Source organism: Micrasema longulum, unplaced genomic scaffold (assembly GCF_059751315.1).
Source record: "Micrasema longulum isolate JH-2025_06_02 unplaced genomic scaffold, ASM5975131v1 h1tg000250l, whole genome shotgun sequence".
NCBI classification, from domain to species: domain Eukaryota; kingdom Metazoa; phylum Arthropoda; class Insecta; order Trichoptera; family Brachycentridae; genus Micrasema; species Micrasema longulum.
In genome coordinates, this window is record NW_028277455.1 from 1,299,660 (window position 1) to 1,415,635 (window position 115,976).

The 115,976-nt window shown below is 32.2% G+C and overlaps 2 protein-coding genes across 3 annotated transcripts; both read left to right on the forward strand.

Annotated features, from left to right (window-relative positions):
* Nucleotides 1-18,673: 18,673 nt before the first annotated feature.
* LOC148283294 (junctophilin-3-like) lies at nucleotides 18,674-51,373 on the forward strand. Its single transcript, XM_088223744.1, has 7 exons — nucleotides 18,674-18,764; nucleotides 32,614-32,921; nucleotides 34,886-35,056; nucleotides 46,723-47,057; nucleotides 48,724-48,964; nucleotides 49,574-50,227; nucleotides 51,332-51,373. The coding sequence occupies exons 1-7, from the start codon at nucleotides 18,674-18,676 to the stop codon at nucleotides 51,371-51,373; spliced, it is 1,842 nt and encodes a 613-aa protein (XP_088079870.1).
* A 12,106-nt stretch (nucleotides 51,374-63,479) lies between these two features.
* On the forward strand, nucleotides 63,480-102,667 carry LOC148283295 (uncharacterized). Of its 2 annotated transcripts, XM_088223739.1 has the most exons (4): nucleotides 63,684-63,794; nucleotides 63,981-64,145; nucleotides 96,480-96,680; nucleotides 99,286-102,667. In XM_088223739.1, the coding sequence occupies exons 2-4, from the start codon at nucleotides 64,041-64,043 to the stop codon at nucleotides 99,370-99,372; spliced, it is 393 nt and encodes a 130-aa protein (XP_088079865.1). In that variant the 5' UTR covers nucleotides 63,684-63,794; nucleotides 63,981-64,040; the 3' UTR covers nucleotides 99,373-102,667. The 2 variants fall into 2 exon arrangements, with proteins under 2 accessions (XP_088079864.1, XP_088079865.1); XM_088223738.1 differs by having other exon boundaries at nucleotides 63,480-64,145.
* The last annotated feature ends 13,309 nt before the right edge of the window (nucleotides 102,668-115,976 follow it).

Genomic DNA, 115,976 nt, shown 5'->3' on the forward strand with positions numbered 1-115,976 from the left:
GCCTGTCTCAGTAGAAATAACCTGTTTTGGTGGATATTTTTAAGTGACTATTTTTTATGTAATATATTCTACAAAACGTACGCTTTATAAAAATCATCATCATTTCCTTTCCGCTCCTAATAGTGCATAGGGCACTGCATTGGTACACCAATCGAAGCATATCTTGATTTTTTTTTTAAGGTAAGATAATCAGTCTTACGCTTCACGTACCAGTCCAAGGACTATAAAATATTCTAGTGTAAAAACACCCTTTTAAATACATATTTCATATCAATCACGTCGGGAATCGAACCCGAGAACTCTTGCGTGGTAGGTAAACGCGAGGCCGATTTAAAAAAAAGCGGAGTATTTTACTGGATCGAACATGAAGACAAAATTCACAAAAAGCACCTTAATCAGAAAAGTCAACTGTTTAAAATGGTTTGATCGTGAAATTCGTGCTTCAAAACTATTATTTGTGCATTTAATTTCGAAACTATAATTAAATTATTGCTGAAACTTATATATATTTTTAATCGTTTCTCATTTGTGTTCGCCATTTTAGCTTCTTTGTTTCTAAAGGTACACTGGCTGCTGTGTTGTACACAGCGGTTGCATGGTTGCATGGTTGCTGAAAACTAATTTAAACTTAAGCTCGGCTTAACGTTCCCGCTGTGTCCCGTATTACGCTGAAATTTTATAACATTCTTCACAATATTTATATCCAAGCCTTTATGGTCTAACCACATTTTGCGGTAACTATCAATACTTAACATTCTTACATTGAGATGCCGACATGAATTCTACTTTTATTCTTGAATATTTTCCACGTCATTATTTTTTTGATTATTTCTCTCAGTGTACGATATTTTTAACATATTAGTAAATTTACGCCGAATTAATCAACACGGGCGCTAATACTTTTTTGTTTGTTTATTTTTTCATACACATATTATTTGCAAAGAGATATGACAAAAATACACTTTAGAAAAATACATCTTAAAATTAAACTATTTATTTAAACGCATTTGCAAAAAATAAAAATAAAATACATGCTAACATACTAAATAATAAATACAGAATATACAGAAAAAAATGAAAGTTAAAGTAATAAACAAGCAAGCATATATTATCGTAAAAAATAAAAAACAATTATAAGGTAATAAAAATAAACAAGTAAGTATTTTTTTAATTTATGGGAATTGAATTGTCAATAATAGTTTGACGAGCAGCTACAAATAAACTTGATATTATGGACTTATAAGATAGTAAAGAATTGGACAGAATTGCTATAACATGAATTGGAAACAAATATTGCTTGGGACCCACCCAGAAACCAATGTTTAGTGCGCTTGACTCACTGTCGTCTAAGGAAGGTGCTGAAGGTTAATCGTCCATTTTTCTGTACGTAAACAACAAATTATAAAAACATTACAAATATTGATTCAAATTGCTGACAGTAAAGGAAATAGAAGGTGATCTCAATTCTTTACTCGGAAGTAAAGAAAACACCATGGACAGCTACTATATAAGCAGTAGCATCCTTAGTTGCCATGAGTAGGTCCGTAGTCAGTAGAGTTTAGTTCAGTTCATCAGTCCTGACAACTCCATTACCGATTCTGTATTATATTATTAAACATACACATCGAAGCATCAACGTTGTTTTTCTTCTGTCATCTTTAACTGATGTAATAGCTCTCTTCATCAACAAACAAAAAACCTACACCTGCAAATAAGCGCGTATCCCACAAATGAATAGCGTGTTCATTACTGAAATAGGTCTCACGAATTAACGCGTCCTGTGAAGAATTTAATCCAATCTGCCTAGTGTAGAAATGTAATTATTAGAACGATTTGATGCTCATAATTAAAAGCTTAACTAAATTACATTATCTCTTTAACTTAGTTCACAAATTTCAAAGTGCTTTAGCTTATTTTTCAATTATTGATATATGCCATAAAAGATAACCCCAAAGATTATAAATCCCAAATAGAAAAAAAATCAGTAAGATATTATATTATCATTGTTCCCATTCTGCACCTAATGGTGAATAAGGCACTGCGTTGGTACACCATGAAGGTAAGATGATCTTCTTTTGATGATGATATTTTAGTGTAAGAAAAGCTTTTTAAACAAATATTTCAAATCAACAAAATCAAACCCAAGATCTCTTACACGGTAGGCTAACGCGCTGACCACTACACCAGAAAAAAAGAAAGAACATTCGTTTCATGCGTTAAAGTCAGTAATAATGATTTTCGTCATAAGTATTACACATACAAGTTTTTAATAAGGATTTAAGCCGATCTGCGTCTTTTGTTGCCATGTTCCTTATATTTTCAAAAACGTTTTTAAAAAAATATGTTTTTACTAAACCAATAAATAAATTGAATTGGCAATTGAAGCGATAGTAAAAAATAGTTCAGAAAATATCTGCCTTCATTATTTAATTTTATTAAAATAATTAAAAAATGAAAAATGCAGTATCCGCAGTCTGATGAGAAACTTCAGCCCTACGGGAAATTGGATACAAAAAATGTTTTCTTGCTCGCGGTAAAAGTTAGAGCATTAAATTGTACGGCAAAATTTCTTAAAAATGTACGACAAAAATAATAATAAATATTTTAATAAAAACGCTCTACTTTAAATGACGTCACTGGTTCATTAGAACCATCCAATGATATGAGAGCTTTAAAGGATATCCGGTTTGGTCACCGTAAACGAACCAATCGGAAGAACTGTTAAAGAATAACCTCTGACGTAACACGCCGAGTTATTTCAGAAATACAAAACTCTAAAAAATCAAATCGCTGATAATACGATGTATAAAAAAAAATTGGCTTAGTTAATTATTCTATTAACAAATAAAAAAGGAAGAAAAAAAAACACTTCCTCATTATCGAAATTAATGCAGATCCTGTTGTACACAATAAATGGTGACACGTATTCAAAGGGTTTAATTCTTTTATAATTTCTTAATGTGTTTGCTTTTATTTGTTTTTAAAAAGAGACGGCGATTGAGCAGATTTTCGACAATCGACGACTTCGATAAAAATGCAATTAAATCGAAGGTTTACGCTTTTTATTTTTTCCTTCATTAAAAAAAGTTTTACAGGCTGTCAATAGCGATGATCCCTTACCAAATTTCAAACGTAGCACTTTCCGTAAGGTAATCAAAGAATTGGGTTTCCAATATTGTAATTGAAAACTTGACAGTTCAAAACCTTCGCACCTATTTGTTCCGAATGGTTTGTTAATTTTCGAATAAAAAAAAACTTATCTGTGTTGTATTTCTTGACACGTGCAGTTTTATTTTTCGTATATTGATGTGTCACTTAAATGCGTGTTTTTTTATTTCTTTATTTTAACGTGTTGTACATTACATAAATTGTATATTGGTGGATTCATTGCCAAATGGCAACTCCTTCCAACTAACTGATAAAATAAAAGTGTTTTTGTAGATAATTTTCATTTCTTAATGCTCCAAAAATCTTACTATTTTTCTTGTACTAATTTTGCATTAATTTTCTCTTTTATTATTACCAAGTTGAATGCTAACCACTTTATTTTTATCTTAAATTATTCTAACTTGACTTTGTTATATTATAAGAACATAAGATTTTTTCATGTTGATTGTTATCTTTTATTTAGAGATGTTAAAAATAATAAGGTTTGTTTAAAAAAAACAACTATTTATCTACAGCATACACACTTAGGTAATAGATTTCTCTGGATCATTTTTAGTCTGCCTAACTAAGAACAACCTGTTTTAAAGCAGACATTTTTATGCAAAATAAACAACAACATGACTACCTAATACTTAATTTATTGTACAGTTTTACGATATTAATTTAGAACATAGTTTTATAACAAGTTTTTTTTTTGTAAATTATGTTTTTTTTTTTTTCATTTTATGTTCATCAAATTGTTTAGTTTTAATTATTCTATTATATGTATTATGTAATACATAATTATTGTTCTCTGCTGTGATTATTTCTGTAAAAAAAAATTGTCAAAGGTTATTTGAACCGTTGGTGTATAAATAATAAAATATTTATAGAGGTACTGATTTTAGTATAGAAGAGTCCCGACTACGCACGGAATTTTCTAGCAAGTCAAGAAATCTTTTTTAAAAGTAATTTTGCTTTAGTAAAATTGTGTCTTAAAAAATAAATAGGATTAATGACCCGCCGTTGGCTGGATTAAGTGGCCACTTTGCAACACTGTGCAACATTCACATTTTTGCTTATGTTTAAACACTCGCATTTTTTCAAGTCTTCCGTTTCTTGACTTTTTTTTAGAAAAAAAAACAGCTGAAACCATTATTGACGTGTATAAGGTCTGCTAGAAATATTTTTCATATTGTTTTTGCATATGTTTTCAAAAAACTTTCAATTCGACGCTATTACAGAGAAATAGCCAATGCAAATTTATACTAAAAAAACACGCATGTTTCTTTTATAGCGTCTTTCCATAATTGCATTTCTATATCATTTAAATTAAATTGAATGGTGAGATATTCAAATATTTGTCGATTCACACGATAATGTAGAGATCACTCTTATCTGTGACACTAGGAGTTGTGGCTGGCAGTCGCAATTTGTGACTAGCGATTTGTGAGCACATCTATCACTCTGGACCGTCACGTAGCAGAGACAGATCAATATTGAGTGTCACTGAACTGTGACTAATCAGATTTTAATCATACTTGTAGAAAATAAAGTTTTTTAATACATTAGGATGATGCGAGAAATCAAATAGAAGCAATTAATTTGATAAACGCTTCAGTTAGCTTCTGCCTGTTTTTTTTGTTTCGGAGAAAATATAATATATGTCGTCCTTCTAATCACATAGAAGGTCGTATTTGATTGAATAAACATAATAACATGTATTATGTTTTATGATTTTTGTCGATTGATTACGAGTGTTGACTGAAAACTAAGAAATTACAACAGAGATGGAGAACATATATTTATTAACTTATTTACATATATGTAGTTTATTATACATTATTTGAGACATGAGTCCCAACTCCATGGGACTAAAAGTCTTGTGTTGAGATGGAACGAACAATTAGTTGACACAGAAACATGAGTATATAAGCCACAAATATTAGATCAGATACACAAAAAATACTTTTAAAAATATAAACATTTTTGGCACATCATTTTAAAAAAGGTTATATGGAAGTCTAGGCATTAACAAGGCTTATGACCAGTCAATGGCTAGTTTATGTGGCCATTTTATACTGTGTAATATTCAGCATTTTACCTATGTCTAATCATCCATATTTCTTAAATTCTTCCATCTGAGGGGATATTTTTAAACCCACTATCCACCCGCAGCTTATATAGTCCTCGGGGACTCTCTGTCAGCTGCGCGTAGAGGAAAGATACTATAAATATTTCTAAGGAATACAAACTCTATGCAGATTAAGGAGGGGGGGAGGAGGTTGTATGGACAGAGGCCAACACGTCGTCCCCACCCCTCGGGATCCCCTCAATGCTGTTTTTTTTATTAAAAAATATGTATTTAGGTATTTACACAAACAATTAACATAAATAAACGTATACAAATATACAATAACAATTCATTATAACTATAGTATCAGAACAAACTTGACTTACACAACAAACATAAGTAAAAACACGTATATTTACAATGAGAGAACAGTCTTCGGAGAATCCTTCTATCTGTTGGTTTTAGTGAAGTTAAATGGCTGAAACCTTTATTGTTGTGAAGAGATTAATTTGATTAAATTATTTGACATATTAGGCAATGCCTGAAAACCATTTTCATTTTTTTAAACTTCTTCTAGGGCCAGTTGGTTTTATTACAATGTTTCGAATTTGTCCAAATATTTGTAGATATACTCAAAATATTAACTAAAAATAACAATTTTAGGGACATAACCTTGACTTGACCCTGGCAGGGTATTTGAAGTGAAACTTCGGTTTGAAATATGGTTCTATCCTTAAATATTAAATTATTCTTGAACTGGCATCTTAAGCATAAGACCGATCACCTTGCCTTTCATGCAACAAAAATAATCCAGATACAGTGCAATTTAAGTATCGATGCAGCGCTTTGTAGTAGCCGACCGAAACTAGATTGTCAGCCGAAACAGAAACCGAATTTCGGCTTCTGTTCTAGTTTCGGCCAAAACAGAAACATTATAAATAAGTTAAATCATCATCATCATCATTCCCTTTCCGCACCTAATTATGCATACGGCATTGCATTGGTACACCAACCGCAGCCCACCTTGATCATTTTTTGTTACGTGAAAACCATCAGTCTTACGCTTCAGGTACCAGTGCAGGGACAGTGAAATATTCTAGTGTAAGACCCCCGTATTAAATAAATATTTCATGTCAACCATGTCGGCAATCGAATCCGTGACCTCTTGCATGGTAGGCTAACGCGCTGACTATTACACCACGAGGCAGATAATAAGTTGACATCAAAACCTCCAAAATTATGCGTTTTAATTGTTAAATTTTACGAGTTCGTTTACACAGGAATATTTTTCAAATAAAAAGAACAAAGAAAATCAAAAGTGCCGTTAGGAATACAACATATTTAAGAAAGAAGTGAAAAGTGATCCTTATATTTTTTTTGTGTAGCACTGATTAAAAACACTGTTTATTATTTTTTTGTTATTCAAATTTTATCCTAAAACTATTAATAATTAAAAATTTAATAAACAAACTATTAAAGACGTGACTCCCCATCATGCACACAAGATTTTTTTTTCTTTTACCTAATGGGAAATGTTAATGCACTCGTAAATATACAGGTGTTCTTTAAACCTTGTCATATCCGAAACCACGATGATCAGTATGGGAAGAAAACATTAGCATATTAAAAAAAGTATTTAGAACAAAAAAATGTAAAAAATTTAATATTATATAAAACAAATGGTTGCTTACTTCTGCGGGGTAGAAGTGAGGGGAGCGTGGCACAGTATCAGATTCCCCTCTCCCCCTCCTCGTTTATCTTCTCTAGAAGTAAGCAACCATTTGCTTTTTTGATATTTTATTTTTTAAATTTTATTCGTTATAAAAAAATACTTGAATGTGCCAATATGTCTTCTTGCTCATACTGATCATCGTGGTTTCGGATGTGACAGGGTTTAATGAACACCCTCTATGTATTCAATTAACATAAAAAATATATTTAGTTGTGATATTGTATAGGTACTTATGTTTGTTACCTGAATAAAAAAATATAAAAAAACCGTTAAATAAAATACACAATGAAATAAAAGGCAAATGAGTAATTTTTTTTTTTTGAGCGCGTTTCGTTTCGTTATTATTTTAAAGGTACTCACATGTAACAGTTCTTCAATATACGCTATGGGAACATTGACTTATTCAGTGTGAAGGAATTACAAAAATATAAACGTAAAAATCTTAGAACTAATAACTATAGTCAACAAACAATAAAATTAGGTTATATTTAATGGCAGTACAATAGCTATTACTTGTAATACTTAAATGGACAAGAATCCAATATTTCTTATTGAAGGGGTCAAATGCAAAACCGCCACTCTCAATGATCACTGTTTTTAGGAAGACCAACAAAACTAGAAGCAAAAATACTATTTCTATTAATTTCAATGTGTAGCTTATGCGTGATATATCAGGTAACGAAAAGACTATTCATTTTACGTTGAATAATATTACGACAACGCATTGTTAAATTATTGTTCGATTAAAAAAAAAAAATTTGGACCGTGTTATTTCTTAACCGCGTAAAACGAGGTTCTGGTGTTCTCTTCTTCAATTAGGAATGCCGGGTTTCCTCCTACTTAAGTCGGAATTCGAGGCCAGTGCTAAGCTAAGATAAGAAAATTATTCACTTAAGCTTTACTTAAGTGATTTTCTATATTATCAGGTTGGGAATCCAACGACTTGAGTTGTGAAGATCGAACCTCTGGAATATTCCATTTTCCTTTGCGCTGTGCAGATCTCCCACTAACTCCGCGGTGGACCGTTCCGTTACACGTGAAGCTGGAACAGGGTTGCCAGCAAAGATAATGAATACGTAATTCGTAAAACGAATTAATTATTCATCAAAATATCATCAATAACAATTACTACAATGTAACATTCCAAATTGTTAAACATTTCAGAAATTATGCGCCATCTTAATTTGAAAAGTCTTTTGTATACACTTAATATTTATCTTTTACGTCAAAATTAATAAGTGTTGAAGTCAATTTCAAAAATGATTTTTCTTATCACTTTAAAAAAAAATAATAAAATAACTATAATTAATTTGGAAAGTACTCATATGTATAAAACAAATAATACACCGACACTCCAGAACGTGCCTATGGCTCAGTGGATTAGCTACATCTAAAAATAAAATAATAAATATACATGTATTTTCTGTTTTTATTTAATATTTTTTAGTATATTATTTTCTCGATTTCTAAAATTGTTTATTTTTTTATTTATTTTATTATTTTGTTTTGCATTTTTTTGTTTCTTTTTTATGTTATTTTGTAAACTTGCCAAACACAAGAGCCAGACTCTTTTTTGGCAAGTTCAACCTTAAGTGTTCCATTATTTTACTGAATGTATTGTTTATTTATGCTAATAAAGGTTTTTATTTAAAAAAAATACATATATATATATTTATATATAAAAAAAATAAAATAAAAAGACTCGGACAACCTTTACAAAAGATGTTTAAAATATTATCAGTAACGATAGAATATGAATTTAAAAAAGAAAAATTATTTTGTTAAATGAATGTAATCCGTAAGGCTAAGTTTCCACTACACCAGACCGGCAGATTTGCCGGAAACCAGCTCCCGGATAATAGTGTTCACATTAACACCGGATCCCACAAGAAAACCGGACAGTCGAGTACTTATCTCAGTTGAATTTGGACCTTTCTTTTTCTTACAGTTCATCGAAGTTTGGTTTCAGTATTAAATATACTTCACGCCATGCTGCTAGCTTCAAAATTTTGTCCTCATAATCGTCTTCGGTCTTATTCCACAGAACAGGTCTCTCTCGGACAAGCTTAGTTAAAGTGTCCGCGTTTATATCTATGCTACACGTCTACCTTTATCAGAATTTGAAGCCAAAATCACGCCGAAATCACGCCGAAATGACGCGAGGGGAACCCGGGCGGGGCGAGCGGGGGACATAGATACCGGAGCAAACTTGTTCACACTACTCCGGTCGGGGTGTCCTGCCGGCGCTTCGCAAAACGCTCGGTAAAAATGCCGAGCTCGGTGTTTTTGCCGGTTCCGGCATAATGTGAATAGCTTCATATAAGTGTTATGCCCACAATACATAACAAACATAGAAACTATTGAAAATGTTCAACGAAAATTTTTTAAATACCTAGATTACAAAAACAATAAAACCCTTTGTACTAACAGCCAATCTGCCAAACAAAATGGATTTTTTATCCTTGAAAATAGACGCACTGTATCTGAATTATGCTATTTACATAAATTATTAAATAATAAAGTAGACTCTTTTAACCTACTCTCCAAAATTAATCTTAATGTCCCCTTTCGCGTGACAAGAAATAAGTATTAATTCCATCTGCCAGTCTGTAGCACTAACTATGCACAAAAATCTTTCCTTTATCGTTCTTGCTCTAAGTATAATGTTTATTTTTCATCTATTGATATATTTTACATACGCCTTAATATATTTTTAAAATAAATTTAATTAATTTCTGGCTGCGATAGGGTTCCACTTACTATTTAATGAGGCACACTCCTGAACACTTACTCTCACACTAATACACATAAACACACACTTACACTTACTCTCATACAAATACACATAAACACATCCTTTTGTTGTAACACAATTTAATAATATGTATGATTTTTATTTAAAAACTTTGCTGGTCTGTCTTTAAACAGTATTTAAAAAAAAAGATATTTTATCATTGTCGACTGTTTGTTTCTTTGAAATAAATAAATTGTACAGCCACTAGCTCTTCCGGAATTTTTACCGGTCCGGCAAATACGCTGGTCCGGCATAATGCGAACCTGGCCTAAGGGTTTATCAATAAATAAATTTCAAATAATATGTATAAATAAATATTTGTAAACACTGTAAATATTCATATTTATTTTGTTTTACATAAAATATAAAAAAAGGTAAGCTTATATTATCAACAGTGAAAATCTTTCCAAGAAATTTTTAATAGATGAAATAATTCTGAGCAGTACAGTTTTAAGCTCTCTAATTTCATAATAAAACAACATACCGAAATTTTAATACTCAAAATTAAAATAAAGTAAATAAAATCACCTTTCTTTAAATTTTGATAATGAACAGTAAAAGTTTTTAATGTAGCTAAATTTATTGGGAAGTTTATGCAATATCTGAATAAGCGAGTAAATATAACGATCAGTAATAGATAACTTAAAAAAAAATCATTAACTTGTTTTTTTAATTCACAAACGAGTAAATTATTGTTGTTTTTTATAACGGTTAGGATTTTTTTTTAGATATGTGTAATTAATCTGTATTTTATAAATATTATTGTATGTAACTCCAGGCGTGAATAAACCAAATGCCTAAAAAATATAATAACACTTCTAAGCTTTCTCGAAATGATAGGATAGGATCGGTAGAATATTTATATTTTTTAAATGTTATTTAAGGACCTAATGATAAAGGCAAATTCTAAAATACTTCAAAAAGATTTATATTAAGTTTTAGATTTAAGGATTTTACTAGCATTTAGTTTTTCTTCAAATTAAACATTGTATTTTGATAACCGTAGAAGTATTTTAAATATAATCTTTCATTTAATCGAGGAATCCACTATAATTCTAAATATCTATTTATGTGAACGATTTTTTAAATAACCCACGTAATAATACTTAACGTGTAACTAATATTAAAAAATGGATCGATTCCGCAGCCCTGGGATATTATGACTCCGGACACATTACCATCGCACGACTCGTGGTAAAATAAATAAATAATTTTCCGAGTAAACTTCTGATTTTTATAAATATTTTAATTCTCAATGCAGATTGTAATAGCTTTGTAAAAGAAATACTGCTAGTTTTTTTTTCTATTTTTTATATAAACTGGCAATCGAGACATTATCAGACGAGAGGGAGGCAAAATCTCGTATTCGTTACTAAATAAACTTTTTTAATTAACCGATTTGTAAACACGCTTGATTTGATTGAACGTAGTACTTAATTTTTTTTGATATAATTATGACTTAGTAAAATTCATTGTTACGATTTGTTCGCGAAGGAGGGATTAATAAAAGGTAAATTGAAATTTGTATGAGTTTATGCGAAATCGTCGTCCCAAATCCGAGATCCTCTATTCACAAAACCAATCGCCACCGGCTAGGCTGCAAAACTAAAACATGACACGGCCAAATAGGTTCGAAGAATGTTAAATTAATCACATAAATAAAGTTAAGAAACAATATTTGAAAATAAAACACAAGTCCTTACAGCATATGAATTTAATTACAGTAACATTAATACATTTATTTTTTCAAGTTAAATTTTCTACCTCATTCCAGAATCCATTTAAAATACTACTTAAGATACTTTTGGTTGAATATGTTTAAAATTACTGATGTGGCCGAAATCTTGCTTAAATAAAAAAAATTGCGACGCGTTGAAATCGGAGTCTTGGAAAATGTCATCTTGGCCGGTTGCTGCAATGATCTGGAGTGTTCCATCTAAAGTCACGGGTCATCTGGTTCAGTTGATGCTCCCATTAAAAGCCGCAAACTCATCGCTCGGAAGGATTCTCAAAACAAACCAGCAATTTGATGAACATGACAGTTTCTTGATGCGTTTTACTCTCAGTTAGACAAAATCCATGTATGTTTCTTTTGAAGTATGGTGCAATAGTTAATTTATGGATTTCATTACAATCTTTACCCCGAATCCGTTAATATTGAATTAATAAGAATGAATAACGTGGTACTGGTGCTGGGAGACAGTATTGTCACCCCATCAAGATATATTTAAAAAACAATAGTAGATAAGATACTAGGTAAAAAAAAGGGACTCGGTGGATTTCAATCAAAGTTTGATGGAATGTCTAGAGACATTGGATCGGCATGAAGAAAAGTAATTTAAAATACTTACACACTCTGAAGTCTCTTTGGGTGGAGAGCGTTATCCGTGAGCGTCCATTCTGTTCGTGTTTTGTCACGGAAGAAAGCTACAAAAAAACGACATTGATAGTTGCGTTCGCCATAGACAAAATCAAAAAGATGGGTAGCAATTATTTTCTGTGACGCTTAGCAAATGTTACCTGTTACATAATTATACAGTTTTTTCTCAAATCAAACACTTATTTGAGTCTTATAAATTATAATTTTCTTAACTTTATTTTTTAAATAAACAAAATAAGTAGTCAGTTCAGTGTTTAACTTAAATGTATGAACTTTTATTATTTTATTTTTTTAATTATAATTCTATTATTGGTGGACTGGTAATCTATACATTCTAAAGAGGTAAAAAAATCAGGCTTACGCCTGAGATCTGCGGGCAATTGCCTTGTACCCCTGAGGTCAATTCAACCTACCCACTCAGATATGGGTCACCTTAAGATTTCCTTTTATCTGATTTGTCAACATCAACCTGTCAGGTGTGGGGGCCCTTTTGGTTGTTACTATCGCCAGCATAGCTTGATAAATCATTGAAATATCTAACTTGGTGAATGATAAAAATTCTCTCGATGACCTAGACGTTCACTGTTGCCCATTCGTCAGCAGTATTTGTTAAAACTGCTGGACGCGAACATGACTTGGAAGGACGTGCAGGAGCTGGCAGCTGACAGAGATGCCTGAAAGCTCTTTATAGACTCTATATGACTCTAATGAAAGACATAACCCCTACAATACAAATAATATAATCACAAGATCCTCAACACAAATACAAACTAATACCACTTTCGGACAAAGGGATTTTGAGTATTATTCAATTAAAATCTAAAACCTACTTCCACTATCTATTAAAACAATTAGTAACAAAAAAATGTTCAAAAAGGCTATAAAAATAGATAGTGGAGCTAGGTAGAATTAAAATGAATTGTCTCATTCGCCCAAACCAATATTGAATCAACTGCTCTACAAGTGTATAGCTTATGTTAGGTTTTTGTTGTTTCATTGTGCGTTTTGTAATGTAAATAATGTAGATGTACATAAATCAATTATAAATATAAATATGTACTGTTTAAAACTGTATGAACATTTTATTAATTATTTCTGTTTATTAAGTTAGTCTTCTTTGTTTATTCACAAATGTAAAAATATTTAAAAAAAAAGCATATTGTTAAGTGTCCTCGGTACGGGTAACCCCAGTGAGGTCACATTATTTTCATTATTAATTATAGTTTGTAAGACAGAAAATATGAATAAATAAATAAATATTTATGCTTTAACTAGGGAGCGGACATGAAAATGATATGAATGAATTTTTTCTTTAAAAATATATAACCACCATCCGCCACTGAATTACGTTAGCCAAATAATGATTACGCTAGCTTTTTCGTAATATAAATTAATTAAAGGTTTTTTAGAATTCCTTTCATTATTATTTTGCTTACGGTAAGTCACTTTACTTGGGAGTACTTTTTCGTCATTTTTTATTTCACTAATTTGATAGAGTCAATTTACTTTTGAATAACAAAGGTTATTTAAATATTTTTGCGTCTGTTTGTTGTTTATAGCAAAAGATTTTTGCCTTTCTTTGATAAATCTCCCTCTAATCTGGAATCCGATATTGATTGATAAATATACCATCTACATAAATAATATACGAATGAGCTTGTGGAAATTCAAAAATTGATTTTGACTTTGTATTGGCTAAAATCAAATTTTGAACACTATTCACAGAATCATAGTAAATTTAAGCCTCAATTCATTGCCAACCAAAATTGAGATTTGACGTTTTAATTAGTTGCTCTGTTTTAAACCCTGGTAATATGAGTGGCGATATTATTCATAAGTATCAATGCAATTAAGAACTTCAGCCCTACAGGAAATCGGATAAAAAATTTTTTTTTTAAGCGCGGTAAAAATTAGAGCATTCAATTATATGGCAAAGTTTCTTGAAAATGTATAAAAAATATCAAAAAATATTTCAATAAAAAGGAACTACCTTGAACGACGTCACTTATACACGGACCAACCAATGAAAAGAGAGTTGTGGAAGATTTCAGGTTTACTGACCGTCAACGGGCCAATCTGTAGAACTGACCGAGAAGAAGCAGAAGAGAACTTGAGACGTCACGCATGGGGTGATTTCAGAAATACAAAACTTTAAAAATCATAGCGCTGATAATACGATACATTTTTTTTTGTTTTAAATTGGCTTAGTTTAATAGTCTATTAAAAAAAAAACATTTATTTTATAAATGACAACTTAGTAATTACGCTCATAACCACAATAATTACTACTCAATCGTTGCCTAGCTTTTGAGACAGGTGTTGGATTGTAATAAAAATAATTATTATATTTTTGGTATTTTTATGATTTTTTCATTCTACAATTTGTACAATTTTATTTTTAAATCTGAATAACATTACAAGATAAAAATAAAATAAAATGAAATACTAAATAATAATATGACAACAATTTTGGTATTTCAAAAAATAATAATAAATTATTTGACGGTCAACTATCGCTGATTGCAACATGGCAGAAAATTCGGCCTTTAGAGCCTCAGTTAATCATCATTTTGGGTTTCAACTAATCGGCCCTCAAGGCCTCGTTTACTTAGCCCTTCGTGCCTCAATCACAATGCCTTCCGGCTTTATACGATGGAAAACTGTTTTTTTTTTACCTAGTTGACATTTTTCTTTTTACACGTAAATATATTTTGCGCTTATTCTATTTCTTAGAAGTGGGGTCAATGCTATACAACCTCCTGACGTCACTGCGACCGTGCGATATATTGTGATGGATCCCGGTGAATAGTTATCGCCATGTGAGCCCGGGACTTTAAAGAGTCTGGCCACTGGTTCCACATATTAACAAACATCATTAATACACTAAATTTATTTGTTAATTTTTAAAATGTGTAAATGGGGGCTAAATTTCTAACAGTCTATGCGCTCTGTAGCTGCAAGACGTCCTGTAATCTAGCTCCTATCTGTTATAATTTTTTATTGATCTTAATTGAAAACGAGGAACTAGAATCCCAACCGTCCATGCGCTCTGTAGCTGCAAGACGTACTGAGATATTTATTGATTGTACAGCGCCCTTGAGGTGATTTTCACAAAAATGGCGCTATATTAATTATCCAACTATATATATATATATATATATATATATATATAAACAAACATGGAAACATAGAATTATTTAATATAAATTAAAATCATGACTTTTTAATCACTTCTTTTCTAAATTATAATAATGCACGAAGTGTTATATTTGTTTAACTGTTTATGCTAAGATACATCGCCTCTGTTATTTCAATATTTTTTTATTTAAACCCTTTATTTATTGTTAATTTGCTGCATTCCTATGTTATAATTTCTTATTTAATTTTTCTTTATTATTTCCTTATTTTCTGATGTTTTTATTTCATGTATCTATATTTTTAATGCAATGTTCTGGTGTTTTGTTTTATTATAATTGTTTTTTTAAATTATTTTAAACTTTGTCAAAGGCGTAAGCCGTCGAAATAAATAAAAGCGAGAGTTCTCACTTTCTGAAATCTCCCCCTCAAAACCCAAATTCGTCAAGTATCGGGCTATTGGGTAGGGAACAAGATCTTTAACATCATCAGGTTTAACCAATGGTTCTTTGGGCATGAGGTTTCTTTTGTAATTGAAAGCATCACATTCGCATAGAATGTTTATAGGTGTTTGCTCATTTGCACTGCAAAACCTTCATCTAAAATTTTTGGAAAGATTCATTCTACCAAGGTGTTTGTTTAATCTGCAGTACCCTGTAAAGACTCGAGTGATAATTCTCACTTGATTTCGGTAAATTTTGCTTAAAAATTTTGCACTTACTACTTGCGGTTAGCTGGTTAATTGTTTTCCAGATTTAATGTTACTTGTGACATAATTCATCACGTTACTTGTTAAATAAAAACTCCTTTTTAAAAAGCCTTTGTTATGATTTTCACAAAAATATTGCTAAATTAATTGTTAAATCATAACGCTGCGTCAAAACGATCGATGACTACAATTTAAAAAATAATTAAATCTTTTTTTTCAGAAAATAATCACTTTCTAACTTCTAACACGTCTGTTAGGCATTCAAACTAGCATCGAAATAACATGCATATTTTTTTTTTATCTACAATTAAATAAAATAAATTGCAAAAGGCGATTTTAACAACGATTTGGACGAAAATACACTAAATGCAGTGCCTATTGATAATTGTTATGTATAGGTAATGTGATCAGTCTTACGATTCAGGTGCCAGTCTACGAACCATTCGACAAAACATTTCTGTTGACCTTCACAAGAATCGAACTCAGGGTCAACAACTACACTATAAGGCGGACTACTCGTCTCCCACCGAGTCAAAAACCCTCGCCCAGAGTTCTACTTATATCTCACATACAGAACTGTATTCTTCATTCACCTGGACTCGGAGATAATTTTGGTTCATTAAATTTGATTCAACATAAGGGTTTTTATGGATTGCGCCAAAAGATTAGCGATGCATTGAACGATTTGATTTTAAGATACATCTTTCCGTGAATTGTAAACATTTTCCAAACAAAATTTTCTAGAACGCAATAAGCTTAGAATTCGGTGACATGCGTTATTTACCACTCCATTTTATCATCGAAAGACGACCCTATCATATTTTACATCACTGAACTCTCGACGTTATAAATCAGAAAAACATCCCTTCACCCTAAATATTGGCCGGGATAATAAATGTAAGGGAAAATCTATGGAAGCCATTGATTAAAAAACAAAAAAATAGGTATATTGACATGAAAAGTCTCATTTCTACCATAATTAATTTTAAGCACCTAATAGTGCATAGAGCACCGCATTGGTAAACCAACCGCAGTGTATCTTGATCATCTATGTAAAGCGGCCACTTAAACCAGCCAACGACAGGTCATAAGCCCTGTAAATGCCTTAACTTCCATATTCCCTTCTCAAAAATGTTTTCGCTGTTTGTTGCAATAAGTTTCATTATAAACTTCAATAAATCACAATTCAACAAAAAAAGCTCGATATGATTTTTATATGACGTTTAACCACTGTCGAAACGATATGCTTAACATTTATTTACTGAGATGGTACTGAGCGATTACGAGGCCGACTTTCGATACTTTCTTTCAGAAAGATAGTAAAACAGATGGAAAAAACATAATAACTAAATTTATTTTTAACAGTGGTAACTTTGTAACGCCTAGACACTCTTATATATTAATATAACAGAACCTAGCGACATTATTTTCGCATCTAGGCGTTTGTTTTATTAAACTGACAGTTATGTCGGAATTTAATTCGACTTCAAAATTAACTTATTACTCTCTCATATTTTAAATAGGCTTTCAAGAAAAAAAGCCAACCTCAAAACGATTAAAATTTTTAATAAATCATGATTAAAGGAAAAATTTCTCGGTTTATCAAAATTTTTTATACTTTAAATGCGTAGATAAACGTATCGAGGGGTTCTAGACCCGTCGGTATAAACCGTTGTACTTACATCAAAACTTGATGGTGGGGGTATCGGTAATATATATTTGTAGTCGGTCGGCACACTTTCATCTTCAACTATGATGTCATACTGAAGCTATGTCATTTTAGAGCGTAGATATGTGTACCGTGACGTACTCTTCCCCTTGTTTCATATCGATGTACCTACCCAAAACTTGTAGGTGGGGGTCGGTAGTATATCTTTGTAATCGCTAGAAGGAATTTATCTTCAACTATACTGAAGGTGAAGGTGTGACATCTTTATCTTCCAAAATGAATATCTCAACTTGGTAGAGAGTTTGTATTACGTCGACAGTTCTCTCTCGGGCTAAGTGAATTACGCACAAGCATGCGGAACTTTCAACTTCCCGCGTTTTGTGACATGTAACCGGGATAGTTAAATTTAGAATTCTTTTGACAACAAAAACGATCAGAAAATAAGCTTCTTTGTTACGTTGTGTCACTTTTTTTATACTTGAAACGTACAACAAGCCCCGTTTTACAAATTAATTGGTATGTTCCCGCTAATCTTGGCTGGCTGGTTGCCAAATGATTCGTTCTGATAGGCAGACGTTCCGGGCCTTGAAAATTTGAGACGACTCGAGCCCGATTTATATGGAACGGAAAATTGGTCGGATATTAATTTAAAAAAATGTTTTTATATTTTTTAAATCATATAATAAAAAGTATACTAAAGTACATGAAACAAATACATTAGATTCCTCTGAAACATATTAATGAGGTTCCAGCAATATCAGGGCGCTTCAGAAATACCACGTGGAAGAATAAACACATGAGACTAGACAGTAAAAAAAGAATATACAAATCATGTGTTAGACCGATAGCCACCCACGGAATAGAGGGAAGGGCAGATACTTCTAATACAAAATTTCGGCTGAGATATGAACTCTCCGATCCATAACCGGAAACACGCTGCGAGACCGCACGAGAAACATTGATATTCGGAGCACGTGCGGTACGGAAGATTTTGTAAGATGGGAAAGACAAGAAAGGCGGTATTAGAAAGAAGATGTCAACCGGATTGCAGAAGACAAACTTCCGCGTATCGCACTCCAAGGGAGCTTTAAAGGAAGAAGACTTCAAGGCAGACCCCCGAAAAGGTGGCGCAATTGCTGGCACTCAGCATTTCAGAAACAGCGGCACAAACAGATTCACAAAATCTATAGAAAGAATGAAGGAGAAAAAGAAAAAGAAAAAGAAAAAAAAGAATTGCATTCTGAAGAGTTACTACAACTAATAAGAAAAAACGAAAAAACTAATCACGTTTAATATCTATACCTATAACTAAATATATCACAAAATATAAACAGTTTCTTTCACAAACAAAATAAATTAATAAAAACGCTTTCAAGAATAGAGGAAGGGGCGAATCTAGGACTAAAGGAGAAATGGTTGTTAATATTATTGTTTTTTTTTTTTATGTTTGAAGCATTAAGATAATATGCAGTTCCACCAGATTTTGATGAATATATATTTAAACATGGTTTTTCTGTCACTCTCTAACAAATGCGTCCATGATACTGTGCGGAAAAGACAACTGCACCTCGGACTGTTTATACACAACTGCAATCGACATTTTCTATCCTTGTGATCTCAAAATTGAACCAATTTTGTTGTTTTGTTAAAAAAAATATAATATCATTATTACATTTTCTGTGTCGGTACCTTTTGCGTTTTTCGAAAGAAGTTTTCATATTTGCAGTCCGTTTTGTATGATTCTAGTTATAATTTTTTTATTTATTCTTAAAACAGTTCAAACATAATCCATTTATACGAGTATCTTAATTAACAATTCGAGTTTAAACCCCTCTCCACCCTAACCTGATTCTCATTTTCTAATAGTAAGTTATTTACAACTCGTTAAAAATGGACCCAAAAATAGAAATATTAGACTAAATCCTAGCAAGAACGCAAATATTTTTTTTTCCAGGGCCAGTTCAAAAACTTTGTATGTACCTTGACTTGAAAGTTCGTTCTCAAAGACGTTCTCCGTTTTCCAAAATTTGTTCAGAATTCTAACTGTTCAGTTTTCTGATCCATACAAAACGGGCTTAACACGAAAATATTTCCCCGGTTTAAAACGATAAAGTTTTTTTTGTCTCAGAGATAAGATTGGCAATTTATTGTGTTTTCTCATTGCAAACAATTTAGTGGCATTCACAGACCGTTAGTTTAACTCCTGTCCTTGGTTTAGGGTGGCTCGTAAACATTTTGACCTATATCTGAAATGTTTCCTTATAATTTAAGAGTTAAAATAAAATAATTCATTATCAATATCATCACCCCCCTTTTCCCACTAAACCAAATACATCGTAGATTGATCATCTGTTACATCAAGATAAAATAATTAGTCTTATACTGAAGGTGCCAGTCAAGAAAAAATCGATGTTTTAAGTCCACTTTTCCAGGAATCGAAACCAGGACCTCAATGATTGTTGACGAACGTAACAACCACTACACAGCGAGGCGGACATATCTCCACTGGATTTTCTTATTCAGAATTTTTACATGTAGCCTTCAGCGTTGCCAACCTCCATCAATCTCAAGCGCACTTAACAAAAGTTATTCTACGCAATATTTTATTTTATTTTTTTAATTTTTTTAAAATTGTTTTTAAAAAAATTTTTGTTTTCTTATAATAAACATAATAATAAAACAGGGTATTAAAAAAATAAAGCATAATTACATAACAACGAAATACATATTAATAGAAAAATAGTAAACAGAAAAATCCCACAAAGGCACAGCCTGTTCGTGGGTATACAAGAAAATCTAAGTGAATTTTTGCTCCTATAATAAAAATTAGACAGTTATAATAGTTTTGTATGACATAAGAAAGAAAAAATAAAATATTCTGTAAAATACAATATGGTATTTTTTGATAGTAATTAAAAAAGAAATAAAAAATTTAAAAAAAAAAACCCAAAAATATTCCTTAAAAGGCAACCAAATAAATCAAAGAAAAAAAGAGTTCATATCTTTAGTTTGAATCCAGGATAGTGCCTGTTTTTTAAAAGAAGGAAAATTTTTAAAGTTTGGAATCAATGAAATATTATCAGTAAAAAAAGAATTAAAAAATTTTGGGCCTATAAAATATGCATGTCTCTGTGCGAGCCTCGTTTTACTTAGATACTACCTACTTTTATTTACCTTTTAATTAGATATCTACCTAATGTACTATCACACCCACTAAATGTAAAAACATGGTTATTTTTTGTCAGCACCCCTTCTGATAATATTCACCGCACGCGCCTGATAAGTATGTATATAATATGCATATATACAGTCGAACTCGGTTATAACGATCACGGAAATAGCGAGATCTCGAATGTAACGAGGAAACATTAGTTGATATTTTAGTTCATGTTTTTTTTCATACAATTATTCGCTGTTATAACAAGCTAAAGAACAAAAATATTGTCAAAAAATCCTCAATTTTTTGACCGGCAGATTACGCCATTTCAAATTTACCCTAAACTTTGGTATCTCGATTCTACTATAAAGACTAAGTTTCGAATTAATTTTCTTTCGAATGATTTAAAGATAATAAATTGAACATTAAAATAATGAAAGCGAAATCTTACCGGTACCGGAAAGAGCCGGTATGAAGGTAATAAAATCCTGAATAATTGTTAGAAATTGAATATTACAACCAGAATTACCTTTTTTTAAAACAAATGAGAGTACAGTTCTATAGAAAAAGGTTTCAACTAAAATATTTCAATAACCATATTATCGAAGCCACAATTTTACGTAGAAATAAAGGAAAATATCACAAAAAAATATGTGATTTAAAATGCTTGTATTTCTTCATAAAAACAAAAATTAAGACATTGCGTTTTCAAAATTTTTAATTAAGTATATTTTTTTATAGAAATACCATTAAAAACTATTGTTTTTATTTAATTTAAGTTTTTTTATTTTTTAGAACTGCGTGATTTTAAAAAAAACTTTCGTTTTAAAATGGCAAAATCGTATGATTTCCTCAATTTTCATGCGTTTTACCCGACTACAGCCAACCCGTAACTTTTTAGTACCTACATATTTATATATATAATCATTACAATGGCGATCTTACTGCTTTTTAAAGGTATTTCTGAAATCAACAAACAAGTTTTAGCTGATGTAGACGATAGAAGATAATCTTAAACAAAGCGATGTAATACGATAGGAAACTAACCCGGCGTTTCTTAAAAGTTACGGTTTTGACCTACTTTCGCCTAACTACATCCTTTCTTACCTTTTTAGAGCTTTCTTTTTGTTAAACTTTTATCGCGTAAAATTGTAGGAGATACGAACATGAATTAATTAAATGTGTACATTCTTATTTCCACATTTTATTTTTAAATATATTTTTACTATTAGTATGATAACTTACGGTGTCTAGAGGTTACCACGTCTACTGCCGTGCAAGAGATCTCGGTTTTGTTTTCCGACATGGTTCACATAAAAAAATAAATTTTAAAGTTGATTTTACATGTTTGGCACCTAAAGCTTACGAGCGATTAGTTATCTTGCCTATACACTGTCATTAAAGTAGCTACCAATGCTGTACCCTATGTACTACTAGGTGCGAATATAACTGTTTATTAATTTTCACATATTTAAATGGTAATTTAACAAATAATATTTTGAGACCATAAAGATTAAACCTCAGAGTAATCATGCGTAACCAATAGAAAGAACCCCTATCACTATGTTTCATAGAATGCAAGCGATGATGGTTTTTTGGTTAGCAACCAATTGGTGGCCATTTTGTTTTATTTGACAACATAAACATAACGGTTTGACGGAATACTTTTGTAGCTGTGCTTGGCTTTGTTTGTAAATAACTTGGATATTTACGTAATAATAAATAAAAATCGACTAGGTGAACTGCAGTATGTTTGGTTGCAGCAGTAGGAGCGTCAAAGGTGTTAAAGGAGTCAGTTTTCACAGGTAATTGATTCCGAATATTTTCCCATGATGAACATTGACTTTTGGCATTTCTTGTCCCGACACATGTATTATGCTGCTTAAAAACTTTGATTATATCAACGTATTTACTTCAAATACTACTTTTTCTCAATTAAGGAGATAAATTTGTGAATTAAAGTATGTTTTATGTTTACTGTTAATAATGATTTTTTAGCGAGTAGAAGTAGATTCAAATTTTACTAAAAAATAGCAATGTTAACCTTGAAATCACATCTTAAATGGCGTGTCCAAATTTCAGGCTGCTACGACTCGCCGTTTCGGAGATGTGACGGACAAACAAACAAACTCAACTCAGGACTTTGGTTCCATGGAGTTGGGATTTATGTCTCAATAAATGTAACATACGTATATTGTGAACAAAATGAATAAAAAAATAAATACACACGTGTATTTTCAATTTTACAAAATAAATATAGGCGAATTATAGAAAAATAAATTGAAATAACCCTGCAATAATAAATACACAGGAACATATTATATAATTACATAATACTTAAATTTGAATATATAAATAGAATTAAATCTATTTGGTTCTACATGTGTGTATGTAACTATTTATATTTTACTAGCGGACCCTACAGACGTTGTCCTGCACGAACGTTGGCTTGCCTGCTATTAGCTGGCTCAGCAAATGTTTTTTCGATATTCAAATTTTCGATAAACTGTAAACTAATTTAGTTATTCTTTAACCGCCAGCCGGGGTTTGACGAAAGATTGACATTTAATTAGGAACCAAAAGAAATGAAAAAAAATCTTATTATGTCGTGAAACCGTTCAAAAACGGTTCGAATAAAGGAAAAAGACTTTTCATTGATTAGAAGGTACGTTGGTACTTGTTTATGATTGAGTTCCAAAACTAAGAATTATTTAAATTCCAATATTAAATTTAAGTACGTGCCAAGGTACTTTTTTAATGGTTGAATTAGAAAGCATAGAATAATTAATTTTCAAATGTGTAATTATTTTTTTTGCAACCTTCAAACTTTGCTCTTCTACGAACTGGAGTAATGCACATTATGTAGAAATGCGGTTTTCAAACATGTACTAAATGTCAGTTAGTTTTATTTTATTATTACTGAAAATCCATTAAAAAGAAATAAATGGGTGGAAAATATAAGGAATTTAAGGAAAGACTCCAATTGGGATCCACAAAAAGCGAATGTTGTTTGTAAAGATGAAAAAAAAACTTTTTTATACACATAAAAACAACGACCTTCTATTTTTTTGTCGAATGCAACCCTGGTAGGACGATAAATAAAACATCGATGCTCGTAACTTTTTTTACATTGATTAGATTGAAGATTTTAAGTTATGTACAGACATCTGCAGCGCAAAGCTCATTACTATGCAAAAAAGCGCACGTAAATCGGTTAAGCCGTTTAGGAGGAGTTTAGTGGTATCACACTTACAGAAGAAATCTATATATATATATATATATATATATATATAGATGTTTATTTTGGTTGTCGTGGCCTTTTTTATATATGATAAACATATAAAAATAAGTAATAATTTCTGATGCGCTAATCGCTTAAATAATACGACGAAAAACTTCGGATATATTAATTTTGCGAAAGACGATTCGAATTTTTTTTATTGACAAACATAAAAATAACATGGAAAATATCTGTTTTGCCTAAATCTGCCTCTTTAATCGATCATTGTAACTCCTTATTCACAAAATAAAACTCGCCATATTTTAGGGATGCTTTAATTAATATTTCAGTAGGTACAATAATAAGAATTCATTATTTCAAACCGAGTTGTAGGTGAGTGAAAGTCTCTGAGGGTCATAATATAAAATAAAACCATATAAAATAATTATGTAAAACAAAAAAAAATCGTAATACATTTATTAAATGACTGAATTAGTGTTATATATTTTTGTTCTGAATTCTTTTACAAATTGTCTATTTAAGTGACAGATACTAAAAACACGAAATGAAACTATTTAAAATGTTCTTCTATCTTTCATGTTTCCCATTCCACGTACAACTGGAACTTAACAACGGCTGAGTTGTTTTTCCGTAAGAAAAACCTTAAAGCTTTAGTAACAGAAAGTTCTACCCTGGTCAGGTAATAAATCGCTTATAAAAGCTTAGCTGCAATACAACTAACTAAAACCAAAATAAGCACCGTTCTTTCTAGATGGAAAAATTAATTCTTCCATGGAAGAAAAAGTTTCGTCTCAAACGACCTACATACTCGTACAAACACACATAAAAGAAATTGTATTTTTTACTTTGAACATCAGAATACTTTGTAGATATGCTTCTAACGACATCTCTTCCTTTTCTGAATCCATAATCGTAGTCATTTATAGTCCCTTATTTTCATTTCAAGCATTTATGATCAAATTTTCACAACTTATTTTAAAATTAACTATGTTTATACCTTGATTTAAAACATAACCAGAAAATAATAAACAGTAGTTCATTATTAAGATATTTCCAACATTTTCAACAAACAGTAATTGATCACATTAAGATAAAAACGTGAAGAATATGAATTTCGTTCTTTAAGAAAATTAATGACATAAGAAAATTTTTAATTAATAAATGCCACTGGATATTTTTTTATTAATATCTCACACTATTTAATTTCATTCTTGAATTTCTTTTTTGAAAGCGTAAATTTTTAAAAGCTTATTATTTTAAGTTATGAAGATTTTAACAAACACTAGAAAACTAACACATCGCAACAGAGAAGGAACCTTTAAGAAAGAAAATATACAACTCTATGCTTTTACATCGCTTTTGACCTAGTTGGTTGGTTTGAGTTACCTTTTTACACGTTGCGCTATGTAATATCATTTATTTATTAGTGTATACATGGCACAAATGCCTTTTATAAATATAAACATAAATACAATTAACATACAGTGTTCTATTAAAAAAAAATGAAATAATATAATAACAATATATCTATATATATTACACCTATAAATGTTTTATATAATAACTTTGGGATTTTAATACTAAACATACAAATAATCTTGAAATCTATGAAATCCAGTGTACAAAAATTTGGAAAAACACAAAATATTTTTCACTTAACTAGTTGAAGTAGAAGTGAACATAACCAGCATTATTCAACAGAGAAAACTTTTAGAAGCACAAGTAGAAATTTAACTGTTTATTGGGATTAAGATATGTCATCGAATCGTTTAATAATCACTTTACGCACTGTGTCATTCACCAATTAGCCTAATCCAATAATGATTAAATCCCTATGAATTAAATATAAACATGTATCTACAAAAAAATGTTTTTTGTGTGTGTTCGTTTTATCTCTTCTTACTATTCTGATGGTTTAGCTTTTTTAAAACAACACTTTTTTTTCTTACCCAGTACTTTGGTTCGAATTTCAACAAATTCAGAGCATTATTCAGTATTTGGCCAATGGAAAGCCCTAGGGTATAAATGTTTTAACAGTTAATTTTATCTCCATTTCTTATTTAATTAATCAACATTCGAATTATCAAAAATATTTACTCGACAGATAATTTGAGCTGCGAATTCATTCCCAGGAGAGGAATAACTAATAGCGTTTGATAAAATGGCGGACTCGCGGGAACCTCGTACAACATTTTCCACTCAGAAATGTGTTTCGTTGTTAAAACCGTTTTGACAAGTTCGTCGAGTTGAATATTTAAAACATCTCCAAGGGACGGAAGTTATATTAATTTACTTTCGCTATAAAATACCCGTCGGCAAGCTGTTTTAAAACTTTTTTATGTGTTCAGTTTTATGCTAACATTCTTCTATGTATAATCAATAAAAAATAGTAATATGGCTATAATTTATTAGATTAAAGTTATCAATGTCAAATTCCATTTTTTACTTGCCAACATTCCTTCAGTAGAGGACCGATGTCAATTTAAATAATATATTTATATTTCTCATTTATATGTGTTAATGTTTTTATTATTCATACTAGTTTTAAACACGTCAAAAAGTTTATTATAACGCCACAAAAAGGCTTTACTTTACTTTCCTGGCAGACACAGTCAAGACTTAACGACCGATATGACCTTCCCTATCTAACTGCAACCAGAGAACTTTTTAAACAAACTAAGCTATGAAATATAACTAAACTCTTTCAACAAGAATCATTCAAATTTATCCATAAATTAGCCACTAATGTAATTGTAGACGAAGAACCAAAACTTGTAAAAAAATGTAGTCAACATGGACATAATACGAGAATATCAGACAAATACCATATACAACTTTCTAAAACAAGACAAAGACAATCAAGACTAATTAACCAGGCACTGAAATTATACAATAAACTACCAGATAAAACTAAACAAAAGACTCAGACAAACTTTTCAAAAGATGTAAAAAACAATATTTTGAACAACAGAGTATGAATGAAAAATGTTTATATTATTTTTTGTAAAATAAATGTAATAATCCGTAAGGGTTTAAATTTTCAAATTAAAAAAAAAAAAAAAAAAAAACAAGCATTGAGGACATGTAAACTCTGAGATCGCGCGAGGACCACCAGAATAAGTGAAATATTTTATAAGGCTTAGGACATTTCTAGATAGAGTAGACAGCGAAGAAGGGACTGGTACGATCATGTCCAAAGAATAGACATTACCAGACTCCCTTATGTTGCACTGCGTAATCAGCCTTACGGAACTCGTCCTCGGAACCGCAATAAATTTTGATAAATAAGTCAAATAAAATAAATTGTCATCATTTGTGATTACGCCACATTTACTCTATGAGTACACAAACATATACATAGCACATGTACTAGGATAAGGCGTTCAAATTTATTTGATACTTACGGGGCCTTGGTTAAAATGTTGCATTGCTTACTATGGGTACCGATATTGTCCCGGCCCCAGATTAACAACTGAGCTGATCGTGAGTGCATGTGCTTTTTATATTCTCTCCGCGATCGCAAATAAGATATTTGTGATCAATAACTATTTAATCTACTATGTCGTGTAATCGTCAAGTGCCCATCCTTCCTGACCACAAGAAGTTCAAACAATAAAGGTGCCAGAACCCAGAATAAGGTAGGTAATTGCATTAATTGTATTTAGGGTTTCATGGCAAAGCAAATAAAGGATAACGCATTCCGCGAACCAGCATTTTGAGCGTTTATCTGCTAACAAGCAAGAGGCGCGATCAATAATTGGTCTAAGGAATGCTTTCAAGATCTAGTATTAAATAATACAATATTTTAATTTGGAACAAAAATTTGTATGGTGTTTTTATTATTATAAATAATGATAATAACAATCATATTCAACAGAGATGAAGAACATTTTAAAGAGGGGATTTTTTCAATTTTAATTTTCAACATTAATTTTTTCAAATCGGGTTTGATTCTTGGTGAGAACAGAAAAGTCTGGGTGTTCTGTGATGTAATTTAAAAAGTGCCTAGACTTTTTTATTCCCTTCTTTGAAATGTTCTTCATTTCTGTTGCAATAAACCAATATGAATAATTCCCAAGGGGGTAAATTCAATGATTGTCGACGAAAATTTGTACAAATTCAGAATGTTAATGGTGATAATGATTGAATATGTTGTTTTGGATTTAAAGGAAAAAGTTTTTTGGGTTTTCCAACCCATCAGGAATCGTTTTAGGTTATCGTAATCGTTAACGGGGTTTTTATTGCTGGATTTGCGGTACGCTGCGAGTAAATGGATGGTTGGAAATTTAACAGCCACAGCCGGTCGCCTCTTGAAGCAGAAATACTAAATCAAGTATTCAATTCGATTAAATTTATTTATTAAAAATAACATATACATAACAAACTAATATTGAAGATCTAGTACTTCTTTATATTTTCCTTGCATACAAAATAAACTTGTTTTGGCATAATAAAAATTTACGATACACAAATTATAAAAATAAAAAATACGTAAGTAGGAGAATCTTGCTCCGGAAAACCCTTTCGGATACATGGAACAGATCAACATTCGGACCGATGTTGTTCAGCATAGCGGTGGTCCTTCCAGCAGGCATAACCATAAGGAGGTTGATCCTGTTTATCGAAATATGAAACAATCTATGCTGACGCTGTCTTAGGTAGTTATCAGGAACATACAAAGCAATGCTCATCATTATCTCAGGACTATCGACCATACCGCGCAACAATCGAAAAGAGTGTGTAGTTGAATACGCATTCCTTCGAGTCTCTAAACCGTTGTAGACAAGCATAACCTGGAGAAACTCGGTCGGGTAGAGCCAAGAATAATACCCGCATTCTCTCATGTAGAGATATATCCTTTTGGATTTTCTCTATTATAAGAGAGTACTTCAGTTCATATGGCCCCCAAATCATCGAGCCACTCTCGAGTCTACTTAAATCTCCATAAAACAAGGTCGTCATTCTCTCGCGGTTGGTATGCGCATAAAGATGGAACAATTAATTCAACATTTTTTAATTTGTTGCAACAGAAAGGGAAGGCTTATGACCTGTCATCGGCTGGTTTAAGTGGCCACTTTACACCCTGTGTAGCATTTATTATTCTGCCTATGTTTTAACATTCACATTTCCCTAACTCTTCCATCAGTTGACTCCTGTGAAGTAAAAGAGCTGAAACCTTTATAATGTGGGTGAGATTCATCCGGCTGATCCATTTAAAATTCAACAAATTAAATCTAAATAAATTCCAGCCGTCTACAAACATTTGGACGTACTCAAAACATTGTTAATTATAATTTATTGGCATTTTTTTTGTCTGTGTCCGGGCAGATAAGGAATACAGTTCTGTGTGTGAAATAGAACAGGAATCCTGAGCCCCGATTACAATAGTAAATTAACTGTTAAATTATAATGAAAATAAAAGTTTGTTATTAGTGTTACACAATTTTTATTCTTTTACAAGAACACTACTACAGTTTCAGGAGAGCACTCCTCTCATTGATGGGTAATATAAAACTAATATAGTAAACACAGAATACTGTTCACATTTTTTTTTGTAGACAATTACTGTAGCTCAATCACAGGTAACAATCGACGTGCTAATAAGCGACGTGATAACAATTTCTTATCATTTCTTATCATGGAACATCCGTGAACACCGCATATTAAATGTCAAAATATTTACGTTTCGCGACGAATAATCCTGCTGCGCAATCACATATTTCAATTTCACCGGCGTAGATATGGAAAATATTCCGAAACAGCTATTTTTATTTATTATTTATCATGCTATTCATTGCATGTAGCCGGTGGTCGGTAAGCCAAATTTCAAGAAAAGCAGTCACCATAGTAATTGTTTGAAATTTAATTTGAACTTTTTTGTATTAGATACTCCTTACTATTTTGCTAATGAATATATGGTATATTTTTTCATAATAAACGTTGATTTTTTGGCAACGAACTGTATTTATTTAAAACGAAAACAAAAAACAAACCGACACGAGCGTTGACTTAGAGATAACACACGCGTTGACTTATGTCTGCGATTCATTATTGTTCATTGTGATCGCTCAAATGCTTAGTATGTTTTCAAGTACGTCGATAGTTATTTGTGATTGAGCTACTGGAATTCGCTCTATAGGAAGTTAAAACTGAGATAGAAACATATTTGAGACGACATTATGGAAGACTAGGTATTTACAGGGCTTCTGGCCTGTCACTGGCTGGTTTAACAAGCACACTTTCGCATTTATGTACTTTTTTTGTAAAAAAAAAAATTGCACCACAACAGGCTAGGAGGCCCAATTACAGTACACCACAGAACACCCAGGCTTGAGAAAAATCACTTTTTTTATGTTTGTGTTCTCACCGGGAATCGACCCAGAACCTTCCGTGTGTGAGTCAAGCGTCTTGACCACAACACATGGAAGCCACCATTTTAATAATAGTATGGATTTAATTTTCCATACAGAAAATTATGTTTTACCATATTGACAATTAATATAACTTTGTTGATTTCCCATTGGAATACAGACCCTAATTTCAAAAGTTTATTCCTTATCCTTGCGGACAAAACAAACAAAAAATAGTTGTCTACTTATTTTAATAAAAGCCCAATGAGCTTACCACTATCTACAGGGAGACCTACCTTTTACTCTGGATTTCTTTTTTAATCAACATTAATATATCGCAAAAAAATCATTTAAAAAACAATTCCGTCCGAAAGAAATTCTTTCTAGAACTAACATTTTCCAATTAGTTCGGAGCATAGTCGCTTGTTGGACCAAACCATCATTAAATTTTAATATTGCCTTGCAATTTATACATTCAAGAAAACGAAGTTAGATTTCTACGCAAGATCCTTGCTGGCTATCGAAAATTTAGTGAAAGGCACTTTGTTCGTTCGTTAAAGAGAATAGGCAGTATCAGGATGAAAATTCTTTGACGCCAAATAATCTTCGTTCGTGATCTCAAACCAAAGAATAGTGCGGACATTTAAATTCAATTATTTAAAGGGGAAAGCGAAATTATTTTTTTAATTAAATGAGTTTAAGATTATTGTGAATTGGTCTTTACTCAACATTTTTTTTGCAGAGATGATAATTACTTACGATTTTTGTTGTAATAATTTAAACTGACGCAATATTATTAAATTTGACTCTAAAAGCAATTAAACACAAACAAAAATTATATAACATATTACTACAGAGACGGGGAACATTTAAGAGAAGAGTCATACAATTTACATAGCTTGTGACCACTATGCAGACTAGCATTCAATCGTGTATATAAACACTGGGTATAGTTTAATTTAACCAGCTAATCAAAACGATTTATTTTTAATATTAAAAATATTTCATGATAGGTATATTTTTTAAACAACGCGCTGAACCCGGCAATGCTTTGCCATTGCTAAATTTGAGTAGCTGCTCGTATATAGGTGTATTATATATAAATATATATATATTAAATTAACACAATCGAAGGTTTGACATAAATTATTGTATTTAATTAAAAATTGAAATGTACAAATACATTATTATGTTTGTGTTTCGGATTACATAAATTGGTAGGATATGCGATGAAAGAGAATTTCTATAAATAGGTATTTAAACGTTGTTTTCCTGTCATTGTCTTGAAGATGCCTCCCCAATTCTATGCAAAAAGACAACTGCATTTTTTACGTCTCTCTAAAATGACAAATCGTTATATTTGTATACCGTGCGCCCAAAGACCGCGGATAAAACGCACGATTAAGTATACTTACGAAGTTTGCTTCATAATGCTTTTACGTAGCCAAAAAAAAAGGTTCGGTTTTCTTAAAAAAAAACCATTGACTTATTAGAACATATAGACGCACCCTGAGCCCTCTAAAATTATGACTCTTCACTCATGCCCAAACGCTCAGTCATGGCCTACGCGTATTTAGTCGTTCTTTAACCACCAGCCGGTTTTGATTTGAGTTTGATATTTTTGATTCACAACTGTCCGGATCAAAGAAAAAAAAATGTGTAACTTTTCCTTGATAAGGTACTTGTTTATGAATGAATTCCAAAACATAAAACAATTCATTTTCAAATACGGAATTCTTTTTGCAAATGTCAAACTAAGCCCCTCTACCAACATAGGTGCACGTTATGTAGGAATACGATTTTAAAAAATGTATTAAATATATCATCACGGAAAATCCACGAAAAAGAAATAAATAGGTAGAAATTGTAAAGAATTTAAGGAAACAATATGATTGGGATCCGTTTAAAGCGAACGTTATTTTTGAACATTCAAAAACAAACTTTTTATGCACAAAAAACAAAATTCTTCTATTTTTTTGTAAATGCAAATGAAGCCCAGATGATCGATGAAAAAAATGTTTTAATTCCTATTTTTTTTCTACTTTATATATAGAGCTATAAATATGCCCATGGCAAAGCTTATCATTTTGCTAAAAACCTAACGTAAATCGGTCCAGTAATTATTCAGTCCATCGACGACACATATACGAACATTGCTTTAAATATTTACGAGTACATATATGTATAGATTGATAAATAAATAATATTCCTATTTTTGTTTCCAGGAACCTACCAGGGGCAGTGGTTGCGCGGCATGCGGCACGGCTACGGCGTGCGCGCGTCCGCACCCTTCGGGCTGGCCAGCCACTACCGGCCCAGCGGCAAGAACGTGCGGGCCTCGCTCACCTCGCTGCGCTCCGCGGGGGACGCGGGCGGCGGCGGAGGGCGCGAGGCGCCGACGCCCGACCCGGCCGAAAAGCGCAACCACCGCATGGACGACGCCCGTGGGGGCTTCGTGCTGAAGGCGCGCTCGGACGAGCCCCCCGCGAGGAGAAACAGCTTGGTCGAGAAGACGAAGAAAGGACTTCTATCTGTAAGCATTAAAGTCATTTTGTGAAATATGTAGCGGTCGCAGACATTGCATCAACTGATATTTTACGATAAGTAATGGTCAACACGTTTGCCTACCAAGCTAGAAGTCACGGGTTCGATTCCTGACATGGTTGTTATGAAATATTTGTTTAAAAGGGCGTTTATACACAAGAATAATTCACAGTCCCTGGACTAGTATCTTAAGCGGTTGACTGATCATTTTACCTTCACGTAACAAAAATGATCTAGATACTCTGCTACTGGTGTACCAACGCAGTGCCCTTTGCACCATTAGGTGCGGAAAGGGAATGATAATGATGTGCGGTATGTGGTGGGCAAGCTGTTTTTAGGAAACTATAAACAAAAAATCCACGAGGACAAAAATGGTCCTTCTCAAATTGTTGATAAAAAAGTAGTAGTCAGTTTTTTTAAATAACTATAGTCGAGTATTTTTTAAATAAGTATTCAGATAGTCGCATTATGCAAAAATTTGAAAATTATCAAAAAATTTCATTTCGAGATCATATTTTTGGAAAACGTTTAATAGCTATTAGAGAGAAAAATTGCTTGCAATTATTTGCTATATTAGGGTATTATTCATTCCAAAGTATTATTCATTCCTGTACGAGTACGTTTTATTGTTTTCGAGTTATCACAAGAAGTTTCATTACTACAAGGTTGCAGTGCGGTGAGCTAGCCGTAATAATTATTATCATACATTTTATTCAGGCAGAACCAAACTGGGAGCTGATATTTGAATTGCGTAAGAGCAATGATGCTCATCATTCATGCGACTGTGCAATTTCAATATGCAAAAGCATGTTGGATATACTAATATTTACAAGATATACCAATAAGAACGATAGGATTTAAAATTAAAATAAAACACAGCAAATTCCATCAAAAAAGTTCCGAAATGGTTTTATTAGATGGTGCATGAATGTCATTTATCTTTTTTTTTATTGTTTAAATGACCACCACAGCTTTTCTTGCAATTATTGATCCGGTGACGCCAATTTTCGATAATTCTGTGCAGCATTTCGGATGGTATGGCGACTGCAATTCGGCGAATGTTGGCTTCGAGCTCATCAAGAGTCCCGAGTTTGTTGTTGATAGCTTTTAATTTAACATAGCTCCACAGAAAAGAGTCTAGTGGTGTTAAATCATAAGATCTTGGTGGTCAGTTGTAAGGACCATTTTGTGAAATAACCGATTCAACAAAAATTTTCAGGCAATAACTTCATTGTAACGCTTTCTTTATGGCACCGGCACCGTCTTGTTGAAAATGAATATCTTCCTCATCAATTTCTTTAATTTGGGGGAAAAAATCATTAAACATAGTATGATAGCGCTCAACACTCACAATAACGGTACGTTTTGGCATATTTTTGAGAAATCCACAGCAGACAGTGAGTTTTTCTGGATGTAATGGAGCCTCATCAATCAAAATTGCCGCCTTACACCGATAGCGGCAATTTTGGTTGTTGACTTAGCCGTTTAATAAAAAATGAGCCTCATCTAAAAAGACGATTTTTCGATGAAAATCGTGTAGTAATCTCAGCATAAAAAAGATTTACCTCTCTCAGTAGGCTGTTTAACAGACCAATCATCCTCCCTAGAAGCATCATCAACGGTCAATTTGTCCTGCATTTTGGAATAAAACATGGTCTGTGTTTTCTAGGTCTTAAGTATTTGCTCTGAACATTTAATTTTCATGAGACAGAAAATATTTTTATGTAGGTAGGGTACATGGGATATGTGGAATTAACAAGACTTATGACCTGCCTGGCTGGCTTACATGAGTGAGCATTTTATGGAAATTAAAATATTCAGGAAAAAGATAAGAAAACTAACATTTGTTAAAATTTAAAAAGATGCAAAAAAAACATTAATAGGAAAATTGAAACTCTTCGTCCTTTAATTTAAATAAATAGTTGAATATTAAGGTCTGATTTTCATTTCCAGGGTCTAAAGATGAGGAAACAGCGTAGCACCGGTGACCTGGAGAAACGAGGAACTTCCGGATCCATTCGTTCCACTGGATCATCAGCGTCTTGGGTTTCTACGGAGTCCTCGAGGTCCGGAGTCACTAATGCATCGTTGCACACTGATTCCAATGCCAGCTTCGTTGTTGAAGTAAGTCTACCATTTTAATTACAATGTTAGATTATAATCGGAAAGTATAATCGAAAAGATTGAGAAAATAAATAATATGCGGGGACGGCCACTCTATATAAACATTTAAGCAGCATCTACTGTCTCACTTACTTGATTACTATAAAAATATTTATAGTATTTGGTAGTTGTAAACAAATTTCATATCAATACACACATGACTTGTAATTTTATCAATTGATTCAGAAAAACTCCTTTGAAATATTTGGATGATAATCAAGTACCCATAGTAGGCAGTGGGCACTGCTTATATGCGTATTTTAATTGCACGCATTTGTTAAGATTGTTTGGTAATGTGAAATGAAAAGTTGACAGAAGGATGGTAAAACAAAAATACAATATTTCGGGGGAAAATTCATGGTAACGTGGAACAAAAAGTGCGAAAAGGGCAGCATGATCAGAAAAATCAAAACCTTAAATTTATGCACGCTACGCTAGTTATGTAATCGAAAGTGTGTTTTATATTGTGGAACGGCGTGCTGGGGTGATATTCCAAACGCTCTCGTGGCCGTAGAGAAATCTTTTATCTCGCGTATTTACATACAAAATACGCGCGATAAAAGTGTTTTCTACGGCCGCGAGAGCGGTTTAGAATAGCACCGCTGGTAATCGGAAAACATATTAGTATTACTTGGATAGTGTCGCGTATTCCGTTCGATTACCCAATTTGTCAATTCGACACTTTTTAAATTATTTGATTTAGTTAAAAAATCATAGTATTTGACAACAAATTTATAGTACGGAGAAATAATTTGAAAATAATAAAATAAATTACAGATTTCTCAATTATAATGCTGGTTGCGGAAGGAGAAATCAAAATAAAATAATAAAGAAATAGCCTTAAAGATTAGAAAAAATGCTTTGAAATAAGAAATAATACTTTCTACACATGGCATAATGGCGATTTTAATATATATATTTTTTATTTATTTTATTTTATTTTATTTTGTTTTATTTTATTTTATTTTATTTATTTCGAATACAAACAGATGTACAGGTTAACTGAGTATTTAAAAAAAAAAAACATATAAAATGTATACATAGTAGGGCCTGCCATCCAATTATATGTATTCACTAAATAATACTGTAATAAAGCGACGACGGCTTGAAGTTTAAACTATATAAATAGTAAATATACTATACATTAAAATAAGATAAATATGGACAAAACAAGGAGATAGTGGAAAGGGAAAGAAGGAAATTGATAAGGAGCGATAAAGGATGATTGAAGGAAAGTGAGAGTGGAAAATTGCATTTGATTAAATTATGAAATGAATTATGAATGAAGAGCACGAATCAAGCCTGTTAATTCTCTTCTGTACATATTGTATGGAGTGTTAAATATATCAACACTATTAATTTTTTTGTTAAATGTTTCACATATACGAGGGATTGTAGAATGTTTCCGATGATTAGTTTTAAATTTACGAATATAGAAAATATCAGAGAGTCTAGTTGGCCTGGAGGGAACACGGTAAGCAAGTAGATTAATGAGTTCCGGGGAATCGAATTCATTATTGACAATTTTATAAAGCAGGATCTGATCAAACATATCTCTTCTGAGTGCTAATGAATCAAGGTTATAAAATTTTAATGAAGCTAAATAATTTGGAAAATGCAAATGAAATTTGTATTCTAGTTTTTTCAGAATTTTTTTTTTCACTCTCGATTCTTTTAGTTTTTAATTTATAAACAGGAGACCAGATAGCAGTGCAATATTCAAGATGGGGGCGTACGTATGTTATGTAAAGCAATATAAATGAACCTAAATTTTTAAAAGATTTACACAGCCGCATGATAAATCCAGTCATTTTGTATGCCTTGTTAATTATAGTTTCTATATGACTATTGTAATTTAAGTTTGAGTCCAAAATAATTCCCAAGTCACGTATTTCGTTTACTTCTCTAATTGTATTTTCATTTATCATATTTTATTTTTAAATAATCTTCTTTCCCACTTTCTCACCTCCTTCAGTTTCCATGAAACTTTTTATTTATAATTAACTAAATAAAACCCCTTTTTTTAACCAGTAATTTATCTATTTATTAATAAACTTTTTATTTATTAATAAATAAATAGACTGTGGTAAATAATCCCTTTGCGCGCGGTGATGTAACATCGTGTTACCACTAGTAAAAGACGGAATATTCTAAAGTTCAGACATTTGAAAAAAATGTAAAACATGGAGACTACTGTTTAATAACTCCTTTTCCATAATTTATGGGAATAAACATATAATTTAATCCTGTTATAGCAAAATAAATTGAAAATCACAAATACGCCGCTCATGTTACGCGCGTGCGTCCCCCATCATTGTCATTAACCGACTGAAGACTAAATCTGTTTTAGATGACACCCACCGCAGAACAGCGTCTCAGTTTTCCTAGTTATGACTTCTATCTTCGTGCTCTGTCTTGTATAAGGTACCTGTATATATGTGTTGCTGAATTAGCGGACATTCATGTTTCGCGTGGCAAGGTTAAATATTTTTTGTATTTACATATAGCATAGTGATACAAATTTTACTTTCCAAATCGGGTGTGAAAACGTCCATTTGAAGATTACAAAAAATACGAATTCATCATTTAAAAAAATAAGAGAGATATATCAAATCTTGTGTCCTATGTCGATTAGTGTGACATCACAGCCACACAAGAGTTAAAAACAAAGTTGTTTTATTTATTTTATTATAGTGAAAAACCGCAAAGTTAGTGCTTCAAATATAAAATGTATATTTTTATTTATACTCAACAAAAGAAAATAGCAAATCGTTAGAGGTAGTATGAATAAAACTTAGGTACATGACATATTTAAGATGTATCTTATTCATGTATATAATTCTTCTGTATCTGTGTATGTCACTGAACTCCTAAACGGCTTGGCCGATTTTTAAGAAATCGTTTGTGTGTATTTGAGTGGGGTCCTCAGATGGTTCAGGTTTACAAATGGACCCAAATTGTGTAAGAAAAGCTTATTTATTCAATATATACAAGACAAAAAGATTGAAATGTCAAATGTCACTTAGTATATAGTTAAATTCAATATTTGAATATTAATAATTCTTACAGTAGGGCCAATTTAATAGGTCACATTTGACATTTGTCGGTTTTAGCCTCATAGTGAGGTGACCTGCTTAAAAACATCGATTAAAGTCAATGAATCGATTCGGACTTCAAACATAATATATGTGAATTGAATTCAGTTACTATGAAAAAGCACTTATAGGTACTATAATTTTATTTTAAAAATCAAAAGTCAAATCCCTGTCCCATTATTATTTTCTATCGTAAATTTAAGGAATAAAATAAGATAAGTACATAATTTAATAAAACTATCAACGTTCGATTTTTCTGGGTAACATGCCTAGTGTTTTAAAAGAAAAAGGGTTCACTGATGCAACATTGTTACGACGTTAGGAACAGAAAAAGTTAATTATGTTTAGAATGGTTTATTAGTGAAAGTAAATCGCAAAATTACCTTATTTTGTCATTATTACAATAAATATGTAATCATAACTGAAAAAAGTTAAGCAATTGTGCAGTCCTTAATTCGAAAAAATAAATAATATTTTATTACCGTCCTTACAAGGTTATATTGTTGAATTTTGATGAAGTCTCAAATGTGACCTATTAAATTGGCCCTTCTATAGTTTTGAAATTCAATCATAAACAAGTACCAACGTACCTACTCATCAATGAAAAGTCTTTTCCTTTTATTCGAACAGTTTTAGAACGATTTCACGACATAATCAGGATTTTTTCTTTTCATTTCTTTTGGTTTCGAATTAAATGTCAATTTTTCGTCAAACCCTGGCCGGCGGTCAAAGAATGACTAAATTAGAATACAGTTTAAAAAAATTAGAATATTGAAAAACGTTTTGCTGAACCAGCTAATAGCAGGCAAGCCAATGTTCGGGCAGGCTAACGTCTGTCGGGTCCGCTTGTTGAATATATATTTTCTGTGAATATGTACACAGACCTATTGTTTCTGAAACAGTGAATATAGTCAATTAGAATTTTGCATATTTGTTAAATGAGAGAAATTGGTTTCGTATTATTAATGTGAATTTTCCAAGTAACAAACCAATTTGTCATTTGGAATTGGTAAGAAAGAAAGTCGGACAATCATCTAGTTTATTGAGACGGATGACAACCTAACACTGTACAGAATAAATATTTTCCCTCGATAAACGCTTACGACAATGAGGAACTTTTGTGTTTTTTAACCTATTTTTGTTTACTTATTAATAGACTATCGAACTAAGCCATTTTTTTTATCGTGTTATTAGCGCTTCGATTTTATAAAGTTATAAAATTACTCCGCCAGTGACGTCACAAGTTCTAGTCAGTGACTTCTGCCAATTAGTAAGTTAGCTTCCCGAAAACCAGAAACGGTTGATTTGATAGGATTTGTAATATACTCGTAGCTTAAAGTAGTTCATTTTTATTATTTTTTTCATACATTTTCTTTGCTTGTCTCATAATAAAATGCTTTCATTTTTAACCTCGTTTAAGAATCCAATTTTCCGTAGCACTGAACTTTCTCATTATTTTTAATAATATTCAAAAACCTTATTTTTGTAATTTAAAAAAGGTGTTTTTACAGTAGAATATATCATGGTCCCTGGGCTGGCACCTGAACCGTAAGACTGATCGTCTTATTTTCATGTAACAAAAATGATCACCAACGCAGTGCCCTATGCACCATAAGATGCGGGAAAGGAATGATGACGAAATTATAAATAAAATTGGTGATGATCCAATGTTAGTAAGAAAAAAAGAAAGAATTATAATAGTGTTTCGTATATATATCTGGACGGAAAAAAGATTATTAATATAAAATTATATTCAAAAAGCTTTGTGTACAGGAGGTCTGTTATTAATTTATTACTCACAAAGCTTATACACATTTCTCTCTCCCTATGGTAATAATTTATAAATCTGTTAAAGCTTTTCTAAACATCGTGAACTTTTTGCGATGAAAGCAAATATTATGCCCGTTTTATAACTCTTACATTCTCACATAACAAAAAAAGTTATAATATGCATTATGTATTCAAGGACGTTTATCTTTTCTTTTATGGCAGTGTTTTAATTTTTTTTTATATTTGCCTTATTGTGTTCTACTGTTTTAGTTAAATTAAATTTAAAAAAATGTAACGAAGCCGCCTTAAAACGAAGCTTTTTTCTGTACTACGCAGTTTCAAGTACAATACATCAGTGGAAAGATGGCTAAGTATGATATGTCACTTATTTAGTCACAAATATCACCGGATTTGTGTCAATGAGATCAACGATCTGGCAAAATATAGTATTTCTTCGTTTAATATGGTTAGAGAATATTAGCCGTGTCACTTCATAATATGTCAATTTTTCTATTTCCAAAGTACGGCAAATTGAGACATATCTCTTCACAACAAACGTGACATACAATCTTTCGAAAATGGAGTAATATTTGACGTTATTAAAGTTATGATATATTAAACACATATCGTTATGCCGTCATTGTTTTAGACGATAAAATACATTGACATATTAATACACTTAGACGTGCCCTGCGCTCTCAAAAATGATGACACTTAACTCATGGCGTATTTAATAGTTTTTTAACCGCCAGCCGGGTTTGACATTTAGAATCAAAACCAAAATACCTGCTAGTGTCATAAAAGCGAATAAAAACCTCTCGGATGAACACTGTAAATGCGATTATGTAACTTTTCAGTGGTAAATATTTATTGACAAAACTTAAAACGATTAATATTAAAATGTTAATATTATTTTTGTAAATGTCAGACTATGCCTAGTGGCCCAATTGCAAAGCTCTTCTTATTTACAGGGTTGCACTGATGGAAATACGTTTTAAAAAAAGAATAAATGTGAGTTAGTATTATTTTTGCATTCCCCAAATTCCGGTAAAATGCAATGAATGGGTCGAAATCATAAAAAAAACAAAGAAAGTATTGGGATCCACCGAAAACTAAGGTTGATTGTTAACATTTAAATACAAACTTTTTTCTATACCAAAAATGAATATCCACTAATTGTGAAAAAAATGAATATTTACCAATTTTGGTAGCATATGCATGGTCGTTGAATGTACCCCTGGATAATATAAATGAACAAACTTAGTAACTATGGGAACGTTTTTGTGTCACTACTTTTGAAAATATTTTACTCTATATGTCTATGTATTAAAATGTCAATGAGAAAATATGATATGTCGAACATATCTTGTTTTGTCAACCATTACTCTATTTCTTAAGATGATATGTCATGCCTATTGAAAGACAGATAAATACAGTAAATTGAAATTGAACATGTTTTGTTCTCTGCTTTATTTTTCACTATAGCTTTCACGTGTACATTTATTGTTGAAAAATGTTAATAATTAGAATATATTTCATGATAATTAGAGATAACCATTCATGTATTATGTTTGTACTATTTTAAGACTAAAAAAATATATAAATAACACATCATATAATACCGTCATTGTTCTGGATAGGTAAATATGTCAGGAAAGTCTGAATAAAAAGGTATATTTTTCAGTATTTTGTGTGAACACGCTACGTTGAAAAAAGTCATAGAGAAATAATATTTAATGACTGACACAAACATTCTAGTTGTAAACTGAAATTATATTTTTAGGAGCCAATCAAACTTTAAAATTGCTCTCTTTCAAAATGTATAAAAAGTGACATACCATACTTAGCCCTCTTTCCACTAACGTAATAAATTGAGTTGGATGTATAATAAATGTATATGTATGGATTATTCACATTTCTTATACTTAGTAGAAGTCGGAATGAATACTTATAACATACATTTATTTCATTCTGGTTCGTTGCAATTTATATTATAACCCTTTTAGGCTGCAGGGATAGAATACGTATTTTTTTCGTAAGTTATATAATATTTTGAGTTTTCTGCGAAATTCATTCTCTTTTCATAAAATACTGTTGCGAGAGGATGCTGATTGACATCCATCTCTCAGTGTGACACTATCTAATGTCGCGCCACTCGACCGCGGGAAGTTAGGAGAAGGAATGCATTTGAAATGAAAAACATGAAATCCGAATTGTTGTAGTTATGGCTGGAAAAAGCGACCAAAAAGCATGTATGTGCAAACTGACCAACTTATCAAAGATCATTAAACTGGAGGGCGATAAAATGTGATGTTTGCCGTTTGCACGGGAAAAAGCAAAGACAAATATGAATTATTGAAAGAGTTCTGCAGAAAAGTATTTAAATAATTCATGTACTTTCTTAACTATATGCAGTAGGAATATGCTAAAAATGAAATGAATTTGAAGATTTAAATAAAAGTTATAAAAAATATTTGCTACACTAGATACCTCCCTTAGGCCCGGAAGGGTTAAATGCCTAAGAAGATGATAAAAATACTGCTTTATTTAATTTTTTCGTGTGTTTCAAATGTATGAAACATGATTTATGTATAAAAACGTGGATACAGAATTATCGCCAAGGTTTACCTTTGTCGTAAAAGAAAATTCGGTACATAAAGTCTTTTTTACTTATTAATTTATCGTAAAACATCATGCAACATATTATGTTTTTTGGTGCCATAATAAAAGAGAAATAAAATTTTAAAGCTTTGAAGCATGTGTAACAACAATTAAAAGAATTCTGTTGAATTCAACATAAGTTGGTTTTAACACATTACAACAGAGATGGACAACATTTTTGAGGAGGAAATGGAAGTCTAAGCATTTACAGGGCTTATGATCCAATTCCACTTTTTTATCTACATACATTTGGAAAAACTCAAAAAATTGTTGATTGAATTAACTGGTCCAAGAAGTGTTGAAAAAAAATTGAAACTCAAACTATTTTCAGGCGTTGCCTAGTATGTGAAATAATTCAGTCAGATAAATCTTATAATTCAATAAGATAAATTTAAAAATTCAGTTAGATAAATCTCATTAATTGTATTGAGGCGTTGCTTAGTATATAAAATAATTTAATTAGATAATTCTTATAATTCAATCAGAAAAATCTCATAATCTGTTTTCAGGCGTTGCCAGTATGTGAAAAAATTCAATTACATAAATATAATAATTCAATCGGATAAACTTAATAATTCAGTTAGATAAATCTGATTACATGTATTTAGGCGTTGCCTAGTATGTGAAATAATTCAATCAGATAAATTTAATATTTCAATCAGATAAATCTCATCACCTGTTTTCAGGCGTTGCCTATGTGAAATAATTCAAAAAGATAAATCTCATCACAAAAATAAAGGTTTCAGCTCTTTAACTTCACTAAAACCAACAGTGAAAGTACATTCCTCCACATACCAGTTTTAAAGGCCGTGGGTTTTTCTATCGGTTACTTTTTAAGAATTTCCAATTTCATATATCGTGATTTTAATTGAATTTAACTCTGTCCGTTTAATTGTGAGTTTGGCAAATTATGTGGAGGACTTTTGTCGGATATTGTTATTCACCCTCATGACCATATTGCAAACACAAATGGTAGCAAAAACTGTATTTACTTGTATCAGGTTCCTTTTTTTTATTAAAAATAATATGCATATATTTTTCACGTCCATAAGGCAAGTTGTAGTATATACAACATATTTTTTTTAAAAAACGAAGCTATAAAAGATAGAACAGTGTTTACAAGTAAAGTTGGTATACAAAAAAAAGATAAGCATTTAAATAACATAAATTAAAAATAATTAAAAATATAAATAAAAAATAATAAAAAATAATAATTAAAGAAATAAAATAAAGGAACATTGTTAAGAAGTATAGTTGGTATAAAAATAAAAATAAAACAATGAGTGTATAAACAACATAATATTAAAAAAATACAATATAAAGAAATATAAAATAGAACAGTGTTTAGAAGTATAGTTGGTTTGTAGTAATTTTATAAATGTAATAACCCCAGATTAAATTATCATTCTTTTAAAATTTCTTAATTCCGATGCCCTCCATACAAGTCACCAAAAGATAAATCCTACAATCATGTTTGTAAAAGCAGCAAATGAAAGAGTAGAAGAAACATCAGTATTCAAACATGGACACAATTGTGAATGTTACACGGTGTGAAAAGTGGCTTCATCAACTGGCCAGTGACAAGCCTTGCAAATACCTAGATTTCCATTTTTTCTTCTTTAAAATGTTCACTATCTCTGTTGTAATGTGTCTTAGGTTGATCTATTAAGAACTATTTAAAAAAAAAGATTTTCCACGCTGCATTTTAAACGTAATATTATTGAGAAAATGATGGAAAATGAGTTTAAGAGCAAATTATTCATTTTAATTATTTACACACCTTATTGCAAACAACATCATCACCATTCCCTTTCCATACATTGTGGTGCATAAGGCACTGCATTGGTACCTGCAGCGCATATTGATCATTTTTGTTACATGGATGTTAGATAATCAGTCTTTCGCTCAAGGTGCCAGTCCAGGGACTGTGTAATATCGTAGTAATAACACCTTTTAAAATTAACATTTCATGTAATCCATGTCGGGAATCGAACCCGAGATCTCTTCCACAGAAGGCAAACGTGTTGACCATTAGACGACGAGGCTACCAAAATTATATATCTGTATTTTATTACGTTTGCGTTTTTGTTATAAATGAAAAGCCAACGACAGATCGTAAGCCCTGTGAATGCCTGGGCTTCCACATTCTCTTCTCAAAAATATTTTCCCCCTCTGTTGCAACAAATTTAGACAAAAATCATGTTTTTGTCGCATATTATTATTATTTAAATTAAAGCTTATTCAATGAGGTATAATACCGCAAATTAATGCGTTTGGTAGCGCGGTATATATATGTATATAAATTGTACTTATCATTAAACAATATAAACATATTACAACAGGGATGAAGAACATTTAAGAGAAGGCAATTTAGAAGTAAAGGTATCTACAGAATGGTGAATGTTACACATTGTGTAAAGCGGCCACTTAAACCAGCCAATGACAGGTCATAAGCCCTATAAATGTCTAGACTTTAATATTGCCTTCTCTAAAATGTTCTTCATCCCTTATGTAATATGTTATTATAAACAGCTCCCCCGGGAGTTGAATCCAGTCCTTGTCTATAAAAAATTTGGACAAACTCAAAATATTGTTGTTAAACAATATAAATGCATTTGACGAACTGACATCTTAAATATATAAACATTTCGAAAAGTAATCGATGGCTGGATTCAAAAATGTTACCGAACATTCATTTTAAAAGAAAAGTTTTTGAAATGGAACATTCAAGGTGTTTTAAATTGACTCATAATTTGTCATAGTTAACAAGTACTGAATGACAGTTCTACACAGTGCTGCCAATTTATCAATTTTAGACAAAGGTTTGATTTTCTTTCCTTTTATTCTACAGCATAGTCCGAGCAACACAAATAAAGATATCAAATTAAGCAATGTGTTTTCTCGAGAAATGTATAGTTGATAGACTTTTTTTATTTACTCCTCTAAATATTAATATCAGACAAAGCCACAGCGAAGCGTGGCCGGGTTTGGCCAGTATTATATCAGGCGCGTTCCGCCCACACGTACTGTGGATGCGGCGCATCCCTTAAATATTTGGAAATAATAATAAGTAATATTATGTATCTTTTTTGGGTGATACCGTGTATGTTGGATTTGATCCGACGTTTCGGCTACCATTGCAGGAGCCATCTTCAGGGAAAACTGTGTGTTTTATAAAGAAATGTATGTGTTTATGTACCAGTAATTTGTACCGTGTCACAGTCAGCAGTAGGCACATTTCTAGTTTTGTAGGAAAGAATAATTATGTTTATGTACTAGTAATTTGTACTGTGTCGCAGCCGGCAGTAGGCACATATCTATTCGTTTTTCCATCCAACATACACGGTATCACCCAAAAAAGATACATAATATTGATAACAGTGACCGTGAAAACCTTCGCACCTATTTAATAATAAGTAGTTTGTAAAAAATTAAAAACTTGAAAAATATATCTTTAAACAATTTCCTATATTGACGTACCAGATATTAAGGTACCTTGGCCTTGACAGTATTTGTTAGATACGCTGGAATCTGGATACTACTTTTCATATTGAGTTCAGTCTTATAACAAATGATCGAATTTCCGCGCATGCGCATTAAGGTTCATAATGTTGTTATATTGTTTTACAAGATTCATAGAGATTAGAGCATCCAATTCAAGTAATGCAAGGAAAAAACGACTGTAAAAGAATATAATATAAAAGTTTAAATATCGAATCATTGATATTTTACTAAAATTGAAGAACATCTCGAGTGATAGGTACTTATAGAAAACTAATATAGCATCATTTTCGTTATATAATACCTCAAGCCCATTTTGTTAAAGTGATTTTATACTTTGTTGATTTTAATTCGATATTTACCTACATCTATGTACTACTATCATACCTACTAAAAGCAAAGACATGATGATTTTTTGTTAGCATCCCGACTGATAATATTCACCCCACGCGCTTGTATTATATAATAATTTTTAATTATATTTTTTTCAATAATAAATTTTCTTTAAACAGATTTGTAATGTTGCGTTATACTTTAAACCAATTTGTAATGTTGCGTTATTCTTTAAACCAATTTGTAATGTTGCGTTATTTTTTTCAGGATGAGCACTTGGATAGCAGCGTGACCGAAACCTACATGGGCGAGTGGAAGAACGATAAAAGAACTGGCTTCGGTATCAGCGAGAGGAGTGACAGTCTACGGTACGAAGGGGAGTGGTTTGCCAACAAGAAGTATGGCTACGGAGTAACCACTTTCAGGGATGGTACTAAGGAGGAAGGAAAGTACAAGAACAACGTCCTTATCACGAGTCAGAAGAAGAGACACCTCTTTCTTATAAGAAGCGCAAAGTTTAGAGAGAGAATCGACGCTGCTGTCAACGCGGCTCAGCGTGCATCTAAGATCGCGTTGCAGAAGGCGGATATTGCCATTTCAAGGTAAATTACTAAAGAAAATTGTTTTAAACTAGAGGTGGAATAAAAAAAACGGAAGTTGTCATTTTAAAACAGTTATTCTTCCGAAACAGCTAAAACAATTTCACAACAAAATAAGCTGTTACTAACAGCTGAAATAGTATAATAAAAAAATTAAACTGTTACTGTGAATACAAAGTCGTCATTATTATTATTATTATTATGGATAACTTATATAGCGCTACTTTCATGATATAATACCACAACGGCGCTTTAAAAGTGATTTTGTAGATAAATAAATTTAATTGAATCTTTTAAATTTGTGATTTAAGTAAAACAGTTTATTTTGTTATCACATGCTACGGATTAATTCGAATGATTTAAAGAACAAGTGGGTTTTAAGTTTTTTCCTAAACATCACTTCTCTCTCACAGCCTCGCACTTCTGCTGGCAGAGCATTCCATGCCATAAATCCTGCGACCACAAATGCGCGTTCACCGAAGTTAGTGTGCTGTTTTAGCTGACCTAAGAGTGAGACGGCTGTCAGCTTGTTCATCTGGAATGCATAGTTCTCTTAGATACTCTGGAGCAGAGTTGTGGAATGACTTATGCATAACCCAACATAATTTATATTCCGCCCTCTGTGGAAAACGTACCCAGTGTAATTCACAAAGTAGTGGAGTGATCTGGTATTTTTGATACGATGGGAAGATTTGAAATAGGACGGAAACTGGAAAGGTCTTCCACCCAGTTTTGATTTATTTTAAAGTGGAGTTACATTAGCTTTCTTTATGACTCTCAAAACAATGCTGTGCTTCATATATGTATTAAATTTGTCTGTTAAAAATAAAGCTAATACGTCAATGCATTTTTTCAAAAGACATGTTGGTATGATCGGGGTCAGGGTATTAAATGAAAATATTTTCAAAAATAACAACTTAAAGCAACGTGACTCATTACAAGTTTGTTCAATTACTGTTTATGAAACTGTTCCGTACCAGATTTTTTGTTATTTAGAAACAGTTTAACAAAACAGTATGATTTGTGAAATGATAACTGTCATGCTACTTCTTGTAAATAACCAAAACGTCCATCTCTATTTGGAACCATAATGTGGTAATTATATAGACACGTTACTAATGCGTAAATAATGGCATTTCAATTCGTGAATTGCCTTCCGTGCTTTTATTTTAGGGAAAAGACTTTCATTTTAGGGAAAAGACTTTCATTTTGATCAGAAGTGATGCCCCGCAGACATATGCCGTATGATTAAAAAATGCTTTAATTGCTCAGCAACTTTGAAAAATAAAACGATTATATCCCTTTGTTCGTAAATACAATCCAACTTATGGAAAAAGTGAATAATTAGTTATATCATTAAGTATTTTTTGATAATTTGACAGCTGTCAATTAGTGTTGTATTTATGATAATAAATTACACAGAAATAAATACGGTCTATGAAAATATGTATATCTTTTTCTTACATAAATGGTGGCATGTGTATCTCTTTTTAATTCAAATTGTTGAGGGCAACGCAATATTTGCCATATTTTCCATATTTAAGATGTAAAAATAACCTGTCTATTTATTACACGTCAGTGTTTGAAGCAGTTTGCTTGTTTTAAATTTCCACTGAACTTACATCAATGCAAATAACACATTTACTAATTTAAGGCCCTCTTCTTTCAGAACCGCAACAGCCCGAGGCAAAGCGGAACAAGCGGACGTAGCCGCTGACCATGCGAAAGAAGACTCTGACGTAGCCCAAGTTACTGCTAAACAGTTTGCTCCAGACTTCAAGCAGCCGGGACTAGATAGGATACGTATCAGAGAGAAGTTCAAACCTCCTCCGGATGATGCTGTTCCCGCCAAGTCTATTTTGCATCAACCGACTAAGAGCTTTGATCAACCATCCGTATCAAGTCCTACGGTGTCAAGTCCGCCCCCAATTCCACCGAAAACCACATTCGCTTCGTCGATTCGGCGACCATCGGAACAATATCCCAAAGCTGTGCAACCGAATGATTCCGCTTATCCCTCTCCTGCTTCTGCGTATGCAACACAAAATTTATCACAATCTCAGTCATCTAGTCAAGTTCCGAACAATATAACACAATCACAATCGAACAATATGCAGCAATCTAGTTACCTTAAGCAACAGCCGAACAACTTCCAACCCGCACAATCAAATTATCAACAAATGCAACAGAATTACCCGCAGCAGCAAACTAGTTATCCGCAAGGACCCAACAATTTTTCGCAACAAAATTCTTTAGGACAACAAAACAACTACCCGCAAGGACTTAACTCGAGTCAACAGACGCAAAATAATTATCAGCAACAAAACGCGTACCAACAATCTACATATCCGCAATTTAACAATAATTCTTCACAATCAAACAATTATAACCAAATGCCTCAAACGCAAAATTACAATCAACAAAATAACTCATTTAGTCAACAACAGCAGCCTCCGTACCAAAGTAATATGTCCAATTCCAATCAGTATAATAATTTTAACCAAACACAAATGTCTCAGAACATGGATCCATACATGAACGCGATGGAACAGAATAGAGTCCCCGATTTGCCTAATTCCATTCCTCCCGGTGCGTCGCCGATGATGAACGATAATTCCATGCAGCAATCCATGATGAACAATGCTCCTCCGTTCGCCCCTATCAGGCGAAACTCTCGGCAGGTCGGAGGAGACAGACCGCCCTTAGTGAACCAAACGTCGATAGACCACTTTGATCATTACAAGCGGCCTCCTAGCAGAGACTCCAGCGTCGACAGATATGCTAGAGCGACTGGGCGTCTGAGCATTACGGGGAACTCCAGACAGCCGTCTGTGGATAAGACGGGTATGGAACCGATGGACAGGATGGCGCGGGGATCTTCTCAGCTCAGAGCTGGGACTCCCGTTTCCGCGACAGGAAATGGCTCAGTTCTCACTGGACAAGGAGCCAGATCTTCTACACCCGTCTACACGGTTATGAACCAGTCCTCCGTGGGACAGAATCCTCCATTTGAGGATATTCTGCTGAGGAAGAGGAATCTTGGACAAGACATAATTCCCTCTCTGGCGCAACCTAAGCGGACAGAGAGTTTGTACATAGGATCGAAAGCTGTTCCCCCACCACCAAGTGGCGGGAGCGGAGGCGGCGGTGGCGGAGGCGGTGGCGGAAGAAGGGTAAGTCCATGTTTATTGTTATTCTTAACTGTATTTTCAGAAAACTTATCTTACAACATGCATTAATTTTACACAACTTTAAAGTACTTTCACACTTTTATTTATACCGACATTAATAAAACCTTCTTTTATAAACGTTCCTTATTTTATAACAGCGATTCGAAAACCAAAACGATATTATATTTTACGTACTATGTAGCTACGCCAACGGTGACCATTCCATCGACACGTGTTATTACACGACACATGTTATTAGATTTAACTAAAATTTCAGATTTTCCATACAAGTTAGAATAAGTTTTTAATATTCAGCTCAAAAGATTGTTGTTTAAACCGAAGTTTGGGTAGATGGGAGATACTTAGACAATTAAAAAAAATTCTAATCAAATATTTTAAAACATTATTATCAACAGAGTACGAATAAAAAATGGTATGTTATTTTTGTAAAATGAATGTAATAATCCGTAAGGGTTAATAAACATAAAAAAAACTTAAATAATAATTTGCGACAGATAACAACACGTTTACAATTAGTATTTTATATTTTTGCCCGTAAATGTTTCTTAGATAACTAACCAATATACATATTTTTAAAACATGCTTACTCCCAATTAAAAATAAATTAATAGTGATTATTTACTAAAATAACTTATAATATAAATAAATTACTAATAAGTTTACATTGATGATTAGTGGACTTGTTTACAAATGGTCTATTCTTAGGTATCTACCTGTAATTTTTGGTAATATTTCTGTTAATAGGCATGTTCTGAAACCATTCGGCAGATTATCGGTGATTTTACAGAAATAAAATGTTCTGTTATATTATTATTTAAAGTACAATAATAATAATGTACTATGTTGATTGACGAAACATCCTGTTTTGACCCACCTAACAATTGAAAACTTGAATTGATTTTCTCCCATTTTTTTTTTACGTAGTCACATTAATATTTTTAGTTTCGTGGCGAAGCGTAAACATTTTTTCAAATATCAAACGATAATGAAGTCTACGAACGACGATCTAAATCATTTGGCACTGAGTAAAAAAAGAAAATTGGAAACTTGATAAAGTCGCCATGATAAAGGTCTTGGCATCAACAGTTGGCCGCAAACTTTGCCGTGAGTCACCGGAGGACCGACTGACTTGTACAAGGCAACAGATGTTCACTCTCAGGATACTTGCGTACTTTACAAGTTCGTAAACCAGACAAACTACCGAAGTACTTTTTACAATATTTGTTATTATTTATTTATTAAAATATAAACCTTGTTTTACATTACTAAATATGTTTATTTTATTCATTACTAAGTATGGTAATAGATTTCTCAAATATTAAGTACCTAGCATTTTCAATTTATTGCCGAACAATTAACTTAAATTTAACTCACATTGTAACAAGAGCAAAATAAAAGAGTGGCTACTCGATCAAAAGTTTACATATGAATAGTAGCTTATATGTAAATATTTTAATTTTTCATATATTTTCTTGTATTTAAAAAAAAAATATTTATTATTATTAGTATATACATGTATAGTATATTCTTATTATTCCGGCTGTTAATTTATATATGTTATTCGTTGTTTTTATAAATGTAAATAATATTATATAAGTTAGTATAAATATAATCTCCAACAACAAGCTGCAGAAAGTGGGTTGGTGGTATTTTAATTATAGTAAAAATTGAAAAATCTGAATTTTTTTTAAATTGTAAAAATGTTATTATTAAATTTTATTATTTATTTAAATTTAAAAATATTTAAAACTATGAGTCAAGTCTTTGAATAGGAAGCGTGAAGTGAGATTAATATGATATTTAAAACCAGCTCCATATGTATCCATGTAATATTTAATAACTAATGTAATAGTAAATAGGATAGAATTAACTGATTAAGTATACCTTGATAAAGAAGCTGGTTGAAATCGGTTAGCAGAAAGAAAAAAATATAAGTAGTTAAAAACAAAGTTGTTTGATAGTTATTTTATTATAAGGATATCATTAATTACTTACAAATTAAACTACTTTGCGAAACTGTTTCTAAAATAACAGTTGAAATGTCATGGCTATAAGCAAACAGCCATCATTATTTGCTTATTTTAGAAACAGTTTTACGTATAATGACTAGTTTTTCGTTACAAGCAACTGTTCATTTATTTTCGCGAACTGTTTCAGCAAGTGCTTATATCAGATTTTTTGCATACATAAATTTATTTCACTACCCAAAATTTTGAAAATTAAGTTCAGATTTTGTAGTAATACATAGGTATTGGAACGAGAGTAAATTGTATTTTTCAAAACAATTATTTATACGATTTGATTTAATATTTCTTACAAAACCGGTGAAAATAAATAAATAACTGTGTTAGGTAGATACTCGGTACGTTAATTATGTAAATTATGAAATAAAGTATAAATCTAATACGACTTATAAACATATATTTTGTAAGATTAAACGCAAGATAAAGTACCTATTTAAGCTCCTTAAGTATACACATTCGAGCAGGAATTTCTACGGCTAATAATTTCACTTGTTTACTCAGTAAACAAGAAGTTTATTCGTGTTTAATGTTTACAAAAAGTTTAAATAATGGATTTTCCAGTTGAACACCACAACAAACTTTAACATTTATTTGATTACAAGGCAAAGCTAAGCAAAAAAATAAGAATTTAGTGAAAAACAGACAAATATTAATTACACTTTTATTTATTTTATACACAATTTTACTGAAGCGCAATAGGGAAATATTATATACTACAAATACCAATTAAAATGTATAAAATGGATTAAGAAAAAATAATTGTATTTTAGAAATCAATGTTGTTGAGAAATGTTTTTATGCATAATTTTTTTAAAGAATTTTTTAAAAATATGTCTCTAGAAAAACGCGACATGTTTGGCATTAACAATTGTGACGTTAAGATTTGCGACGATATTCAATAAAAATTAACAAAGTTTAAAATTAACAAGAATAGCGACGTATTAGGGGCGTGGCCAGTGCAATTACCGTTTTTTCGGGAATTCAAAATGATATATTTAAAAATATTTTTTATGCTAAAAATAAGTAGTAAAAATTTTTTTTTTACTCAACAGTATTTCAGAGATCCTTATTAATAAAAAAAAAGAAATTGGTATTTCCCTATTGTAATTTCAGTATGTCCCGACTTTCGGTGTTAAGTCGCGACTCTTCTATACTAGAATCAATACATTTACTATAACAATATTATGACACATTAATATACAAAATAAATAATTAAAAATAATACATGTAAAGAAATTCAATACAAATAAGTTATTTCGTAAAACATGGTGGAGCAAAGTTATGATAATGTATCTAAAATTTTAATATATTTCATTAATAATTATAAAATTCAATTTAATAATTAATTTTGCCCTGAAAAGTCATTTCTCTTAACCTCCTATCCAGCTTGATAGCCTTTTAAAATCTAACACCTTATATTGAATAGAATCTCTCCGGCTACCCGATTGTCAGCCATTTTCTTTCATTCGTGTCACGGAAACAGAAATAAACAAAGTTCTTCTCTATAAAGTCTAATTCTTGTGGATGTGATGGAATTAGTATTTTTATGATTACCTTGATCGTTGACTCTATCCCTCCCATTATTACTCATTTCATTGATTACTGTTTGACTTCACAACCCATCTGGTCAATATGAAAAATGGCTAATATCATCCCACTGCCAAAAAGTTTTTCACCAACTTAAATGACAAACTCTCGTCCGATCTTCATTCTTCCTATCCTTTCTATTATAACAGAAAGAGTAGTTTTCAATAAAATAAATGTGTTTTTAAATAACAATAACTTATTTGATCTTTACCAATCTGGTTGTACAAATCACAGCACTACGACTATTCTTACAAAATTAACAGACGGTATTAGACAAGCCATGAACAATAAGGAAGTTACGATCCTAACTCTACTGAATTTCAGCAGCGCTTTTAATTCTGTTGATTTTGATTTTTTTCTTGCACGTCTCGGTTCTCTAATTTTTTTACACCCGGTCTTTAAATAGTTTTCCTCTTTCTTAAATGGGAGAAATCAGAGCGTCATAATGGCAAATTAGGCATCTCAATTTAATAACCTTAGCATAGGAATTCTTCAGGGTAGTGTACTGTCTCCACTTCTATTCTCTATCTTCATAAAATAAATATTTACATTTAGACAATTTGTTTCATTTCTTTGCCGATAATCTTCAGATTGACTTGAAAATATCAATTTTGCTGTTAAAACGCTAAACTCGGGTTAAAACTCTATTTATTTTTAGTCCAAAGATAACGGCTTACTGATCAATCCAAAAAAATCCCAGGCGATTATTATTAGTAGCCATAGACAAATCTTATCAACCTTTCCTACCTTAGTAATCGACCAAAATGGAATTTCTTTCACAAAAACAGTTTGACATTTCGGCATTTTTATGGACCAACACTTAACGTGGCAAAAACAGATTCTTGAGGTCGGGAAGAAGTTTTATCGCACCCTCCATTCACTGAAAAGACTTCAGAATTTTCTTCCAACCACAACGAAAATAATCTCTCTCAATCTATTCTATTGTCTTCTCTGTGCCATGCTAATATTTGCTATCTTGACGCCAATACGGAACACATAGATCGTCTGGAGCGTTTGCAGAACCAAAGAATCCGCTTTATTTTCAATCTCAAAAAGTATGACTATGTATCATTATTTTGCTCCAAACTCAAGTGGCTTCGTTTTTATCAACGCATAAACTTTCAATCTCTCTTAATTTTTCACAATATTCTTTATAAACCTTGCGCTCCAAAAATATTTTTCTAATTATTTCATTCACTTTTATGATCATGGTATTTCGCTTCGCTCTTCTCAGGAGAGAAATTTTACCATTCCTCGAAATAGCACATAATTTTTTTAGCTATTTTTTTTCCGTTCAAGGTGTTAGACTTTGAAATGAGCAATATCTTTATATAAAAAATTCACCTTCTCTAGCCACCTTCAAGAAACGCCTAAAACATTACTATATATCCTGTGCTTTTTTAAAGTTAACATGTGCAAGCCTCATATCTCCATTAAAAACAGTTGTTATTTTTAATTTATTAGATAAGTCTGTTTTTTGGTTGGCTGGAAGATATTGCCTTTAGTAATAAGTCTACTAAAGTACTTATTCTTTGTATTTGAAGTTTTAAATAAATAAATGAAATAAATGATTTCGATAGTAAATATAAAAATTAAACAATTAAATTAAATAATAATAGTAACACATATATACGGTACAATGAACCAATTATTTTATATTTTGATTAGCAATAGTTAAACTACATATTTACAAATTGATATACATATGAGGGTAATAATGAAGACAGCATTGATACTTTAAATTTATTCTCAGAGCAATTACAATACGTAATTATTTATATAAATATATATTATACAACACACAATTAACATATTATCTACAAATAAACATCTGACTTTCCGAAACGTACCTATGGAGTGGCTAAATTAAAAAAAAAAAACAATTTTATGAATTTATTGCTGTTAAATTCCTTAGTCACAAATAAATAATCGTTATTGGTAATATATTCGATCGAATATTAGGAAAAAAATATGTGCTGCAAATATTTATTCACAGGGTTGCAAAGATTCTGAACTAGGTCTAAAAAATACGAATAATTCCGCCCTGAAAGAAAATAAAATATTTTCTTGTATCACGACAAGTAAAAGTAAATTTTTTGAAACATCTTAAAATGAAGGATCAAAGGATTTCATATCAACACTGCAATGAATAAGAAAAACTTTGCAATCCAAGCAAAGGATTGTCACGGGCTAAGCTAATAAATTTCGCATGCTAACAAAATTATTCAAACAATATTTTCAATTCGTATCTTAGCTTCTTTGTAGGTAGTTTGTAGTTCCCACAGTCAAAAGATAGAATTGTCTCGTCAAGTTTTAATTACCGAAACTTGGCAGAAGTATTCTGAAATTATTGTAAATTCAGGAATAATTTTTCGCGCTATTGAAGTCAAACATACTTTTTTAATTTACATATTTTTTTCTTTAGCATAATAACTATGCTCTCCGCATTTGTGACAAGCGCTGACAGACATTTCCTAAACACTTTGTTTATCATAAGGACAAATTATTTAAGATGGCTATCTGTTTTTCAAATTTATATACAGTAGGTAGACATCATAACATTTTTAACTATATTTTCCGCATATCTTATGCGCATTTAGTATAAATTTGATAAACAGATTTTTGAACATAGTTTTTCAGCCACTTCTCACAAATGCTTCCCCGATAAGATAATATATAAAAGGTGTTCTTAAAACCCTGTCACATCCGAAACCACGATGATGCAAGAAGACATATTAGCATGTTTAAAAAAATATTTAGAACAAAGATTTTTTTCAAAAATAAAATATTTAAAAAAACAAATTGTTGCTCACTTCTGCAGGGGAAAAGTGAGGGGAGTGCGGCGCAGTATTAGACTCCCCCTTTCCCATTCTTCATTTCACCCCAGCAGAAGTAAATAACCATTTGCTTTTTTTGATATTTTATTTTTTTAAATTTGGTTCGTTCTAAAAAATTATTTTAATGTGCCAATATGTCTTCTTGCTCATACTGATCATCGTGGTTTCGGGTGTGACAGCGTTTAATGAACACCCTGTATATAAAGATAACTGCACGTCGGACTGATTTGCTGTCTCGTTTTCCACACCCCAAAATTGAAACGGTTTTGTTTTAGTAGAAAGAGTATCAGAATTAAATTTTCCGGGTTCCTTTTTTTTCGTTTTTCAAAATTATTTATCATATTTGTATTTTGTACGTCTGAAGACGGCAAACTAAACTGCCCATTTCTATGAGTTTTTGGATGGTCCTAATTCCCATATGAAACAAACTATCAGTAGAGCAAATCAATAGAGATACGCCAATGGTAAATACGAATATATATATTAATGTATGTGTATGCAAGGGTGTTTATGTATATATGTGTGTGTATATGTATATGAATAATTATGTGGGTATATGTATATGTATGTGTACATATATGTATTTATATATGCATGTATATGTGTGTATGTTCGTGTATGTATGTGTGTATGTGTATGAATGTTTATAAGGGTGCACACGTGTGTGTGTATGTATATGGAAATATATAAATAAACATATATATTAGTCTGCCTTAGCACGGGTCTTCTCTTACTAGGCATTACTTTATAATATATATTTGAAAAATAAATAAAAAAATACAATTAAAAATAATCACTGATTTAGTGGTGTAATCCAGGGAGAAAATACGTAATATGTTGTATTAAGAAAAGTAAGATCACGTTTATAGTTACAAAGTTAACATTTCAAAGGTTTAATACCATGCTGATTGGAATAAATAATTATTATATCCAAATTTGTTACAACAGGGAGAGAAATATTTTTGAGAAGGGATACGAAAGTCTAGGCATTTACAGGACTTATGGCCAGTCATTGGGTGGTTTAAGTCGCCACTTTACACACTGTGTAACGTTGTGTAAAGTTGAGATCAAGTTTAGAACAAATTTAGATCTGGATATTCTTCCTAGGGAGAATATCCAGCCTATCTGAAAACATTTGGACATACTCAAAACATTGTTGAATTAACTAACTGGTATAAAAAATATGGAAACTAGAAAATTGTTTTCAGTCGTTGCCCAGATGGTGAATTAATTTAGCCGGATGAATTTCAGCCACACGATGAAGGTTTCATTCAGCCCTTTTACTTCACAAAAGTCAACAAATCGAAGAGTTGTGAAAATTAGCAGAATGGTAAATGTTACAAAGTGCGTAAAGTGACCACTCAAACCTGTCAATGACAGGTCATAAGTCATGTAAATGCTTCGACTTCCATATTCCCTTCTCAAAAATGTTTCCCTTTCTGTTGCAACAAGTTTCGGTCTAAATAACTACCTTCACGGCCTGGCGGGAGACTTCTATGACCAGGGAATCAAAAAGATGGTGACCCGGATTTTCATCCAAATCTTTGTCAAGTGCATCAAAGTCAATGGGGAGGGGACTATGTAAAAAAAATAGCCGAAAGTCTAAGCTTGCCAATGATGTATGGTTCGTTGTAAATAAAAATGGTTTTCATTGTTAAAAAAAAAGGAAAACTTATTTTATGGACAACCCTCGTACAATTAGTTTTCAGATTCTGTTTTTCTTCTCATTGGTAATATTATCTTTTTTTAACCCCTTGTTTCATATATATGGCATTGTTGGTTAAATTTTATTATTGTTTTTATTTTATTCATCTTCCTAATTATTTTATGCACAAACAATTGCTACATTATATTTAATTTGCTGCTTTACTGTGAGCAAGCCAGTTTCTTTGTGCATTATTTCTACCATATGACCAGGCAATACGAAAGCTTTCGAAATACTATATGTTTAAACTTAAAATCTGTGTTTTGTTAAAACGTGTACTGAAAATAGGATGCCATGAAGAAAAAAAATGTTGCTAGAAAAAGTCGGTATTTTCAAAAGACAGTTTTTCACATAATTGGTAGGTCAATAAAACATAAACACTTAAAAGCAGTAAAAACTCCAATTTTTCATCACTGGCAGAAATCTTTCAAAAGAATCATTGAATTAAATTATGTAGTACCTAGCTCAAATTCTTCCGCTTCTGTTTTGAAGTATGGGATGGCAACAATGTGCAAATGACACAGGTTTAGACTTTTGTCGGTTATCGGCAATAAATACGTTTGTTATTATTTCGAATTGTTTGAAGAGGCCTAAGTAGATATTGAAACGTAATGTATGTTCCTGACCTGATAAAAATGGCCGGAGAGCTGCTCCAGTGCGCTCCGGCCCGACTACACCACTGCGGCCATCATGGCAGTATTGGCAATTTGGGAACAAGCAAAAACACATGGTCCGTGCCCTCCCCTTATTCTGGTTTCCCTGTATGGCAGTGATGGAATACAAACATACACAGTTAATTTCTAAAGATGAACTTCAGCCCTACGGGAAACTGGATACAAAAAATGTTTTCATTTGCGCTGTAAGAATAATACACTAATTAGGGCTGGGAGTTGTGCTGCTCCTTCGCCGCCGTGGTGGGTTATTGGGGACGCTGTCCTGGATGGGATTGAGTTTTCATATTACGTATAGTTATACGGTTGGTTGTAAGGTTAGTTGATATGTCGGTTGATAGATTAATTGATAGGTCTTGACTAGGATGCTTGATTTTGAATAGGTTGATGCTAGGTCTTGAATAGGGTGGTGCTAGGAATGGAGCGAATTTATGATCAATGATTTTATTTTTTTGGGCCTCATTGATTTGAATTATTTGGCTGGTAGAGGGGTGGTATTGGTTCTGGTTCAATGATATAACATACCCCATCGCCGTCAGAATTGGGAAAATTTTATTGAGGGTGCAGACGAATTGACTGTATATGGTTGACTGGTTGCTCTGACGGCGATCGGGGCATTGAAAGCAGTAAATGTTAATTCAAAAAATAAAAATACGCGAATCTTTGGAAAACAAAGATTTTTTGAAAAAATAAATAAATTTACCGTTCATTACAGCTTAAAAAAAATGTTTTTACAATGTGCGAATCTGAAAAAAGTAAACTCACTTATCACTGGTTGATTCATGTGAAACAACCAATGATAATGGAGTTGCGTATGATTTCCGGTGTACTTACCGTCAACGGGTCAATCGGCAGAACTTACCAAGAAGAAGCGGATGAGAACATGAAACGTCACACGCCATGTATTTCAGAAATACGAAACTTTCAGAAGGCTTATTACATTATAAAAAAAATAAAAATAATCTTAGTTTAATAGTAGGTATATAAACAATTAATAAATAAAAGAATAACACTGAGTTTCCTCATTGGGACCGCATCCATACTTCCCGTATCCTGCTTCGCAAGGAAAAAGAACGAAGTAACACAAAAAAATTAACAATTACACCAAACTCCTATACTGATAATTGGTACATGTACACTAAATTTCATTTTCATTCAGAGATGCGTTGCAATCTGTACGTCATATAAGTCGTATGTTTTAGCCTACTACGTCGGCCATTACGAATAAGTCTCATTTCTAATGGCTGACACGGCCGTCGGAAAACTCTTGGTATATTCAGGCGGGAAGAAATAAATTCTGCAGCATCCATGTCTAATAATATTTTTGTTGACACATTTCAAAAACGCGTGTTCTCTGCTTGACCGACTTTTCTCCGCGTTGACTTTCTGGAAATACGTTTCAAAAATACCCCAGAACGGAGATGAATACATTAGAATATTAGAAATTAGTCGAATACTCAGCTGTCGGGGAACTCACTTTGATTCTAAATCTAAATTAACACGCACAATAGCGCTGCGCGCGAGTTGCGGAAAATCCTGAAAGCTCAAGTCATTTGAAAATTGCACACCATTAGTCATCAAAATGGCTAGCTGAATTTATTACTTTAAAAATAATGATTTTATTAATGAAAAAACAGCAGCGCCAGCGTTTCGCCCGAGTTGCGGATAATCCAGAAAGCTAGGGTCATTAAAAAATTGCACACCGTCAGTAATCAAAATGGCTTGCTGAATATAACACGTTTAAAATAACATTATTTTAATATTTAAGGAATTTCTCAAAATTAAAAATGACAGCAGCGCGCTGGGCATGAGTTGCGGAAAATCCTAAAGGTTGTATGATTAAAAAATGAAGATGTGGCATTAATATGGCTAACTGTATTGGTACAACAAAATTAATAAATATAATTTGAATGACTTACGTTTTACGGCTTTTTTTATTGAATATTTAGCGGTAGCTCGTTAAAAGAACGCCAATGTAATATTGTTTATTCTAATCGAATAAAGATACCTACCCTTTCAATGATTTGGCTTTAGGCGCTACTCTACTGAAGGGATTATCAGCAATAGCATTGTGAAATTCTAATACATTTACGTTACCAGTGAAACTGGTATTTTAAATATGTATTTATTTATTATCTTTATACGCCCAGAGTACTTTTATATGTCAGTAATAAAATTTAAATAAAAAATATGTATGGAATAACGAGTTTATATAAAGTTACTTATTTAATAAACAACCATAATAATAAGAATAAACTACCAAACGACATTATGTTCAATAGATATAAAGATACAACACTGCATATAAGTAGGCAGGTTACACGATTAAATGTGTTGAAAAATCGTAACAATTTTAGGAAAAATTTGAAGTTTAATGTAGGTACGAGTATTATTGAAGTGTAGACTAGCAAAACAGAAAATGTCACATTGATTTTTACAGCATTTGAATAATTAAAATTATTTTCATTTTATCGCCGTAATAATTTCTACTCTAAAAACTGACAATGGAAAACGGAAAATGTCAATTTCTCCGTACTTGTTTCCGAGCCAGTGTAGTCTGACGATTAGAGAATTTAAAAAATAATTATGTCTACTAGACGCCACAATGAAGGTAGTCTGCAATCTTGTACATCTATTAAGTACCTTAATACTTATCAGTCTAGTTAAATCAGGATCGTCCAGTGTGCCATTCACTATTATATACATGTATATATGTATATGTATTGACAAATAAAATTACGTAATTGATACATGTTTTTTTTCTATTCAATCTACTTTTATAATTTTTTACTGTTGCTGTTACTTTTCAAAACAGAGACTAGCTCTTGTGCTAGTATCGTTGAGAATTCTTCGATTAGAAAGGGATGACTAGTTTAAAAGGTTAAGTAATAAAAGTTATTGAATGATTTGGTGTTTATTTTGTAGAACTTCATATTTAAACTTAAAATATTAGAAATCAAATACTGATTTGAGTCTACTGAACACTTTACTTTATTTTTACAAATAAAAAAAATATAAAAACAAAAATTTCGTGACAATTGTTTCGCCTTGTTAGGGCATTTTCGTTTGAAACATACATTCGTTTGAAAATGCCCTAACAAGGCGAAACAATTGTCACGAAATTTTTGTTTTTATATTTTTTATATTTGTGAAAGTAAAATAATGTGTTTAGTAGACTCAAATCAGTGTTTGATTTATAATATTTTAAGTTTTAATAAAGTTAGTTAATCTGTTCAGCTGGAAAATATAAATTAATGTCAATGAATCTGACAAATTTATTTTGAACTTTTTTCTACTTCATTACTATATATATTATGTTTCTTATTTATTGTAGAAATGCCAAATATTCAGAATAATATTACAGTGAACGTGAAATAATAATTTGTCCTTAGTAGAAAGTGAATACAATCTTCTAATAGCATTAATGGCATGTTTTTTTATTTTATTTTATAAGGTAATTCAACAAAGATACAAAATGGAAACACAATTTGTAGATATCAGTCGATCCAATTTCACATGGATCATTATAGAATCAATATATTACTATGGAATTACATTTATAGTTGATTTTTTTATTTTCTTGTACACTTTTCAAAATTATCGAAAATAATTTGTGCATGGGTACTTGCTAATTTCAATTTATTCCTAAGAGATTATTTGAAAAAATTGGTATCATGAAATACGTTTGCCGATTTGGTTATTTTGACAGTATATGTTATATTCCCAACGCATGCGGGCCAAAGATGTGTGGTTTATTGTAATATTAATAATAACCATTCGCAAAAACGCTAATGACGGAATTGTGTTGACAAGAAAGACTGTCTTTTTTTAGCGGGAACATGATATTTTTGGTAGTATAGTAGCAAAATTCAGTCATATAATTAAAAATGTCGAATGAAGACGTTCAGTGCTACGGGAAATTGGATATACAAAATGTTTTCTTATACGCGGTAAAAATTAAATAATTTAATTGCACGGCGATGTTTCTATAAATTGTAAAAAAAAAATAACTATATACTTGAATTGACGTCACAAGTTATTTTAATACAGCCAATGATAGAGTGTTGTCACAGATTTCCAATTTCCGGGAAGCTAATCCACCAGTCAGGACAACTCACCGAAGAGAACTAGTGACGTCACGCGGGGAGAAAAAAAAAGTTTTAATAAACGATAATACTCACGATACACAAAACTTTGAAAAATAAAGTTTTTCTTAGATTGATAATCTATTAACAGAGAAAAAAAACCTCTGAACTTCCTCATTTTAACAATAGCATTTCACTTGCGATTCTTACTATTTCGCATGCTAATAATATTATTCAAAAATAATATTCATTTCCATTTCTATTTGGCACTATCCCCCTTCTCTGTTGCTCTTTTACCTCGGAGCTATATTCATCGCACCTCACCAGTCCTCCAATGGCCGCCCGAATCGGAGCAGCTTTCGAACGATTTTCGAATTCAATTTAATTACCCGTTGAATTTAGGCGCGCTTTCTGTAGGCGGGAATGTTTGCTATCTGACCAATGTGTTTCCGTTTATTTGCCGCGTAAATGAAGAAAAGTGCAATAGAAAAACGAGATCGGTTTATCGGGCGCTTTATAAATACACCGGCCGGCTTGTAGGGCGCCGGGCAGTGAGATATATTTATTTAGCTGATGTCCACTGACCAGGTCGCACAAATACCATCACAAAATAAAGAACGATTGTCTTCAAAGTAGAGATGTAATTATTCGAATCGAGATCGACGGAAAGAATCGAATTTAGGAAATTGAACAAATTTATTAAGTGTTTTGTTTCTTACATAATTCTATGTTGCCACACGTCGAATATTTTTATACCAAGTGTTGATTATGACGTGCTTCTAGAGTTTTATCAATGTGTTTTTATTTTTCTTAACTGTGTGAAAAGTTTCGCACGTGGTTTGATATATAGGTTTAAACTTTTTTTTATATATTTGGGTTTTTTAAAATGTGGTACCAAGGAGATGACGAGGAAGATGAGGACCTTATGTTTTCACCTGCACTTTTAGCAAGAAGAGCATCGGAAAGTTGGATCAATGCCCCAGCAGTTGAGGTACCTGCCCATAAAAAATATTTTATGCTGTTTTAAAAGTTCTTACCCCTTTATTATCATACATTTATTTTATTATTTATTATTATTAATAAGATATTGTACTCCCAGGAGTTATACAAATAAACACGTTTGGGACAAGAGAACAGAGAAAAAGAGAACATTTTTTCAGAAAGGCCAAGGGACCACGACATTTTTTTCTTATAAAGAGGTCTCTCTTATGTATTTATATATTTACACTATTTATCAAAATACAATTTTACGTTCACCTTGCCCAGCTAACAAGGGTACATACACCGTTCCAAGCTAGGCAATTACATTTAAATATATTATAATAGTTAACAAATTAATAGAGAGCACATACAAATAAAATATAAACTTATTCGTATACACATTTTGATACATATACATACACACATACACATATATACATATATATATATATATATATACACACACATATATATACACACACATACATACACCCATGCGCATACACATAAGTACATACATTCATAGACAATTTATTTATGCGAAATTTTATGGTTGGCATCTATAAATATATTTTTTTAATTATTCCTTATTTTTATATTTTATTTTTGACATCCAGTAAGAATCTCCAATCTGCGGCATGCATCAAATTTTCTGACTCCCTACGACCAATGTCATGAAAGAGCGAGGTCAACACCTCCCACTTTGACAACACTCCCATCTTTCCACGACTCTGGCAAAAGGTTATGGACTTTTTGCCTACGAAATAGTGTTGTCTCGATGCTTGAACAGTGTTGACCCCTTCACTTAGTATCAGATCCCTATTAGAGTATCTTGTAGTATGGTTATGGTTGACGCTTGGGTAAATGTCTCTATTTATGTGTGTAACCACTACCGTTCTCAATATATACTGTTGAATAATATTCAGTACTCTGAATTCTTTGAAGAGCAAGTCACTTGGATAGCAAAATGTTTTTTTTAAAATTACTTAGACTAAAGATATCTGTGCAATTGCTACAGGTTCAAGTCTCTTATATTATTAATTTCTTTTACAGAGGTTTACAAACATAACCAGGCACCCAATTCCATTATATGTGCACTTCTATGTACACATATACAGGATGTTCATTAAACCCTGTCACATCCGAAACCACGATGATCAGTATGAGCAAGAAGACATATTGGCACATAAAAATATTTTTTTAAAACATTTTTTTTTTTTTTTTTAAATATCAAAAAAAGCAAATGGTTGCTTACTTCTGCAGGGGAGAAGCGAGGAGAGGGAGGAGGGAATCTGATACTAAGCCGCGCTCCCCTCACTTCTCCCCTGCAGAAGTAAGAAACCATTTGCTTTTTTAATATTTTATTTAAAAAAAAATATTTTTTCTAAATATTTTTTTTAATATGCTAATATGTCTTCTTGCCCATACTGATCATCGTGGTTTTGGATGTGACTGGGTTTAAAGAACACCCTGTATATCGTTCACAGCACGGGCTATCTCTTCGTTCTAGTAACGAGAAAACACTTTTGATTTTCATTCACCGCGCTAATTTTTTGCCTCTTCTTTCAACAGTAGTAGCTGCTCAATTATGGAATTATCTACCCACTAATGTCATAGACGCCCGTTCCTTCTTCATTTACATTCAATCGGCGTATGAAATGTAATTTCCTAAGTTTTCCTTTCTCCTCCCTCTTTCCCTCTCTCTTTACCCTCTCATCTATTCATAGTGTAGTGTAGATATTTAGTCATTTTTTATTTCTTAAAAAATATAAACGGTTTATTATTATTTTGGTTTGTTAAATAAAAAAAATACCTCAGAACAGGTATTTACTATACCTAGTGAGAATAGACGGTGCCCATATGTTTGCATATATTTTAATTTAGCTTATTTGTATATTTTTTTACTTTCTTCACTGCTTTGCAAACATAATATTATAATACTATACTTTACTTTATTATAAACGCCGATTTTCGGCACTGAACTGAACTAATAATGAAAATGTTACCTATATAATATACCAACAATATGTTCATATACTACTGAATTATTCTAATTGAACGGTTTGGGTAGGTAGGAAGAAATATCCTCAAGACAATATGCCCGCCCTTGTGCATATGTATGTAAACTGTGTATAAAATATCTGTACCTTTAAGTTGAAAGACTGGAAGTCACATTTGTTGTAAAATTGAGTTATGAATGTCATTTTGTTCACATGTTTAGATTCTATTAATGCTTCTCCGGTATACCACGACTAAAATAGATTGTTCTAAAACACCAGTAGTGCATTGATAATACTCATGCTTCCAGCAAAATTCAACGGTTTGCTTACCAGCAAATGTAATTACAGCAGTGGATACCGAATAAATTTCACAATTTTTATAACAAACTACCTCTGACGCAGCGAGGGATTTTGCACAAGATTAAGTCTTATTGTCATAATCAACCATATTTAACCATTATGCCATTTCTTTTGCCGTTCATTTCATTCTTTTACTTTGCTTTTTTTTATGTACTGTTTACTTTAAATTACTGTTTTATTGCTATTAAAATCATGTTATTAAATGTATATTTACCTGTTATTTTCATAAATAATTCATGATTTAATTAATGGCACGTAATTAAATGTTTTTGCCTAACGAAATATTTTTAAATACTTGGTTTTTATTCCATATTATACATTACCTTTTGTACTAAAGTCCGAGGATGAATTAGGGCGCGGGCCGTGCGGTTAAAACAAAAAATATTGAAGTCCCGTAGTTATTTGGTAGTCCGTACATGTAATATTTTTAATGGTTTTTTTTAAAAATATTCTTATCAAAATCCTATAAATCCAAAAAAACACAAATAAATTTTGTTTTTACTTCGAGAGATACATTTAAAACAGTTTTAAAACTTCAAACCGCTCTTCTGAACAATTTACTAAATGTGACTTCCAGAATTTTACCTTTAAGGAACAGATATGTAAAGTGTTCAAATAAAAATACATATATACTGAAGTTACAAAAAAAAACAATAGTACATAACATATGTATGTATTGAGTAAAGAGGTACATAAAGAGACACACACACATACATCATACAAATTGTACTGAGGTCCTGTAAATTAATTAAAACAACCTGTCAGAATTTGTCAGCACGTGCACAAGCAGTGACGCTGCGGCTACATCTTCAAACCAAACGCTCTTTTATAGAGGTCACGGTTTCGGCTCTCTCTTATATATAGGTCAGTTTAGATTCCGCTCTCTTTTACACAGGTTTTCGGGGGCAAAATGACAGGAGCTTAAGCACGCTCTCTTCCTCTGATGTCCTGGTCTCTTGTATCTAAATTCGACTGTAATAAAATAAGAAATAGTAAGAAAAGATAATCGTAAAAACATAAAACACAGTACAATACACTATTGAGAGAAATGTTTATTTTCGCTGTAGATTTGAGGCTTAAATTTAAATTCATATTTTATTTTGCCTTTTTGTGATAGAAGAGTTTTCAGATTGATAATAAACAGATTCCTGTTTTGTCAGCACTCAGTTGCAATTCGTTGCCGACAGATGTCGCTAGTTGCCTTTGTTAAACTTTTGTGAGAATGGTAAGCGAATTTAGAACGATTAGCATGAGAATGAGTGTGTAAGTTTTATAATTTCTTGCCATGATCATCAAAACATCGTATCCGACAAAAACAGTATTTAACCGAAGATTTTTTATTCTTGTATAAATGTGGTCGTTTTCATAAAATTTAATATCTAGAAAAGAAAAGCTTTATTCAGATTTTAACTAGCACGATAACTATAACTAATAAGAAATAGAAAAAAAAGAAATTATAAACATAAGTGGAAAAAGGTGTTATGTGACAAAAACAAAAAGCAGGAATATCTGAGGTTAATGTTTTGAACACCAGTATAATTATTGATAAAATAACACCTTTCATTCGCTCTCAAAATGGTTTTTTTGTTCTGCTACTTTTTGGTGATGTAGTTGGCTTTATGTGAAAGGGCTGTGTATAAAATCTTAATTTTTGGAAAAAAACACATTTTGCGAAATAACACCTTCATCCACTTATGTCTTCAATTGTTTTACTGCAATGCTTCGATCGCTCTTGCGAGGATAGAGAATGCGTTGCTAGCACATTATTAGTAGATACGTAATTTACGTGCTAGCAACGCGTTCTCTACCTCCATCAAGGGTGGTATTCTGAACTTAGTAGTACTCGTGAAGAACACATTTTCAATGCGTATTTACGTGTCAAATCAAGATAAAGATCTTTTCGCGCGCTATACTGATCAGAATACCAGCCCAGCGCCGCGATTATGAACGCTATCTTCATCGGTACGTATCGGGACGGTATAAACTAACACCGATATTTATGTACGAAAATGTGTATATTTGTAAGAAAATTCCAAGTATCTTCGTAAGCAACCTAAAATTGAACATGTTTAGAAAAAAAACATTGTAAACATGTTATATTTTTCGTACAGAAAACTTAATTTTACTTTGTATGTTTACAAATTGGAGATAAATTTTAACTTTCCATTAGTATACGGACCCTGGGCGTTCAGAACACCGACTCTGGGCCTTTATCATTTACGATAATTTTACTGATGTTTTTTCTAACTAGCATTTGAGGGAACTGTAACAACAGCAACAACAAACCATCACGCCATTTCCCCGTAAGGGTAGGCAGAGAAGATAGAACGCCACATCACACTATCTTTGCATACAGATCTCGCTTCCTCTACATTCATGCATCTTCTCATGCACGCGCGCCGATTATTCCGACTTTTGACATGTCCATCTTCAAGTATTTGTTTGATTTGGTCATGCCATGTCTTTCTTGGTCTTCCTCTATTTCAGCATCCATCAACATTTGCATTGTAAATATTCTTAGCCGAAAGATCGCTGTCCATTCGTTCTACATGTTCAAACCAGCGCAGAGCTCCTTTCTTGATTTTGTCGATAAAATTTTGTAGATTTTGAAGATAACTGTAACTTACGATAAAATATATAGAGACACAAAGTTCATATTACGTGTAGTAAATTTTGTTACTATGAAATGGGGAAGTTCAGTGCTACTGGAAATTTGATATGAAAAATGTTTTCTTACACGCGGTAAAAATTAGAGCATTTAGTTGTACAGAGAGGTTTCTTGAAAATGCACGAAAAAATACTTATAACTACTTTAAATGACGTCACAAGTTTTTCAGAATCAACCGATGATAAAGTGTTGTGACAGATGTTGTAGTTTCCGGGAAGCCAACTCACCAATCAAGACAACTCGACACGCGAGGAGTAATCGAAAATTTTATCCTCATCATCATTCCCTTTCCGCACCATTGCTACACCAATCGCCGCGTATCTTGATCATTTTTGTTACATAAAGGTAAGATGACCAGTCTTACGCTTCAGGTACTAGTCCAGGGACTATGAAATATTCTAGTGTGAAAACACCCTTTTAAATAAATATTTCATATCAACCATGTCGGGAATCGAACCCGAGACCTCTTGAATGGTGAGCAAACGCGCTGATCATTACATCACGGGGCCGACAACCTAAATTTTAAAATGAAACATTTAAAAGACGTAGCGATGATAATACGAATACCTGTTAGGACTACTAGACGTATTGTCCCATTTCATATAGATATTGCTGTTACTTATTATGCTATAAATTCACCTATTCCAAGATTGCACAGTCTAGGGAACCAAATCAGTTGTATTGACATTTTACACACTAGCCGAATGAAGTTTAAACTTGGTATTAAAGAAATAGTTTAGGATGCTGACTGCCGTTTATGTATTTATGTTAATTTGTAAAAAGAGAAAAAGAAATGTATAAATAAATACAGGTCAAATATATTTATAAACGTATGACTAGATTTTTGTTTTTTTTTATAGTTTTTAAAATTAAAATTAATTATTTTTATTTTATAATTTTAAATATTTAATTTTTTTAAGTTTTTAAAATTATTTAGTTTTTTTAAATATTTTATTTATAAAACAGTTGCGAACCCCTGAGCTCTTATCAGGAGACAGTTGGTATTATACCTAGGGCATTCAATATACATTGCAACATTCCCAACAAATCAATGATTTATTATTTTTGCTCTTTCGAATATACTGCGTTATCTTTATTTTTATTATTATTATATATATATTTATATATTATTATTTTTTTCATCTAAGTACGTCAAGTATTAAAATCCCAAAGTTATTAAATAGAATAATATATTAAACAACTGTGTAATACGAGTATATATAGATATATTGTTGTTAAATTATTTCATAATTTTGTAATTTAACACTATTATGTTAAATGTATTTATGTGTATGTTTATAAAAGGCAGTTGTGCCGTGTACACACTAATAAAAAAAAAATTTATTTCTTTTGCTTTGTTTGATAGTCTTTTAACTAATTTTTAAAAATGAACACTCCACTGAACTTCCTCATTGAGGCGGTGCTGCGTCTGGCCGTTTAGGAGGCTTACGATAAAAAAACATAATTTGAGCCAAATTATCGGTTACGATGTTTTGGCGATCGTGACACGAGACACGATATGGTTAGAGAGAGACAGATTAAATAATCAGCAGACAGCACGCAGCCGGTCGGTGATTGGTGACTATGTGACTATGATCGTTGAATTATCTTAGACCAAACACGTGGATTTCAATTTATTATCAACAAACCTGTTTACACGAGTGTACTAGACCGTATCTTGGCTACATCCATTTAATTTCGCTCGTGTATGAGACATCTTTTGCATATCTTATCGTTCGTGACGTTTCTTTTTGCGCGGCACATGGTTACATTTTTCCGCACTTGTGGAACGTCGGTGTGCCAACTTTTTTCAGGTCATGCGGTCAAATACCAGGTTTTAAAATTTTGCGTATTTAAATATTTATTTAATTAAAACTTCAAGTACAAAAATAAGTGCACTTTGACGGGCTAAAAGCAATATCTTCCTGCCAACAAAAAAACAGACTGGACGAAAAGAGAAATTAGTCGAAATTTGTACTTAATTTTTTTAATATATAAATATGCATATTCGCATATTTATTTTCAAATTACAGCGGTAAATTAGTGACAGATAGAGCTTGCATATATAAACTTACTAAAAAAATAATTACAACAAACATTATCTTCCTGAGATAGAAATTGGGATCTGGGGCCTGGGCTAGTATTCTAAATCTTATCTACCCCCTAGATAGTGATTAATTTGGGGATTTTTATTTTTTGAAGGCGACTACACTTTGCTTCATATAATGGCCACGCTGATGCTTAAACGTCAATTGATGTATAAAGTTGTTTAAAAAACGACTTAAAAACTAATACAGTTTGGTCAATTTAATCTAATGAAATGTTTCGGGTAATGCTCTAGGTCGCATTAATTTTCTTAATGAAAACCGTCATGTTTGATTTCATTTGTTCATATTTTATATATATTTCATTTTTACTTTCTATGTTTATTCATTTACATATGTTTTTTTTTCTTTTTAATACTTGTATTTTAACCGTATCTTATTTAAAAAAAAATTATAAATGGTATATTCTGTAATTTATTTTTGTTCTTCAATTTTTAATTACTAACGATATATTTTCAAATTTGTATTTAAGCTTCAATTTTTATTATTATCGGTATGTTTTCCAATTTATATTTTTGTTTAATTTCTTAATGACTAATTTTATATTTTATAATGTGTATTTGTGGTTCAATTTTGATTATTATCGGTATGTTTTATAATTTATAATAATTGTGTCTCATTTATTTACTATTAATGGCATATTTTCTAATTTATTTTTATAATTCAATTTTTATTATTATTACTTGCATGTTTTCTAATTTATATTTATATTGATTTTTTCTAATGTTATTATTATTCTTTGAATTTATTAAGCATCATTTAATGAAATTAAAAATAATAAAAAAAACATGAAAAAAATAAGGTCCTTCCTAAACACAGGAATTTCCTAGCAGAGCTAGTCGGGACCTGAAACAAATAAACTCTGTGCATTTTAAAACTGTGAAATACTAAATAAATAAATAAATAAAATAAAATATCATCAGTGGAAAAAACGGGAATTTAATATATAAGAATACTATAGTAATAAATAATTAACCCTTCAATGCCCAATTTTTCTAACTAAAAACGTATTTGTATGCATCTTTTTTTATGCCAATACTGGGAAAAATATTGAAAAAAAAAGTTGAATTATTTTCAGTTTGAATTTCATATTTTGGTTCATGTGGACAATATGCTACATCGGGCATTAAAGGGTTAAAAATACAAGAATGTAATGAAAACAAGAAATAACGATTCTTATGAACATCTTTTTGGATTTATATACATAAAAAAGAAGGCATCCGCAGTACATGGCCAAGCCTACCGTATCGCCTCCGCTTGATAACAGTTGTCACCGAAGTTTGCTGCGTCCGTTCTCTTATTACTTCATTAAAAACACAATACGCAATATATTAAAAACAATTTTTTTTATTGTTTTTGATATACGGATATATTAGATAGATACCAGTATCTATCAGCTATTATTAACCTCTCAGATATTCCAAGAGCAATTTCACAATGAAAAGCAGTCAATAACCTTTTTAGCCTGAGGCTCTTACAACACTTTCCCGGTTCAGGCGTTAACTCTTAAAAGACTGTGGTAAATAATCCCTTTGCGCACGGTGATGTAACATCGTGTTACTACTAGTAAAAGACGGAATATTCTTAAGTTCAGACACTTGAAGAAAAAAATATGGAGACATACTTTTTAATAACTCCCTTTCCATTTATTATGCAAATAAACATTTAATTTAGCCCTGTTATAGCAAAAAAATATCATAAATACGCCGTTCATATTTTCAAATTCAAATTCAAATTATTTATTCACAAAGTAACATAACAAATAACAAAGGATTTAAGACGTTAAATTGGAACTTTATATCAAACCAAGAACCCTTGACCAATGGTTCGACATTATTAAGGTATAATATTCTCTAATAGCAAGAGTATTTGCCTTTTAAACATAGTTTCACTAATGTGAAAGATGTCGATCTCCGAAGTGAAAATGTTCAGCTGCTTGACTGCTCTTCCGATCGGCATGACCAGAGGCAGGTTGGTTCTGGAAACCGGGAGGTAAAACAGTATGTGCTGACGCTGTCGGAGATAGCCATCAGGAACATAAAAAATGATACTCTCTAAAATGGCCGAGTTATCGATGAAACCCCTTTACAGTCTGAAAAAAAGGGTCAGCTTACCCACCACATACCGCACACCGCATCTGAGGACATAAGTCTCCTTGGCGGTGCCCACATACACGGAAAATTTGCTCGTTGTCAAACGAGAAAAGCTGCTCGAAGGAGCTCTCTGAAATCTGGTAGCCTTAGCATCTTTGTGCTGAAAGAAAGTAATCCAGAAGTACATAATATGTAGTTCATTGGATTGAGAAGAGAGGGAAGTGAATTCTTCACTGACTGGGATTAAATTGATTGAAAAAAAGGGTCAGTGTAGACTCATCTCTTCTAAGTTGCAAACTATTGGTCCCAAGCATACCCAAGAGGAACCCAGTGGGATAGAGCCACGGATAACTACCATACTCCCTCATGTAGAGATACCTCAGAATTTTTTTCTGAACCCTCTCCAACATGAGGGAGTATCTCGCTTCGTGCGGACTCCATATCACCGATGCACTCTCAAGCCTCGAGCGAACCAACGAGTTGTACGAAATCTGAGTGTACGGGGATTTTCAAAAACCCTTCCAGTTCAAAGAATAAAACCCCAACATCTTTAGTGTAAGGTCACACGTTCTCTCGATGTGAGCATGAAAAGTCAATTTGCTTTCATAGATTACCCCAAGATCCTTAATTGTTGAAACACGGATGAGTTGGTGGCCACCCATTGCGTTTCTGTGATATACAGTGCGCAATGCTCTAGTGAAAGATAAAATACGCATTTTGAAATATTGAAATTAATTTTATTGATATTACTCCAATCTTGGATATTGTTTATATCGGACTGAAGGCGCAAAGAGTCGATTGGGTTTTTTATCTCAAGGAATAATTTCAAGTCATCTGCAAACACAAGAAATTGCGAGAAGTTTATAACCTTCGCGATATCATTTATGAAGATGGTAAAGGGGAGAGACCGAGGTTTGAACCTTGCGGTACTCCGGAATAAACTGAAAATTGTTCCTATTGAAATATTCCGTATGAAGTAAACTGTTTTCTATTTTTTAAGAAGCTAATGAAAAACATCACTAACTGAGGAGAGAAACCAAATTTTGTCAATTTAACTAAGAGAATATCGTGATTAACAGTGTCAAATGCCTTGGAGAAATCATTTTAAGAGCAGTCAACTTGATGACCGTTATCTAATGCTCTTGCCACGTACTCAGAAAATATCATTAGATTTGTTTCAGTGGAGCGTTTTTTCCTAAATCCATGTTGCTCTGAGATAATACAAGGCTCAATTCTGGGCAGCAACATATTATGGAGAATTGATTTAAAGAGTTTGGCCGGGGCAGACAGTATTGCTACCAGTCTATAATTTTCAACCGACTCTTTCTTGCCATTCTTGAAAATGGGGCTAATCTTGGAAATTTTCCACAAATCTGGAAAAGTGTTAGTATTTAACGATAGGTTAAATAAAAATCATAAGGGTTTTATCAAAAACTTCAAACATCCGCGTGTGCTTATATTACGCGCGTGCATCCCCTATCACTGTCATCAACCGACTGAAGACTAAATCTGTTTTACACTTTACTTTAGTTTCTTTTTTTGTCTCTTTCACACTAACATCCACCACAGAACAGCGAATCTGTCTTAATTGTGATGAGTTCAATCTTCGTGCTTTCTCTTATACAGATGTTTTGTTGAATTAGTGGACAATCTTTCTTCGCGTAGCAAGGATTAATATTTTTTGTATTAACATCAGGCACAGTTATACAAATTTTACCTTCTAAATCCGGTGTGAAAATGTCCATTTGAATATTACAAAAATTTGAGTTCATCATTTAAAAAAATAAGAGAGATAGGTATGTAAAGTATTTTTTGTCGTGGACAAGAGTATTGTCTCTGAGCAAAATAAGTATTATTAATGATATTAAAGAGTTTAAAAAGTAATTAAGTACGATTAAAAAATGAGAACAGTTGTACCGTGAAATTAAAGAGTTAAGTTAACTGCCTGTAATTGCGTTCCTAGCAAATAACTACTAGCAGATCTGACGTTATGTATTCAAATAACCACCACCCACTTAGATTCTCTTCTACAACACAATACACAACCGAAATAGACGAAATAAGCTAGGTTATTTTGAATAATAAAATTAGTATGTTGACACTTTGTACTTTAATCAAATGTTTTTAGAGTTATGTACTAAGAAGAGGACAACAGACCTTGTAAAGTGTGTACCTAAAACAGGAACCCTTCGAGATCGAGTATCGTCTATCATCTTGTTAACCTTAATAATTAGTTAAGGAATGCTATCTTTGTTTAGTTTTTTTTTGTTTACTTTTTGTGCTGTTATATATTCACTTAATTGCCATATTTACTTTTTTTTTTTAAAAGTTTTATTCATTTTAACAAATCAGTAACATACATAATTGTATTTTTGCTCCCGCAAAGCCGAAGCTTGCCTGCGGGTTACATTACATTTTTTTTTTAAATTTATAAGTAAGTACATAGTTTTCAGTTTCAGTGCTGCAGAGCAGCGTTTATTTTATAATTAAAAAAAATACACATAAGAATTTGTTACCCACTAAGTCTGAAGACTTTTCGGTGGGAAACATTTTTATTTTTTATGATAGGTTTATATTACATTTATTTTATTTCTATTTTACAGATTTATTTACAAACAGGCATTATAAAGTATCTAGAAGATATTTCTTCAGTTCTTTTTTTTCATTTGAAGATTTTTCATGTTAATGATGGTTTGTGGGAGATCATTGAACAATCTTGGAACAACGCAATTTAATGTTCGCTCTCCGAAGTAATTTGTAATTCGGGGAACAGACAGGGAGCCCTTAGTTTTTAACCTAGTGTTGTGAGTGTGGGAAACTCTTTTTTTATATTCCGGATCAACAAAGTGATCTACAGTCAATTTGTAGTCACAAAGTTGTTTTACCGGCAGGACATTACAGAATTTAAAATATACACTTTCACCCATATCTTTCGCCTCACGGACTATGCTATCCGGTACAATCCCCCTCAACAGTCGTGAGACTGAATATTATAAATTTTACCCAGATGAGACTGGAAAGTGAGACCCCAGACACGCACTTCGTAAGATATAATGGAATGAATTAAGAATAAAAAATATTTATAAGCACACTTAAGTTTCACTTGCTATTTTTAATAATTTTTTGACTGTTTTTTTTAAAAATGAAATTATGTTTTTTTCCTTACGATTTTCAGCTAGTATTATACTGTACAGTTTTGGGACTACACTCCCCATTGTTCTATCTCCATAGCAGTTCTTCTGTCGTGGTACCGTTAGCTGCTGTGCCGATACTTGTCGGGTCACGATCTGATGGTTCACTTTGGATTTTAAACTGCAATCGAGGAAACGATCTGTCATTATCTTATACCGACACTGTTTTTTAATTGGCAAAACGTTAACATAATAAAATTATATTTTATTCTTATCTTTTGCCTCAATCTTTATTTTTACTGGTACGATAGTTTTTAAGATTTGTACCTGTAAGTCCAAGACTCTGTCGATATAAGATTTGAAATTTAGTCCCCATATTCTTCATCAATATTGAATTATTGGGTCAACTACTAGTTCTTTGTTCGATGTACATTTTTGTGTTTTCTTTATTTTTATTGTTAACATGTAAATTTTTTTAAATCATTCTTAAGTTGCTGAAATTTCACTCGTCGATGCGCTTTGTAGCTGCAAGACTTGTCATGATGTTAGCTATCATATTACATAAATCATATTATGTAAATGTTATCAACTATCAAATATCAAAATTTAGTAAATGAGGTCTAGAATTTCAACCGTCCATGCGCTCAGTAGCTGCAAGACTTATTGTAATCTAACTTCTATTTTTATCAATTTGTTTTTTATTTATTTTTTTACAATATCACTTAAACTCTGAAGTTCATTGTAAAATAATTTATTTTTTGTCAATGTAAATAGGAACTAGATTTCTTACTGTCCATGCGCTCTGTAGCTGCAAGACGTGCTGTAATCTAGCTCCTATATATCATAATTGGAGACGAGGAACTAGAATCTCAACCATCTATGCGCTCTGTAGCTGAAGACGTGCTGGGCTATTTATTTATTGCACAGCGCCCTTATAATAATAATAGTAATATTTGGCTGATTTATACAGCGCCATTTTTGTAAAAAATCACCTTAAGGGCGCTTTACAATTGTATATCTAAACTTACATCCTAACTAAACTTAAGTGATATATTATATTTCCAGATTTAAAATTGAGGGTATGATAGTTTAAAGAAGTGGGATTTTAGTTGGGATCTGAACTGACTGAGACTGTCGATGATTCGTAAGTTTGAAGGCAATTGGTTCCAGGCAGAGGGGCCGGCGGCGGAAAAAGCACGATCTCCAAATCTAGTGTTTGGGGAGCGCCGGATTTCAACAAGTTTTTCTCTTCCTGAATCAAAGGCTGACCTAAGAGTAGATTTTCTTTGACATGTATTTTCCCTAATACAAAGGTCCGATAGGTATTTTGGAGCCATTTCATGAAGGGATTTGAATACTGTCCAGCACAGCTTGTATATGCTCTTGAGAGGATTTTCACAAAAAATGGCGCTATATAAATTATCTAAACATATATAGTTTACCCAATATCGTTGTGTTAATGCCAAAGTCACGAATCTGCATTTTTTCCAGTTTTGCGTTAAATATACCACGAATGTTAATTTCAAACGAAGCACACAGCGCCAAATCAGCGAATTTATAATTGTGTAACAGGATTAAAATCTGACCATCTACAGCTTCACTAATTTAAATAAATACCCATTTGTGCAATTCTAAATTCGCGAATATTTCTTTCGAAACTTAGGCATTGAATACACTTTTACTTAACAAAATACAACACGAAGAACATGGAAGTCAGGACATTTACAGGGCTTATGACCTGTCATTGGCTGGTTTAAGTGGCCACTGTGTAACATTCACCATTCTGCCTATGTTTAAACATTCGCATTTTCTCAACTCTTCTATCTGTTGACTTTTGTGAAGTAAAAGAGCTGAAACCTTTATCATGCTTCACAAAACTTTACAAAAGTCGACAGATTGACGAGTGGAGGAAATGTGAAATGGCGGCCTCCGTGATGTAGTGGTCGAGACGCTTGACTCACAAACGGAAGATTCCGGGTTCGACTCCCGGTGAGAACACACAAATTCAATGTTTTTTTTCACAAGCTTGGGTGTTCTGTGTTGTAATTTACCTCTGTAAGTGGGCCTCCTGGCCTGTTATGGTGCCAAAAAATATGAAAATATTTTTTCAAAATGTTGATGTGGCCACTTAAACCAGCCAAAGACAGGTTATAAGCCCTGTATATGCCTAAACTTCCATATTCCCTTCTCAAAAATGTTTTCCCTCGCTGTTGCAACAAAGTTAGATTTAAATAACTCTCGGGAGGCAATCCAGCCAGTCTGCAAACATTTAGACATAAGAGTTTTTATTTATATATTAGAAAAATCACATAAGCAAAATTACAGACAAATATTCTTCATTAATTCATTCATTATTCATAGGGCAATGCATTAGTACACCAATCGCATCGTGTCTTGATCATTTTTGATACATGAAGGTAAGATGATCAGTCTTACGCTCCAGGTACCAGTCCACGGACTATGAAATATTCTAGTGTGAAAACACCCTTTTAAATAAATATTTCAAATCAACCATGTCAGGAATCGAACCCGAGACCTCTTGCGTTTAAGGCTAACGCGCTGACCATTACACCACGAGGCCGACAAATATTCTACTTAAACACTAAGGATAAAAAATCAAACAAGCAGAGGAGTGCGGTATAGCGGAATACTTGAAAGGATCTATCGGTTCCTATATAGGCAATGCCTTTATTAATGGACCGATATGTTGCGGCAGAAAAAAAAATAATGTACGAACGTGCAAAGGTTTTCACGGTCACTGTTATCAATAAACTTCTTCTCTGGGTGATACCGTGTGTACTCAGCACATTGTTAAAATAAATTTGTTCAATTTGAATTAAAACCAATTTTTCATTAGACTTTTGCAATTCTGACTAGAGTCGACCTTTCGTCGAGAGCAGTGACTATCGCGCTAAAATAATTATCATAAATCATAATTTATTTTAAAAGTGTTCGTTATCAGAAGCCAGCCATTATTTTGCTGTCCCAAATAATTATTATCGGCGGTAAGCACTTTTATAATAGTGACCTCGTTAGCTCAGTTGCAGAGAGAGAAGAGATGGTTTTTTTATCGCGGGGTCACGGGTTTGACTACCACGCGCACGCGAATATAATGAAAATATATTGTATTCGTTGATTTCATAAATAGTACACGTACATATGCATATGTTTAGGGGTGATGAGTAACTCTTGTGTGGCTGTGATGTCACACTAGTCGACATGCAATAAAAGATTTGATAAATCCCTCATATTTTAAAATAAATATATCAAGTTGTATTTTTTTGTAATCTTCAAATGGACATTTTCTCACCGGATTTGGAAAGTAAAATTTGTATAACTACGCTGGATTTTAACACAAAAAATATTTAGCCTTGCTGCCCGAAGAGTGGTGTCCGCAAATACAGCAATACATCTGTATTGGAGAGAGCACGGAGATAGAACATATAACAAGGAAGACAGAGGCACTGTTCTGCAGCCGTGTGAAACAAATTCAGTCGGTTGCTGACAGTAACGGGGACGCACGCGTCAATTATGAACGGCGAATTTATGATTTATATTTTTTGTAATGTATTTTTTGCAATAGGACTAAATTAAATGTTTATTTTTATAAATTATGGAAATGGAATAATAAAACTGTATGTCTCGTGGTGTAATGGTCAGCGCGTTTGCTTACCATGCAAAGAGGTCTCGGGTTCGATTCCCGACATGGTTGATATGAAATATTTATTTAAAAGAATGTTTTCACACTGGAATATTTCATATTCCCAGGACTGGTACAACGCCTGAAAAACGATTTATTTATATTTATTCATACAAAAATACATGTTATAACAAAAAATAATAACGTATCCCTAACTCTATGAGGCCAAGAGCCCTGTATTGAGTTGGGAATGTTTGGATACAACATAATGGAAAGCGGAAGCATACATATATTAACGAATATTAAAAATAAAAAATATTATATAAACATAAATTTTGATAAAAGTCAGGACAACACGGCTACATGCTCAATAGTATATAAATCTGTGCAATGTGTCGCAGCTCACAGGTCGTAGTGACGTCAGGAGCTTGCATAGCACTGACCCCCACCACTAAGAACGTCTCGCAGCAGTCGCCTGCCTCGCTTTTTTATTTATTTTTTTATTTCTTCATGTTTTAATCAACAGCACTTGTAAATTTTGTTTGTTTGTAAATATTGCTTAACTTTCTTGGGGGTGAAATTTTTTTTTTTTTCTAAAAACATTTCAACACACTCAAAATATTGTTATTTTCCAATTTTTTTATATTTCAGAATGTAAAAGGTACAAATAAGTGCCATTGTTACGATAATAAATTAAAATTAGAGTGCGATTTTGTAAATAAACCTTGAATTTTGTGGCCTTGAAGGAGCATTATTGCGTACACTCCAGTAGGTATGCGTCAGAATAACCCTATCATCCCGAGTGTTCATTCAAACATACACGAAGTTTAAAATTTATTTTTTAAACTTCAGTTACAAAAATATATGTACTTTGGCAGGCTTATTGCTAAAAACAGTATCTTCTAGCCACCCGAAAAACAGAGTGGTCGAACAAATTGGTTAAAATTTATACATAATTTGAAAAATATATCTACCACTACTACTACTACTACTACATATAAACTTATCAGTAAAAAAAAAATTTTTGAGCGCATTATATAATGAGGAATTTGGGGTCAGATAATAAGTTTTGAAGGAGACAGAAAGTTGATCCATTTAAGTTAAAAAATATTTGTCAAATATAAGCATGTATAAATAAAGAAAAAAGTATACGTACCACCTACCGAATTAAAAAGCGACGAATTTATTTTTTATTACTTGCATCCCGTGCGTCTCTATTTTTAGCTGCTTATATGTTGGTAGTTGACATTATACGGAAAAGTTTATTTATTTATTTGACAGCAGGCTGGTTAGTTTGTTTTGAAGCGAATTTATGCCGGCATTTATAAATATATTTAAGGCAAGATTGAAAATTTAAATACATTGCACTAAAACCAAAGTAATTAGATTGAGTAAACATATGTTGTAAGAGAAAAAAACATATTATAAGAATTTCGTCAATTTATTATAAGTTTACATAGCGTCAATTAAAAATAAACCTTCAACAATTTATGAAGATTAACAGATGCAAAAAACGCTAATCATTATTCCTTTTAGTAGGGTAGGTACATATGGAATAAAAAAATACGCCATAGGAATGAATTCATGTCAGAAAGGGTTAAATTAATGATAATAAACACGTCGTGAGCCATAATATTTTCGCCATTTTGATAAATAGGTTTGTTTAACACGTATCGTCCAAATCCACACCGCACGGTAAAATAGGGTGAATTGAAGATTAACATATTTTGGAGAAAATATTTTTGACAAGGAAATATGGAAGTTTAGGCAATTACAGGGCTTATGACATTTCGTTATCTGGTTTTAGTGGCCACTTTACACACTGTGTAAGATTTAACATTCTGCATATTTATTTTGTTGACTTATTTACACCTTTTATCAAAAATAGAATTTTACGTTCACTTTGCCCAGCGAACTAGGGTACATACCCCGTTCCAAGCTAGGCAATTACATTCTAATATATGATAATAGTTAACAAATTAATAAAGAGCACAGACTAATAAAATATAATGTTACTCTTGTACACACTTTGATACATTTACACACACACATACAAATTTATACACATGTACATACACACACACGTACATACACCCATGCGCATACACATACATTCATATACAATTTATTTATAATGCGAAACTTCATGGTTGCCATTTGTATATATTTAAAAAAAAAATATTCTTTGTTTTCATATTTTATTTTTCGAAATCCAGTAAATATCTCCAATCCGTGGCATGCATCAACTTTTCTGACTCCCTACGACCAATGTCATGAAAGAGTGATTTCAACACCTTCCGTAACTTGACAACACTCCCGTCTTTCCACGATTCTGGCAAAAGGTTATGGACCTTTTTGCCTACATAATAGTGTTGTCTCGATGCCAGAACAGTGTTGACCCCTTCACTTAGTATCAGATCCCTATTAGAGTATCTTGTACTATGGTTGTGGCTGACGCTTGGGTAAATGTCTCTATTTATGTGTGTAACCACTACCGTTCTCAATATATACTGTTGAATAATATTCAGTACTCTGAATTCTTTGAAGAGCAAGTCACTTGAATAGCGAAATGTTTTTTTTAAAAATTTTAATGTTTGAGCATCCACATTTCCTCTACATTTCCATCTGTGGTCTTTTGTGAAGTAAAAGTGCTGAAAACTTTATCATATGGGTGAGATTAATCTGACTGAACCAATTAGGCAACTTTTGAAAATAAATTAATTCTCAAAAAAAAATTACTACTGTAGCAATCAATTTATATTTAAATAACTCCCTAGGGAAGAAATCCAGCCTATTAGCAAACATTTGGACATACTCAAAACATGGTTGATTAAACTTATTAACAAGATGATGTAATTACTTATAGTTATATATAAATTACCAATTAAAAATACTTAGTAAACTTTCACTTGTTTATTCGACCAATTAGGGCTTTCTAATGGGCATCTTCAGACTGGTAAATATTATACAGTGTAAGTATAATTTATACAAAAATAAATATTATCTTAAGTGTAGGTACATTTCAAAAATAAGTTGAAAGAGATACGATACGCAATATTTCAATGAAACGGAGTGGGATAAATGATTGAAAACGTTTTTATTCTTATTTTTTTGATATGGTTATAATACAATAAAATACACCATATGACAATATTAATACATTAAAAAAAGAAAGGAAAGTATTAAAACATATTTCGTCCCGATAAACTATTAAATTATATTAATCATCGGGTTTCTCAGACATTAGTTTTAATTTAATCAAATTAAAGAATACAGACATAATATTGTACGCATATAAAATAATAAACGTATGTTTATTCTTTTGTTTTTTATGCTTTGAAAAATAAACAATATTATTAAGAAGATAGAAAAGAAAAAACTAAACAAAACCAAATAAAATGGTTTAAAATGATTTTTTTTAAAGTAGGAAAATAAAGAAAAATAATATAATTAATAATAAAGAATAACCATTTACTAGAATATTTTTTAATCATCAGAAAAATACATATACATATATAAACAGTGGGTGATCATAAATGGACCCAAAACAAAGTACCTAAATTGAAATTTCAATTCGTATATACAAAAAAAATTACATATTACAACAGAGATGAAGAACATTTTAGAGAAGGTAATATAGAAGTCTAGGCGTCTACAGGCCTTTTGACATGTCATTGACTGGTTTAAGTGGCCACTTTACACACTGTGTAACATTCACAATTCTGCCCATATTTGAACATCTATATTCCTTCTATTCTTTCATCAGTTGATGTTTGTGAAGTTAAAGAGCTAAAGCTTTTATATATGCGGGTGAGATTAATTTAATCTAAATGAATGGCCAGCCAATGACAGGTTATAAGTCCTGTAAATGCCTAGACTTCTATATTACCTTCTCTAAAATGTTCTTAGTCTCTGTTGTAATATGTTGATATTAGCCCACATTAATATATCCCTCCTGATCTCAATAGTTTATATACATTTTAAGATATTTAATTGCAGATAAACCCACTTTTTGAAATATAAACCTTGTATATTATTAACAAGGTAAATAATAAAGCAACTCCCAAAAAAAATATTTAAAAAATGTTAATATTAACAGCTCCCCAGGGAGTTGAATCCAGTCATTGTCTACAAAAATTTTGACAAATCAAAATGTTGTTAAATTAAAAATTAAAAGTACCTTTTAAAATTAACATCTAAAATATGTATGTAAAAATAAGACAAAAAGAAAAGAAAAGGTCAATTTTTTTTTTAAATGCACTTAATGATAGATAAAAATATACTTAATGATAGATAAAAATACTGAGTCTAAGAATATTTTACGTAAATAATTAATCAGTATTTTTTTATTGCAATATCCAGGGTCAAACTAGGGGACTAATGAGGGTGAGTTTTTAAATTCTGTCTGCGGATTTATTAAAATTTAATGAAAATTTATAAGAATAACTAAATAATTAAATATTTAGGTGTAATGTTGGATTCAAAACTTACATTTCACCAAAACGCTAAGATGGTAATAAATAAGATTGCAAAAAAAATATCAATTTTGGGAAGGATCAGAAGATTTATTGATAAGGACTCTTGCAAAACTATTTACAAAGCAATTATTGAACCACACGTTAACTACTGTAGTAGCATTTTATTTTTATCAAACAAAGAAAACATAGATAAACTAACTGTATTACAAAATAAAGCCTTTAGAATCATTTTGAAAAAAAAAACAGATATACGAGGGTAAAGTCGATGGTAAATGAAATGAAATTATTAACATATAAACAAAGAATATTTTACAATACAATGATATTTGTTCATAAAATTATAAACTCTAATAAAAAAACAGAATTTTGGAAAAAAAATGATCGGAACCAGCATGAACACGATCACAATACTAGAGAAAAGAACAAAATTAGACTTCCATTTAGGAAAAAGGCAAAGTCACAAAATTCAATTTTATTTAAAGCAATTAAAAAGTATTACGAAATGGAAAAAAATATTTATGAAGAAAAAAACATATCAAAATTTAAAATAATGGTCAAGACATATGTGATAAACAATTTATAAATTAAATATATTTGCAATGTTATTATTAGAACACACATAACAAAATGTATGATATGTGTTCCCTACTTTAAGATTTTTTTTTTTTTTAAATAACTTAAATCAAAAAACAAGTAGGCATAAGAAGAAGTATAAAAATTTATAAATAGTTTTCAGGTATTTTGCTTGAAATTCTCAACCCAATAACCTACAACCTGTTGTATTACTGTAATTCGTAGCTTACTTCGTGATTGATAATCATAAAATGTTTTTACTGCTATGGGCGTCTCTATTAGATTATTACTCTAAGCTATTGACATATTATCATGAATGCATTCAATTTAACCGAACTATTGGTTTATAAAATATATGTTATCAATTTATTGTTATTTGCTATTCGTGTATGACCACATGTTTACTCAGATTGTAAGTTGTACCGACGCTGACGTGACGTCACATCGAATTAGGTCAAATTTCTTGTTCTTGCATATTAAGATAATATTTTGCAAATTTGCATTTTATTATAATGATACATTGTATGTAAAATGCATTTTTGGATGATTTAAAAAAACATATATTTCAAATTTCTATTATCTTATTTGTTGTTACGTGCAACATAGATTTCATTAATTAGTTATTAATTGAGTGTAAACTACAAACCACTAACATGTAAAATTTCCGTATTAAGGCAAGCGCCGTGGGGCAGTTGGTTAGACGACTAACTGTAAAACTGGCGTTGCGGGTTCCATTCCCACCAGTTGCGGGAAAGACATTGAAGAAAGATTTTTTTTCAATTGGTCCAGACCAAGGTGTTGTGGTGTATTTTTCATAGCTTTCTTTCCATATCCTCTCTTTGCTCCTAGCTGACAAGCCTCTAAAATAGAGGATTAGCGGGTTATTCTTTTTTTTATGAAATCTCTTCTTCTTTATGTGCCATATCAGGTCTCCCCGACGTTGGCGATCACTCTGGAGGATGCATTCCGGTCCTGCGCCAACTGGAACAGCGCCTCAACCCCGCGCACTCCCGCCCAGTCGCGTTTGTTTCTCAGCCAGGACATCTGTCGCCTTCCAACTCCACGCATTTTCTCGATCTTCCCCATCATGATCAGCTGTAGAAGCGCATATTTGCTTCCGCGCACGATATGGCCCAGATATGAGAGTTTTCTCTGTTTTATTGAGGACGGTAGTTCTTTTTCGGCACTGGCTCGTCTCAGCACCTCAACGTTATCTGTCCACGGAATTCTCAGCATTCTCCGATGAAGCCACATTTCAAAAGCCTCTAATCGGTTCATGGAGTTTATTCATTTATTTATTTAACACTTTACAAACATATACATATAAGGGCGGGCATATTGCCTTAAAGCAGTTTTTTCCTACCTACCCAAACCGTTCAGTTTGAGAAAATTACAAATACAACGACGTATTAAAAAAAAAATTAATAAAAAGAAATATTTGCGTTCTTATAATTTACCCAAATATTTAATTTTGACGGCCATTTTCAACGAGTTATAAATAACTCTTTTTAATTAGAAAATGGGAATCAATTTGGGGTAGAGTGGGATTCGAATCACGGACCTTTGGTCCGTGAGTCCGAGATACTAGCCACAGGACTACAACCCGAGTCATTGATCGATTATTGAATCTTACAATTTATACAAAAATTAAAAACAAAGATCAACAAAATAAAAATACATTAAAAGTTAACACTTTACTATGAAGAGAGGAGAGGGGATGGGAAGGAAAGAAAAAGGATAAAGGAACAATTTAAATATTTAGATAGTGACATTTCAATCTTGACTTAAATGTAAATAAAGAAAGGGCGTCTCTAACATTTGTGGGTAGATTATTCCACAATCGAGCAGCTACTACTGTGAAAGAGGAGGCCAGAAAATTAGAGCAATGACAGGGTATTAAAAGGGTTCTCTCGTCATCGTATCACCTTGAAGAGAAATGAAATCTCTCTGAAACTTATGTATGTTGGTTCTGGAGTACAGGAGGCCAAAGACATGTCATGTGAATGAGATGTTTTATATCACAAAAGAAGCTGGATCTTCGGTGAACTATATGTTGAGCCTGAGGATGTGAGAGAGCTCGCCTAAGGCTTTCAATAATTTATTATGAATATCTAAATCGGGACAGAATTTTTTGACCCCGTGGTAAGGTAAAGGCGGAGAGAAGTAATTAAATCCTAACAGTTGTTTTATTATTAGGATACTCAGTATAACAATATTATATTTCTAAAGCAAAGGTAAATTAAGTATATTAAGATTACAACAAATGCACATACACAATTGGGATATATCACGTCTTTTTTAACAATTTTAAAGTAATATAGATCTGTGTAATACTAACTTATTACAAAAGAGATGAAGAACATTTTAGAGAAGGTAATATAGAAGTCAAGGCATCTACAGGGCTTATGACCTATCATTGGCTGGTTTAAATGGCCACTTTACAGACTGTGTAACATTCACCATTTTGCCCATATCTAAACATCTATATTCCCTCAATTCTTTCATCTGTTGATGTTTGTGAAGTTAAAGAGCTGAAATCTTTATTTATGCGGGTAAGATTCATCTAATTGAATTATTTATCGAACAGGTTTGCTATTTTTATTATTAATATGTATTTCATTGCTATGTAGTTTATACGTAATACCTTGTGGTGAAAAACGCTAATCGAAATGTGGTAGACTGGGATTTTAATCTTAGATCATTGTGACCATCGAGAGTCCACAACACTACTACGGAACCACAAAGCGGGGCTTACCCGTATAACCGGGCGGCCTCCGTGGTGTAGTGGTCAAGACGCTTGACTCACGCACGGAAGGTTCCGGGTTCGATTCCAGGTGAGAACACAAAAAAAAAAAAAAAGTGATTTTTCTCAAGCCTGGTTGTTTTGTAATATAATTCACCACTGTAATTGGGCCTCCTGGTCTGTTGTGATGCAAAAAAATGAAATGAAATGAAATGAAAAAAAACCAACTGAATTCAATTTTGCACGTGGTTTGCACCATAGAATTACCACCTGCTGAAATCTGGTTTGCACTTTTGGGCGTAGTTTGCACCAAAATTTCACTAAAATAGTACCTACGAAAATAATTTGTATTTTGCACTCTGCAATTATACATCAAAATTCTTATCAAAATTTAATAATAAACTCCAAGCAGGTACCGCTTTTTCACTAACGCCCGACAATAATAATAACATTGTATACAGACAGTGCGATAAATGTTAAAACGGAATAACAAAAATATTTTTTCTTTTGAGAGAAATAAGATAATATTCTGTTTTTCAGAAGGAAAACAGGTGATGTTATTGTTTTCAACGTTAGGTAATTGAGTTTCCTATTAACTGGAAAAATGTAAGCATAAATAACATAATTTCTATGTCATTATTATTGAACTCGTATCTGATAACACTAATATTACAAAGACATGTTGTTTACTATTTTATTTACGCATAAAATGTAAAATATCTCTTCAGTCAGTTTTATATGGGTCTGAAACCTAAAAAAGAAATTGGTCAGAAACTTAAAGCGGAATTTCATTGCGACTGGTGGGACATTTGATTCCAGAATTCGACCAATTTTGAGTAGTAAATATGCCAGTTTACAATAGAGTTTTGGTGCCCACCCTAATGTGTGGAAGTGAAGTATAGATTTGGAAAAATAATGATGAAATATGTCGAATGCTCTCAAAATGCGATATCTCAGGCAAACGTGCAGTAAAACTATGCATGATAGGTGCACAAACGTCAAAATCCGTGACCTATGTAAGGCTGAGACAAGTATTATCGACAAATTCAAGGAAGGAGCGCTACATTGGTTTGTACATGTAGAGCGAATGGACATCAAAAGAACGGGTAAGATCTCTACGATATATTTATTAATATGCACCAAAACATTAAGAAAATAATAATTCTGTACAATTTTTATAACCACACGAAATAGATTCCACTACAGAGGTGATAAATGGAAATTCAAAATATAAATATGTCGTTTTCCCACATAAGAAAAATTAATTCCGGATGAAAAAATGTTTCAATTTTTGAGTTATAAATAAAATGGATTAAAATCATTCACGACCGGGTGGACGAAAAATACAGTTCTACGTGTGAAATAGAACCAGAATTCTGGACGAGTGTTTCCACTCGATAACTACACTGAGGATATCCCAAAAAAGGAAATCTAGTTAAGATAAGTCTGCCGCGTAGTATAGTAGTTGTCGCGTTCGCCTACCATGCTTTAGGACTCGTGTTATATTCCTGGCAAGGTCGATATGCAGCATATGTTTTTTTTATTATTATTTGTATTTATTTATTTTGTTTGTAAATTTACGATACTTACATAACTTATACTTACTAAACTAATATAAAATAATCGAAATAAATATACCTAACTTAAATTTATTAATAATTCTCATAATATGGATATTATTTATCATTCATTTACACAAAACGTTTCGGTCGAAAAGTAGAGACGCGTCCAGGTTCTCCGAGACTTTTTAATATTAAACCTTTATTATAAAGGTTGTTTTGAGTTCCAGCCAGTTTCATCTTGGAAAGCCTGGAAGGTAGTTTTACACTGCTGGACTGGCACCTAAAACTTAAGGTTGATACCACCCCTTCATATAACAGATGGTCAAGTTACACATTTGGACCAATACAGTACGCTCTACATCATCGTATGCGGATGATGAGGATATGATGATGATAATGAAATCGCGTGGGGGATTATCCACTATCCTAAATTGTGTTTTTTTCCGATTGATATTCAAATTTTTTTTGAGCAATTTAAGTAAAAATCAGGACTCGTTTAAAAATGTTGCATTTGCATAAAAGATTTCTAACGAGTTGTTCCACTATTAGGTGTGTTTATTGTAAACATACAATTTATATATGTACAATGTTATGATTAAATAAAATAATAATTTACGCATTAAACAACTCAGATATATTTCGGTATTGAAAATAACAGTATCGGTTTCAGTTTCAGTTTCGGCCAAAAATCGGCCGAAACTTTGACTCGGCAGAAACCTGAGATCGAGATGTGTCGGATTACGTTTGACGTACACGGGTTTACGTATTTATATTCAAATATAAAAACAATAGTCCTATTCGACATGTTGGACTGTTGTCCATTCAAATAATTAGTGATTGTTTTGCCATTGTCAAACACAAAAAAAACTAGAGTTATTATGTGATTTATTAACATTAGTTGAGATCTAAGTCTTTCATATTTATATTTTTGTAATTTCTTAGACATATGTACAACACAATAACGAACCAAAAAGCATTAAAAATAGACACATTTTGTCATTCAATTTATGCCTTTGCATTGGCGTATTTTATTTAATACTTTTGTTAATGAAGTCGTTTGGTTTAACAATAAAAATATTTTTGGGCGTTTTGAGGTGACCTTTTACTTATTTAAGTAAGTTTCATTACCAATTTCAGCAGAAACTAGAATTGAAGCTGAGATTCGGTTCTTTCAGTCGGTCTCTACGGATAAGCACTTTTGCCATTTCACTACCAATTGAACAGATATTTATGTAATCAGTTTTTTATCAGTTTTCTGAACCATACTTAATATCTTCAATGAGTAATTGGATATACCTGTTACGTAAAGAAAACACGTGATATGTTGATTTTGACGTATTTTTGTTGTGCATTATACTTTGTACTTTATGTATCTTGTACATACATGGGTTTAGTTTAGTCCTTAAGTGTTTATCAAGCGATTTGACACATATTCCATCATCATTATTTTCCTATCCGTATATCGATCATTTTTGCTACATGGAAGGTTAGCAGCCTTTCACTTTAGGTACCGATCCACGAACAGTGAAATATTACAGTCTAGACTCTAGAACCATTATTAACATCAATATTAAGGGTTCAACATGCCAACAATTGAAGCAACTGTTGCACAAACGTTGATTTTTAAGAATTAGCCGGTCGTATACTATTTGTAGAACTTCATAAAATTTTTGTTCTGTAATGATTTTTTTATTTTATGTTTATAAGACATTTTGATATATTATTGCCTCTTGTCGCGTAATGTTTGTTATTGTGATGTATACTTCATATATCGGGCTAAATAAAAACATAAGATTTGAGTGCAAATAGCTGCGGATTTGGATGACACAAAAAAAACAACTTTTGTTTAAAATGTAATAAACTGCGATTTTTTTTATTATTTTAAGTACACCAGGTACCTCGAGTACAAAAACAGTGAGCCATAAATATCTTTACGATGAAATACAACAGCAATATTTGCTTAATTTGGATAAAAAATATATATATATATGGATGGGAAATCACCTTTTGTCAAGTAACAGTGATAAACCAAATAATTTACGAACTTTAAAACAAAGGTTTGCGTACTTTAAAACACCAATAAAAGAAAAATGGTCTTAATCCAATTGAAAAGAAGCATTATATCTCAAAACCAATGAAGCATGGTTAGAAGGAATAATTGAAAATGCCTTATTACCCATAGGACAGTTGTCGGAAGAGGCAGAAAAAGCCCGAAATAAGCACTTTCGGTTATACCGTGAAAACTATGTTCTCGAGGGAGGAATGTAACTTTGATATATACAGTAGACTTCTGTTGAGTCTAAACTCATTATTATTAAATAGCATGAAACAAACAAAAAAAAAACCAAGATCATTTTGCCCTGAAACAATCAATATGTTACTACCAGCTGACCCAAATATCGAATTCAATATTTCAGACACGGATCAAGAATTATCTATTAATGAATAATCAAATCCAAAATATGTATTTGCATTTGAATTATTAGTTTGTTCCTAAAATATTTTTTGTTCGTGAAATTTGTCATTAAAAATAAATTTTGTGTTTTTAAGTTCACGTGTTTTTTTTTCACTTTTTTGCGAGTAAAATATTCTAATTTTACAAACGGTAATACTTTACACAAAAAAATATAATTTAAAGTCAAAATGTACCGTAAAATAATTTTGACCGCCTAAATCATTTAAATCAACGTATGTGCGTCGACCTCAAATTGCTACTGAGATAGACTTTTCTCAAATAGTTTTTCAGAACTTTTATCTGAGAGTACCTAACCCCAGCCAGTCAAAAATAATCCTCCCAAGATACTTTCGGAACTGCAAAACAGCGTTCATCAATTAAAACATGTTATAATTTTAGTTACCTGTTAAGTTTAGAGACTCCAGTTGGACACAATGTTTTAAACAAGTTTGTTTTACACATATGTGTATTATAATTAAAGGTACGGAATTCTCGCAAATAAAAAAACAGAAATATCGCAAAAAATATAATTTCGCTTAAATTCGCATATATTATGCATACTACATATGACAAAAAGCCGTTTACGAGATATAGGCGCATCAGCAAAGGCTGCCACCCTATAACGAAAATAATAATTATCCATTCTTGTTATCCATCATTATTTCTAGCAGAGATGCTGTATTACAACACCCTCGTCAGCCAATCTCGTCGTTTTCAATATACTTCATAGTCCTAACGCTCTTATATACCTGCGTAAAAAAATTCAATGCTTATCAGTTCATGGTTTACCTCTTCGTTCTAATTCTCAAGGCACTCTCTAAATACCCATCAACAATTTCTCTTTCTTCTCTAACTTATATAGTGTCCATGCGGCTCGACTGTGGAATCATCTCCCATCCACCATCAAAGATGTTACTACATTATCTCTGTTTAAATCACGTCTGAAGAAACATATCCTTTCTCTTCCTTAATCTCTCCTCCTTTCCTTTTTCCTCTTTCCTCTTTTTTCCTTTTTCCCATTGAGTAATAGTTTTGATTTAAGGTAATTTATAAACAAATACGTTTATACTTATTTGTTTATAAATTTGTATAAAACACTTAATTTTTTAAAATTACACTTCGACCGGTTTCGAGGTTACTACCTCATCGTCAGGAATTTAACTAACTTATAATTACACGCGTTGCTATTTATATAATAAAATATTGTATGAAAGAGACAGAAAATTAAAAGAAAGAGAGAGAAATGAGATAAAATAAATCATAACGGGAATAGTTTTAAAAGAGGACTCGATGTTAAATTTAATTGATTATTTATTATTTGAAGTTTTTGATTAATGGCTTTACTAATTTCCAATCGTTCTAAATTATCTAAACGAAAACCATTTTTATTGACATGCAAAATTTCTACACACGTTTCTTGATTAAATTCATGGTTTTCGGATATAAGATGATTTGCGAATTCTGAAAAATTATTATTACTCAGACATTTTATATGTTTTTTGATTCTAACTTTAAATATAGAAATTTGGGCAGTTTAACAATTTTTCTCTTCCACCCGTTAACTTTAGTAAAGTAAAAGAGCTGAAACCTTTATTGATGTGAGTGAGATTCACCTAGTTGAATTGTTTTACCTACTGAGCAACGCCTGAAAATATATTTAAAAAATGAAACTACTTTTTCGTAAATATTTTTGTATCGCATGATCAACATAATAAAAAATGTTTAAGACACGCTGCGATTGGTGTACCAATGCAGTGCCCTATGCACCATTAGGCGCGTAGATGATGATGATAAATGTATATAGCCTGCATATTTGTTTATATTATATATAGTATATCTAAAGCACGCTAAAATGAATTCTAACATTAACAATGTCACCTTATACTTTTGTTTTAATTTTTTATTAAATTCCCAAATGTGATTCGTTGCCTGACTCCTTAACTAACTCTTTGGTTTTTTGATAATATAATTTGGTGTATGTATATCATTGTACAATATTTGCAGCATTTGTATAATTACTTTTACTTGCATATAATGCACAAATATGTAATTAATAATATTTATTTAAGAATTGAGGTGATTGTGCCAAACAGCTAGACGAAGTGACTCGTCTTATCTTGTTGTCTGTATCTACTCACTCCAAATAATTGTCTGCCTTTATTTATATAGAGATAATACTTTTCTAAGCGTGTGCGCTTATAAGTTCATGCACATATCGCACCTTTAGGACGAAAACGACTCAACTCAAAAAATAAACTTTTGGGAAATTGCAAAAGAAGAATGTAAATTGGGACACCTTCGTATTCTTTCGTCGATTGTTTCGTATTCTTCAAAGTTAGCACCAAATTTAGAGTTGTAAATCATACCAAAGGCTTTTACCTATGTATCTTTGAAAAAATAAGCGTTTTAAAAAAATATATCATAAGTTTAAACAAGAAATTTATTTAATGAGTCATTATTAGACTGAAAAAAAAAAACAAAAGTACTTTGAGAAATAAGATAGTGAAATAATTTTATAAGGTTAGATCAGGTCACCAAACACATGTTTTTATTTATTCACGAAATGACATAAACGTAAATAAGTCACTAAGATTATCGGTAAGTCGGAACGAAACAATCACAAAGCTAAATTGGTCGTTTTAATACATTTTTAAATAAAGTAATGTTGCCATTTGTAGCGGAATAAAATTGACTCAACCGGCTTTCGGTCACTATATGTTTGTCTGTGTTGCGTCCTTCATACGGCAATGTAAACACAACACTAATTGTGTCGCTTCCGTACTGACACGGAATTTAAATTCTCTGAGTAATAAATAGACCAATGTAACGGTTTTGTCTTATTCCCACCTGAATGTTGCGTTTTTTTAAATGCAGAAAGATGGATAATGTTTAGTTAAGTCGTTTTATGATCTTAACTCATTTTAAGCTTTTTTGAGTTAAATCGTTTTCGTCTTAATGGTGCGATATATAAATTTAATGTTATTTTATCAAATTCTTCGATTGTTTCCCTATTTTACAGTATTTTCAAACTATTCTTATTTTTATTATTTAAAGTGGAGGTCAGTGCTATATAAGTTCCTGATGTCACTGCGATCTGTGAAGATCAGATCTATTGCGACGAGCCCCGTGAATTAATTCTCGCCCACCAACCCCGGGTCTTTAAAGAGCTTGGCTACTGTGCAGGGGGCGAGAGTTCTAATTTAGCTAAATCTCCCCCTCCAAGCCCAGATCCGTAAAGTATCATGCTTTTAGGTAGAGGGCGAACTCTTTAACATCCTCAGGTTTAACCGGTGGTCCCCCGAGGATGCGGCTTCTTTTGTAATATAAAGCATCGCTTTCACATGAATGTGTATAGGTGTTTCCTCATCTGCACTGTAGAACATATATCTAGAAGTTTCGGAAAGGTTCATTCTAGCAAGGATTTTTTCAATTTGCAATGCCCTGTAAAGACTTTAGTGATGACCTCCACTTGATTTCGGCTAAACTTTATTAGGTCGAAAGCAAACCTTTTGCAACTAACGCATTTTTTATGACAGTGTTTTGATATAGGTTACAGAATAGAATTGATCCGATGATTTTTTTAAAATTATTTTTTCTGCACATTTAAGCCTCTTTATTTTCTATCCAACCTGAGCCTACATAGATACTTTGGTGGTGGAGCTGGGTATGAGTAACCACATCCTCTCTGCAATTTTTTTGTATCTTTCCATTATTGTAATGGTGTTTATTTTAGCTGGATATCTCAAATTTTATTTAAATTTAAAATTCTGTCAAGTAGGTTTTTGTAACTACGATATTGTCTGTTGTATTTAATATTTTCCCCTTTTCTATATGGATGTGTGTCATTTTATCACAGGAAAGAATCACTGATCAAATATTAACTTCCTTCTCACCATCATAATAAAATTCTCTAGAATTTTGGCGTTTAAAGCAGATCAAAGATAAGATTCACCTAAAGTAAAAAAAAAACATATTTGAAAGAAATTAAAAAAATGTTTTTTGGATATTCCTTTACAGGTGACGTATTTAAGGCCAATTATGCCAATGTTGTATCTAAATCATTCCAACTCTCAAAAATAGGTATCAGTTGATACACATATTTCTTTGTCCTTAATTGACCCTAATGTAATGTTCCAAATGCTCCGTGGAGATATCGCTGAAGTATTATATCTCGAGATATCATTTTTCTTTTTTACCACGCTGATTTTGTGCTCCACCATCCCAGTGATGGGTAACCCGGACACGCGTGTCAGAGGTGGCATTTTAGGTGACACTCATCGTTATGAACGATCTTCGCCCAAAGACAAACGACGCGATTTTATCGTTTACTATGCTTACGTCGTTTCTCTTTTATTAACTTGCACTGCAAAACAGTTTCCTGGATGGAACACGACACCAGAATCAAGCCAAGTTTTTTCAGAATTTTGGAATTCTGAGCTAAAAGGTTACCCATCACTAGTCTAATGGTACTGGGGTTGTTTGTAAGAATTGTCTTATTTTGTTTGTGTTTGTAATCTTTCATTGTTTTGTTCCCAGGCGCCCCCCGCCCCGCAGCCGCTCCAGCGGAAGAAGTCACTGCCTGACGTGCAGGCGCTGCCCAAGGCTCCGGATGCCATGAGTCGCGAAGAGGTGTCCATGCTGGGGTCAGCTCGCAGAGAGGAACTGCGGAGAATGGCTGATGAGTCGGAGAGGCTGAGGGCGAACCCGCTGCTCTACCTCGTCTCCCCACAAGTAAAGGTCGGTAGCCTCTAATGGTACAGTCCTGCACCATCTAACACCGTTTTATTCCAGTTTTCCTTTAATTTAATCAACTGGTAAATGTTTTTTTTCTTGCATTTTCAACATTCTTTTTCGTTCGTGGTTTTATTTGTCCATCAAATTTATGGTGTGGTTTTTGAAAATGGATGATATCATTCAGTTTCCGATTGCTTTTTGCGTAACAGCTTTTTCCAATTTTGCGTGCCTCTTATTCCTGCGTCCTTAGAATGCAATTTGTCACGCTCTCTCGGGGGTAGAGAAAGTATCGCTACTACGTAATTAATACAAAAATACCAACCCCTAGAGAGCTCTCAGAATACCAGCCGTTTTTGCTGATAAATTGAACTTCTACGTTCATAATTTTTTAATACAAAATGGACAGTCGCAGCCGGTGTATCTGAGTGTATAAGTAAATCGCATAAAATCAGGAACGTTTGTAACTCAAACCTTGAGAATGGTCTCAAAATAGATTTGAATCGCATCTAAATATTCGTATGACTGAGAAGGTTTTATTTTGTTACAACTGTATACTTACATACATATACATATTATATACATACATCAAATCTCTTACAAAACACGCATTGCAGTAGTATTTATATTATTATAAGATGTACCTAAAAATATAATTGTTTTTTGTATAATATTTACATGCAGTAATTTTTGTTATATTTTTATTAGGTATGTGTTATGCTACAACATGTTTGAAAGCAGTACAACTAGAATGAGGCGGTTGAGTGGTTTTTTTATTATTGTTTCTTTTGTTAATAATGTATCTTATTTTATTTATTCATTTTATTTTATTTTATTTTATTTTATTTGTTTTTGCACCACAACAGGCCAGGAGGCCCAATAACAGTGGTGAATTACATCACGGAACACCCAGGCTTGAGAAAAATCTCCTTTTAATTTTGAGTTCTCACCGGGAATCGAACCCGGAACCGGAGGACGTATATCTTATCCCTTCAATGCCCAATTTTTCTAATTCTAACTTAAAACATGTTTTCATGTATGTTTTTTTTATGCAAATACTGAGAAAAATAATGAAAAAAAAAGTTATTTTTTTTCAGTTTTGATTGCGTATTTTAGTTTATGTGGTTAATATGCTACATCGGGCATTAAACGGTTAAAAAATACAAGAATGTAAGGAAAACAACGCTATGATTTTTTAAAGATTTAGAATTTCGGAATTACCCCGCCTGTGACGTCACTAGTTCTCTTCGGTGAGTAGTACCGATTCTATTACAACACTCATTGGTTGATTTAGAAGAACGTGTGACGTTATTTGAAGTAGTTCATTTTAATATTTTCGTACTTACCGCGTGTAAGAAAGCATTTTTTCGCCCTGTATTTTCTCATTAAATAAAATATTATTATTAAAGAAAACCGTTATTGAAAAATGATATAAATGAATTATGTAAAACATGCCAAACTTAAGAAACTTTATTTTGATTGTTTGTTATGTTTGTAATCATGATTTGATTTTTTTTCATATGCAAAAAAGAAATATTTCTCAATTTTAGGGGGCCATTTTCTACGAGCTGTAAACAACTCACTATTAGAAAATGGGAACTAAGTTGTGGTTGAGCGGGGTGCAAACCTTGCACCTCTAATCCGTTAGTCCCCGACACTAGCCACGGGACCACAACCCGGTTCAATTTGTGTAATACAGAAGTCGTAATTTTACTTTTAAAAAAGTGGAGAAAATTTAGTAGAGCTATTGATATTAGACGTAATTTGTAATTTATGTTTAAACCAGGCTGTGGTCCCGTGGTAGTATTGTAGACTCACGGACCAAAGGTCCCGGTTCTTGATTACCATTTTTCCATATTATATTTAAATTTAAACGGTCATAAACAAAGTTCAAAATTTAACCAAATCGTGACGTATTAGAGGCGTGGCCAATGCAATTTACCGTTTTCGCGGGAATTCAAAATTACAAATTAAAAATATTTTTGATGTTACTAATAAGTACAATTTTTTTTCACTACAGTATTTCATAGACCCTTATTAATTTCATCGTTATTAGTGGCGCTACAGCCCGTTGTGGGCCCTGGCCTCCTCCAGAATTTGTCTCCATTTGTCCCTACACCCTGCAGCTCTTCTCCAATTTGTCAAGCCAATCGCTCTAATGTCACTTTCCACATTATCCGATCATTTTAATTTTGGCCTGTCTCTGCTTCGTCTTCCTTCCGGAGTGGTATAAAGAATCTTTTTTGGGGTGTGGTTGTCATTCATTCCGTGCACATTGCCCAACTATTGTAATCTTCTTATTTTGATGAATTGTGCAATGTTGGGTTCGCCATACAGTGCCTCTAATTCATGATTTACCCGTCTCCTCCTCACTCCGTTTTGGTTGACAGCACCAAATGTCATCCTTAATATTTTTCTTTCAAATACTATTACCATATTTGGTCATTACCCAGCATTCGGCACCATATGCAATGATCGGTTATTAATTTAAAGTGGTAAAAATAAAAAATAAAAACGTGACATGTCCCTATTATCATGACGAAATCGTTAGTATTTTAGGGTGAGCCAGTGTTTTAAAAAATGTTAAATATTTACCTTATTTTCTTTTCAGGAATGGTTCTCACGTCAGCAGCTGGTAATGCTGGTACTTTTCATCAACATCTCCCTGGCCATCATGTTCTTCAAGTTACTGACGTAGCGCCCGCTCCCCGCGCGACGCGCCCTCCAACCCCCTACATTGACAAAGGCCCCCGGAAACAATCAAATCACTTTGACCACATTTTACCCTTATCTATGCACGTTTAATATCAGTTTTTCATAAAATCACAGAGAAAATCCTACAGAGTCACCATCTGCAAGTGCAATGTTACCACATGCATTTACGTGATAACCAAATGTCGAATTTCATTTCAGATTGTGACTGCGTTAAGTTTCTCTATGGTTTTCTGTAACTTTTTCATTATAAACTGCAGGGTAGGTCGTACATGGTATATTTTACACATACGTAATGTGTGAACCTTGTAAAGTATGCGATTAATTTGTCGACTGGTATCGTGTGATCGGGGCCTAATTTAATTATATATTATCGTAGACCACCTAAATTGAGGTATTTATTTCAAGAAACTATTGACTTCTTTACTTTTAATCATAATATTTAAATTAATGCGACCTTTTTTGGCCAATCAGTGAACGATAGTAATTAAAATATTTATTTATCAAGTAAAAGTCGTGTCTGTATTGCACGATTTATTTTCTATCGATTAAAAAAATACTGAATAGTAAAAGTATATAAAGTATGTACCTAATACCATCAATTGCAAAACATAATACTCTCGTCTGCATTTGATGATGATAGTGACTTTAGAACAGCTTTTATAAAAGAAATTGAGCAAAAATGGCCTTAAATTTTCTATCGCTAAGATGTTTCAATCGGATTTGTAGTATTTTTAGGAGAGTGCTCGGTTCGTAACCGAACGATTTATAATACATAGAATATGCTATAAAATTCGTGCATTAAATTCTTCTATAAAATTTCGATTTTGCATAATATTAAAATATATTACACGCACTTTTATTATGTAGAGGTTTTTGAAGATTCGCTGTAGTTTTGACCGTTTATCATCTATCAAAGGGCGCTTTCTTGTGTATTCTCGAATAACATTTTTAATATTATCTTCAGATAATTCGCTCTCTCGAGATACATTTAACAGTGTGTAATCATGATTATTTATGCACCAAATTATATTTCAATTGAAATTCTGATGTGACGTTTTCATATGATTGTTATATGATGTTAAAAAAATTGTGAGGAATTATTATTATATTTAGTAGGTTAAGGGATGTTTACTTATTCTGTTTTAATAATCACGCCAAAGCGAATAATTGATCCGAACGATTTTGAATTTACAATAATTGTAATGTTCATCTGTCAATTTTTACACCATGCAAACGCGAATAGTTTAATACATTGGATTTAGTTTGAAAAACGCGGGTACGTGTCTGATTGTCTTATAATTTTTATTCTACTGAATATTATATTTACGTGACGCATATTTCGGGTTTCCACATAAATCAAATTTCGTATTTTACACACAAGAAGAAGGTAATTCAATTAAAATAAAGTAGCTAGATAAACTAAATTTTCTATAGTCATTACCAAATTATGATCGGTGCACAAAAATCGAAATATTTTGGTGATTGTAGATTTTAATACTTATATCATATCGAAGTTTCCCTTTGTCAGATGAGAGCCGTTAAGAAGGATTACCTTCAATCGGTGTTGCGTGAAGTTGTGTGGTATTTCGGAAATCAACAAAAATCATTAATTTAACGAATCAATCCATATCGACGGTTTAGTTGAAGGGCAGCGGGGAGGCAATAAAAAAACCCTATTTTAATGACAAAAAAACTGCTACACTTCAAAATAACATAGCCGTTTCTAAAACATCACACAGTTTCATGTAACTTATTAGTTTGTATGTTAAAATATTTGACATAGAAAATATTTTTACACCAATGTAACTTTTAAATAAATGACTTTTTCAAAACTTTAAAGCTTTTATAATAAAATTATCTCATTAATGTACTAAAAAATGTAGCGTTCTTTTGAATAAATAATATGTAATCAAATATACCAACATCTGTATAATATTTTTATTCGATGTGTGGAGAGAGAGAATTGAGAGGAAGTAAGTGTTGGCATTTTTAAAAGAATAAAACTTTTCTATACGCGAATGAGAGTCGGCGAAGGAGTTTTTGTCGATTCATGCTAAGAAGAGGTATTTATTTACAATCAAGTTAGAAGTACGTTTTCCCAAAACTCGAATATTACCCTTGACTTTTCGTGACTATTCTGTGTAACCAACTAGAAATGAGAGTAACACTTTTTCAGTCAACAGTAAATTATCGCGTAAAGTTTTAAAAGACTTTTCAAATAGAAAATCCGAGTTTTAAAAGTTGTTAGAGTTAAGTTTTGTCAATCTTTTAAAGTTTATAAAATATAATATGCATATCAAGTAAGCTATTCTTTCGAGCTGTTTGATCTTACAATGTTTCTCTTCCCGTTAATTTTAATTTATTATGCATAGTGAAATAAATATATACATATTTATTATATTGAAGAGTGAGTGAATTTGTGTGCCTTCTGACTGTATTTTCCTATCATTTAAACAGGTTTTACTACTGTTATTGCCTTATCATTTTACAACTTAATATACGTTACATAAATCTCTGTAACTCGTGTTGCCAAATTTGGTCTTTAAAAATATTACTTGCTAAGAACATCTTAAACATTTTGATTCATTTTTGTCTGTCTACAGTCGTTTTTCAATTTAATAAATTATGAATGTTAGGTAAATTGTAAATGTTATTAATTGTTTATTTTATTTTCACTGTATTATTGGGCGATCGATTTTGTCTTTCTATAAACCATTCTTAATATTTATGTAAATGTGGTAAAATGTTGATGGATCATCTTTTAAGTCATTTTTACGTCTACATTACTTTTAATGTGTAAATCTTTTATTCAATAAAAAAAACACCTCAAAATGTAGGTGCCTATTACTGTTGAATTCAGAAATATGAATAAAATAGAATTTTTTTCTTATTTTTAATTCATTTTGATGTAAATAAAACTGTTTGTTTTGTAAATTAATTCTGCATAATGCATTTTTTATTTCAATTAGGCTCAATTATATATTTTATTACATCACTGTATTATTTATTTACAGTGATTCCCTATCAATTGTGTTTATATCTCCTGTTCTTGTCTAGCCTACCTTGAAACTTTTTAATCATAAGTTTTCAATAAATTATGTGTAATATTGTTCCGATTAACATAATTAATATTGAAGATTGATCTTGTTTTAATGTATCCAGTGATGTTTGTAAATAGATTATCTTGAGATTGTACCAAGTGGCAAGGATGTTGTGTTTTAGAAATGACAAGTTGAGGTGCTACGATGTTCAAAATAAAGTTTATTATTATTCAAAAACTTTTATTAATTTTCCTAGGCCCCTTCAAACAAGGTTCTTATCTATTTGAATCTAAAGAACACGTTTGTCAAATGATTTGCAAAAAAATATTACCAAAACCAACATTAATCTAAATATTGAGTTTTTCTACTGACATTTCTTGGTGGAACTGCATTTTAATTATAATAATAAAAATACGTATATAGTTTTATTCCACTTTATTTATAATTTTTTACCAGTGACCGGGTTTTGTCGTGACCGACATCGTCAGACTGGCGGGAGACTAAACAAATTTCTATGTTATATACAAGTGCAAGCAGGGGTTGTAAATCATTATTAAAGCTTAAAGAATTGCCCCGATAAAATAATACTAAACGATCAGGTAACACACGTTCATTCCCCATTATTGCATCCATTAAAATACAAACAATGAAACTAATCGATAAGAATTAACTGCCGGTAATTTTGCTTTCAGAGAATAACCTAATTACCTCGGGCCTAGAGGACATAGCTGTCGATGGAACTACCAACCAGCGGTCCCTGTTATAGTTTTAATTAAATTTAAATACATATTATTCAAATACATTTCATTATAAAACTTCATAAAATTATAAAATTAACACAAGTTTTTATTATATACATTCAAACAAAACTTATATTCTTATAATTGTTATTACCTTATACTTAAATGATTTTAATTTAAATTCTTTTATTTCCATAATTATATAAAATCATGATTTACAACCTCTGCTTGCACGTGTATATAACATAGAAATTTGTTTAGTCTCCCACCAGTCTGACGATGTCGGTCACGACGAAACCCGGTCACTGGTAAAAAATTATAAATAAAAGTGGAAGGAAACCATGTATATACGTATTTTTATTATTATAATTAATCTAAATATATGTCCAAGAACACAGTTGCACAGTTGTACTTTAACCAATGCAGGGCCATAAGCACCACTTAACTGGTGGGGGGACAAGGGTAGAATGTGGTGTATATATTACGGACTCTTGAAGGTCTAAGGAGCAGAAAGAATCTGCAAATCTCAGAGTAATAATTCACTAGAGAAGCTCTTTAGCTGTATTGTCGGTCATGTATTTCACTAAGGCCCAAAAAACTATATTTGTTCACTACAAGATGAATGACCAGAATATGGTACGAACATAAAATGTTAAGGGTCTGAGCGTTAGATTTGGTGGCACCCTGACATTTCATGAACACATAGAAACAATCCGTGGTAATGCATTGAAGATGTTAGGATTCGTTCTGCGAAATGCCAGGGTTTTAGAAAATACCCGCGTACTGAGAACTCTTTACGACTCCTTGGTGCAAAGAAGACTCGAGGATGATTTGGGGGCCACATGAACTGAAGTACTCTCTTATGATAGAGAAAATCCAAAAGTAGTTTCCGAGATATCTCTACATGAGAGAGTGCGGGTATTATTATTAGAGAGTTGATACCGTACGCGATCTGGGTGTTATTCTTGATAGCAAACTTACATTTGAGAATCACTTCGATGACATACTGACCCGTGCACATAGAAACCTTGGTTTTGTACTTCGTACATGTCAGGTATTTAATGATATCGCGTGTATTAAAATGGTCTACTTTGCTCATGTTCGCAGTTTGCTCGAGTATGCCTCTTCTGTTTGGTCTCCACAATATGTCACACATAAAGAAAAGTTTGAGAAAATTCAATGGACATTTCTTAGACATCTTAACTGGAGATGCAGGTATACCGATCTCAATTATATGTCTTCCTGCAAAAAACACCACTTGCTTACTTTAGAAGATCGCCGTCTACTGTTGGACATGGGGGTGCTTCATGACATACTCAGTGGACGCCTTGATAGTCCGGCTCTTTTGTCAGAGTTATCATTAAATGTCCCCGGCTACCGCACCCGTCACACGTCGAGCTCTCTATTTCATGTGCCAGCAGTTCGTACGAACTATGCCCAGAACTCTCCACTTATACGTTTTGCTAGTGAATATAATTTGAACTTTCCCCTTATTGATCCATTTGATTGTAAAAAAATAACATTTAAAATGCGCGTCTTAAAACATTCTTTTTTGTCTTATACTTAGTTTCAATAATAAAGTTTTATTTTATTTTATTAAATTTTATCTCTATTTCTTAATATTTTATATATATTTATATTTTCGATACCTGACACCCTCTTTCCAATATAACACCCACACACCCACCCTCTCACTCACTTACACTCACACAAACACACTAGTATGTATTTTACGTGTATTTAATGTATTTCTGTGGATATCTGTCATTGGTTTTATTCTCTGTATATGTTATTTGTTATATTTGTATTACATGTATTACTGTTGATATCCCCAATAAATAAAATTATTCTCGGCTCTACCCGACCGAGTTTCTCCAGGGTATGCTCGGCTACAACAGTTTAGATACTAGAAGGAATGTGTATTTGACTACACATTTTTATCGATTGATGCGCGGTATGGTCGATAATCCTGAGATTATGAGGAGCATTGATTTGTATGTTCCTGATAATTACCCAAGACAGCGTCAGCGTAAATTTATTTATTCATTTTTTTATTTATTTATGTATTTATTTATTTGGTGGACTTATGCAGTCCATTCTAACGATGGTCAATATAATTTCTTATAATAGATAGAGGCACTAATAAAATAAAATACAACTAAATAAAATTAAAGCTAGGACAAAAAAAATCAAAATTACCACCTCAAGACAAGATCTGGTATATCTTAGTGAATTTTTAAAACTATAAAGACTTACACCAAAAAAGTCCAGATCTTGTCTCGAGTTTACAATACGACACAATCGGGACATTGGTGCATGCAAGCCATAGTTTGTGCTGTGTTGATCGAGGAACAGCACATTATTATTTCGCTACCGGCAGATCGGAACATTAAATGCCACCTGTTCCAGTAACGATTGTTTCATATTCCGATATACAGGACCAACCTGCCGATGGTTATGCCTGTTGGAAGGGCTACAGCTATGCTATAAAATCAATGTTATAAAATATAGATGCTTTCCGATGACACTCTATCTACCTACTACCAAGCATCTCTTTTGGCAACTCATTAAACATCTTAAGTCCTTTATGATACAGACTGTTTTGAGTTGCCTGGATTATTTTTTTGTTGAGTCTAAAAACCTTTACCTCCCATCGTAGGATTACATAGATCAAAAGCGTTCCAAGTTGTTGTTGTGCTTTTTATTTTGGTTTTGAGTTTAACAACAACCCGAGTACCTACGGTCCGTTAAATTGCTATAATCTGTGCTTAATTTCGTGGATAACAATCACATAGTGTTTTTTCTCCGTACGGGCGAATTTATTAGCCCGTGACGTGTTATTACTCCAAGTTGTAAAGATTTAAAAGGGATAAGGGGTAAAAGGACATCTAAACATTAGCATACCTAAATCAGGTTTTATTTTGTTTGTTGAGGATCCTTTCTTCCTCTCTAGGTAAATAATTTACGAGTTGTTCTTTTAGTTCAGAGATAAAGTTCTTGATCTTTATTGTTACGGCGCGGCAATGCCATTTATGGTTTATGGAAAGCTTTCACGGGCCAACTGTTAAGTTATGTAGAAAACAGGACCGGATTGCATAAAACGAAAAAATAATGTATTTAATCTTTGTTGCAAGTGCTGTATTTTTAGTGGTCTGTTTACTCAATCATAACTTTAGCGAAATTTGTGTCAACAGCTTAAATTTTGCATTAACGAAAATAGATAGCACTTGAATGACGTAATTTTTTGCACATAAACAACAGTTTAAGATATGTTATAAGGCAAAATTGACGGAGAACCGATTAATAAAATATAGATTCTTTTTCCCTTGCTGAGAACAATAAAGCCAAATTTATCATTTATTATAGAACAATATGATAGTGATTAATTATTTGAATTTGTTCTGATTTGATTTTTTGTTGAAATTGTGGATAAAAAAAGTTAATTTAAATAGCTTTTTTTTATGAATCGCATGTGCTTTTATTATTATTTTATCAGCAAAAAAAATGTGTTCTAATATTAGCAGATATTTATTTTTGTTGAAATCAATCGTATTCTTACAGTTTTCTTTATTGAAATTTAAAATGAAATGTATACTCACACAGGCCATGCCTTTGTGTTTTTTTGTGTTTGTAATAGTGTTTTTTTTAATTTGTAACTTGTGTATTGTAAAATGCAAAGAAATTATTATTAAGTTTTCCCAAACAAATAAAAATTACATTTTTATAAAGTGGCCACTTAAACCAGCCGTTGACAGGGCATAAGCCCTGTAAATGCCTAGACTTCTATATTACCTTATCTTAAATGTTCTTCATCTCTGTTATAATATGTTAATATAAACAGCTCCCCAGGGAGTTAAATCCAGTCTTTATCTACAAAAATTTTGACAAACACCAAATACATATTATTGATTCAATATATTACCTGACTATTTTCTAAAAAATGCACATTTTTGATTGTGCGGTTAGCCAGACTTTAAAACTAGTCGAATTATTTGGAAAAAAATTGGCCCTGGAAGACCGTCGATACCATTTTTGTGGTTGTATTCAGCGGAACATAGAAGCGCGGGATTGAGGTGAGAGAAAACAGGGGTGCTGGCTACCAATCTGATCTCCTAGGGTAGTATTCTAAACGCTTTTATGGCTATATTATCTCGTGTGTTTACGTACAAAATACACGAGAAAAACTGTTTGAGCGGTTCAGAATAGCACCCCTGGAGGCGTCTGGTAAGGTTTCTTACTTGGGAGCGGATGTGGAAAAGAATGGAAAAGAATAATAGTTATCTCAGTCCCACCCTGCTTCTGTATTTTACTAGCATTACTGTAATATACATCTGTATCGTGTTAATAATAGAAAGGTTTCGCCAATTTGCGATTTACTTTTGTGGGTAGGGATACTACACTTTAGACAAAGACACGGCTGGAAAATTTCACCCTGAGCTGTCATAAAATGCCTAATTGAGGATATTTACTATGTACTCTGTTAGAAGCTTAAATCTTTTTTCTGAAACTTGAAATATTTCTGGTTTTACCGTATTTAAAAACACAGTATTTGAAAGTAAATAATAATATCCATCATTGACATATTTTATTTTATTTTATTCAAAATAATTTTATTTAACATTTATTGAGACACAGGTCCCAACTCTATGGAACCCAAGTCCTGTGATGAGTTGGGGCGAATGTGTGTATTAAAGTTAATCTACATTAGATATGTTGATATTGACTGTTTAATATATATAATATAGGCCCTTATTTCATTATATTATGCATTTGTCAGAAGCCATTTGGAATACGCCTCTCAGATATGGAATCCCCAGTATGCCATATATATAAGTAGAATAGAAAATATTCAAAACAAATTTATAAAGTACCTTAAATACAAAACCGGTATTTCTTATGTATCTACTCTCACTGCCTCCACCTTCCGTGGAATCATTTCTCTACAATACCGCAGAGTGTGTGCGGACCAACTACTGCTTTAAAAAAATTATGACAGGAATGGTTGAGTGTACAGAGCTGCTTGGTTTAATAACAATACATGTGCCAGCCAGGATTTGTAGCTCGAAAACGGTGACATGAAAAGATTGAGTACATGAAAATAACATTTTTATATGTATATATAGGCGGCCTCCGTGGTGTAGTGGTCAAGACGCTTGACTCACGCACGGGAGGTTCCGGGTTCGATTCCCGGTGAGAACACAAAAATTAAAATGTGATTTTTCTCAAGCCTGGGTGCTCTGTGATGTAATTCACCACTGTAATTAGGCCTCCTGGCCTGTTGTGGTGCAAAAAAAAAATGTAATGTAATGTAATGAAAGCCGAGGGAACGCGGTTGAAAAGCGATCTCTTCGACGATATGTGGGAAATCAATGTATGATTGGGTTACGAATGATGAAATCAGGCGAGAGTGTAAATCTGAGTCAAGTTTAATTGATAAGATTGAGAAAGGGTCTCTGAGATGGTTTGGTCATGTAGAACGAATGGACGACGAAAAAATCGTAAAACAAGTAAATATAGCAAAAATGAACGGAAATGTGAAACGAGAACGACCAAGGATGACGTGGGTGATCAGATAAACCAAAATCTTAAGTTTGGTCATGAACCGAAGGACATGTATGGCAAGATGTATGAATGTGGAAGAAACTAGGAATGTGTGCAAGGATAGACGTGTATGGCGGTCAGCTCTGTCTGCCTACCCGGAGAAATTGCGTGATGGTAGTAGTAGTAGTAGTAACCAAAGAAACAGGTTCGGTTTTCTTAAATAAAACCATTGACCTAATAATACACTTTGGAACTCTAGTCTATACTCGGTCAAAACGAAATGCTGATTATTTAACTCGTGTATAATACCAGTACTCCTATATGGGTGCGAATCTTGGCACCTTACCAGAGCTTAAAACACCAAACAAATACTTACATGCAAAGGTTTGAGAGTAAGTATTTGAGAAGAATATTAGGTATAAGGTGGTTCGATTTTATAACTGATACATGGTGCAGCAGCCTCCTATAACGAGCGTCTTGAGGATGCAGCGGTGGACCTGGCTTGGACACGTGCTGCTCATACCTCATGAGAACCTAAACCCAAGTTGCCTCTTATTTAATCCTGCGGGCTCACGCCGTCCCGGAAGGCCGTTGATGACGATCTTTGGATTTAACGATATTGACGTGGGAAGGGGCAAAAATGCTGGCTGGCGAAAGGGTCCTGGATGTAACTGATGGTGTCCCCATGCTCCACTTAGGAGTGGATGTGGAAAAGAAGAATAATACACATAGACGCACATTAAAACTAATCATCGGAAACATTCTACGATCCCTCGTATATGTGAAGCATTTAACAAAAAAATTAACAGTCTTGATATATTTGACACTCCATACAATATGTACAGAAGAGAACTAATAGACTTGATTCAGAATAACAGAGAATAGACGTTTTGTCTCTTTTCTTGCTCTTCATTCATAATTCATTTAATCATTAAATCAAATGCAATTTTCCACTCTTACTTTCCTTCAGTCATCCTTTACCTCTCCTTATCAATTTCCTTCTTTTCCTTCCCACTATCTCCTTGTTTTGCCCATATTTATCTTATTTTAATAAATAGTATTATTTATTATTTATATACTTTAAACTTTGAGCCGTCGTCGCTTTATTACAGTATTATTTAGTGAATACATATAATTGGATAGCAGGCCCTACTATGTATACATTTTATATAGTTTTTAAAAATATGAATTTAACCTGTATATCTGTTTGTATTCGAAATAAATAAAATAAAAATAAAATGAGTCCCCTAAAATTATAACACAGAAATGAATTATAACACCAAACGCTCAGTCATGGCCAACGCGTTTTTAGTAGTTCTTTAACCGTTCTTTAGTCGTTCTTAATTTGATTAATTACGCCTCTCAGATTTGCATTCTCGTCTGATCTCATCATTCTTATCTTACCCTGTTATTTATCGATTATCCATACATTTGTCTAAGAATTTTTTTAATTATTTCAACCGCGTTCATTCTGATTTCATCCTTCCTATGCGAGTAGCATGCTTCGCTTCTATTTCGATACATAAGTGTCGCGACTAAAACGGATTTTGTAGATAAACCTCGAGCTTTCTTGACCCAAATTAATTAATAGTTACTTAATAAAGAAGGTCTCAATATCTTTATACCTACATAATATATTTCATTAAGAGAAAAACAAAAATGGAATGATACATGTACAAGGAACCCGAGGCCGTTTTGGCTTAGTGCCAAGACGTAACCACTGAGAATCGTTGATCGTGGGTATAATATGGCATGTGCGAAATGTGTAGGTACAATATTTCTATTTTAATATCGATTCAAATACTGTCATAGGAATTTTCAATCTTTACGATTAATATGGAGTGGAGCATTTAATAATCTTATTAACCCTACTATAGGCAGCTACTGAGCTCATTAAAATTAAATATCCCTCTAACTAACCCAACTAGAAACCTCAGACAAAACTTAAACTTTCATACCGATAACCATAGAACTAACTATGGTTTTCAATCCCTATTGCCCAGAATTCTTCGGTCCGCCAACAAACATCCCAGTCTCGATTTCTTTGATAACAAGTTGTCTTCTTTCAATCGGTCACTGAATCAAATTCAACTATAAACACCTCTCTCCCGCTTCCACCCCCACCCACTATACTATATACTATTGTGTCTTTCTACTTTCCTTTATAATAATTTTCTGTGTATACAAATATGTCCTTAAAAATGCCCATCGGGCGTATATATAAATAAATAAATAGTACCCAAGGTGATAATAAAAATTTGATAAATAAGAACAAAATATATTCACCTGAGTATTTCAAAAAGCGAAACTTTTGAATGTCAGATATGATATATTATCTCCGATGTCTAAAAAATGTTATAAATCGTCAGCAAATTTTTATGGACAAGGACTGGATTCAACTCCACAGGGAGCTGTTAATATTAACATATTACAACAGAGGTGAAAAACATTTCAGAGAAGGTAATAAGAGAAGTCTAGACATCTACATATGACCTGTAATTTTGTAATTTTTTTATGTAACTTTTGGTACATAACGTTAATTGTACATTGACGAGCTTATTGCCAAATGACCATTTCTTCCAACCAACGTCGACATTGGTTGGTTTGAGTGGCCACTTTACACACTATGTAACATTCACCATTCTGCCCATATTCGAACATCTATTTCCCTTCGATTCTTTCATCTGTTGCTGTTTGTGAAGTTTAAGAGCTGAAACTTGTATTTATGTGGGTGAGATTCATCTGATGAAATTATTTCACCTACATATTAGGCAACGCCTGAATTTTTTTATTTATTTCTATACTTCTTCATGTACCAGGTGGATTTATCAGCAATATTTCGCCCAGGTGCCTAGACATCTGTAATACTTTTTCTATAATGTTATTCATCTCTGTTGTAATATGTTAAGAAATCAAGTGTCGGAAATTCCGTTTTGTAAATCAACACTAGGACAGAGGCACGCGAATATCTTTGCCCCTAAGCTTTATAATTCCCCCTTCTTACTCGACGCGACAGAGAATATAAATTAAGCCTCTTTCTTCCAATAATTTATTTATAAACTGGGTCACAAGTATAAACGTCAATGATTTATTTTCGAGATATACATTTTCTTTGCTTTTGTAATTTTACTTTTTGTGCTTTAATTTTATTAGTTTTTGGTCACTACATATATTTTTTATTTCTTCTATTTCTTGTTCCATATTTTTTTAATTACTTACTCGTATTTAAAACTAAAACCTGAATGTAATTTTCCATTTATATTTTATATATCTCTATTTTTAATATCATATCTCTACCATTACATGTCTGCTGTACCTAGCTTGTAGTGAGTACAACAGGCTACCGGAGTCCTATAGAACGCCAAATAATGACTGTATTTATTTAAAAAATTACTATTTTTGAGGAGGTACGTGGAAGGTGAAATTTAGTTTTCATTTCTTCTTTTTCCTCGGATATTTCTTTCTTACTGTAGGTAAATGTTAATTTTTAATTTTTAATATGAATTGTTTAAATTTCTTTGTATGATATACTTGCTTGCTATCTTATTTCAGTTTTATGTACATATTATTCTGTCCTGAAATGAGTTTATTGTAACTCCTGGGAGTACAAAAAAAGTGTAAGATTTAATAAAAATATTTTTTATTTTTATTATTCTAGGGTTATATTCAATTGAATAATATTAAAACACTACTTGAAAAATTGTTATAAACATTATATCGTCAGGTGTAACCTTATATAACGAACAAACTATGGATGGCTTCAGCCAGACGACAGAATTTGATTCAGGATACGGCACCACCCGATGTAAGGAGTACCGCTTTACCCACCGTTAAACTATTGGGAGTCATCCTTAATTCTGACCTTTCTCTTGACGCTCAATTTAGTAGAACGATAAGTTCATGCTTTTACCAGCTGAGACAGATTAAATGCATACGCAAAAATTTGCCAGTTGATGCAGCCCGTCAATTAATAAATGCGTTTGTAGTGTCTGGAGTCGATTTTTGTAATGGTACTCGTATCTACGCAGGTCTACCAATGAATAAAATGACTCGCCTACAATCTGTATTGAATGCCGCAGCGAGACTTATTTTTGGAATCTCTAAGTTCAGTCACATCACTCCACTACTTCGGGAATTACACTGGCTACGTTTTCCACAGAGGGTGGAATCCAAACTCTGTTAGCTTCTGTATAAGTCACTGCGCAACTCTGCTCCAGAATATCTAAGGGAACTCTGCATTCCAGATGAACTAGCTGACAGAAGTCTTACGCTTAGATCAGCTACATCTACGTCGAAAGGAAAAGTTATCATACCTCTACGCAAATAGCGCACTAAATTCGGCGAACACGCATTTGCGGTCGCAGGCCCTACGGCATGGAATGCTCTTCCAGCAAAGGTCCGAAACTGTGAGAGTGAAGTGATTTTTCGGAAGAAACTTAAAACCCACTTGTTCTCTAAATCATTTGAATAAATTCTTAGCATGTGGTGACAAAGTACATTATTTTTCTTTAATTAAAAAGTTATAATTAAATTTACATCTTTATATAATCACTTTGTAAAGCGCCCTTGAGGTATAATATTTCGAAAATGGCGCTGTACAAGTTATCCATAATAATAATATAAAAATAAATAAAAACTATACACAAATGAAATACAATAATATGAGTTCGGCGCCCTGTCTCACAAAAAATTTCTATTGTCTTTTATGGGGGTAGATCTCGGTACTACCCGGAAGTAAACAAAGGGTTCTTACTCGCTACAGTAAGAGACCTATGACCGGGTAGGTATATATTTGGCTCGCCATATAAGGTGGAGAGCGCTAGTAAAGTGTTTCGCACAGGGGAAGCGCTTTATCAGACCTCACAGATCATAGTTTACTGGGAGACGAGAAGGCTTGGCTGTTCAGAGGTGATATTCTAAACGCTCTCACGGCCGTAGAATTTTTATTTATTTTGTATGTAAATACACGAGATAAAAGTAATAAGAAAATGTACTAAAATGTAACAAAAATTATTGTAAAAAAAAAATACGTGAAATGCGAATAATGAATATAGAAAACTATCCAAGCAAATAGATATTTGTCGCAGGAGACAAAATTAGCAGTTCACAGCTGGGAGGCTACACAATGTGTAAAGTGGTCACTTAAACCATCCAACGACAGATCATAAGCCCTGTAAATGCCTGGATATCCATGTCCCTTTCTCTCCAACTCTATTGCCAAAATATGGATAAACGCCACCCATCTATTTTCTTATAGTACGTGGTACTTATATACTTTTAATTTTAAGTTATAGTAATCCCTATGCGTGGTTGTAGGACCTAATTTTGCACTCCAAATTTGACATAAAACACATTATATATTTTTTTTATTATTTGAGCCAGATAGGCACTTTTACCAACTACCTACAATACCTTTAAATTAATTTAATAAACATATTTTTTATTCCAGCTCTATTGGGCGGGTAGTGCAATACTAACCGGCCATATAAGATAACCATTACAAATTATAAATAATCAGAAAAACAAGATAACGAATAGCATAAACAGATATCAACAATATAAAACAATCAAAGAGTTTAAGAGAAAAGCAAAAAGGATTTAATGACAATGCAACTACAAAGAAAGGAACAATTAAATAAAAATTAGTACAATAGGTAATAGCATGAAGAAAAACGGCAGTTAAGCATCCTGCTCTAATGCTGCCACAACCTCGATTCCTGGCAATGTTCCACCAATTTTATTTTATTTATTTTTTTATTTATTATTTCACGTTTTACATTATTTTTAAAAATAATAGGAATACCTCACTAGGCACAACCCGTGTCGAGGCATTCATTTACATGGTTTAATGTATGATACTTATGGTGTCTAAAAAACATAAATAAAATACATTAAAAATATTACATTTTCACATTTAAATCCACACAGATATATATATACATATATAATAGTAAGAGAGAAAAAAAAATAAAAAAGAAAGAAAAAGAAAACAACATTATATTATTAGTACAGCTCAAACATTTAACTACTGCGCAGACATTAGGTCAAGTAACAAGCTACTGTCAGCTCCCGGTGGCCCAACATCCGCATAAATGCCAAATATACGAGTATATGACATATATTCATAGAGATACTGTGTGGATACAAATACGAAACATGAAATTATGTGTTAGGGCTTTTCCCCAGCCGTTCTCTGAGACCATCTATCCGGTACCGCAGCAGTCCATCCCAGCGAGGAGTCTAGCAGCAGCAAACATTCCACTCGCGATTCAACGTCGGGAAAGCTGTGCAGGTCTATAAATCCATTGTTAAAGCACACTCTCATATCCCTAATACTACGTTGATTGTATTTACACCACAGCTCACTGGTGTGTTGCTGCGTGCATAGAACCTGAAACCATCTGATCTTCACCTCCACGGAGCATTGATCAAATCTTCGTGCCAGCATATTAGCTCGTGTACGATACGGGCGATATTGTCGCCTGATATAACAATCGTCGGCACAGTTTTCATCCAGTACATGGCCTAGATATTTGAACGACTTTTTACTTTAGTACTGTCTATGAAGAGCGGTGGCAATTATAAATTTTAGTTTTTTGTCTTAAAGACAGCCTTCTCGCATTTTTTGGGTTGTATTTTAAACCATGATCTTAAACAAACTGCTTACAGACCTGCTGAGGACGGAGCTAGCTATACCATATCATCAGCGTTTGATATGGCGTTCACTATTATCTCTTTTCGAACCTATCAAACATCCTACATGTAAAGTGTTATGATTTGTATGTAGCGGATCGACGTACAAGTTGAATAAACTCGGAAATGCTATTTCCCCCTGCTTTAATTCTAGTTCAAACATCTCTTTTATCGTATTTTATAATTGAAAAAAAAAGAAAAATTAGATTAAAACGTAGTTTTCGAAGTAAAATAATTATTCGGATTATTTTTAAAGCTTACCGTTGGGAATGTTCCTCTGAAGTTCCGTAGTCTGGCCTTGAAAGACCGCGTATAAATCTATTCATTGGAACCATTAAAATTTAATTAATAATTATAACTGAAATATCATCCCTCTTGGAAAGTAAGTCAACCTTTAACCCTTTAACATCAGTGTATATTATAATTATCGCAATCAATTCAGGCCGTAGGCCTCGCGCCCTGTTGTAAACAATAAATCGTGACACGTATTCAAAGGGTCAATTTTTTGTATGATTTCTTCCTGTGTTTGCTTTCATTTGTTTATACCGAGGTTATCTCACCGCTCCGGGATT

Bases quoted from the DNA above. Each gene is read 5' to 3' on its own strand.
- LOC148283294 (XM_088223744.1), top strand. From the start codon at position 18,674: ATGTCAACCGGATTGCAGAAGACAAACTTCCGCGTATCGCACTCCAAG. The intron at 35,057-46,722 runs GTAAGTCTACCA...TATTTTTTTCAG, and splicing joins ATGCCAGCTTCGTTGTTGAA to GATGAGCACTTGGATAGCAG. The intron at 50,228-51,331 runs GTAAGTCCATGT...TGGCATCAACAG, and splicing joins GAGGCGGTGGCGGAAGAAGG to TTGGCCGCAAACTTTGCCGT.
- LOC148283295 (XM_088223738.1), top strand. From the start codon at position 64,041: ATGTGGTACCAAGGAGATGACGAGGAAGATGAGGACCTTATGTTTTCA. The intron at 64,146-96,479 runs GTACCTGCCCAT...TTTTGTTCCCAG, and splicing joins TCAATGCCCCAGCAGTTGAG to GCGCCCCCCGCCCCGCAGCC. The intron at 96,681-99,285 runs GTCGGTAGCCTC...TTTTCTTTTCAG, and splicing joins TCGTCTCCCCACAAGTAAAG to GAATGGTTCTCACGTCAGCA.